At 42.8% G+C, this 144,179-nt stretch overlaps 2 protein-coding genes and 1 pseudogene across 3 annotated transcripts; all 3 read left to right on the top strand.

Moving 5' to 3' along the window:
- LOC118003171 overlaps nucleotides 1-828 on the top strand; it is a 1,510-nt pseudogene extending 682 nt beyond the window's left edge.
- Nucleotides 829-50,612: 49,784 nt separating this feature from the next.
- On the top strand, nucleotides 50,613-78,153 carry ARHGAP11A (Rho GTPase activating protein 11A). Its single transcript, XM_034994034.1, has 12 exons — nucleotides 50,613-51,470; nucleotides 54,988-55,058; nucleotides 57,524-57,620; nucleotides 58,522-58,775; nucleotides 59,401-59,564; nucleotides 59,747-59,893; nucleotides 67,830-67,904; nucleotides 68,666-68,833; nucleotides 71,947-72,076; nucleotides 73,005-73,113; nucleotides 75,114-75,252; nucleotides 75,660-78,153. Exons 1-12 carry the CDS (start codon nucleotides 51,342-51,344, stop codon nucleotides 77,237-77,239), a joined length of 3,063 nt encoding a protein of 1,020 aa, XP_034849925.1. The 5' UTR covers nucleotides 50,613-51,341; the 3' UTR covers nucleotides 77,240-78,153.
- A 4,420-nt stretch (nucleotides 78,154-82,573) lies between these two features.
- Nucleotides 82,574-136,952, top strand: SCG5 (secretogranin V). Of its 2 annotated transcripts, none has more exons than XM_034994036.1 (5): nucleotides 82,574-83,060; nucleotides 121,087-121,236; nucleotides 125,300-125,409; nucleotides 132,529-132,582; nucleotides 136,740-136,952. In XM_034994036.1, the coding sequence occupies exons 1-5, from the start codon at nucleotides 82,835-82,837 to the stop codon at nucleotides 136,833-136,835; spliced, it is 636 nt and encodes a 211-aa protein (XP_034849927.1). In that variant the 5' UTR covers nucleotides 82,574-82,834; the 3' UTR covers nucleotides 136,836-136,952. The 2 variants fall into 2 exon arrangements, with proteins under 2 accessions (XP_034849927.1, XP_034849926.1); XM_034994035.1 differs by having other exon boundaries at nucleotides 125,297-125,409.
- Nucleotides 136,953-144,179: the final 7,227 nt, after the last annotated feature.

Below are 144,179 nucleotides of genomic sequence, written 5' to 3'. Positions count from 1 at the left end.
GCTGGATGAAGAGGGACTTCCAGAGAAGCTGATTATAAAGAACCAGCAATTTCACAAGGAGCAAGAGCAGCCACCCAGATTTGCACAGCCTGGCTCCTTCGAGTATGAGTATGCCATGCTCATTGTTGGAAGGCACTCATTGAGATGGAGAAGCAGCAGTAGGACCAAGTAGACCGCAACATCAAGGAAGCTCGTGAGAAGCCAGAGATGGAGATGGAGGCTGCTCGCCATGAGCACCAGGTCATGCTTATGAGACAGGATTTGATGAGACGTCAAGAAGAACTTCGGAGGATGGAAGAGCTGCACAACCAAGAAGTGCAAAAATGAAAGCAACTGGAGCTCAGGCAGGAGGAGGAACGCAGGCGCCGTGAGGAAGAGATGCGCAGCAACAGGAAGAAATGATGTGGCAACAGCAGGAAGGATTCAAGGGAACATGCCCTGATGCGAGAGAACAGGAGATACGGATGGGCCAGATGGCTATGGGAGGTGCTATGGGCATCAACAACAGAGGCGCCATGTCCCCTGCTCCAGTACCAGCTGGTACCCCAGCTCCTCCAGGAACTGCCGCTATGATGCCAGATGGAACCTTGGGATTGACCCCACCAACAACTGAACGCTTTGGCCAAGCTGCTACAATGGAAGGAATTGGGGCAATTGGTCGAACCCCTCCTGCATTCAACCATGCAGCTCCTGGAGCTGAATTTGCTCCAAACAAACGTTGCCGATACTAATAAAAATTTCAACGTCTAGTTTCCCAAAAACCCTTAAAAGAAAGACCCTTTTTGGACTAGCCAGAACTCTGCCCTGGAAAAGCGTTAGGGATTCCTCCCAATAGTTAGGTCTTCCTTGACTGTACTACTCTGAAGGAGTTTGCTGGAGGCTGAAGGCAAGGGAGGGGCGATATTTAACAAATCAGTTCTGTGTGGTATATCGTTTAACTAATTGATTTCGTGTGGTGCATTCCTGAAGTCTCACATGATTGTTGAGGGTCTGTGGTGGAGGGGGGACCATGGCAAAATGGATCCAGTTAGAGCCCCCATTAATCTTGATCATTTCATTCTTTGTCCATCCTGTTCTATTTGGTTTCTCAGAGACATTGCCACATACACCACAAAAACAAGCATCCCCCAATGACCTTAGCCCCCTTGTTCCATTCACTCGCAGCCGGGAATTCAGGCAAATGTCCACAGAGGTCACAGACAACATACATACGGTTCTGTTATATCCCATATATTACCCCTTCATGTCCTAAGGAAAACATTTTCTCTTAGAGATTTTCATTTTAGTGTATCTTTAAAAAAAACCCATGTGTCAAGTTGCCTCCATCTTTTTTCTTGGGTTAGGACAACCCAGGAATGGCCCTTTTGTGTCTATCATGTTGCTGTTCACAGCTTTTCCTGACAGGCCTAGTACAATCTTGGGAACAGGGTTGCTGCATGCTGAAGGTCAGACAGTAGCTCTTAGCCTTGCCTGTCTTAGGTAGTTATGTGGTGCATTTTTTAAATTGGTGTACCATGTTTGATTTGTCCCTGATATCTTTGGAGTTTTTCTGAGAAATGGAGCAGTAATACAGCATCAACTTATTAAAATACGTTTTAAGCCTTAAAAAAAAAAAAAAAAAGACTCTACTCACTCTACCTGCACTCGGGACCCTACTCCTCTAGCTTCCTCAAGAACTTTGCTTTTTTAGTTGTCCCCATCTCTCTTCCTTTGTTAACTTCTCTTTTTCCTGGACCATTCCCAGGACTGTACAAACATGCTTTTATATTGTGCTTTAAAATGATAATAATCATCCTTCCTTGATTTCGTATCTTCTTCTTGCCATCTGTCCTATTTCACTGTATTTTTCATAGTCAAACTTACTGAAAAGAATTATCTATACCCTCACTACTCCAAGCATAATCTGTGGATTGGCAGACTACATTGGCATCCCTGGGGGCTCCAGTTGTTAGAAATGCAGAATCATGGGCCCCAACCCAGGGTTACTAGGAAATTTACATGCACTTTAAAGTTTGAGAGGTATTCAATCTATATTAAGGGTTCTCAAACCTGGCACAGTGGAATCAATGGAGGAATTTTAGAAAACACTAATGCCTGGGACCTACCAACAAAGATTCTGATTTAGTTGATATTGGGTGCTGCCTGAAGCATTGGGATTTTAAAAAACTTCCCAGGTGTTTTCAAATTCAGCCACGTTTGGGAACCATAAATCTCAATGACATACTTCCTTACTTCCTGTTAGCCTTTTAATATATTACAATCACGCTTTTGCCTCCACCATCAACAGAAGTGTCTCTTCTTGAGTTTACCGACTGTGGTGGTTAATTTTATGTGTCATTGTGGCTTTGCCACAATACCCAGATATTTGCTCAAACATTATTCTAGATGTTTCATCCATCACTTCCTCTGTGAGTCCTTCCCTGACTCCTCCCTCCTGGTCCACGTTAGGGGCATGTCCCATGTGTTTTCATGGTACTTTGTTTTCATAAGTAGCTTAGTACTTATTATACTATATTATAATTTGACATATTTACTTGTTTGTCCATCCTGGTAGACTAAATATTCCATAAGAGCAGCAAAAGTGATTTTTTAAATATCTTTATTCCTGGTGTTTAGCATGGTGCCTGGCACAGAATACGTATTCTACAAGTAGTTGTTGAAAGTTTAGTGAATGAGGTGTGTCTGGGTGGCTCAGTCGGTTAAGCTTCTGCCTTCGGCTCAGGTCATGATCCCAGGGTCCTGGCATAGAGCCCCACATTGGGCTCCCTGCTCAAGGGGGAGTCTACTTCTCCTCCTTCTGTCCCTCCCCCCCTGCTCATGCTCTCTTTCTCTCTCTCTTATAAATAAATAAAATATTTTTTAAAACACATACATATTTGCAGTAGACAACCAGTAACTTTTGAGAAAAAAGAGTGTCTGGGGGCGCCTGGGTGGCTCAGTCATTAAGCGTCTGCCTTCGGCTCGGGTCATGATCCCAGGGTCCTGGGATCGAGCCCCGCGTCGGGCTCCCTGCTCGGCGGGAAGCCTGCTTCTCCCTCTCCCACTCCTCCTGCTTGTGTTCCCTCTCTCGCTGTGTCTCTGTCAAATAAATGAATAAAATCTTTAAAAAAAAAAAAAAAGAGTGTCTGAAAACTGAAAGGCCCTTTAGGAATGCTGACAACATCTCAGAACTCTTCAACCCAAATTAAAGATGAAAAAGTGAAGTTGATGCTAAGTGGAAGTAGCTTCTGTACTTCGGGTCTCCAGTGTTTAATTCATATGCTCTCTGGGGCAGCTTCTGGTTCTGATCTGTCTAATTGCTTCCCCATGGAACATGCTGGCTCAGCAATGAGCTCAACCAGCAGCTGCAATTGAGCCCTCCACCCTCCAGTCAGATAGTGGGGGTGTACCTGGGGTTCGCAAGCAGATTCTACAAGATGTCCGCCCCTGTGCAAGGATTGAGAATGTCAATAAGCATCTTATGGAACTAAGCATGGAAGGTTTAGTCCCACTAAACAAGAGAATTCTGCCCTTCTTGGCCGGGTGGGAAGGCTGACTTTCTTTTAGTCCCCATATATTATACATGATAATATAAAAGGAGTTCTTTTTTTTTTTCCTGTAAAAGAGGCTTTTATGCCTTTATGAGAGGATCATAATTTAACTTTTAGTAAAAAATATAAATTCAGGCTGTTTTCATTACACATGTTTGGATCTGTGTTAAGTGAAAGAAGCCATGAGGAAAAGGTGAGCACCATTCTACCCCCAGCACCTAGCAGGAATTCTACCTTGTGAATGAGGAAAAGCACCCTCTTCAGGAAGACACATTGTAAAGAGGCGCTGCCATGGCGCCTCATGGCTGTTGCGATGAGACACAGGCAGCCCTCAGATCAGTGAGACAACAGTGGCCCTTCCCGTGGGCTGCCAGGGCTTGTGGCCGGGCCCCAAGAGCAGAGGCAAAATTCAACTCCTTCCTTCTTACCTACCGGAGGGACCCAAACCACACACTTTATCCCTCTGTGCAAAACAGTCTATTTCTTAGAACCCAACCTTCAGAGGTTAAGAATAGGAGATGGAGGGGCGCCTGGGTGGCTCAGTCGGTTAAGCATCTGACTCTTGGTTTTGGCTCAGGTCTTGATCTCAGGGTCGTGCCCAAACTGGGCAACTGCTGAAACACCCAGGGAACTTCTACCAGCATAGCTCCTGGGTCCTCAGATGCTCCTTGCTGTCAGCCAGGCTGAGCAACCATTAAGTTAACCAACACAGGGAAGGGAAGAAAACAGAACTGGAGATGGGGGGTGGGGGGAGCTTCCCTAAAAGGGCAGTGGGAGCCTGCTGACCTCAGGCTCTGAGAACGTTGCCCTCTCTATGCACTTCCTCTACACGTCTCAGGTCTGTGTATCACCTAACATTGATGCAGCAGCAGCATCTGAGCTACTTCAGGTCAACAACCTTCAGGATGGTGGCATCATGTCAGCTGTCGCTTTGGATTCGCTGTAGGTCATCAAAGTAATTATCTGTGCAGAAAGGCAGCAGAATGCTCAGGACCCAGCCCCTTGTAAGGTGCCAGTTTCCAACCTCTCCTATTCGAATACAGCTTCTAAGACGAATCATTATTTCCCCCCATCTCCCGCGCCCACCCACCATCCCTGTCCTCACCCTTTGAAAATCCTCCTTTTTCCAAAACTGCATGATTTTTATAGGGTATTTCCAGGTCACAAGGGATCATATCCCCCAAATTTCCTTGCTGAATAGTTTTTTGGAATAGTTTCCGAGAGAGAAAATGCTTGGCAGATTCTTAGATCACCCATGAAGTTCTTTTTTTTTAAAGATTTTATTTATTTATTTGACAGAGAGAGAGAGCACAAGCAGGGGGAGCAGCAGAGGGAGAGGGAGAGGGAGAAGCAGGCTTCCTGCTGAGCAAGGAGCCCGATGCGGGGCTCGATCCCAGGACCCTGAGATCATGACCTGAGCTGAAGGCAGACGCTTAACCGACTAAGCCACCCAGGTGCCCCTAACTTCACCCATAAAGTTCTATTTAATATATAGTTAAATTAATTCATAACATTGTACTCTCTTTAGTTGCTCCTTTAACTGATGGGTAAACCCAGGCCCAGTGGAAGTGATTTGCCCTACCCAAGGCTCCCGAGGAGGATGGACTGAGGGCAAGGAGTGCTTGCTGGTGTGTGGCAGACACGAAACGTGGCTCCAGTGGACTGGAGCTTAGGCAGTGTGAACAGATTGGATACAGCTCTAAAAGGCATCAAGGGAAAAGGACAGAGTGGCCACATGGCCTATTAGCCAGAGTGCTACTCGCACAGTGTGGGGACAATCCCTCTTCCTCCCCCATCTCTCCTCTCCCCCATATTTATAAGAACAGATCATTATGTAAGCCAGCTTATCCTTACGCAGAGTTCCCATTGTGTCCAGCCCTGTGCATATATACTCACAACTCCAGGAAGTCGCTACCCCTACTTTACAGATGAAGAAAGCTGAAGATGAAGAAGGCGTAGAGAAGATCAATAAATAACCCAAGACTGTAGCTGATGGCTGATGGCGCCAAAATTCTTAGCTGCTACACAGTACTACCCTTTTGTGTGTAGCTGATCTGGATTAATCTGCCACTAAACAGCTCCCCTTAAAGATCTGGAGAGCTGCTGACGAAATGCACTGCCAGAGGCATTTAAAAAAAAAAAACAAGGGAAAACCCTTTTCAGTGATCCAGTAGAGGGCATTCTTCTGAGCCTGGAAACCTGGGGTTTGTCACTGATTATGTAACTAGAACAAACCATTCCACTTCTCTGGGTACCTGTTTCTTCACCTATTAAAGGTGCCTCTTGGATGAGACGGGCACCTTCCACCTCTAAATGCTGTGTTTCTAATTTACAGGAAAAATAGGGTGTAGACAGGCTCTTGCGCCCGTCTGAATATAAATACTGCATCTACCTCTTTGTAGCCATGAGACTTCTCTGAGCCTCAGCTTACCCTCTGGAAATGGGAATAACAGTATCTACCTCTTGGTGTTACTGAGAAGATCAAATGAGAGAATAAATGTAAAGCCTTTCCTATGTGATTTGGTTTTAGCTATGTGATTAGCACATAGTATGCATTCAAGAAATGTTCCCTCCTCCTCCTCCTCCTCCTCCTCCTCCTCATCACCTTGTATGTAGGTGCTACCTATCAAGGTGCTCCAATTCTAAAGCTCTGCATACTGCAGAAGCAATAAAGAGTTGGCAGATTCTCAGAGTTGGCAAATCTGGAACCAAGTATACTGTGTCTGCCTTCTTTTTACATTAAAAAAAAAAAAAATGTATTTTTATTTGGCCTGCTCTTTTAGAACAGACATTTTGGAGACTTTGGGGAGAGTCATCACTCGCAATCAATCCCCTTGAATTAGCCCTACACACACCTGTGGCACAGTCAACGGAAGAGGAAAGAATTCATTAATATCTTTTGGAATGTCCATCATAATCAGCCTCCAGCACCAGACAATAGCATGCAACTCTTCAGCAGGAAATTAAAGGAAGGCAGGCCCTCTTTTCTCTTTTTGAGGAAATCTACTATGCTATATGGTGTTCCTATCATGTGTCATCTAGAAAGGCACTGGACTGGAAATGGAGTCAAGAGACTCTATTTTAATCCTCTGTTTGCCACCAAGTAGCTCTGTGACCTTGGGCAGGTCACTTCCCCTTTCCGTGTTCACTCTCCATCTGCGGAATGCTGCACCTGAGCTAGTTAGCTTTTCTGGTCGCTTCCAAAGCCAAGATTTTGTGCTTGACTTTTAATCAGCTGATTCAGTTTTTCTTATGACAGACTGTCCTCTCTTCCGCTCTTTCCCCCGCTCAAGGTACACCCAAATGCCTGAATCCACGCCTAGAGCCCCATTCATCTAGCCACCATAGGCCATCAACAAGAGGGGTGTCCTGCTCCTACAATGGGAGCAAGGATGTCGAGGTCATTGGAGCTGGAATCTCTGACCTGGAGAGTCTGTAAGAAGCGATAGAATTTCAACGCGAAATATCAGGCTTCATTCCCCGTAAGGACATAAAAAGACCCAAAGAGTGCGGATCTAATATGTGTAAATTGTCATGGCAACTCACATCAGGGTCATAGTATCACTGGAAAGCAAGCATCTGAAGATTGTATTGCCCGTCCTCTTGTTCTCCAGGAGGGAGCTGAGTGAGTCCTTCAGGAGAATGAGAAGGCAGCCGCCCGTACGGTCACTCCAAATGTCTCCCACCCACACCACCTCCCCAAGAGTTGAAAATATCTCACAGCTGGGCCATCCGTGACTGGACATAACCTTCCTTTGAGGGCGGAGGGGGTGTTTCCCATTTTGCCCTGACTCATGCCTGGTGTGTAGGTGTCCAGAGAGCTGTGAGCCCCCTGCACTTGCAGACACACTCCCTGTGGGCCCAGGGACGACTCAGACGTGAGCGGCCAGGGCGGCCAGGGAATGTCTTCAAGTGTGCTCAGGAGGAGGTGGTGTGGGGAACATGGAACAGCCACTGTGCCACAACAGTCCTTTAATTCAGGTGGATATTCAACATGGAATGAGCCCCATGATGGGCCACGTATTTCCCCATGTTGTTTCCTTCAATGTCCTTGAAGTGTGCTTTAATTTGATTCTACCTATACGAGAGTAACTGAATCGTGGGGAGAGTGGGAGGAATAGCATGCAACTCTTGCTATCAAGAGTTGCAATGGTGGGACGCCTGGGTGGCTCAGTTGGTTAAGCGACTGCCTTCGGCTCAGGTCATGATCCTGGAGTCCCGGGATCGAGTCCCGCATCAGGCTCCCTGCTCGGTGGGGAGTCTGCTTCTCCCTCTCCTGCTCCCCCCTCTTGTGCTCATTCTCTCAAATAAATAAATAAAATCTTTAAAAAAAAAAAAAAAAAAAGAGTTGCAATGGTGGGTTCCCTCCCACCATTACCTTTATAAGTGAGTATTTATTTTACCATTTTCATGTCATAAGTATATAAAGAAAGCCTGCTTTGTGCAAAACATTGTGATAAATTGTATGCTGTGGCAAGAAGCAGGAAAGCCTGCAAATATAAAAATAGTCCTTCAAAAGAGTTTGCAATTTACATGGGGAATCAAATGTGCCTCAGTCATAAGGGGAAGTCAGGCAGAGGAATGCTGGTTATGGAAGGAGTATACAAATGGTCAGCCTTAATATCACAAATTGGAATTTTGCTCCTTTGAAACCATTTCCCCTTTCTCTCAGCCCTTCTGGTGCCATCCCCAGATGCAACCACATTTAGTTTCTTATACAGCCTTCTGTATTCTGCCAGGGTTTTCTGCGTATTTACTTATGTCCTTGTATCTCTTTTCCTCCTTGGTTTACTTTGCATAATGACATATCTTAGGACTCTTTCTATAGCAGTATATATAGACTTGCCTCATTCATTTAAATCAGGCTGGGCAAACTACAGGCCACAGGTCTGCACCTGTTTTTGTAAATAAAGTTTTATTGCAACACAGTCATGCCCATTCATGTATTCACTGTCTGTGGCTACTTTTGTCCGACAACGGCAGAGTTGAGTAATTGCAACAGAGAATGGATGATCTGCAGAACTTAAGATTTTACTGTATGGCCCTTTACAGAAAAAGTTTGCTGACCCCTGCTTTAAAAGACTGCCTAATATTCTATGTGTAAAGTGTCATAGTTTAATAGTTCCCTATTAAAGGATATTATCAGTTATTTCTAATCTTTCATTAAAAATACTGCTGTAATTGATAATACATGTATGTCATTCTCAAATCTGTGAGAATATCTGTAGAAGTACCTAGGAGTGGGATTACTGAACAAGCAATGTCATGGGCTTTTCGTGGATGTATTTGTTAATCTGGTTCTACCAGCATTGATGTAATGGAAGGCCATGGCCAGACATTAGACCAATAGCAAGAATTAATTGAGCACTCCATGCTGTGGGAGATGAAATGAAGAGCACTGTCTCAAAGGAGAGTGAGTGGTGGCTGTTTTCAGCCATAGCCCCAGAATGGGACTGTGGGAAACTGACAGATGGTAAGTTTGTTCTGCCATTCAAATAAATTGACTGGTATATCAGGACTGTAGAAACCAATGCAAGAGCATTCACTCCTGTTAAGGTCACACTTTGTCCTAGTTGCAAACTCCTCCCCACCTCCCTCCCTGTTCTCATTCTCTAAAAAGAGCCACCTCACAGCCTTGGAGGCAAACATGTGTGACTGTTGGAGCTGCTGCTTTTGGGGACAGCTGTGGAGATCACAGAGGTCACAGAGGGTTTGACTTTGCAGGGACAGATTTGCTTGACTCTGACTTTGCTAGAATGAACAGGTCTTGGTGATAGGGCTCTGGGTTCCCCAGTCCTTGGAGGCCAGTTTGAGCTCATCTTTAGGAAGGGAGGGTCTGAAATCAACAAGCTTTGGGAAGAAAGTCACCCTTAGAAGACTCAGAAGAGCTCAGATCTCTGTAGAGAATGAGAGGTGGAACCAAGAATCAGGAACAACTCAGACCTCTCCTTTCACCCACTGTGTGCTTATGTGCCAAGCCCTATGCCAAGGGTGAGTATATGGGGATGAATAAGAGAATATGGCAACTGATCAAATGGCTCACAGCCTAGTGGAAAGAAACAGATAGACTTGCAGTTCCCCAACAGTGAGCACCTTTTATATTTTCAAGAAAAGCACAGCAAGACTTGACATCTGTCAGATATGGCACAAACAACTCACTCATAGTAGTTCATTCATAGCTTCAACATTAGATTGAAACACTCCTTTTGATAGCATCGTATCTTTTCAAAGCTAGGTCTTTGGAAGTTGCTGAGCTAAAAAGCAAGTAACACGCAAAACACGCAAAACTCAACATGGAACAGAAAATGAGGCTGGTGGTGTCCAATTCCAAGTTCGAGAAGCCGTGCTTGTCAAACAGGTACACCCATCCCACTAGTAAGGGATAGGGTTTCTTTAGGAATGACATAAAATACGTTATTTTTTTCTTCCAGTTTATGTGTGTTGTTTCCTCAAAATGACTACTAAGTTGTTGGGACAGAAATATTTATAAAGTTCTTTGCACCTAACTACATAATAAATGGAACTGTTGGGTGTTTCTCTCTTGGCCCAGGTGCACTGGGAAAATACTACTGAAACACTAAGCACATTATGAACCAAAAAAGTCCAGGAACTTCTGAGGTAGATACGTAGCACTACTTACTAGCATTGTGGCCTTGGGAAGTTTAACACTTTAAGCTCCAAGAGAAGTTCCTCTATTATAAAATAGGGATAATAAGACTAACTGCTCTGAGGGCTTTTGCGAAGGTTAATGAGAGAATGCAAGTCGGGCACCCAGCGCAGGGGTAGCACTCAGTAATCCATAAACACTGGCAAATGTAGATCCACAGAATTCTGGGCACTATGGGAGAAGTAGTATTTAGTCCCTACCCTAACTACCTCAACCTCGATGCATCTGTAAGCCTACAGCTTTTCAAATCAAGTGCTGTTGCCATGGGTGATTTTTGTACTAACTGTAATATCTGGTGTCAACTAAGTCATTCTGAAAACAGAAAATTAACAGTCCCCCTGAGGTTTGTCACGGTCCCATATGAATGATTTCATTGTCAGTCTGTTAGAGCTTTCCTCCTTACACTAGTTCACAGATTGGTTATTCTGTGTGATATAAAAAATAGGGTTTTAGTAAATCTAGTGATATTTTAAGAAGTGAATTTAGGACAAATGCATCAAAACTATTCTCTGGTATCGCTGAAATATGTCTGTGTTTCAAAAAGTCCTCTTGGTTTGACTAGAGTACAATTGTTTTGTGGTTTGTATTTTTTAAAAAACTAATTTTGGATCTCAGGTCTTCTCCTGCAAAAGATTAATCTATAGTAAGATTCATGACTCCACATTAAAAACAAACAAACAAACAATAAAAACCCCTTTCATTTTGGATGCTACCTTAATTCCAAAGCATCCATGAAGATGGCTATCTTCATCATTAAACAGAGCCTTCCTGGCCTTTCTGCAAAGCTGGTAAATTTTGAGCCAGTACCAGATGGGTTTTAAGAACTTATTAGACTTGCTAATTTTAGGGAAGATAAAGCAGATTTAGATAAAGAAGAAGGAAAAAGCCACACTCAGTTGTCTAGATCAGTGGTTATCAAATGCAAGTTGGGGGTACATACCAGGAGACATTTGGCAATGCCTAGAGACATTTTTGGTCGTCACACCTGAGGGAAGATCCGTAGTGCATACCTAAGGAGTAGAAGCCAGGGATGCCGCTAAACATCTTACAATGCACAGAACAGTTCCCCATAACAAAGAATTATCTGACCTAAAATGTTAAGATTACTGAGGTTGTAAAATCCATGCTGGCTTCGATGTTATTGTTTTTCTTCACTGAATTACACATCTTCTGGATTCTTCTTTCTTTTTTTAAAAGATTTTATTTTTATTTATTTGAGAGAGAGAGAATGAGAGACAGAGAGCATGAGAGGGAGGAGGGTCAGAGGGAGAAGCAGACTCCCAGCTGAGCAGGGAGCCCAATACGGGACCCGATCCTGGGACTCCAGGATCACGACCTGAGCCGAAGGCAGTCGCCTAACCAACTGAGCCACCCAGGCGCCCCTGGATTCTTCTTTCTAATACCTCTTTCCCCTGACCTAACAGGTTCTTTTGAATGATTAGCTTCTGAAATTAGCTTACCAGCAGCTGCAGAAAAATATCAAGTTTTTGTCTGAATCAGTGGTCCTTAACATTTCTACACATTAGTATTGCCTAGAGGAACTTTTAAACCATGTCAGTGCCTGGACTCCACCCTTGGACCAATTAAATCCAAATCTTCAGGGATGGGACCAGATCACAGCATGTTTTAAAACTTTCCCAAGTTTAAGGGCGCCTGGGTGGCTCAGTTGGTTAAGTGTCCACCTTTGGCTCAGGTCATAATTCCAGGGTCCTGGAATGGAGCCCTGCATCTGAGTCCCTGCTCTGTGGGGAGTCTGCTTCTCCCTCTCCCTCTGCACCCCACCCCCCACTCATGCTTTCTCTCTCACTCACTCTCTCAAATAAATAAATCTTTTTTAAAAAGGGGGGGGCGCCTGGGTGGCTCAGTTGGTTGAGTGTCCGACTCTTGGGTTTCAGCTCAGATCTTGATCTCAAGGTCCTGGGATTGAGCTCCACACTGGGCTCCATGCTCAGTGGGGAGTCTGCTTGAGGATTCTCTCTCTCTCTCTCTCCCTCTGCTTCTTTCTCTCTCTCTCTAAAATAAATAAATAAATCTTTTTTTGAAAAACCTCAAAAAAGGGCGTCTGGGTGGCTCAGATGGTTAAGCGTCTGCCTTCGGCTCGGGTCATGATCACAGGGTCCTGGGATCAAGTCCCACATTGGGCTCCCTGTTTAGCAGGGAGCCTGCTTCTCCCTCTCCTGTTCCCCCTGCTTGTGCTCTCTCTCTGTGTGTGTCAAATAAATAAATAAATAAGATCTTTAAAAATAATAAAAAATACAAATTAAAAAAAAATTAAAATCTCCAAAAAAAACCCCAAGAAACTTTCCCAAGTGACCTTTATGTATACCCCGGGTTGGGCACCATGAATCTAAACACATAGAAAGGTTATTTTCTATGCTAACCATGTACCTATAGACAGAGAACTCAGTTATGGGAGGGAGAGAGTGATTTTTATCAATGCAATGTAGTAATGACTTTTTTTCTCTAGGGGTCATGTTCACTATTCAAATCAAGAGTTGATTGAGGTTTTTCATTCATGTGGCTTGATCACTTGAGATATTTCACTTTTCGTGGCTGATCCATGCATGTATAGATAAAATTTTACGTATCTGCAAGTTCTCAAGGGTTTTCTTATTCTTTTCAAAAAATTATAAGAAAAAGAGAATTTTATTCTGGTGCCCTAAGTCTTGACTTTCAGCCTTGCTTACATCTAAAGAGGACAGGAATGTTTTTTTCTATGGCTCTCATGTACCAGTTGAATCCGGATACCTCTCAGCACCCTGAAAGGCCAAAAGAAAGTTTCCCAATTTATTCTTTCTCTGTCCCTTTCACCCCTACTCCCAATCCCCCTAGCAAATACTGGTAAAGCAGATGGTTTTGGTGTGATGCCCCAGAGGTTAACAGATGTGAATTCTGATGGAATAACAAGAGGACAGATCTTTGCCATTGCTGCATTCAGACCAAGCACATGGTCTGCCCCCCAACAAATAAATGGTGCTTCATATGGCTGATTTTAAATATTCTGAGCCAGGGTCTGGCTTTTCAGAATAAGGGGAAAAGTAGAAGTCAATAATAAAGAACTAATTTCAACATCACAGGAAATGAACATCTGTTAGTCATTTCCCAAGGGTTAGGTATTAACACAATAAGACTGGGAGCTCAAGAAATAAAAGGCTCAGCACCCAAACCTGCAGAGTAGAGGACATTTACTGTCACCTTCTGGCACTGCCCAGTGCCTTTCTTTTTTTTTTTTTTTTAAGATTTTATTGATTTATTTGACAGAGAAAGACACAGCGAGAGAGGGAAAACAAACGGGGAGTGGGAGAGGGAGAAGCAGACTCCCTGCCGAGCAGGGAGCCCGATGCGGAACTCGATCCTGGGACTCCAGGATCATGACCTGAGCCCAAGGCAGTCGCTTAACCAACTGAGCCACCCAGGCGCCCGAGCCCAGTGCCTTTCTTGAAAGACCCTGGATGTTTGGGGAACTAGGCCTCTTTCTCTTGATAGTCTTTCATAAACTTATAAAAGTGCCTTTATCAAAATGGGGTCCAGGCCCATAGATATATCCTCAGGGGTCCAAGGGTTTTTCTTTAATAAATATTTTTAATATTATGCTGTCACTTTATTCTGGATGGTATGTTTAACACAATTCCAATTATCTGAAATAACTACCTTATGATTAAGATGCCACTCAGTGCTGGTCCCTGAAGTTGGATTGTGTTTACACTCAAACCCTGCAAAGGGTCACTGATGTTGGAGTACATACTGGATACCTGGTTTAATAGAAATATTTGATTATTAGTATTAGTATTCTCTACCTTAATGTTTTTATTTTGACATATAAAAATGTATCATTGGGGCACCTGGGTGGCTCAGATGGTTGAGCGTCTGCCTTTGGCTCAGGTCATGATCCCAGGGTCCTGGGTTCGAGCCCTGCATCGGGCTCCCTGCTCAGCGGGAAGCCTGGTTCTCCCTCTCCCACTCCCCCTGCTTGTGTTCCCTCTCTCGCTGTGTCTCTCTCTGTCAAATAAGTAAAGAAAATCTTTAAAAAAAAAAAAAAAAAGTATCACACTAGGGTGCCTGCGTGGCTTAGTCGGTTAAGCGTCTGCCTTCAGCTCAGGTCATGATCCCAGGGTCCTGGGATGGAGCCCTGCATCAGGCTCCCTGCTCAACAGGGGGCATGCTTTACCCTCTCCCTCTCCCTCTGCTTGTGCTCTCTCTCTCTTTCTGTCAAATAAACAAAATAATATCTTAAAAAAAAATGTATCACACTAGAGGCAAATTCTAACACTAAACCCAATATCAGCTGTTCTGCTTCTGCAAATCATTATTTGTTTTGGTTTTGTATTTATCTAAGAGCCACAAGCATATTAATGTTTATACATAGATAACATAAAAAATGTTAGTTTGTTCGAGCACTTGTTTTTTTCTTTTAAAAATGATTCACCCATTGGTCACTTTGGGAAATGCAGGACCAGATTTCTTTTAAAACCAGGCTGGTTGGAACCACAGATTTTGACTAGATGTGGGCTTGGAGCCTGGCTGAGACGACATAGACTCACATTTTCCACCCCAAAGCCAGGGTGAGGAGGCAGATTTTACCCGACTTCCCCTGCTTCCACCAGAAGGCTACTGGCCGTATTTCTTTCCCATCGTCCCAGGTAGACTTGCTGAATACTTGCAAATAAAAACATCTGAAAATAACATTACAAATAAGAGGAATACAGATCATAAACTTTACCTAATATTGGTATAATTTCAGAACTAATGCTCATAATCCTTTTATCTGAAATCTGCTGGGGGTGCCTGGGTGGTTCAGTTAAACCTCTGCCTTCAGCTCAGGTTATGATCCCAGGATCATGGAATTGAGCCCCGCATTCGGCTCCTTGCTCAGCGGGAAGCCTGCTTCTCCCTCTCCCTCTGCTTTTCCCCTGCTTGTGCTCTCTCTGGCTCTCACTCTCTCTCTCAAATAAATAAATAAAATCTTTTTAAAAATAAATAAATAATAAAATCTGCTGTAACCTGTTTCACTGCCTGACCCCAGCCCCCTGCAAAGTCCTCCTAACCAAATACTTTGGGGTATATTCAGTCTCACAGTTGCTCACAAAGACGCCTGATCAAATATCATCGGTTGTTTACTGCTTCTTTCTCTGGGCCTCCTGGTAGCTCTGTAGAAACTGGTCCTCCCAGCACTGCTATCACTTTGCTGGGCACTGTCCCTGATGCTCTGGCCTCTTGAGTTCAAGGCATTGAAGAACAAGAATTGTCGTCTACCCCTTTTTTATGTAACATTGTGTTAACAAGATACCAAAAATCTTGTGCTTTAGCATCTTACAGATTTTCTATTTAAAGGAAAAAAGGGGGGGGGGAAAAACCAGTTTTTACCTACAACTCTCTTTCCCTTGGATCAAAAAGTAGAATTGTGGGAGCCTGGCTGGCTCAGTCAGTAGAGCATGAGATTCCTCATCTTGGAGTCATGAGTTCAAGCCCCACATTGGGCATAAGAGATTACTTTTTAAAAACTTTTTTAAAAAGAAGTAGAATTGCTAGCTCAAAGGGAGGAGGGAGAAGACAGTCATCTACAAGGCAAGGAGAGGAGCCTCAGAAGATGTTGGTTCTGCTCACTCTTGATCTCAGACATCTGGCCTCCGGAATTGTGAGAAAACAAATGTGTATTGTTTAAACTACCCAGTCTGTGCTACTTTGTTATGGCAGCCCTAGCAAACTAATACAGGGCAAAAGAGCTTGACACTTTGGAAAACTATAAGTAGTATTGAGAATCCCATTAGGTGGTGTCAGTCTTACATTTCTTCAAAATTCTATGTGTAACCAAGTGAGTCACCAACAGATTGACATAGCACGTAGCGAAACATTAATTCTTGCCATTTCTGCCCCACAGTCTCTGTGTTCTTGGAGTTCCCATCGGCATCCTACTTATGTTATAAAACTATGTCCAGCCTGTCTCTCCACCACTAGACTATGAGCCCCTCAAACGCAGGGACGAGGGCGGTATTTCAGTCTCCTTTGTATGTCTGGTGCCTAGCACATAGTAAGTGCTCAACAAATGTTTATGGAATAAAGGATTTAATAAATGAATAAATTGATAGAAAAAAAATATTTTTTTAAGATTTTATTTATTTATTTGACAGAGAGAGACACAGCAAGAGAGGGAACACAGCAGGGGGAGTGGGAGAGGGAGAAGCAGGCTTCCCGCAGAGGAGGGAGCCCGATGCGGTGCTCAATCCCAGGACCCCAGGATCATGACCTGAGCCGAAGGAAGACGCTTAACGACTGAGCCACCCAGGTACCCTGAGAAAAAATATAAATACTTTAAACCAAAAGATAACATAAGGGAGTTTTTTTTCCTAGGGGATTTACTATTTACTTACCCATTCAGTCAACACTGTGGGGGCAGCTAGGCATCGGAGCAGGGCACCTCTGCCAGCCATGAGTGAGGTAACTGGTACCCTGCCTCAGCAAGCATTTTGGAGGGATGAGCCAAGGCCCTGGGAAATCTTCTACGGCCTCCTATCCCTGGCATGAGCCTACTGATTAATGCCAGTTAGGAAGATAGTAATTGAAGTAAAAGCTTGGCCCATTCAGACACATTGGGTGTTAAAAGGATACATCTCTCCCTTTCCAGATCGCTTTCTCCTTCGGAGCCACTTGCCTGCTGTATAAACAGTTTACCCGAAAGGGGGCAGCAAGCATTTTCTGTAAAGGGCCAGGTAGTTAATACTTCAGGCTTTATGGGCCCTGCGGTCCACAGGGTGCAACTATTGAACTTTGCCTTCGTAGTGCAAAAGCAACCATAGATTTTGTGTAATGAGCGTGGCTCTGTTCTAATAAAACTGCAGACCCTGCAATTGGAATTTCATATAATTTTCACATGTCACAAAATATCCTTCTTTTGATTTTTTTTTCATACCATTTAAAAACTGTAAAAAGATCATTCTTGGCTCATGGGCGGTAGGAAAACAGGTGTCAGGCCAGATGTGGCCCCCAGGCTATAGTTGGCCTCCTGGGGCCCTGAACCAGTATCTTCCCCTCAACCTTGTCTGTTTCCCTCTCTTGTCTATTTCCTTCCTTGTCTGTTTCCAACCTTGTCTGCTTCCTTCCTTGTCCTATTCTTTTTGCTCCAGTTTAACAATGATATTCAAATGTGACTGTTTCTAGAAAGCAATGCACTCTCAGATCTGTCATTTACAGCTCAGTGTGAATGAGTAAATATCAAGGCCTTGCCTCAGAGCCTGGGGAGATAGTGAAGATTAAGGATACTCCAAAGGAAGCAAGAAGACAAAACCAAGTTTAACCCAAAAAAAACCTTGTTTACAAAACAGAACTCATTTTGGTTGCTGCTCAGGAAAAGGTGATTTCCCATTGAAAAAGAATGGGTGTCCTTCTCTCATCAGAGTAGAGGCCCTCGTTTCAGATAAATCAAGGAAGTTGATGATGCTATTTTGGCTTCATACTTGTACATGTGTGACTTGCTGACCTCAAGTTGTGAGGGGCTGGTCTGGGCCATTGTGTGAGGGAAAGAGGACTCAACAACTGACATGATCTGGTGTTGTGCCATTCTGCACAGAATTAGAAGATGGATTATTGTGGATTTGTTTTTCTTTAGGAATTAGGGCTGGCACTGGCTTAGCTTCGGTGCAGCTGAGGTATTAACTGAAATGCATTTCTATCTTAACAGCCACATCCCATTTAGCCACAGTGACTTTGGAGTGACTTCCAAAGCAGTCTCATCAGAATGAGTTGGCAGATTAAGGCTACCTTTCATGTCAGAACTGTAGGCAAGGAGAAATGAAATGCACCACATAGGTCTTCCCGCTACGAAAAAAAAGAAGCCAGGTTGTGTCAGGTAGGCTAACGAATATTGGTTGAACTTTCCAATGGATCTCCTTTAGTCTACTAGCTTCAGGAAGCTGCAAAGCAATATAAAACATTCAAGGCAGGTAAACACGCTGCCTTTGTTGCTGGTCATGTACCATGTTGGAGGCAAGGCTAATCTGAAGTCTTTCCCCCTGTAGCCTTCCCTGTTTGCTAAGTTCACTAAGCTCGATCAGAGCTTAGTGAAGAGGAATACAGATCATAATGCACTGAGGATGGCTCCCATTATGACCCTCCTTATAAGGTGACAGTGACAGTATTCTTGTCTGTACTATAGTCCCTCTTTAGCCTTCTTTCCTTGGCCAGATAAATTACTTTAGGTTTCCTCATAAATTCTGTAATATTATCCTTTAATACTACTACTTCCTGCCCTCTGAATCTTGAGATCAAGAACTCAGAAAGAACAGACCTGTACCCCTGAAACAAATAATACATTATATATTTTTAAAAAAAGAAAAAATATTTTGTCCAATGTTCAAAAAAAAAGAACTCAACAAATAGTGCTAGGTTGTTAGTGAATAAGCATTGCATATATATGTGTATATATATATATTTTATTATATGTATATACATATATTTTCCTAGAAACTTAAAATTTCAAAATAAACAACAGATAAATATAGGCATTTTCTTTTGTTCCTTTCATGTATGGGCCTTTATGAAGGTTAAATTTTACTGATATGTTTTAGATGGTGTGTACATTAAAATAAGCTAAGGGGCGCCTGGGTGGCTCAGATGGTTAAGCGTCTGCCTTCGGCTCAGGTCATGATCCCAGGGTCCTGGGATCAAGCCCCATGTCTGGCTCCTGGCTTGGCTGGGAGCCTGCTTCTCCCTCTCCCTCTGCCTCTCCCCTGCTCATGCTCTCTCTCTCTCTCTATCTCTCTGTCTCAAATGAATAAATAAAATCTTTAAAAAAATAAAATAAGCTTAAAGAAGGAAAGAAAGAGAAAGAAGGTGTTAATGATGGGATAGCAGCACTGGACTAGTCATTTTAGAAACATTACTCCATTTAATCTTTACAACAACCCTCTGAGGTAGATACTATGCTCCCCATTCTATAGATGAGGAAACCAAGGCTCATAGAAATTCAGTCATATGTACGATGACACCACCTTCAAATTAGTAACTAAAAGATGATTTTTAAAATTAGCCTGCATAACATAGTGTTATATTGTTAAATGGAGCTGGGTTCCAGAGGCTGTGCTTGGTGTACTCTATAACCAAGGTGCTCATGACTTTGGGGGATTTTTTTGTGTGATGGAGATAATGATTTTAGTTTTCCTCTTCCACAGATCAGTCCATGATACTCCCTATCGTTCTCTGTCACACTTTCCTGCTCTTTCTACTCCCTTCCCCAAGGTAAAGCAAAAATGTTCACCTGCAATGATTCTATCTTCTAAATTTAAAAAGAAAGGGGAGCAAAAAAAGGTCATAGATGACTTCCTTGGCCATATGTAACTGGCATCCAAGATTCATATTCCATGAGAGGATCCTAAAAGGAAATAAAGGGTCCTCATAAGCCTGAGGACTTTTTTTTTTTTTTTAAGATTTTATTTATTTATTTGACAGAGAGCGAGCGAGAGAGGGAACACAAGCAGGGGGAGTGTGAAAGGGGAAGCCGGCTTCCCACTGAGCAGGGAGCCCGATGCAGGTGATGCAGGCTCGATCCCAGGACCCTGGGATCATGACCTGAGCGGAAGGTGGGGCTTAACGACTGAGCCACCCAGGCGCCCCAAGCCTGAGAACTTTTCTGATACTATAGATCTTGTTGTAATAATGACACCCCTCCAGAATCTTCATTTCAGACGCTTAACTGACTGAACCACCCAGGCATCCCAAGATTTTATTTGTTTATTTGTCAGAGAGGGAGAGAGAGAGAGAGAGAGAGAGAGCAAAGCAGGGGGAGAAACAGGCAGAAGAAGCAGGCTCGTCACTACAGAATTTTTATTTCTAGAATCCATCTGTCACAATCACATCCCATCTTGTGAATGGGAGCCTTCACAATGCCCATCCTCTGACTTTCCTGTCTCTTTGCACAAAAGCCTAACTAGCATGTAGAACTGACTAGATGAACCTTCCTGCGATAGCGTGGTAGCCTCTTGGCTCTGCTACTAATTGGACAAGTTGCTTTTCCTCACTAAGCTTCCAAATGGGTATTACAATCCTTAGCACAGTGCCAACCACTAGGAAGCTTTCAAAAAATGATCCTTATCCTAAGAAAACATTAGAAAGTGGTCCCTGGGACATGGGACAAATAGTTTCGGGAACCCTCTCTCCTAATGCAGGTGCCTGTTCTAAGTAGGCTTCTAGAAGTCGGGCCCTGTGGCAAGTAGTCCCCACGTGGGTGCTGGTGAAGCAAAAGTCCCAGGGGGCTGAGTTCACATGCATAGCACAGCCTGACCTCCTTTTCTTGGAGCTCTTCCAGAGCAGGCCTGGCGACAGGCGACAGACTCGAGCAAGCAGCCCAAAGGCACAGTAGCTCTGTAACGCCAGCCCACTTAGGGGGCTCAGGCTGCAGGAAGGCTAACACTGAACACTTCCATAATGGCATCTGCTGAGATGAGTAGATTGAAGCCTGATCCTGAATGGAGGCAACAGAGAAGGGTTTGATTTTTTAGTCAGGTTAGAAGAACCCCCGAGCTGGGGCGCCTGGGTGGCTCAGTCGGTTGGGCGACTGCCTTCGGCTCAGGCCATGATCCTGGAGTCCCGGGATCGAGTCCCGCGTCGGGCTCCCTGCTGCGCAGGGAGTCTGCTTCTCCCTCTGACCCTCCCCTGTCTCATGCTCTCTCTCAAATAAATAAATAAAATCTTAAAAAAAAACCCAAAAACCCAGAGCATAAGTTGACTTTTTTAAAAAGAATTTTGAGGGACCTGAGTGGCTCAGTCGGTTAAGCGACTGCCTTCGGCTCAGGTCATGATCCTGGAGTCCCGGGATCGAGTCTCACATTGGGCTCCCTGCTCCTTGGAAAGCCTGCTTCTCCCTCTGCCTCTGCCTCTGCCTCTCTCTGTGTGTGTCTCTCATGAATAAATAAATAAAATTTATAAAAAAAGAATTTTGAAATATCTTGCAGCTGTATCGTGGATGGAGTTAACAGAGGACCTCCATCCCTGCAGACAAGCTCCAGCACGGGATTGGTACCTTTCCCACAAGGCCTGACTCAGCCCCGGGAAGCAGTCCCAGCACTTCCCTGGGGCCGGTGAGGAGACACCAATAGCTGTCCATCAATGTTGGGCAGGCTGGCACGTGGAAGACAGAGCAGATTGCATGGTTCCAAAAGGTCAGAACCAGGATCCATGTGTTAAAATTACAGGAGGAATTTTCTTTTACTTAACCTAAGAAAGACCTTTGCGAAAGGTCTCTGGTTGCAAAAAATCCTGATTCCTTTCCAGTTTCCACTCTTTCCATCACCCTACCTGCCTTATTTACCAAGCAAAGCAGCAGGGGAACTAGGAAATGAGGATGAAAGAGTCAGTCTATCAGTACAATCTTTGCCCCAATTCAGAGATGTTTGTCTTCACAAATCCTTCTCCTTGGGAAGCCTAGGCATCTTAAGACATCTCATTTCATGGATTCCTCAGCTTAACTCGCCTTCTGGCACCAAGGCTATCTCTCCTGTCTTCCCCAATGCCCAGCTTCAACGTATCAGACAAATGCAAACTTTACATAAATGCTAAGTATTAACCAGGCAGAAGCTAAAAGCTGTGTTCTAAGAAAAAAGAAACAAAACCAGAACAGTTTGCTTTGTGGAGTAAGTAAACACAGAATGGTACAGGGATGTAAATGTGCTTAATGCCAGAGAACAAAAGGGAAGAAGCATTAACCAACAGCCTTAGTTCCAGTCTTGTCAGCCGAATTGAGGAGCCCAATGGAGACCTCCCAGTTCCCTTGAAGAGCATCCAGCACAAGCCCTCTGTTTGTTATGGATCAGCAATTTGCCTCCAAATTCCTGAGAATTCATGAAGGCTCTTTTTGTCTAGAACAGAAGAAAACTCAAGTGGCCAGTTCTTTGACTCCTTTCCTCTGAGTCTGTTGTGGGTCTGTTCTCCAATCTCTTTACTCCGTGGGCCTCAGGTGCTGAGTTTCTCTTTAAGAACAGGCCACAAAGGCTCCCTTTTTCCTGGACCCCACCCTGGTCCTGCTAGGCCTCCCAGGATGGAGGGCAGGATTCGCCTACAGGGGCATAGTTGCACCTCTGTAATAGTTTACATTAATTGAGTACTTGTCATATGCCAGACACTGTTCTTGAGAGCTTTGAGACAGGGAAGCTAGAGGGGCCCCATGAAGAACTGCTTCTTTCCCTGCTTCTATTCTGGCTAGGACCTACATCCCCGCCTTACATGCACCTGATAACGTATGTCCTCCTTATAAAGCTCAGGATTTAACGATTTCTTTGGAGTCTTCCAGCACTAAGGCCTGACAGCGGAGGTCTTCATAAAAGTTTTGCAAGACCACTGACTCATCAAGGCCCCTGGCTCCAGGGCATGAGTGACTTATAGAGGACAGGTAAACATTCACCTTTGTTCCTGGATTACTGAGAAGACACTGCACCAGACCACCATCCTTAATAAAAACCCCAGACCCCAAGCAAAGATGAGACTCATTCTCGCTTTCCTTTCTGAGTCTCCTGCATGGTCTGTCTATATCTACACTCTCTATGTCTTTAATAAGCTCTGCTTTCACTTCCTCTCAGCTCACGTTTGATTTTCATCCTGTGCGAAGCCAGGCTTCTTGGCTGATCCTGAGGGGCCTTCTCTGGGTCCTCGGACCCAGCCAGCCTGCATTGGCTTTATGTGCTTGGATTCATTTAATTCTCACATCCATCTTATGAGCCAAATACTATAATAACCAACACTTCACACACTGGTAAACTGAAGCCCACAATTAAAGCACCTGTGCAAATTTAGAAAACTGGTAAGTGGGAAAACTGAAACCTAAACCTTACAATCTGAGTTCAGCGGCCATACTCATCTGCAACTTGGGGAAGAGAAAGAAAAGAAGGGAGTGATCCCAAAATGTTTGCTCCTTAGCTCCATAGCCCATATAGGTGTGGCCAAGGATACCATGGCGTCCACATCCTGGAGTAAAACTCCTCTTCCCTCAGGTCGACAGTGGTCTCCATACTGGGATCTGGGTGCCCTTAGGTATATGCAGAGGCTTTCCAAGATTTATGTGGGTACAGTCAGTTTTAAGGGGGCCGATTTCCAAGTCCTCACCCTCCATGTGTATTTCCCTAAAATGGATCTTCTTGTGAATTTACCAGTGATAGACTGGCAGGCTCTCCCTCCCGCCTCACTTCCACACTAGCCCTTCTTCTCATTTACAACAGAAAAGTACACTTCTAATCCTTCCCACAGGTTGATAAGGTGCATTGCCCCAGGTTGTAAACCTCCAGGGCACAAACAAAGGCACAGTTGGAAATTCTGGAGCTGAGAAAGTAAGTAAGTCTAATGACTGCATAACATGTTCTTTTGGAAATCAAATGTTTCCAACGTTGCTTTCAACAAAACAAATACTAGCAGAGCTGATGGATCATTAAAAATCATTGTTGGTGCTTGAGCACTACATGACTTTTGGCATATAACTCAGTGACACTGCTATAATAAAACTCTTCAGATATTTGTGCAAACAAGATTATTCAGTGCTTACATCTATTACAATAGAAATAGTGTGGAACTAAATAAAGGAACCCTCATTTAAAATGGAGTGAGGTGGGGTGGGGTTCCTGGGTGGCTCAGTCAGTTAAGCGACCAACTCTTGATTTTGGCTCTGGTCATGATCTCAGTGTCGTGAGATCAAGTCTTGTGCCCTGCGTGGAACGGGCTTAAGATTCTCTCTTTCCCTCTTCCTCTGCCCCTCCCCACTGCACAAGTGCTGTCTCTCTCTCCCTCTTAAAAAAAAAAAAAAGATGGAGTGGGGAGGCCAGGAGGGGGAGCCCTCACACCCCACAATTCCTTGTCAATTGCAGACCCAGCAGGAAGAAAAGTACCAGCAACAAGCTTAGCCAATAAGAAAATATCACAACTCAGCCTGTAGGAAATCTTCACCATCTGAACTCTGGCCTCAGCCCCTCCCAACTTTTTTTTTTTTTCTACAAAATAACTCTATAAAGCTCCTCTCCTTTGACCTCAAGACTTGCCTGTGGTTTGCTGTAGCTTGCATGTTCTGAATTACAATTTTTCTACTATTCCCGAATAAACCCATCTCCCTGGAAAAATAACTGGCTCTTTTACTTTTCAGTTCAACAATAGGAACATAATTTGACATTCATTTGTAATATTCATCCATGGATACATAATACTGTTCATCCACAGGTATATGATTAATGGGGGGGAGGGACATTCACTAGAGATGCATTTCCAACATTTTTTACTTTTTATCCTTAATAACTATCAAAATTAATAATATTATTTTGATATATTACATACTAATAGTCATTGTGCTAATACATCAACCCAGAAGACTGTTTCATAACACTTACACAGAGGTTCCCAAATTTTCTTTCTCAGCACCCTTAATGAATCAGTAAATTTCCACTATGTCCCCAAACCGAAAGAAATACCTATCCATTCCATCTAGTAAGTGCTTCAGTTCAAACAATAAGTATGTATATCCTAACAACATAGTAGCCATGAAAGAGGACTTCAAATTCCTCTGTGTTGACCTCAAACTTTCTAATTAAGTTCCTCTTTTCTCCTTATCTCTTAACTCAGGCCAAGGACCCTGTGGGCAAAGCATCCGGTGGTAGGAGCAGAAACTACCCCTCAAGCAATAGGGACTGCCTGAGTCAGCAAGACCCCGTGGGATTGACCCCAGGACAATGATCCACCGGACCTTTACTGCTCACCTACAGGTACCCACCCCCCTTCACCCTACAATTTCCTTACATAAACCTCAAAGTATTTTCAGCATGTTGGGGAGACAGTCTTTGAGATACTAGTCTGCTGTCACTGGGCATTGGCATACTGAAATAAATTTCTTCTTTCACCAGAACACATCTCTCCGCCTTTGGATTTTGTCAGTGGCGAGTGGCCAAACCTGGTCTGTTTGAGACCCCCAGAGTCAGGTGCTCCTGCGCCCCTGTACCTCGGTTATATCCATTTGAAAAAAAAGAAAAACCTAAAGTGAAAGAAAACATAATATTTTTGTTTCATTCTTAAATAACCACAGTTACTAATGGGATGTGTGTCCCCACTGTATGCTTCGCAACTTCTCAATCCTGGGAATCAGATTAGGCCCCACCACCCTCATTTCCTCTTCCAAGCTGACTTTTGTGCTGACTTGCTTTTTGATCACGGCAACTGCCAAAAAAAACAGCTTTGCAAAAATAAAACATCATCCAAGGAATGTAGTTCGATCTAATATGGAAGCTGTGAATGACTTCCAAACTGGTGGTTCATACTGTGTTATCTTGGAAAACTTAAAATTCCCTGCAGTACCCACTTCACTGAAGAGCCTCTGAAACACCTGTGTAAATAGTTTGGGAGTTACAGACTTAGAACCTTAGGGTCACAAGAAATATTTTTAAATTTATATATAGTTGTCATTGTTGTAGAGCAAAAGGTTGTGTAATTATAAGATTTACAAATATAAACTATATTATGTTGGAATAATATTTCTTGGAGGAAGTGGAATGGAAATATACTTTGTTCATGTATCTCTTATTTAAAAGGATGATGTTAGGGGCGCCTGGGTGGCTCAGTTGTTAAACATCTGCCTTCGGCTCAGGTCATGATTCCAGGGTCCTGGGATCGAGCCCTGCATTGGGCTCCCTGCTCCGCGGGAAGCCTGCTTCTCTCTCTCTCCCACTCCCCCTGCTTGTGTTCCCTCTCTCGTTGTGTCTCTCTCTGTCAAACAAATAAATAAAATCTTTAAAAATAAATAAATAAATAAATAAAAGGATGATGTTAGATATCAATTTGATACGGTGTTTAAATATTACTGAATACATTTAAAAAATGATAGGACTTTTATTTTTAAATATCAGTATTCATGATACACATTACATTCTTTGCTACTGTTTAAACTTATGATGAAACATTTACATGTCCACCTAAATATGAATGAAGTGATCATCAGTTTTCAAGATTCTTTTAGGGCAAGGCTTTCCAGCCTTGGCAGCACTGGCATTTGGGGCTGGATAAGTCTTTGCTGTGAGAGACTGCGCTATGCATGGATGTTTAGCCGCCTCCCTGTTCTCTTCCCAATAATGCCAGTAGCATTTTCCCCCCAGTTGTGACAACCAAAAGTGTCTTCAGAGATTGCCAAATGTCCCTGGAGGGCAAAATCACCCCCCAGTTAAGAACCACTGTTTTAGGGGTGTTTGAGCAGGAAAGGCATAAAGACCACAAGCTAGACTTATATGAGAAGCAATAAAGCATAATCCTTAGGAACTTGACTCTTAGTACATCTGGCTCTGGTCTTACTTGGTTTGGGCAAGATAGCTAATTTCTCTAAGCTTATCTGTTCATTGGTAAATGGGAATACATTTTATTAGCGCCTCGGAGAATAGTTGTGAGCCTTAGGTAAGAATATCCATGAGAGGGGCGCCTGGGTGGCTCAGTCGTTAAGTATCTGCCTTCGGCTCATGTCATGATCCCAGGGTCCTGGGATCGAGCCCCGCATCGGGCTCCCTGCTCAGTGGGAAGCCTGCTTCTCCCTCTCCCACTCCCCCTGCTTGTGTTCCCTCTCTCGCTGTGTCTCTCTCTGTCAAATCTTTAAAAAAAAAAAAAAATATCCATGAGAGAGCCTTAGTAGAGCCTGAAACATAGGAATCTGTTAATAAAGCTTAAGCATTATGAAAATAGATATTCCTAACACTTCAGTGTGTACTTCCTGGCAGAGGCTTCTTGTCTATTGCATCAGTTGCCTGAACTTCTCTGACCAATATTCAGATGTTTTGTAATCTGTCCTCCCACTACCTAGCTAACCTCATGTTCCAGTAAGAAAGACACCAGACTTACAATTACGTGATCTAATTTCTTGTCTGAGTCTAGTTCCATGTTCTGTCACCAAAGAACTGTGTGTGGTGTGAGCCGCTCTGCTATCTCCTGGTGTGTGTGTGTGTGTGTGTGTGTGTGTGTGTTGAGGGGAGATGTAGTGAGACTTGGTAATCTCAAATCGTCTCTTACACTTCAGAGAAAGGAGAAGGGGAAAAGGACAATGAAGAAGGAAGGATTATTCTGTAGACCTTGGCATGAAATTCTTTTCTAGGGAGACAGGACTCTCTTGCAGGCCATCCTCCCCCTGCTTTTCTCTGTACTGCCCCCTGCCCCTCTCTGCCAGTGCAGATTCCACCTCTCCTCCTCAACTGGCTCCGCTCACCCAGCCCACGCAGCTGTCTCTCACTTTTCTGAACTTTAGTACTTAGGGTCTATGCCATGCAGTTTAGCAATTATGTCAACTAAAAACAAAACAGCCAGTTATTTTACCAGCGAAATGTGTCCATTCCAGAATAGTTGAGGAATTGCGAGGGAGGACATGCAAGCTATGGTAAACTACATACAAGTCTGAGGAGACAAAGGGAAGGTCAGCTTTTATCAAGTTTTAGGAGGAAATTGGAGAGGATTGTTTTGAACAAACGTTTTTAAATTTTTTTTAAGATTTTATTTATTTGAGAGAGAGGGCATGAGAGCGAGAGCGGGGCGAGGGCAGAGGGAGAAGCAGACTCTCCGCTGAGCAGGGAGCTCCATGTGGGGCTCCAGTGAGTCCCAGGATCATGACCTGAGCCGAAGACAGACGTTTAACCAATTGAGCTACCAAGGCGCCCTGAACAAAAGTTTTTTAGAGGACATGTTTGAGGTTGGGGTGGTTTCTCATTGGCTACAAGTGGGGCTTAGTGCAATGTTTCTTTCTTTTAAAAAAAAAAAAATATATATATATATATTTTTTAAAGATTTTATTTATTTATTTGAGAGAGAGAATGAGAGAGAGAGAGAGCATGAGAGGGGGGAGGGTCAGAGGGAGAAGCAGACTCCCTGCCGAGCAGGGAGCCCGATGTGGGACTCGATCCCGGGACTCTGGGATCATGACCTGAGCCGAAGGCAGTCGCTTAACCAACTGAGCCACCCAGGCGCCCATAAAAAAAAAATTTTATTTATTTACATAATCTATACACCCAACGTGGGGCTCCAACTCATGACCCTGAGGACAAGAGTCGCATGTTCTACTGACTGAGCCAGCCAGGGGCACTGCCTTCTTTTTCTTAAAAGCAGGAAATAAAATTCCTATGTGAAAACTGCCTGTCCTTGTCAAGATAAGAATTCTCTTTCTTCCTGCTGGTTATGGAGGCTGAGAGGAATGGTATGAGCGTGAGTGCTCTCCCTTCAGCGCTTCCTGGCTCCATTTTAAGTGAGGCTTCCTTTCCTCGTTTTCACAATTATGTATTATCAGGGCACATTGGTCTCTCCACTCATTTCTTGTGTCCCTCGTGTGGCCCCATTGAGATAATGACTTCTTTAGGGCAGAGGGTCCCTCGCATCCCGTTTCAGGATGTTTGTGTGACACTCGAACTGCATCACACAACGTTGAACAAATACTGGCTAAACAGTTAGGTGTCCAGGTCATTATATTTTAGTGTGTGCTCCATATTAGGTGTGTGTCCTGGAAAAGTTTCTCTGGAAATGATGGGGTTCAAGAATAAATAGCCCTTCCAAGTTATACAAGCGTAATTAGGCAGGGCTATGTCCTGGAAATTCCCCCAGTCATTTCCTCTCTAATGTGCCCTTCTGTGATGAAGAGTGACGGGAAGGACTGGGAACATTTGATACCCGAACTACTCTTGTTCATGTACTTTTATAGACTCTAAGAGTGCTCTCCTAGGTAATTCCCTCAATTGTGGTTCATTAACAGCCGTTAACAATCCCCTTCTGGCCTTAATTAATTACCTTGCCTTGGCATTGAAGAGGGAGAATGGCTGTCAAGGGCATTATTTGCTCAATTACCCAAAAGCCATAGATGATGTGTAGTAATGAGTTGGAAGACAGAACACCCAGCCCTTCTCCAATCCCATAGCTGTAAAACCTTGTTCTGCCCTTTAGGGTATATAACATCAGCCTTTTGAAAGAGCTTGCATTCAGGGCAACCCTAAATGCAGTAAGAGGATGTAATATCTTCATTTTCCCTCAAGCAGAAACAGTAAAATTCCCCATTAATGATAAGGCTCAGCTTTTTAGATAATTCAAGGACCAAACGCTGAGGCCTCTTGCTTTTCTTTCATTGTCTACTCTTCCTCATTGCCAGCTTTTTGGTCATTTCATAGCTACTTCATATCTGACTTCGTTCTTAGATCAGTTATACCCTCTATGGTATAATTAGACTTCCAATTGGAGGGGCTTCTGTTATAAAACTATGTTTTACTTTTGTTTGCTTTAAAAATCATGTTCTGCTAGGCTTGGGTTTATAACTATAAAAGGAATGCTTTCTTCTTTTTTTAAAGAAAGAAGTAATCTTCATCAGGAAAGAGAAAAAGCTGACCCTATTTGAGATCGTTGCTAAGGAGATACTTGGCGTCATGTCGGAAATAACAAATCTTCAGGGGGTAAAGAGCTAAGGTGAAGAGAAGCTAGAGGCCAAGTGTCTCTTCTCTAATAGGAAAAAAGAGATCATGGCCTTTCCTGTTGATATGCTTGTTTATATGCCAGAGATCTTTCTCTTTTTACTTGAACAAAGAAAATGGAAAGCAAAGCTTTTTTTTTATTAAATCACAAGTTGTCCATAGTTTGTGACTTCCTTCTACCCACCTATAACAGATTTTGAAATGACATTGGCTTGGGGTCCCAAAATTATTTCAGTTCTAGGGTCAGTGGGGGTGGGAGGGTAGGGCTGGATTCAGCAGTGGTTGATAGCCCACTTTAAAATTCACTCTACTTGAGGGGTCCCTGGCTGGCTCAGTCAGTGAAGTATGCCATTCTTGATCTCAGGGTCTTGACCTAAGGGTCGTGAGTGCAAGCTCCATGTTGGGTGTGGAGATTACTTAAAAATAAAATCTTAAAAAAAAAAAAAAAAGAAAAAGAAAAGAAATGCACACTACCTGAAATGTTCTGAGTATAGGGCCACCTGGGTGGCTCAGTCGTTAAGCGTCTGCCTTCGGCTCAGGTCATGATCTCAGGGTCCTGGGATCAAGCCCCCCATCAGGCTCCCTGCTCAGCGGGAAGCCTGCTTCTCCCTCCTCCACTCCCCCTGCTTGTGTTCCCTCTCTTGCTGTCTCTCTCTATGGCTATAGATGAAGCTCTATAAAATCTATAATCTGTAAAATCTCATGAACAACAAGAGTTGATGAGCTTCCACGTTGGTGTATACACCCACATGCAGGAGGGTGGCACACCCCAGTTCCCCAGGATTAGAAATTCCTGCACTTGGGGTCCCTCCAGAGCTCACCCCCTGTACCTCTTCATTTGGCTGTTTATCTGTATTTTTTATAATATCCTTTATAAGAAACTGGTAAAAGTAAGAAGCACAGATAGCAACCTAGCCTTGCGAATGGCATTCGAAGTGGGGACAGTCTTGCGAGGCCAAGCCCTTAACCTGTGGCGTCAGGTAGTAGGGTCAGAACTGAGTTAAATTATAAGACACCCAGTCAGTGTCTGCTGAGAATTGGAAATTGCTTGGTGTTGAAAAACACACACCTGACCCACTAACCAATCCCATTTGGCCATTTAGGCCAAAAGGGCTCATCATAAGGGTTCCCCCATCCTTCGTCAGTCATGGTTTGGCACAGTCCTTCTTGAAGATCTTTCTAGATGAATTTGGAACCTATCGAAGTTCCTCTAGTTCTGATGACTTCATGGTTTCATCCCTACATTTAATTATCTGCAGCCTATAAATGCTATTAACAATGAAAGCTAAATAATACTTTTTGCATTACTTCTTTTCAAATTTCTGATCCCTGTAGATCACTTTTCTGTATCAGAGGAAACGACGTTGACACTCTCACGGAAAGAATGAAATGTCACCAGGAGCACCAGCTGCCACCCCGTGAGGAGAATGAGTGCTGATCCACTGGCTGGCATCAAGGCATCAGCCTGGAAGGCTTGCATGGGTCTCCCTCATTTGAGGCTGTAATGAAAACAGACAGACTTTCTGACTTCAGTAAGCATTTGACATCCAAGCAACTTGACTGTAGTATTTTGAAGTGGTTTCAGTCTCCCAGTTCATATTTTATTATAGCTCAGCACGTGGCTTGCTTCTGACACAACCCTGTGTCTACCTCATCCAGATTTTCCCTGTAAATCCACCTATTTGCAACTTGCAAAATGATCAGATCTTGTCTTAGTGTGTTCAGGCTACTATAACAAAAATATCATAAAAATATTCACTGACATTTATTTCTCACAGTCTGGAGGCTGGGAAATCCAAGATCAAGGTGCTGGCAGAGTGGGTGTCTGGTGAGTCCAATTCTTGGTTCATAAATGACTGCCTTCTTGCTCTGTCCTCACATGACAGAGAGCTGGATGGGGAGGCAGCAGTATTATGGACTGAATTGTTTCTCCCCAAAATTCATATGTTGAAGCTCTAAACCCTAGGGCCTCGGAATGTGACTGTTTCTGGAGATAAAGCCTTTAAAGAGGTAAGGAGATTAAGATGAGGACTTTACAGGTGGGCCCTAATCCAATCTGACTGGTGTCCTTATAGGACACAGAGATTAGGACACAGAGAGACACTAGGGTTGCACGGACCCAAAGGAATGACCTTGTGAGGATGCAATGAGAAGGAGTTTATCTCAAAACAAGGAGAGAAGACTCAGAGGAGACAACCCTGCTGACACCTTGATCTTGGACATCCAGCCTCGAGAACCGTGAGAAAATACATTTCTGTGGTTTAAGCCACCCTGCCCGTGGTACTTTGAGATGGTGGCCCTAGCACACCCATGCAGACGGTAATACACAATTGTTAATAAGCAGTCGAACAAGCACAATAAGAAGACTTCTTTCCGAGGCTACAGCGTGAGCCAGAAATAGAATCGCCCAGTGATTTTGCAGTCTCACCCTTGTTTGCAGGGTCTTTGGAGGGAAAGAGCATCCCCCCCTGAGAAACTGAAGTGGGCCGCTTCCTGATCTGGATTACTGACGATACCCAGGGGCCTAGTGGTGAATTACTGCCCATAGTCCTGGTTTTCACCAGCTGTAGATCAATTACTGTCCATTAATTCTTCTGACTTACCAATTCGACTTTGAAATGCATCTTGGTTTATGTGAGAAGTTACATGGTCATCATTTATAGGTAAAATTGGGGTAGTGTGCCTCTCTACAAGAAATCTCTTTCAGGTGGGATCAGAAGACCAAGCAACAGTTTCCCAGGATGATTTGCTGAGGGAGAAAAGGAGTCAAATGTCAGTGGCCCTGTGGCAGGCTCATACCAAAAAACAAAGAAGCAAGCAAGCAAGCAAATAAAAAGCAAGATTTAACATATTATTATAGTCTTTGTACCACACACACCATCAGCCTAGAAACCCTCCACTGCCTCACATGTCTTCCTCCATATTCTTTCAGAGTTTCTGAAGGATTTTAGCTTTTGTGAGTTCTCCCATTAAGCCTGCTTTTTAAAGGAATTCACTTTTATGTAGTGCCATCTGCATAAATACATATGGGCCTAGGGAGGCGATCCCACAGTATAATAGACCTTCTCCCCTCCATTTCCTGCCTCTGCACAGAGTAAAGAAGGGTATTTCCCCTTCTCCCAAGTAAACTTGCTGACAGGCAGAGCTAGATACAAAATGAAATTTTAAAAGAACAGCTGTAAAGAGAGTAGCTCCTAAGCAGCGAACGTTCTTACCACACACACACACACACACACACAGTAATTATGTGAGGTGATAGATGCGTTAACTAACCTTAGTGTCGGTAGTCATTCCGCAGTATAGACATGCATCAAATCATCACAGTGTTCACACCTTACACAATGATGTATGTCAATTATGTCACAAAAGCTGGACAAATAAAAGAACAGTTCTAATGAGGAAATGGTCAGCAAGCAACAGTAGCTCAATGAAAAATACAATCTTTATATGAAATAACAGGAATCTAGGGAAGTGGCCTCCTAGATGCTATTTTTATTTTCAGCATTTCAGGTTAACACAGATTGAGTTAATGATGTTTTTCTATAGCTCCCAGGCAACTCAGAAATGGCAGGGCTCAGACTAACAGAGAAGCACTTCCTGCAGATTTGGAAGGGATGAGAAGCCAGGCCTGGTGTTTGTGCTGCATCCCCAAGCTGCAGATATAGAGGAAAGGAGTATTATATCAGGGATTTTTCTCTTGCACCCTAGGCACATGGCAATTTTCACAGGTCCCCTCCTTATCAGTTTCACCAGTTTGAATCAACTGCTTCAATTTCGGTGGCTAACAGGCTTTTTTTTTTTTTTTTTTTTAATTGAAGTAACCCCAGAGGTTCAATGATGGAAAATGAGCCACATTAGAGTAGGGAATCATTTAAGAATCCTGCATTCCATTTTAACCCTGGTGTTTATGTTTTCCATGGGAGAGATTAAAAAATGTATAGGTTCAGAAAAAGGAAATTTCTGAAACCCTAAAGGGAATGTGCGAGATGTTTCCTGCTGCTAAAGGACCATTAAAGACCAAAAACTCCACTCAAAGGGAGGTCCACTGTTTGGACGACTGGTGATTGCTCTTTGTAGATGTCACATCAACCTATTTAAGTCAATAAAGATCAGTAGGGACATTTTGAAGTTCCTGCTTTACCTTCTTCTTTAGAAACAGTTTCTCAACGTAGGCCTCTTAAGGAAATGTGTATTTTCTCAACATTACTTAATTATTCAAAAACCTGACTCATGAATGCGGCATGAGCTTCAACAAGTGGGGTGTGTGTCTGTGCGAGTATGCATGCTCATGTGCATGTGTGTATATTTTCACATGCACCCTTTGGTCAACTGTCTAAGCTTTCTCGGTAATTGCATTGGGTCATAGCATGCAGACTATAAGCTCCAAGAGAACTGCTGCTAGGTCTGTTAATGTTCAACTCTATCACTACGTGGTCCTCAAAACATAAGCATATTGGAGATGGTGAAAGGGTTGAGCACCTTTCCTGAGAAAGGAAATGGAATTTTTTAGTTCTTCGTACCATATTATAATCCATTCAAGCCAATTCACATTGTCATGTTTTGTTATTATATTCAAATATTATGCTATTTATATTATAGAATTTTTTGTGAAGAAAAGCATTCAAGGTAAATAATATAAATACTTTTAGGCTGATACGACCTATAAAAGCAGAAGTCCTAAATGTTTAGTCTTCCTATCAAGCCCTTGGCCTCCGGACAGTATCTATTCCATGTCAAGTATATTGTGTACTGTGCTTTTATTGATTTTTTTATTATGACAAAAGCACATAACATAAAATTTACCATGTTAACTATTTTTAATTGTACAGGTTAGTAGTGTTAAGTATATTTGCATTGATCTCCAGAACTTTTTCATATTACAGAACTGAAACTCTATATCCATTAAACAACTCCCCCTTTTCTCCTTTTCTTAGCTCCTGGTAATCACCATTGTTCTTTCTGTTTCTTTTTTCTTTCTTTTAAAGATTTTACTTATTTATTTGTCAGAAAGAGAGCACAAGCAGGGGGAGCGGCAGGCAGAGTGGGAGGGAGAAGCAGGCTCTCCACTGAGCAAGGAACCCGATGCAGGGCTCGATCCCAGGACCCTGGGACCATGACCTGAGCCAAAGGCAGACGCTTAACGACGGAACCACCCAGGTGCCCCGACATATGCCTTGCTTTCACTTCTTGGCTATTGTGAACAATGCTGTTATGAATATGGGTGTGCAGATATCTCTTCAAGACCCTGCTTTCAATCTTTTTGGATATATATACCCAGAAGTGGGATTGCTGGTAGTTGTATTTTTATTTAAAAAATAAAACAAAACACCACACTGTTTTCCATAGTGGTTGAGCCTTTTTGAGGTCCCACCAGTAGTGCACAAGGGTTTCGATTTCTCCACATTCTCACCAACACTTATTAGTTTCTGTTTTTCTGATAGGTGTCCTAATGGATATGAATCTTACTGATTTTTCTTTTTTTTTTAAGATTTTATTTATTTATTTATTTATTTATTTATTTATTTATTTATTTATTTACAGGTGGGGGTCAGAGAGAGAGGGAGAGATCGGAAGCAGACTCTGTGCTGAGTGCAGAGCTTGACACAAGATCAATCCCATGAAGCTGAGATAATGACCTGAGCAAAAATCAAGACTCAGACGCTCAGCCAACTGAGCCACCCAGGCACCCCAGATCTTACTGATTTTTAACTAACAGGCTACACAACTTCTATTAGGGTCTGTTTCCCTGTCCTCTAATGTTCACTATTGAAATAATTTATGTTTGTTCATTCATTCACTCAGTCTTTGTTTAGCACCTACATTGTGCTAGGGATAAGGGGATATATAGACTTTTTAAAAAGGCTTCTTGCATGCCATCAGAGAGCTAATAGTTTCATTAAGGACAGACCTGTAAATACATAATCAATACATTACATTTACATCACATAAGTGAGTGGTAAGTGTCAAAATGCATTCAGGTAAAATGTGAGAGAGTACTAAGGAGGGAGTACTTAAGTACTGCCTGGGGAGAGAACCCCAAGGAGGTGATGGTTGAGCTGATTCTTAAAGCATAAAGTTCTTAAGGCAGAGAAGGAGAAAGGGGAGGTCCAGGGTTTTGCATGTGTAAAGGTACAAAGGGATGGAAGAACATTCAAGGTTAAGAAACCACAGGATATTTCTCATGGAGATGGTCAGAGTATAGAATGTGCAGTGGAGTGTGACAAAGGCACAAAGGAGTGTGACAAAGCAAATAGTAGAGTTGATGCTAACATGTAGGCAAGAGCAAAATATGAAGGATTGGTATGCCATGTTCTAGAAGAAGGTGTTAATTCCATGATCAGGGAAGTGAGATGAATGGGTTGGGGGAGAGGTGGAGAGGACAAGACTGATGATAAGGAGGACAACTGGGAAATTTAAATTGTCCTGAATACAGGTTGAATGAAATAGGGATGTTAGTGTAGGCCAGATTCAAAAGATACTTAGGAGTTGAATATGAACTCTGGTGAATGTGAACTTGGGAGGTGAATATGGGCTCTGATGAGTTGCTTGATGTGGCGCATAATGGAAGGGAAGGCATCTGGGAATACTCATTTCTGCTTTGGGAAACTGTGTGGATATGATGGCATTAACTGAGATGAGACAAAAGGATGGAAGCCAGCAGGCTGTCGGTGCTATTGAGGTGGGGGCACTAGGAGGTCAAGGAGATACAGAAAGAGAGATATTCATACGGGTAGCTAGAAATAGGGAGCCTGGAGCTCCAGAATGAGGTCTGAGCCGGAACAACATAGATTTGGAAGTCACCACAGATAATCAGTGAAGCCCACAGGAGGGGATGACATCACTCAGCAGACCACAGAGCATAGGGGGAGAAGACTGAGGATAAAACTCAGGGAAGCCCAGCATTGAAAGGATGAGAGAGACATGTGGAAAGGTCAGAAGAGCCAGAAGGAAAGAGTTCTCAGGTTGGCCAGAGAAGTGAGATATTGACTGAAAATTGTCCAGTGAATTTGGCAACCAGATTATTGTCACCAGGGCGAGAGCATTCTCAGTGGATTAAAGGCCGTAGGACTCAGATTGCCATGACTCGAGGGAGGTGAGGAACTGAAAACCATCAATGTGGAAAGCTCGTCAAGGTTTTTGTCAAAAGGGGAGGAAAAGGGTGGGAGGGTAACTGGAGAGTTGAAAGAAAGTTTTTACTTTTTACTTTTTTTGTTTGTTTGTTTGTTTCTGAGATGAGTATGTTTTTAGGCTGGAAATAAAAACTGGAAATAGAAGAGAAGAGGGAGAAATTCATTAAACAGAATCCTGAAGTAAAAAACCCGCCGGGCTTAAAAGTCCAAGTGGAGACATTAGCACTGGGCAAGAGGAGGTAAGGACAGCTGTTCTGGGCACACAGCTCTCCTGTGTGAGGGGAAATCATTCCTTCTTATACTTCATAGCAAGTCTCTTAGTACTCAGCCAAGATTGAAAATCGATCAACACCTTTCTTCATTATTAAAACAACAGAAATATAAATCCTACTATCTAAATTTCTAATCCTATCTGAGTCATTTGAACTCCAATGAAATATTTTGTAAAAAATCACCAAAAACAATAGATGGACTCTCCTAGATATTGCTCCTTATGATTTCCCAGTAAAACAGGAATCCTGAGTTTGTCGATGACAGCGTTGCTAAGCGACCCTGTCACTATCTAACATTATCTACCAAAATGGCCTGACACACAAAATAACCTTATTCTAAATGCAGACATAACTCCATACTTCATTTTGCTCTCCCCTTCTCCCCCATAAATTTGGCGGTCTTTATGAAAGGGAAAATTTGCCATCAAACGCAAGGGATAATTGTTTCCTTAACAGTGAAATTCATTTTAAGGCATTTAGCCCACAGTGCAAAAATAGTACCTGTGTGCATTCCAGAACAGAAGCCGGGGAAATGCTTGAGTTGTTAGAGTGATTTCATTTAGAAACATTCCCACCCATTGTACATTTGCATCGCGTCTGTTGCTAGAGAAAAATAGAAAAGATTTGCCTTAAAGAATTATTGATAGAATTTAAGTGTGAACATTTTTTATGAGCTTCAAGGGACTATTTTCTTGAGCACAGAACACAAGAGGGTCATAGAGAAATACAATATTTATTATTTATGTTTATATTTATTATTAACATTCTTGATGATAATGCGCTTTGTGTAACACTCTGAGATTTATAACATTTAACGCTTACCAACTGCCATTTTCTTGGAGAGTAGTTTTTCTAGGATGGATTTTGATGACTGGGAAATGGAAAGGAAGTTAATATTGGTTAGGTACCCACTGGAGCCTGGGAGGCTTGCAAACATATTCTCATTTACTTCCCAAACTGTGAAACAGTTATTATCCTTAGCCATTCAATACATCTACCTTTACTAATTTAGGGAGAGAGAGAAACCTACTGGAGTCACTCCCATGCGTATGTGTTAGACCCAAAACAGTGTCCTATCTTTTCTCCATGTTTTCTGGTAGGGCATCCCTTCAACTCTGGAAGACTAAGGGATCTCCACTACTTGAACCCTGCCATTACTCATCATTCCTTATAACTCATCAGGTACTGTCTAATATAGAACTGTGTTCTTACTAAGTGCTTTCTCCTACCTGGATTGCCTTTTTACTCCCCTTTTAATGCTCCTATTCTTTCCTTATCTTTGAAGCCCAGCTAACATTCCATTTTTTCATCGTTCCCCAGCAGTCCTAGAATTCCTTAATTTGCCTGGTGTGCTGAACTCTAAAACCCTCATCAAGACCGGGAACAAATCAAGCCTATCTTAGCAAATGACAACACATTCTGGAACCGTGGCGGGTCCATGGATGATATATTAAGTCTTTCTATCAACACTTGATGTGCTGGGACTGGAAAACATCATATGAATAGAAGGCCTTCAAACCTGCTAAACCAGGTAAATAACGTATACAGTATATTCATTAAGACAAAGAGGATGATATGACTCCTAGATCCTGTATACAAAGCCAATGAAGATGAAATTGATGAGTGGACATTTTTTTTTTTTAAGTTTTTTTTTATTTATTTGCGTGAGAGAGAATGAGAGACAGAGAACATGAGAGGGCCGAGGGTCAGAGGGAGAAGCAGACTCCCTGCCGAGCAGGGAGCCCGATGCGGGACTCGATCCCGGGACTCCAGGATCATGACCTGAGCCGAAGGCAGACGCTTAACCGACTGAGCCACCCAGGCGCCCTGAGTGGACATTTCATGAAGTGAAATCTAAAGCTGACATTTTCCTTCTCTGGCCTAGCAGATTGTTACTCTCGGTAAGAGCACAAAACTCTGGTTACCGCTGTTAAATTAATTAAACAAGGAGACCACTGGACTGACGTGGCTCTCATGCCTTGGCAGCCTATGTAAGCGAACCCAAATCCAAGCCTATAAATGCCTCAGGGTTACAAAATCAAAACCCAAGGACAACCAATCACAAACAGCCACCTAGGCTTTAAGCTATAGCCAATCAACAACTTCCTTGCTCTGTTTTCACCTTTTCTTTAAGATTTTATTTATTTGCGAGAGAGAGAATGAGAGACAGAGAGCATGAGAGGGAGGAGGGTCAGAGGGAGAAGCAGACTCCCTGCCAAGCAGGGAGCCCAATGCGGGACTCGATCCTGGGACTCCAGGATCATGACCTGAGCCGAAGGCAGCCGCTTAACCAACTGAGCCACCCAGGCGCCCCTGTTTTCACCTTTTCTTTATTGAAAGTCTCTCCCTGAGCTCCCGTCCGAGGAGCACACCCAACCATTCCCAGTTTGGCACAGCAGGATTCCAATAGATTTTTGTTCAAATACACTCTTACGTTTTTTAACATCTCAGTTTATCTTTTAACACTGCTCTAGGAGAACTATGGAATGAATGAAAAGGAAGGAGAAATTTGGTGAATAGTACCTTGGTTAGATATCAGGATCCTCATTTATTGGTGACTGACCTTCTGTTTCCTACAAGAGATATCTCATTGCAAAATAGACTCTTATTTGTCTCCTCAACTTGTTTGCAATGGCCTCTTCAACATCTTTTTGTCTCTAATGCAGCACAGGAATCACTCACCAGGCATTTCAGGTTGTTGACAATGAACGTGCAATCTATTCCCTCTAGGTAAGGGTTCATAATTCTAATCCCCAAAGTCTCCTTCTTTCAAGATATAGGGCAAGAAAGAGGGTTTGGGACATTAACTAGCATTCATCTAGAGGTGAGTAACTGTCTTCTCAAAGGTCGTGTGTGTGCATGTGTGTGCGCACACGCATTTCTGGTATATTTTGAATTGGCATCAGATCGGGTTCCCCCATCCACTCTTTGTCTAAGTAAAGGCTGCATATACTGAGGTAAAGTTTATGCAAGTCATATTCCCATCCACCATGATATAGAGTGGTCTTAAAAAAATGCATCTCACTGGAATTTCCTTCTCAATGAATATTCAAAAATAGGCATCATGCAAAATTAAGAAACATTTTGATTTGAGTATAGTACAATTGACTTCACTACAGCTTCAAGAGACTTGGAAAATAAAACTTTGTACTTGGCAAACTTGGCCATAAACATGCACTAAAACAGTCCATTCTTCTCATCTCTTACACCTTCCAATCAAAAAGGTCAATGCCTTTATGACCTACAGATCTGTTTGTTTGCCTCCATTACAGACTGAGATGTTCATAAAATTTAATGTATTCACGTGGATCCACTGGCTAATAAAAAGGCATGGGTTTGCTGACTTTTCTACCCTGTTTATGCACAAAAATTATCCTAAACTGAAAGGTGTTTTGTGTTCCTTTACTCCCCTCTGCTGGTAAATTCTAATATAGCACTTTAAAAAAAAAGATGGAAAGTTTTTAATATAGGAGAAAATAATGTTGAAAATCACAAAAATGTATTCAATCTTTTCCTAGAAGGCAATTCTTTCAGTTTGCAATATTAGACCTTATTTTCTACAACAAATCTGGTCTTATAATTTGGTCTATATAATGTGTTTCTAGTGTCCAGATACTTTCCCCCCCACTTCTATTTGATGAATGGTTAAGAGAATGGAGCCATGTGGAATAGGAAGAGTGAATTTGGCCACAAAAAATGAATTCATTTACAAATTGAACTAGCACCACACCACACCTTCTTTATATTGATTCATTTACATTACAAAGCCTTCTCCCATACACACATCCCTTGTCCTACAATACCATGAAATAGGTATGTACATTCTAAAATATAGTACTTACTCTTCCTAAAAAGCAAAAAAGATCACTGAGGTCAGCCTCAGGTAAAATTTTGAAACAGATTCATGTATTTGACACCTCCAACTGTTCCCTTTTTGCCATTTCCTCCATAAACCCCTCTGTCTCCTCCCCGGGTGATCCATGGTCGAATGCTATCAAGATTGCCCTTTAGAAAATAAAGTATCTGGGGGCACCTGGGTCGCTCAGTCAGTTAAGTATCCAATTCTTGATTTTGGCTCAGGTCATGATCTAGGGGTGTGAGATGAGCCCCTCCTCGGGCTCTGTGCTGAGTGTGGAGCCTGCTTAAGATTCTCTCTCTCCCTCTCCCTCTGCCCTTCCACCCCTCTTTCCTTCTCTAAAAAAAAAAAAGAAAAGAAAGGAAAGAAAAGAAAATATCTGAAAGATTTATTCACAGGAAGTGTCTCATCTCTCTGGATAATTTGCATTTTAAAAGAAAACCAGAACTAAAGTAACCAGCCACTCACAGGAAATTACAGAAATTAGAGAGACATGTTTAGAAAGACAGGTTTTTTGTTTTTTGGGTTTTTTTTTAAAGATTTTATTTATTTATTTGAGAGAGAGAGAGAATGAGAGAGAGCAAGCACATGAGAGGGGGGAGGGTCAGAGGGAGAAGCAGACTCCCCGCCGAGCAGGGAGCCCGATGCGGGACTCGATGCGGGACTCGATCCCGGGACTCCAGGATCACGACCCGAGCCGAAGGCAGTCGCTTAACCAACTGAGCCACCCAGGCGCCCCTAGAAAGACAGGTTTTTAGTTGCCACTCAAATCAAAAGGTGGTGGCTTTTGAGTCAAGGCTGCTCCCAAGGTTGCCGTGTCCCCCACAGGGAAGCTGTTGCGATCAGTTTTGTGTGTGTGTTATACTGGGCATGGATTTTGGAGCCAAGCAGATCCAGATTGGAATCTCAGCTCTGCCAATTAACAGCTTAGGGTCTTGTACAATTTTCTTAACCTCTCTCAGCCTCAGCTTTCTCATCTGTAAAATAGGGATAATACTTACTTCCATGGGGCTGCTGTGAGGATTAAGGTCTGGCGTGTTGTGTATAATCAATGCTGGTTCCCTCTGCCTCGTTCCTTGATGGTGCCTCTCACATGGCAGAATAATCCGAGTTTTTCAAAGGGTTACACGCTAACACCTGATAACTTCAGTGATAAGGTTGTGCAGCTGAATAAGCTCTTTCCTAGGTAATTTTTCATAGAAAACATTTCCTAGAACTATTTCCAAATCAGGTCCCATTCGCTGCTTCATCCAGAATTCCTTTAGGTAGTAAGGACTCTCTTCTGGATGTGAAATGTCCACGTAGCTTCATGTTTCTGTCCACTGTCTTCCTGGGCTGTGAAGCCACTATCTTTTTTTTTTTTTTTTAAAGATTTTATTTATTTATTTGAGACAGAGAGAATGAGATACAGAGAGCATGAGAGGGAGGAGGGTCAGAGGGAGAAGCAGACTCCCTGCCGAGCAGGGAGCACGATGCGGGACTCGATCCCGGGACTCCAGGATCATGACCTGAGCCGAAGGCAGTCGCTTAACCAACTGAGCCACCCAGGCGCCCTGTGAAGCCACTATCTTTAGTTAACAACCACTTCTGCTTGGTGTGGTGCAGAGGAACTGAATCTGTGGAGAGCTGTCCCTGCTGCATGGCCAATGGAAGGACAGGTCATGCATTTGAGCCAGTCAACATCACGGAGCCCGGGGGTTGGGTGCCCAATATCCTTGAGAAACCATCAGCACTCCCTTCACCATCAGCCTGGTCTCAAATGTGTGAGGATGTCTCACCAGCTGGTTCTATGATCACCCATCTTTTTTTCTCTCCTTTCTCTTCAAGGAAGGTGCCAAAGCAATAACTGCTCCCCAAAACATTGAGTTCCATATAGACAGACTTCTATGAACACAGAAGGCAGTTCAATGAATTTAAGGCTGCTAGCAGGGGTTAAGTGAAGCCACCCTTGTTTTAATTTCGGCCATAAAAATGTAGTAAGGTAGTACATTCTGCTCATCCATAAATTCTAATCCGAAGTCTAGGCATTAGGATTTTAATGCCTCATATATTCTGTGCATTATAGTGATGATGTACTTTATTGCCATGACCTTTTCAATATTCTGTAATTTGCTTGACTGAGCCAGGAGCTCTCCTCTGTTTATAGCATTATTGACCTCCTTAAGAAGCACACAAGATAAATAGATAAACACACTAAACTTTTCAAGGGAAACTTGCCAGGCTGGGGTGTGGGAGGATCCCGCGCCAGCCCTGTGAATCTAGCAGGGAAATGGGAATGCTATCCTTTTCTCTTATAGTAAGCATTTGGAAGTAAAGTTCAGCAGGGACAGTCTTTGTTTCTGAGAAGCCCAGGAAAAAGGATCCCATTTGAAAGATCCTGGAGAAGAGTTCCACACACAGTGTGAAGACTTCCTCTCACCTTTTAGCATTTCATCCAGCTGTCAGAATTCCCTGAGGGCTGAGACTTTTTTTTTTTTTTAAGATCTTATTTATTTGAGAGAGAGAGAGAGAGAGCATGGGAAAGAGAGCACAATCAGAGGGGAGGGGCAGAGGGAGAGGGAGAAGCAGACTCTTCTCTAAGCAGAGAGCCAAACGTGGGACTCGATCCTAGGACCCTGGGATCATAACGCCAGCTGAAGGCAGATGCTTAACTGACTGAGCCACCCAGGCGCCCAGGGCTGAGACTTCTGACTTCGTGCCAGCTATAAGTACCTGTAATCATAATAGTTCATATTTACTGAGTGTAAATATTTACTCAGTGTGTCAGGCAAAATGCTAAAATTTTTAGAGTCTTGTTATTCTCGTAACAACTTTCTGAGGTGGATACTTTAATAATTTCCATTTTGCAGATGAGGAATTTGGAGCTCAGACAAGTTAGATAACTCCCCTATAATTAAGTGGTAGAGCTGGAGTTCAAACCCTGGTCATCTGATTTCACTCCCCTTGGGGACCATAAACATTCACCCCTCAGCTTTCCTGCTGCAGGAAACATAGTTGTTGGATAGTCCCAGCTGCTGGCCCTCTGGATCCACCACGGTATTTGCACTATGGGCCACTCCCAGCCAATGACTTAGGGTTACAAGTGCTAACCCATTCCTATGGGGTATTGGGTTCCTCTAACATGTGAGTTTATGTGAGGAACACCCCATCAGCCTGGCCAAAATTCCTTAGAACTGCTCTGTAGTTGGAGATTCTTCCCACCCAAACTCCCTTCCCTCTCCCTGTAGATGTGAGACCTGCATCATGATGTAAGGCTATCCCCTCACTCCTGCTTCCTCTTTTATCCTTCACAAGCATTGCCCCAATAAATCTCTTGCACATCTAATCATGTCTTTGTGTCTCTTTCTGGAGGGCCAAAAAAAAAAACACACTACCCCTGCCTTATTCTGACATAAACCTATCCTTATCTGCTCACTCCAAGGGTCAAGCAAGCATTTTCAGTCACATTTTATTTTATTTTTTTAAAGATATCAGTCACATTTTAGATCTATGGAATGTCTGTCTTTGAAAGACCTTTGATGATTTCAAAGTATTACTTCTCTCATTCTATATTCTTTAATAAAAAAAATATAATATGATCTACAATTATGGTGAAATTTCTTAGATCTGAGGGACCACAAAAACATTTGACTAAAGCTTGGAGACACAGTGTGAGTGCAGAGACAGGTACGTGAGAAGAGCACTGAAGGGTGCTCTCAACGGGTTTATCTGAACACGGTGCAGAATGCACCAAAGCTAATTCCCCAAACACCAGCCACCAGGTGCTTTGAAATGACAGAAAAAAAAATTCAGCAAATACTGGGATATGCAGCTTAATTCCCTCCTCTTATTGGAAAGTCCCAATACACAATGGTGTGTTAAAGACCCCTAGAGATCCCACGGCAAAGAAACTGGCTTCAATCCCCACATTCATTTGATAAGTGATCTGCTTTTTAACATTCCACAGAACTAGGGATCTGGAGTCTATGTATGTCAGTAGGTTCCCCTGCCTTCCTCTCATCCCAAGTCTAGTCTCAATTTTCATCCTCAAGGCGTTTTCTTGCTTTTGTGTGTTAGTTTACCCTACTCTATAAGAGTGGCAGCTGAAGGATTTTCTTACTAAGAGGAATTCCTCATCCATCCATCCATTCATCCAAAAAGCATTCACTGAGAACTTTACTCTTAAGTGGTGGGCTACACTTTGTAGGAAGTAAACATGAACCTGGCCCCTGACTTCTTGAGAGACTTACATCTAGAGAAGGAAAGGTAAGGCATGCAAATAGATTATTCAACAGGAGCTCCTCCTGACAAGGGCTCTAGTGTTGCTCCTTGGGACCAACAGGAAACGTTTTGTGAGAAAAGTCATCTTTTTGCTGGCCTTCAAGTTCATCTTCTTTCATATGGATTATAACTCCAATTAATTTTCAAAATGGAAGTAACTTTTAATGATTATAAAGTAACACGTGTATATTAGTTTCCTAGGGCTACCATAACAAAGTATCACAAAATGAGTGGCTTTAAACAACAGAGATTTATTCTCTCACAATTTTGGATACTAGAAGTCTGGAATCAAGGTGTTGATTTCACCTTACCTCTTCCTAGCTTCTGGTGGGAGGCACCAAGCATCAATCTTTGGTGATTCTTTTTTTTTTTTTTTTTTAATATTTTATTTATTTGAGAGAGAGAGAGAGCACAAGCAAGGGGAGCTGCAGAGGGAGAGGGAGAAGCAGGCTCCCTGCTCAGGGAGCCCAATGCGGGACTTGATTCCAGGACCCAGGATCATGACCTGAGCCGAAGGCAAATGTTTAACCAACTGAGCCACCCAGGTGCCCCAATCCTTGGTGGTTCTTAGACAAAACACTCCAATCTCTTTCTCCACCATCACATGGCATTCTCACCTCACATGGCTGTGTCTTCTCTTCTTATGAGGATACTAACTTATGTTGAGTTAAGGATCCACACTATTCTAGTATGGTCTCAACTAAGTATGTATGTCAATAAGGTCACATTTTGAGAAGCTGAGGGTTGGGACTTCAACATATCTTTTGGGGGGACAGAATTCAACCTCATATACTCATTATTAAAAAATTTGGATGATAACAGCAGAAAAGCACAAAGAAGGATGCAAAAGTCACTGCATGATACCATTGAGAAATAATCACTTAATAACTTTTCATTTTTCTCTGCAAACACATGTATAAAGAACAATTATATTATACATACAATTTTTGTGACTTGCTTTTTCTCAAATTATATCCTAAATACTTGCAAATCAGTGAATATATATGACCCAGGTAATTGGTGCACAATAATTTATCTAATCAAATCTACACTGTGATTGAAAGCACAATCATAAACTGCCCATTGTTTAGCTTTGTGAAAGACCAAAAACTTCCTAAGGCTTTATATTCTTAGTTTTTATTTAGTCATTTGGGTTTATCTATCATTATCCTTTTCCATCTCGTTTTTCCTATGCCTTAAAAAAAAATTAAAAAGCGTTCATATTTCTTGCTCCAGAACACTTACATAGTCTTGGAAAGCTATTATTCTGTTTGACATTTTCTGTCAGTCATTTCAGAGTTGGGCTATGAGCCGTCCGTGGCTAACACTCTTGCAAGTGGGGGAGCAAGGACCTCAGCTCTAGAGGGGGATCTAGCTGAAGCACCAGTGTCCACTATCCTAGTGAGAGCTCCAGTGACCTGAGGAAATCATTGTTATGATTTTTCCACCTAGGTCAAGTCCAAATTTAAGACAGACGTCTCCTCAAATGGTTCTGTTTTATTAAGAAATGAGTCATGTGCCTGTGCCATGTGTCCGGCCTCAGAGGCAGTGATTTCAAGGACAACCATTTTGGCTTTACAGAGAAAAGCTCTGGATCTGATTTGAGAAGCTACACAAGTCAACTTTTTCAAAGCAAGGATATAGGAACAAGTTTCAGGGAGGCAGTTTAACAGACATTTGATTGACTTCACAGAAAAGAGAGCTAAGTGAGGTACCGGATAAAGAAAATGGTGGGGTGCCTGGGTGGCTCAGTTGGTTAAGCGACTGCCTTCGGCTCAGGTCATGATCCTGGAGTCCCGGGATCGAGTCCCGCATCGGGCTCCCGGCTCAGCGGGGAGCCTGCTTCTCCCTCTGACCCTCTCCCCTCTCATGCTGTTTCTCTCTCTCTCTCTCTCTCTCTCTCAAATAAATAAATAAATAAAATCTTTAAAAAAAAGAAAGAAAGAAAATGGTGTGTGCCATAGGGTGACACTAACTAAAACCAAAGTCTAATGTTTCAATAAAGATGATATCTTGATCCAGTCAATGTATAGATTTTCCTCAACTTACAATGAGGTTACATTAGAATAAACTCATTAGTTGAAAATATTAAGTCAAAAATGCATTTAATACACCTAACCTACCAAACAGCATAGCTTAGCCTACCTTAAACATGCCCAGAGCACTTACGTTAGCCTACAGTTGGGCAAAATCATCGAACACGAGGCCGATTTTATAATAAAGTGTTAAATATCTCATGTAATTTATTGAATATTGTACTGAAAGTGAAAAACAGAATGGTTGTATGAGTACAGAATGGTAGTAAGTGTATGGGTTGTTTACGCTCATCATGGCGTGGCTGACTGACAGCTGCAGCTTGCTACCACTGCCCAGCATCAGGAGAGAATATCTCCCTGCGTATTGCTAGCCCCAGGAAAGATCAAAATTCAAAATTCGAAGAATGATTTCTGTCAAATGCGTATGCCTTTCATACCATCATAAAATAAAAAAATTTAAGTTGAACAGTCGTAAGTTGGGGACCGTCTGTACTCTATGGGGCTTTCAGCAGTAGTGTTTTGCTAGTTTTGGAGACAGGTGTGGGAGTTTGCTGAAGTAAGATAAAATAAAAATTTCTACGGTTGGGTAGCCATATGGAAAAAGAGTAAATTCCATTCTTTATTCTACACTGGATAAATCCCAAATGGATTAGAGATATCAATTAAAAAAAAAAAAAAAGAAAACCATACCAGTACTAAAAAATAAAATGAGTGAAATCCTTTATAACCTGAGAGTGGGGTAAACATTTCTACCTATGACTCAGAATATGGAGCATTAAGGGAAGAGAATGATTACAGTTTAAACAAAAATGCAAAGCAAAAAGGTCAATAAAAGCCATTAGAAGAGTTCAACGTATTTCGCATTGGGCTAATATGTAAAATGTTTCTAAAATTTTTTAGAGATCATCCAATAGAAAATAGGCCTTGCTCTCCCTCCATTGGTTACCATTTTTATTAGATTTTGGTTTACCTATTATATTTACTTTGAAAATATAAACAAGTGTCTATTTGTGTATGTATTTCTAAGCCCCCCCCACACACACAAAGTAGCGTACTAGACACCTTCTTTGGGGCCTAGCTTGTTCCACTTCATTTCATAGCTGTTTATCTCCCACACTCCTTAAGACTCATCATACTTCATTATATGCACGCATCATTTGAAATGATGCTCCACCTCACTTATAAAAAGATAAATGCAAAACTGTAATCAGATACCATTTGCCACCTATCAAATTAGCAAAAATCCACTCTATTGGAGAGGCTGTGGGGAAACAGGGACTCTCCTACATTGCAAGTGTGAATACAAAACCACGCAACCCCTATGAAGGTGAATTTGGCAATATTAAACAAAATAACATGTTCTTTTGCCTAGCAATCCCATTCGCAGGACTCTGCTAATGAGCCATTAGCGAAAGCATATTGTATCACGCACAGGGAACGTTTTGTAATAGCAAAAGACTGGAAATATCCCATGTAGCAATCCACAGAGTCCTGGTTGAATAAACATCTACATATAACCAAAGAGAAGAATTACATCCAGTTCATTTAAAACACGGTACTTTGTTACTACATCCCTAATGGGACACAGCATGAGGACAAAAAGAAACACATTTAAACTTCACTCAGCAATCTTATTTAGCATATTGTTATTATTATTCAGTTTTATACGTATGTATGTGTGTATTTATGTATACATGGATAAAGCACATAAGTAATTATGTTAGTATCATTAAGAACCAATAATTTCATCTTAAAAGGAAGGAGACAAAAGAAACAAAATCAAAGAGCCCAGCTTTGAAAAAAGGATTATGACACAGAAAAGGCGCTTAATGTTCAAGAGCAGTGTCTTTAAGAAAAGGAAATCTGAGACATCTAAAACCCAAAACAATGTGAAGTTCGGGGGAGGGAGGAAGCTAAAGACAACATAAGTAATTTGTTTAACGTTAAGTAATTTTTAAAAGTTATTTCTGAAGCAAAAAGAAACGAGTAGGAGTGGGTTCAGTTTAGTCTCTGATGCACCGGTTCCTGTTAAAAATCGATGGCTTTTCTGCACTGCTTTTGTCTCCTGAATGCTGATCCCATTCCACCATCCCACCTTCACTTTTTACCAATTTCTACTGATTCTTCAGATTAATCACTGGTATGTTGACCCTCCGCGCATCAAGGATCTTTCATTATACCCTATCATAGAATAGTATTCCCTGCCTTCCTATACTTCTCTCAGTTGATAATTATGCCCCCCATTAATATAATATTCTCCTCCCCTCCTCCCCCAATCTGTCTGGCTTTGCTCTTCATCTTATGCCATATTGCATAGCAGGCGCTCAATAAATAGTTGCTACAATACAGCAAAACGCTTCACTTCCATTTTGTTCCAGTTTCTTCAGAGAATCTTCTCTAGATTGGCAAAGGTAGACTATCTGGGCACTGAACTCCAAAAGGGGCAAAATGATGCTAAGAAAACGTTCCCTACTTAAATTCGTTCATTTGGCAAATACTGCTAGGCGACAGGAACAGTGCAGAAGGCAGGTAAAGTCCTGTCGCTGCTCTCACCGAGTCTACAAGCGAGGGAGGCGGAGTGACAGTAATGTTCGCTCTATTGCCTGTATTTAAATTGAGTCCAAGTCTCTTGCCCTAAATGAGTTACATCCCGGAAAAAAAGAGAACATCCTGATGGGACCGCTGCTGTTTGAAAACGGAAAAGCAGCCCAGGCACAAGCGTTAGGGATGTTCCGTCCTGTTCATCAGCAGGATCACCAGCAATTCAGCAACGGTGTGGGCAGGGAGCCAAGCTCCCGACTCCAAAGCCCAGTGAGTGCCGCTTCTGCAGCTGCCGCCTCCCGCGGACTCCGCATTCCTCCCGCACTCACGTCTCCCATGACAGGTCTTCTTTGGATATTTCACTCTCTATGCGCTAAGATTTGAGCGTCACTATCAGTTCCCCAGATACGGACCGGTTTCTATAGACGGAGTAAGCTCCAAAAATCCTGCTTTAGGGCTACCAAAATCAGCGTTTGTGAACCCTGACTCAGGTTGTCTCACCTCGGGTTCCGTAGAACCGGTTTCTGCGTTAGGGGGCCTTCAGCCTCCACCAAGTGCTGAAAAAATGAGAATGGGGTGTCTATTACATTTCCCCGAATGTATTGTCTCAGTCGCAGGCCAGGTGTATTAAAATACGCTCTAAGAAGTATTTTCCTCCAAAAATATGGCTATGAAGGAGCAAGTGGAACTTAACCTTTTTTTTTTTTTTTTTCATATTTCTTAGTTTTGCCCACCACGCCCTTCGTGAGCGCCCCCTTTGCCCTGGTGTCACTAGACAGGCAGCTCCTGGCCACTCTCTGAGGTCCTGATTTTGAAAAGAGAAGCGGGCCAATCAGAGCGCGGAGCGCTGTTTGGCGCTGCCATTTGAGCCTGGGCTGGAAGGGAGGGTGGGACGGTCGCGGCTCCAGGGCTGGTGAGAAGGTGGAGGCGGAGGCATGAGGAGAGCTGCGTGGCTTCAGTGAGCACACCGAGATGTGCAGGCCGGGGGCCGCAGGCCGGCTGCTGGGGGAGGGAAGGAGCAGCCTGTGAAACGGGGTGACGGCGGCGACCAGCCCGGGCGGGGACCGGGACTGGAAAAGGCGCCTGAGCAGCCGGCTGGTCCGGCGGCTGGGCTAGGGCTGGGGGCACCGGGTCTTGAGAGACGAACGCCCGGCTGAGCCTGCCGGGGCAGGAGGGCCAAGGAGAAGGGTCTTCACCGTTGGGAAGGGACGGGGGCGAAGTGAGGTTTGGAGGAAACGGGATCTTAGGAAGTGGCCGGAAGTGGTGGTGAGAAGCTGGTAACAGGCGTCTGTACACGGAACCGAAAGAATCCGGGAGAAAGAAGGGAGGTCTGTGTAAGTAGCTGAAAGGATCAGGTGACGAGAAAGAAGGTCGGTGTAAGTGAGGGAAAGGTGAGGTGTGGCTAGATCAGAGGGAAGTAGGAGAAGGTCAGTGGAAGTGGCTAGAGGACCAAGGGAAAAGCCGTGGAAGTGGCTGGGGTCCGGAGCCGGAACAGTGCCAGACTTGGCCAGAAGGCAGCGGCGCAGAGTGCAAACCTCAGAGTGTTTGGAAATTGGAAGACCTGGTGGCGGACGAGGGTCAGGACGCAGATCCTGCCTCGGAGAGTGGGCTACGTGTCCGGGATGTGGGATCGGAGGCTGGTAAGGTTGGCCTTGTTGCAGCAGCTTCGGGCGGTCTATGGCATTAAGGTCAAGAGTGGCCGTGGGCAGTGCGATCGCAGGAGACATGAAACAGCAACCACGGATATAGTGGTAAGTTCCGGGAAAAGAGATTTGGGTTTTTTTTTAAAAAAAGAGCCCACCCTGTACCATCACTTATTACAGTTCATGCTAAAATGTTCATTATGTGTGGATCCCAAAGAGGATGTGGCTAAGCGTACTAATTCAATCCAGATGGTCGACTGCTGAAATTTAAAGAATGACATTGTTGATTCTTTACAGGGATTTTTGATCACTGAGAAAGTTGCAGGGTTTTCAACCTCACGACGTTGATATTTTGAACTAGATAATTCTTTGAGGTGGGACGTGGGGGCTGTACGGTGCATTGTAGGATGTCTAACAGCATCTCTGGCTTCTACCCACTAGATGCCAGTAGCATCTCCCAGTTTTGACAATTAAAAATATCTCCAGATATTATCAATTTATTGTATTTTGAACAAGTAGCATGTGGGAAGGGAGGCAAACACTACCCACCACCACCACCACAGTTTTAAAATAAAATTTGTAAAGGGACAAGGAGGATCAGTAAATTTTCTAAATGAGTCAGTAGATAAGGTGTGAAAGAGCATTAGAAATAGGCTTCAGATAATACCTCTGTGTTCACTAATTTGAAAAAAACAAGCTTGCCGCTTGGTTGTCTTTGAGATATAAAGCTGTTTTTTTAAAGTGAGTAAATTAAAACGGCAGAGTGGAATAATTAAAAAGCTGTTGATGATCTGAGGGTCGTCGAAGTAAGGGGATTTTGAATGAAATTTTATTGTCTACTGCGTCATCAGAATTTCATTGGGAAAAATACAGTAAATTGAATATAAAACATTTTAAATTTATTTGCCTAATTCTATGGTATTTTTATGTATTTAGAGACGAAAACTAATAAAATGTGCATAGCTCTTAATTTATAATTTGTGAAAGAAAATAAGTACTTGGATAAATAAGCTACTAACAAAATTAATTTGTATACCTCTTAAAAGCTTATACATTCTGGAGAAAATAGTTTTTGTTGTTTGCAACTTAATGGCAACGTATATGTTTATATTTAAAAACTAGAGTGATTTCTTCTGATTGAAAAACTGGTTTTCCAAGATCTCAAATATACTGGTTTTGTAAGTGTATGAAAAAATTTGAATCTGGATTTTTTTTCACTCCTTAAGAAAATCGTTACCGGGGCACCTGGGTGACTCAGTCCGTTAAAGCTCTGCCTTTTTGGCTCAGGTCATGATCCCAGAGTCCTGGGATCAAGCCCCAAGTCACACTCCCTGCTCAGCGGGGAGCCTGCTTCTCCCTCTCCGGCTCCCCAACCCCTGCTCAGGCTCTCTCTCACTCTCTCTCTCTCTCTCAAATAAACAAAATCTTTAAAAAAAAATTGATACCTACTTTTAGAGTCAGACAGACCTGAGTTTGAATCCTGCTTTACTCCTACTATGGATATATGATCTTGGACTGTTTAATTTTCCTACGCTTCAGTTTCCTACTCTATAAAGTGGGAATAATGGTATCTCTTCTTGGATTATTTAGGGGATTTAAAAATGATAAGATCTGTAGATAGGACTAGCACAGTACCTGTCACATGTCACTTATTCAGCTAATGATAGTTGTTATGGTAATCAATGGTTGAAATCCTAATTGGTAGTCAGGCTAGAAATCATAATAGAAATACTCTAATAAATACGGAAGATCTTTGTGTTATGAGAATGGGAACAGTTTTATTTGAAAACTAGATTTCTTTGGCTCTTTGGTGTTTGTTAGCTAATAATAGTTTTGAGCTTTTAAAGAACAGTGCCAGAAATCTTTTGAAGATAACATTGTGATATTCCAGTACATAAAATTTAAAAAGCAAGTTATTAGTTTTATTTTATGAGATTATGTTATTGTGAGGCCATTATTGAGAATAATACACTTGAGAAAAAAATCCCTGAGTTCTAGGTATGTAGGACCTCTGTAGACTTATAATCAGCTTCAGCATCTGATTTTTGCATTTTGTTTGGTTGTACAATATCAAGAAAATTATGATTTACCAAAAAAGGGGGTTTCCACACTAATACATTTTTTTTAACAGCTCACCTTGAAATGGTAATCATAACAGCAACAAATATTCTTTGAATGCTTACTCTATGTCAGAGACTAATATAAATGCTTTACATCTTTTAATTTATTTAATTTTCTCTACAACTCTTGTGACTTAGGACCTATGTGAAGGTGCTGAGGCATAAAGAATTAATTTGATCGAGGTCATTCAGCTAATAAGTAGAAGAGCCAGGATTTAAAACCTGGCAACCCTGCCACTAGGAGCCTGCTCCCTTAAGCACTGTACTGTACTGTCTTCTATATTCATCAATTAAATGGAGCCAGATGCTTGAAAAGGACTACTAAGATTTTGTTACTCTGTTGAATAATTAACAGTGTGAATGATTTCTTAACAAGTGCTTCGAGAGCATTCATGGAGAGCAGATGCATCTAAGCTAAATTAATGTTTATTAGATTAGGTATACCCACTTACTTAATTCTATATAAGCAGATATATGTATATATATGTGTGCGTATATATATGTGTATATATATATACTGACACACACATACATACATACATATATGTATGTACGTATATAGGCTTGTATTTAAGTCCGGTGCAAAACTACCTTAATCAGTGACACGTTTTTAAGAAGTTGGAATGCATACACAAAGATAGTGGCAGATTCTTTATTAAGAAGTGTGTAACATACAGATTCCTCTTGGGATTTTCAATGTATTAAATTTGAGTATGAGTAATACATTTGAATATGACCTTTTAAAAATATATTTCAAAGTAGTTAAAGAAATTTGAATTAAATGTTTGCGGAATCCCTGCCTTGGTTACCTCAGAACATAATTTGAATAACAGTTTTCCAGAGTGTGGAAAAGAAGATCAGGTCTAAAAACCACTTCGATGTAATTTTAAGAAGTACTCAAGGAGTGGCATTACCAATCAACTTAGCCTTTTGTTCACGTTAGTATTTATAAGGTGACAGAAGGGAAGTATAAGGTCAATGTTTATAAGGTTACTGAAAGAAACATAGTATTTTTAGAAAATGTTAGTGTTTTGGCCAATTTTTTTTTAAGAATTTCCTGACTAAGCACTAACTGGATTGATTTTTCATTATGGGATTGGAAACTGATGGAATGTATTACATTGCTTTAGGGCAATGACTTTATTTAATTCCAGTACAATTAGTATACAGTGTTACATTAGTTTCAGGTATACAGTATAGTGATTCAGCAATTCTGTACATTACTCAGTGCTCATCATGGTAAGTGTAGTCTTAATCCCCTTCACCTGTCTCACCCATCCCCCCCACTCACAATGACTTTATCTTGGCCATTTTTGTGCTCCCAGTACCTAAGGGAATGTTTAGCATATAGTAGTTACTTTTTAATCAAGGTTACTTGTAATAATTATTTTCATTGTCTTATTTCTATTTTTTTAATTTCCTAAGGTTTTTAATTTGCTTAATACTTAAGAAAACTTACATTATGCCTAATATTTGTGTTGGAATAATTGAATTTGCCATTTTAGGGTAAAATATTTGGAGTACCTTTTAGTGCATTGCCCCATTCTGTTGTACCAGAATATGGACACATTCCAAGGTAAGCTAAGTTTGGGATGAAGAAAAATATTTCAAACCACTGTCTGGGCCGTTTAAAAATAAATAGCTGAGAGGCACCTGGGTGGCTTAATTGGTTAGTGTCTGACTTCTGCTCAAGTCATGATCTCGGGTCCTGGGATGGAGTCCCACTTTGGGCTCCCTGCTCAGCGGATAGTCTGCTTGTCTCTCTCCCTCTGCCCCTCCCCCTGCTTGCTCATGCCCAGACAATCTCTCTAATAAATAAATCAAATCTTTAAAAAGAATAAATTAAAAAATAGCTGATTGACTTACACATTTGTTTTGAACTAGCAGTTTGCTCTCTAGTTAAGAGTCTGTTGTCGTCCCCCCCCCCCCCGCCCACCCTCTTTTTCCTTTGTGGATAAAAGAACATTTAAGCTAAGATTAAATAAAGTATTTGTAAATATAAATTATGTAACACTTGAGCTTTACTGTGTCACTTACTATTTAAAAGTAACCTTTTGGACTAACTGCATCAGAAATTAGCAGAGAAGGGGTGCCTGGGTGGCTCAGTTGTTGGGCGTCTGCCTTCGGCTCAGGTCATGATCCCAGGGTCCTGGGATCAAGCCCCACATCGGGCTCCTTGTTCCGCGGGAAGCCTGCTTCTCCCTCTCCCACTCCCCCTGCTTGTGTTCCCTCTCTCGCTGTGTCTCTCTCTGTCAAATAAATAAAAAAATTCTTAAAAAAAAAAAAATTAGCAGAGAAGTTTACATCTTCAATAGTTCAAAGAAGCATGCAAAGAACTATCTTACCTGTTACTAATTCATTTCCCCTCTATCCAAAGTAGGGTTCATTCTGGCCACTCTAGTTCAGTAACCTAGGTTTTTAACTGATACATTGTTCAAAAGCATTTATTGAATACCTTGCAACCTTAGAACAGTTTTCCCTCATTCAGCATATAGGTGTTGATTCACAATCTCCATAAGGTAAGCACTTACTATTTTGCTTTTCAAATGACCTATGAAAGAGTTGTTTATAATGATTTTCTACCTTTAGAATTGCAGTTATATCTGTAGTAAAGATGACTAAATCTTTGTTGTAATTTCTTTGCCTGCTTTAAACAAACAAACATTAAATTCTGTCAGTTACCCCCTGTAACATTCAGCCATTGTGCACCAGCACGGTGCTATCAATTGCTTGCTGCTGACATCCATTCTAATTTGTGTTATCAGTTAACTACTAAAGCCAACATTGATGGTTAAAAGTTGTTCATAAAGAAATTAAGCACACACCTCTAAGTATGAGAAGGATTGTAAGGATTAGGATATATCTGACTTTTCTGAGAGGCAGTGTTAGAGTGAGAAAAGCACAATGCCTTATTTTTGGGCAAATGTAACAGATGGTAGATATTTAAAGTTATGGGGGTGACTGGGTGGCTCAGCTGGTTAAGCGTCTGCCTTCAGCTCAGGTCATGATCCCAGGGTCCTGGGATCGAGCTCTACATCTGACACCTTGCTCAGCAGGAGCCTGCTTCTCCCTCTCCCTTTCCCTCTGCCTGCTGCTCCCCCTGCTTGTGCGAGCGCTCTCTCTCTCTCTCTCTCTCTCTCTCTCTGTCTCTGTCAAATAAATAAAATCTTAAAAAGAGAAAAGAAAAGAAGAAGGGCTTAAGGCCCGGGGTCATACTAACATGTAGAGGTCTGACAGAAAAAGGGGAGCCAGAAAAGGAGTTTGAGAAGGAATAGTTAGGGGGACAGCAGGAAGTGTCATGAAAAAGAATATTTCCAAGAAAAGCAGGGAATGGGTAAGTGTGTCAGATCCTGGCAGGACAAGTGAAATGAAGACAATTGACCATGGATTGATGACCTTAATATCTACTTAAATATTGACATGATATCTAAGATGAGAACTGTTTTATTGTAGTAATAGGGGTGCAAGTCTGATTGGAAAGGGTTGAGGAGACACTGGAATATGAAGTGGAGGCAGTAAAAATGACACATCTTGTGCTCTGAATGGAAGCAGAGAAATGAAGTAGGATTGAGAAGGATGTTGGATTAAAGCAACCTCATTGAGGGGCGCCTGGGTGGCTCATTCGGTTAAGCTTCTGCCTTCGGCTCAGGTCATGATCCCAGGGTCCTGGGATCGAGCCCTGCATCTGGCTCCCTGCTCGGCCGGAAGCCTGCTTCTCCCTCTCCCACTTCCCCTGCTTGTGTTCCCTCTCTTGCTGTCTCTCTCTCTCTCTCTCTGTCAAATAAAGTCTTAAAAAAAAATAAAAATTAAAAAAAATAAAGCAACCTCACTGAAATTGTCATGGATAAAAAGATGAGCTAGACAGAAGAATTTACGAAGCAAGAAAAACAACTAGAATTAACCTTTTATCACAAAGACTGAAGAGATTTGTGACATCAGAGCCTCTGAAGGGGGGTTAGTGCTTGGTCCATGTACTTTGGTAGAAGAATAGGATTTAGTAAGATGTGCATCTGGCCCCCTGAAAAGATTTCTCTCTTTCAGTTTTCTTGTTGATGCTTGCACATCTTTAGAAGAGCATATTCATACAGAAGGGCTTTTTAGGAAATCAGGATCTGTTATTCGTCTAAGAGCCCTAAAGGTAAGCATATTCTTGAACTATAATTTTTCATTTGTACTACTTTTTTATTTGGTTTTTAGAATTGAAATATTTAAACTATTGCATGAATTAACAGAAACTGAATTTGCAAATAGCCTTTTCTGTGGCAGAAGAACCTTTTTCTCTAAAAGGAATTATACAGCAGTTCCCCTGGTAGCTCTTTTTTTTTTTTTAAATGTATTTATTTATTTATTTATTTGACAGAGAGCAAGCAAGCACAAGCAGGGGGAGAAGCAGGCTCTCCACTGAGCAGGGAGCCCGATGTGGGGCTCGATCCCAGGACCCAGAATCATGACCTGAGCCAAAGGCAGAAGCTTAACTGACTGAGCCACCCAGGCGCCCCAAGTGTCTGACTCTTGATTTCGGCTCAGGTCATGATCTCAGGGTCACGAGGTCCAGCCCTGCATCCAGCCCCACATCCAGCCCCATGCTGGCTGTGGAGCCTGCTTAAGATTCTCTCCCCCTCTCTGTCCCCCCCACCATGCCCAAAAGTGCGCTTGCTCTGTCACTCTCTCGCAAAAGAAAAAAAAAAAGAATCATGCATTATTTAATGCTTTTTTTTTTCAGTTTTGAGATATAATTGACAAATACTGTACAACTTGATGTTTTAATATATGTATATATTGTGAAATGATTGCCACAATCTATATAATGCTTTAAAAATTTAGAGTACTTTCAAATTTGTGGTCCTTTGTTCCTATAAAGTACTATAGGAAATGAAAAAATGTTTTTTGTTTTTGTTTTTAGCCTTTTAAAATGGCATGATGTATATTAAAACAAGAGTTAAAAATTTATTAAAGCTTTCTAGAGTACAGAAAAGGATAGCTTATTTGCAGTAAACTCTTAATCCCTCAAATGCTCAAGATTATTATATTTATTTCAGAATAAACTGGATCATGGTGAAAGTTGCCTATCTTCTGCACCTCCTTGTGATGTTGCTGGACTTCTTAAGCAGTTTTTTAGGGAATTGCCAGAGCCCATCCTTCCAGCTGATTTGCATGAAGCACTCTTCAAAGCTCAACAGTTAGGAACAGAGGAGAAAAATAAAGCTACATTGTTGCTCTCCTGTCTTATGGCTGACCACACAATTGATGTATTAAGATACTTCTTTAACTTTCTCAGGAATGTTTCACTTAGGTAAGTAATTAAAGTCTTAGGAAATGACAGGTTGTTAATTAGCTAGATTTACCCGTATAGATAATAACTTAAATTTGGAATGGAAATTTTTTTTAAAAATTATTTCCTTACTGTAAGAAGTGTACCCTGTATAATTTAAGAGACAATATGCCACATGATTTGTATTTTCTTACTGCCTTAAGGTCATCATTATGAATGGCTTATTGGTGTTGATAGGATTCTTTGTCCATTGAATGACTTCGGATTACTATGTTTTTGATATATTTGTGTTTTGCTTCTCAAATTTGTCCTCTCTCTCTGCTTGCTGTCAATGAGCCTGCTTGTTCTAGACATACTTGCAGCCTTTTAATAGTTTTTCTGTGTGTGGGTTTGAAAATCAAATAATCCATTTGTGTGGAAAAACAAAGTGTGGGCTCTATAGTTAGCATGGTTTTTGTGATATATATTTAAACACACAAGCTATTTCTGGTTCTGTCTTATTTCAAGCCAATCATATAGATGGGTAGACAGAGGGTAGCTATTTGGACTTGTGTTTGATAAAATAAGTCTTCAAAGTGTGCTCAATATGTTATTTTACCTCTTGTTTCTCTTTGGCTCAATCTAAGAGAACTTTGTTTCATTTAAGGTCCAGTGAGAATAAGATGGATAGCAGCAATCTTGCTGTAATATTTGCACCAAACCTTCTTCAGACAAGTGAAGGACATGAAAAGATGTCTGCTAACACAGAAAAAAAGCTACGATTACAGGCTGCAGTAGTGCAAACTCTTATTGACTATGCATCAGATATTGGTAAGATGAATAGACATTATAAAGTAACAGGATTAGTTTAAATGAAGGAGATCCCAGCTTCCTCCAAGTGAACTGTGAAGACAACTATTAGAAATATATACTATTTGAACATTTTGGTATATACTATTTGAACACTTTGAGGGAGAGTAGAGGAAAAATTTTAACTCTGAACATTTTTTTAGGGCATATTCCAGATTTTATCCAGGAAAAGATACCAGCTATGTTGGGTCTTGATGGTCTCTGTGCTACTCCATCATTAGAAGGCTTTGAAGAAGGTGAATGTGAAACTCCTGATGATTGTAAGAGAAAGCGAAGACAAAGTGTAGGAGGTAAGTGGCAATAGCAGTCTCATTTTGTGGAATTACAGCAATTTGCTTTCATCTAAAATGTGTTTAAACGTAATGAAGCATAAGCTGCGGTCTGTGCCTTTTTGGTGCTTACGGCATAGTTGGAGAAACATGACACATGCATGTGAAAAGCAAAAATGACAATACAATCTAATATTAAATGCTAAATCTTTAGCATAAATGTAAAATGTGTTCAAAGGGGAAAAAAAGTTCCCTGGGTTATGGTGATCAGGGACTCCAAAGAAGAAGTCAAACTGAACCTTCTTGAAAAATGGGTAGAGTCTAGGGGAATTGGGTAGAGCGTCAGAATACTTGTATCCTATTGTAGATAAGAAGATGCTCTAAAGAAAGATTTGTGTAGGGAAGAAATAATCTATGACTATTAGTAAATAGACTAACATGACTTGAGTGAGGGGTTTATCCTAAGGATTAGGAGGATATTATGGTGAACTGAATGTCAGGCTGAAATATAGCGTGAAGCTGGATATTGGGTATTGGTATTGAAGGTTTATGCGTAGAGGCATAACAGGATTATAATGTTTTAGAAAATTATCTGGTGTAAAGAATTGAGATTTGGGAATACAGAGAACAGTCAGGCATGAGATCATGATTTGAAATAGTGACATGAACTATTTACAAGTATGAACTAACTAATGAAGGAAACATTACCAAGGAAGAAAAAAAAGACCTAAAGCTGGTGGAATCAGTCATAAGATTTCTTATCTCCTTCTTGATCAAGAAGACTGAGGCCATTCTTCTTCCAGTTGCCTTAGGAAATTTCTCATCTTCGGGGCGCCTGGGTGGCTCAGTCGTTAAGCGTCTGCCTTCGGCTCAGGTGATGATCCCAGGGTGCTGGGATCAAGCCCCACGTCGGGTTCCCTGCTCGGCAGGAAGCCTGCTTCTCCCTCTCCCACTCCCCCCTGCTTGCATTCCTGCTTTTGCTGTCTCTGTCAAAAAAATAAATAAAATCTTTAAAAAAAAAAACAGGAAATTTCTCATCTTTTGAGTATCAGAACTAATTGTTATTTTTTTTTAAATTTTATTTTATTATGCTATGTTAGTCAGTGTACAATACATCATTAGTTTTTGATGTAGTGATCCATGATTCATTGTTTTCGTATAACACCCAGTGCTCCATGCAGTATGTGCCCTCCTTAATACCCATCACCAGGCTAACCCATCCCCCCCCCCCAAAACCCTCAGTTTGTTTCTCAGAGTCCATAGTCTCTCATGGTTCATCTCTTCCTCCGATTTTCTCCCCTTCATTTTTCCTTTCCTTCTCCTAATGTCCTCCATGCTATTCCTTATGTTCCACAAGTAAGTGAAACCACGTGATAATTGACTTTTTCTGCTTGACTTATTTCACTTAGCATAATCTCCTCCAGTCCCATCCCATGTTGATGTAAAAGTTGGGTATTCATCCTTTCTGATGGCTGAGTAATATTCCATTGTACAGATGGACCACATCTTCTTTATCCATTCATCTGCTGAAGGGCATCTCAGCTCATTCCACAGTTTGGCTATTGCGGACATTGCTGCTATGCACATTGGGGTGCATATGGCCCTTCTTTTCACTACATCTGTGTCTTTGGGGTAAATACCCAGTAGTGCAATTGCTGGGTCATAGGGTAGCTTTATTTTTAATTTTTCGAGGCACCTCTACACTGTTTTCCAAAGTGGCTGTACCAACTTGCATTCCCACCAACAGTGTAAGAGGGTTCCCCTTTCTCCACAACCTCTCCAACATTTGTTGTTTCTTTCCCTGTCCATTTTTGCCATTCTAACTGGTGTAAGGTGGTATCTCAGTGTGGTTTTGATTTGAATTTCCCATTTGAATTTCGCTGATGGCTAATGATGATGAACATTTTTCCATGTGTCTGTTAGCCATTTGTATGTCTTCTTTGGAGAAGTGTCTGTTCAAGTCTTCTGCCCATTTTTTAGAACTAATTGTTATTAACTGTCTTCATTCTTGTTTGAATCTGGGCTTATATGATACAGCCTTATGTTTCTTCTTTGCCTCATTTGTAGATTTCCCTATGCCTTCTGTGTTAGTTTCCTAGGGTCACTGTGACAAAGTACCACAAATTGGGTGGCTTAAAACAACAAAAATTTATTGTCTCATAGTTCTGGAGGCTAGAAGCTAAAGTCAAGCTGTTGTCTGAGCCATGTTCCCTGTGAAACCTGTAGGGGAGAATCTCCTTGCTTTTTCTTGCTTCTGGTGGTGATTGTTGATTGTTGGCATTCTTTGGTTTGCAGCTGCATCCGATCTCTGCCTCTGTTGTCACATGGCCTTCTCCCTGGGTGTCTCTCTGCCCAAGTTTTCATCTTCTAGTGAAACCAGTTACGTTGAATTAGGGCCTACCCTAATGACCTCTTCTTAAATTGAGTACATCTACAAAGACACTAATTTCAAATAAGGTCACATCCACAAGTGCTTGGAGTTAGGACTTAAACACGTATTTTTGGAGCACATAATTCATCCCATAAACTTCCTACCCCAGATACAGATATTCTCAGACACAGATCCTTTTTTTTTTTTTTTAAAGATTTTATTTATTTATTTATTTGACAGTGAGAGCACAAGAAGGGGGACCAGCAGAGGGAGAGGGAGAGGCAGACTCCCCGCTGAGCCGGGAGCCTGACGCGGGGCTCAATCCCAGGACCCTGGGACCACGGCCCGAGCAGAAGGCAGACGCCCAACGACTGAGCCACCCAGCCGCCGCACAGATCCTCTTTATTACCCTCTTTTCCTTTGTGATTTCATTCATTCCTAGAGTTTCATTTATAGCATCTAAATAGGTGAACACAGGGGGAGCCTAGTGGCTCAGTCGTTGAGCGTCTGCCTTCGGCTCAGGTCATGGTCCCAGGGTCCTGGGATCAAGCCCCATGTCGGGCTCCCTGCTCTGCGGGAAGCCTGCTTCTCCCTCTCCCCCTCCCTCTGCTTGTGTTCCCTCTCTCTCTGTGTCTCTCTCTGTCAAATAAATAAACAAAATATTAAAAAAAAAAATAGGTCAACGCTGGATCTGGATCTCTATCACTATTGTCTTGCAAATATCAGTTTCACTGTAGTAACAGCTTACTAGGGAGATATCTTCACTTCTGCCTATTTTTGATGCTTTAAGCTCAGCATTTTGAAATGATAATCTTCACCCTCTTTAAACTGGTTCTTCTTGAATTCCTTTTTTTTATTAACAGCACCATCATTTTCTAGTCACTGGGGCTTTAAATGGTGGGTACCTAACTCTTACTCTACCATTTATATTCACAGTCTTCAGGTTCTGTAAGATGCTGTCTGTGGTATTTACTGCTGCATCATCTTTACTCTAAGAATCTCCTTATTGATCTTCATGCCTCTTCATTGAATCTGCCCTGCTTATTGCTGTCAAGACTGATGTTCTTCCTGTATAACTCTAATCATGTCTCCCACATACTCATCAGAAACTTTCACTGATAAAACTGATATTTATAACCTGGTATTAAAGGTCTTTCATAGGATTGTTTTAGTGTGCCTTTCTACTGTTTTCTCTCTCTAATTTATGCAATGTATACTATACTTTAGTTCAATTCCATTTTTTATTTATTGTTTTTTAGACACTTTGGGTTTTTTGCTTATCCTATTTATTGATAGAATGTTTTTACTTCCATCTACCCTTGCTGTTTAAATTATATCCAGTTGTCAAAATTCAGTTTAAGTGTTTTGTCAGGCATGCTTCACCCCTGCTGTGTTTTTAGTGGGAAAATAATCTCTTTTCTGTGCTGGCATTCTATAATATTCAAGACTCTAACAGTTTTTATATGGTTTTATATTTACTCCTCATACATGACTCTCTTACCTATTATATTTAATGCTCTTTGGAGGTAGAGGCCATGTTTTATACATTGTATCCAGCCCAGTGTTTTATACTTAATGGGCATAAACTACAGAATGAATACATTAAGTCGAGTTATTAATATTTGGCTTAAACCCAGAGGTACTTTATCTGTTCAAACAGGTTAAAATAGTGTTTGTCAAGCATCATTAAAATGCATCGATTTCATTAGCAATTTGAAATTGTTGAGGAGTTCTAGACCATTAGTGTTTATCTTTTGTGTGTTATAGCTAGCCTTTTTTTAAAATATAAATTCACTTAGCCAAGATATAGTACATCATTAGTTTCAGATGTAGTGTTCAGTAATTTATCAGTTGCATGTAACACCCAGTGCTCATCGCATCACATGCCCTCCTTAATGCCCATAGCCCATTTTTTTCTTTTTTCTTCTTCTTTTTTTTTTCATTTCACTCTGAAATGCTATAAGCATCCATGTGATCTGATTGCATTTGCTTTGAAGAATCTTTGGACTTTTAAATTGTAGAAAAATATTTAACATAAAATTTATCATTTTAACCAGTTTTAAGTGTACAGTTCAGTACTGTTAAGTGTATTAATTTTGTTGTGCTACCAATCTCCAGGAACTTTTACTTTTATTTTTGATATTTATTCTATGACTTAGTTAGTCTAGCATATGCTGGGTATGGCAATTCTCAATAATTGTTTTTTTTTTAAAAAATTTTATTTATTTATTTGACAGAGAGAGACACAGCGAGAGAGGGAACACAAGCAGGGGGAGTGGGAGAGGGAGAAGCAGGCTCCCCGCAGAGCAGGGAGCCCGATGCGGGACTCGATCCCAGGACTCTGGGATCATGACCTGAGCTGAAGGCAGTCACTTAACCAACTGAGCCACCCAGGCGCCCTCTCAATAATTGTTTTACCCCAGAATCTGTATAGTATTTTATGGGCAAACTCGTGTAATGAAAGTAATGTTTTTACCTATATTTATAAGTTTGTGTGCTCTTCTGTATTATTATTGTGCTAAACAAATGTCTTTCATGGTCAGTGGTACAGTGCTGAGCTGATTTGATTAATATGCCCTTATCGTCTGGTGCTTCCTGAAATACATATGTCATGAGACATAATTTTTCCATTTCTCTAGAAAGATGGTCTGTACTTGGGGCACCTGGGTGGCTCAGTTGGTTAAGCTGCCTTCAGCTCAGGTCATGATCCTCGGGTCCTGGGATCGAGCCCCACATCGGGCTCCCTGCTTAGCGGGAAGCCTGATTCTCCCTCTCCCACTCCCCCTGCTTGTGTTCTTTTTCTAGCTGTCTCTCTCTGTCAGTTAAATTAAAAAAAAAAAAATCTTTAAAAAAAAAAAGATGGTCTGTACTTGCAGTGTGGCCCATGATGCCATGATGCAGTCAGGATGGTTTCAGATTATGGAGGGAATAGTTTGTCTTTCCATGCTTCTGATTTTGCTGTACTATTCTTTTTTTTTTTTTTTTTTTAAGATTTTATTTATTTGTCAGAGCACAAAGCAGAGGGAGCGGCAGGTGGAGAGGGAGAAGCAGGCTTCCCGCTGAGCAGGGAGCCTGATGCGGGACTTGATCCCAGGACCCTGGGATCATGACCTGAGCTGAAGGCAGATGCTTAACTGACTGACCCACCCAGGTGTCCCCTTTCCTGTGCTATTCTAATTGTGTGGGGTTTTTGCTGTGGCTGAGTCTGTTGCTCAGTTGTTTCTTCTCTCTTCAGCTCTGGCTTTTGTTTTTCTTCTTCCCTTTTTTTCTCTTTTTCCTCTCCCATATTAACTTTATTTGTCTGCTCAGGTGCCGTGAAGGTTGGCTTTATAAGCCATTACCTGCCATTTAGAGCATAGCCTATTTTTGGCTCTTCATTAAGGTTTTCAGTCTTCTCTGGTTTGTACCTGTTTCACTTGAAAGGTGTAAGATTTCTCAGTAATACACAAGTGGGCTATAGCTGAACTTTATTTTGAGTGATATTTGGTGATTAATCAGGTAAACAGACATTTAAAGATTTTTTATATTACATTGTAGCTAAAAATTAGGGGTATATTTTTGCATGAAACTAGTTGAAGTCACAGTTTCCTAATCACTAAATCTAATGGGTACTTTTTTTAGGCCTGTATCATTCAGAATCTCTTTGGCCACTTAACTATTTCCTTCCTGATTTTTTTTTTTTTAAATTTACTTGGTTTTTATAACACTGTGCTTTTGTTGTTTCCCTACATCTTTAGCCACTTGTTCCTGCCTTTTAATATTTTATTTATTTGTTTATGAGAGAGAGCAGGCAAGTACAAGCAGGTGGGAGGGCAGAGGGAGAATGAGAAACAGACTCACTGCTGAGCAGGGAGCCTGACACGGGGCTTGATCCCAGGACTCTGGGACCATGACCTGAGCTGAAGGTAGACGCTTAACTGACAGAGCCACCCAGGCACCTCTCCACTTGTTCTGTCTTTATGTTTTGGATTTTCTTTTTCTACCACCTCTTAATTGCTCCATTCTTCCATACTTGACTTTCTTTTTACACTTTGCCCTCTTCCTAAATGACCTCATTCACTCTTAATTTTTTTAAAACTACCATTGCTGAGCTGATGACTCTCAAACTACTTCTCCAACCCTGATCTTTCCACAAATTGATTCATATCCATTTCAGTGTTCCATAGGCATGTCTAACTTTTCCCTGCATAATTTCCTTTCCTTTGGGTGGCACCATTATCTACGCAATCATCAAAGTCAGAATTCTAGATACTCTTATCCACTCTTTTCTCATTCCCACATCTCACTGATCACTAAGCCTTGTCACTTTGAGCTCCTAAATACCTTTTTTCCACCTCCATTTGCACTCTTCCTGCCTTAGTTCAGATCTTCATCTTTTGCTTGCCTAATTGCCACTCTTCCTTTAGATCTCAAATATCACTTCCTCAGGAGCACCTATAACTCCCCAGTCTAAATCTGTTGTTAAATTTGTACTTCAGACTACGAATCCCATTTGTCATATTTTTATTTCCTTGGTATTTTTCATGGCTTTTTTTTCTCTGTTAGAGTAAGTTTTATAAGGGCAAAGACCATGTCTGTTTTGATCACTTTTGTATCTTCAGTGGTAGCACTGTGCTTGACAAATAGTAGGTACAAAATAAATCTTTGTTGAATGACTAAATAACATACTTAGAAGAACCTTCAGCTAGTTAGCCAACCCCCTAACTCTCATACTGCTGCCAGTTATTTTTTCAAAAATTCAGATCTGACAGTTTTGCCCGCCCCCCCCCTTTTGCCTTTGGAGAAGTTCAAGTTCTTCAAAATGACATAGAGGCCTTTTTCCAACTAATGCACAAGACTTATCTCTTACCATATCCACTGCTCTCTGTTTGCTCTGGCAGTATCAAACTACTGGTTTCTAGCATACATAAATCCTGTCTTTTCACCTACGTGCTTTTGCATATGCTATTCACCTTGCCCAAATGCTACCTTCTTACTAAATCAACACCTACTAATCCTTCAGAACACTGTCCAGGTTTTGCTTCCCCTGCCAAGCTTTCTCTCTTGTTGCCATTTCTTCTCTTCCTCAATAAGTAATGATTTTCTCTCCCATTCTCTATCTGTACATTATACACATTTGTTTTACACATATTCTATATTGTATGTCACTTTTTTTTTTGAGAGAAGAGATGGGCATGTAAATTGGGAATGTAATCAAAATAAATCTTTTAGTTTTTTTCCTATTTTGAAATAATTTCTTCTAAATAACCTTAAGTGACTTTAAAATGTAGGGGTGCCTGGGTGGCTCAGTTGGTTAAGCATCTGCCTTTGGCTCAGGTCATGATCTCAGGGTCCTGGGATTGAGCCCTGTGTCAGGCTCCTGGCTCAGCGGGGAGTCTGTTTCTCCCTCTCCCTCTGCCCCCCAAACCCCACTCATACTCTCTCTCAAATAAATACAATCTTTAAAAAATAAAAATAAATAAAATGTATAAGCTGACATAAACTTAGATGCTGGAAAACCACAAACATCAAAATGAATTATTGGTGAAAGATAGGTAAATGTTAAATTATAATTGATTATATGATTATATGTGTTTTGCATTTCAGATTTTGTTAGTGGAGCATTGAATAAACTTAAATCTAACAGAACACCCTCCGTTACACCTCAACAAGAAAAAATTGGTAGGTATTATATATTTTGTATTTAAGTGAAAATTTCTGTATATTATACAAAAAGTAACCATTACCTAACTTATTTTGGTTTAATCAAATCCAAATATTATTTTAAATGGAGATACGGTACTATAATTTTGTTGTGACATTGCTAATTACATTGGATATAATGAACCCAAAATTGTAGGTAAGAATTTCTTTTAGTTTGTTGTTACATTTTTGGTCTTTTAAATCATGCTTTTCTGTTGAATGTACGTTGGATGCTGTTGAATATGTGAAAATAACTCAAATTTCATTTTGTTTTGGAACCAGAATTTTATTAGCATATGTTCCCATTTTTATCTTGGTTTGCTTCTGGCTGAAATTAGGCCAATAACATAATAACAGACAGTATGATCATTTGTTTTGTTTTTCAAATTGAAGAAATTAAGTGGTTAATATTTAGTTATGAAAAGCAAAACTATTATGTAGATCAGTTTGTTTGATCTCCTTGATTATTATTTTATTCCATATATTAATATTCTTTAATGTGGATTATATGCATCTTTCAGTCTATTTAGTTTAAGTCACTATTGTTAATCTTGCCTTTTTGTGACTTCCCTGTTATTATTTTAAATAATTGCATGGTTTTAATTTAGTTATAACATATATTTGATAATGTAAACATATTCTCACATTCTTTGGTTAGCTCTAAGTAACTACTTTATAAGAAGAAATTACGTAAAGCTTTTGTTTTTCCCACAGAGTTGATAAAACAATTTTTTTTTCAGCCCAGGTATCCGTATCACCCACGATTCTTACACCAAATGCTAAGCGTAAACTGCCAGTGGATTCGTCTCATGGTTTCTCAAGTAAGAAGAGGAAGTCCATCAAGCACAATTTTAACTTTGAGTTGTTACCAACTAATCTCTTCAGTAGCAGTTCTACACCAGTATCAGGTAGCAAAAAGAATTTATATAATTGAGTTGTAAACATTAACATGAGTGTCTATTCTGAGCAAAGTGCTATTTCATATTAATGTCACCCCTTTTAGGAACTATGGCTTTATTCAGTTTATCAAATCTTTTAATTTTTATAAAGTCCCCTCACTTTTATTTTATTTTATTTTTTTTAAATATTTTATTGGTTTTTATTTTGAGAGAGAAGAGATAGTGAGAGAGAGCATAAGCCGGAAGGAGAGGGAGAAGCAGGCTCCCTGCTGAGCAAGGAGCCCGATGTGGGGCTCGATCCCAGGATCCTGGGATTATGACCTGAGCTGAAGGCAGCCGCTTAACTGACTGAGCCACCCAGGTGTCCAGTCCCCTCAGTTTTAAAATAGACACTGGCTCTGTATAATTAATGTGTATGTGTGTATGTTGACTGACCATGCCTATTGAAAGTTATGGTAAGTAACTTAGAATGAGAGTTTGGGCTTCTGTGTATAGCACTGGTTCTCGGGTTTTAGGTGATTGGACATCCTGAATTCTATTTTAGTTACTTCCTGACTCTCTGATCCATAGCTATGACTGTATTGTTATCTCCTGTTGAGGTTGCCAAAATTTGATTTTCCCTAAATGCAGGGTGGTGGGGTACTGCCATTGGAGGAACCATTGTTCAGGTAAAGAGGGGGATATTTTTTAGTTTTATATTCAAGTAGATTTTATAAAAGCTTTATAACTTGGTTTACGCTGTTCCTTATGACACGGTTTCCAGATTCTTTACCAGCCCAGCCATTTTCTCCCAAATGACTTATAAGTTCCTAATATAGCCACCCAGAGCCGCCAGAGAAAAATATAATTTTGCTAATTTGAATACCAGATTTTTGTTAGTATGGTCTTAGATTGAGTTGGCTCCTTTAGCATGTACAGAATACAAGTTGGCTCATGGTTAATCTTACAAGTTAATGTTATGATCAACCCAAAATGAAATGAAGTCCTGAGCCCAGAGTCCTCTATCTCCTGTTTGTCTCACATTTCATCAAAAAGTGAGTGATCTCTAATTCTTTTAGATTTTTATTGATTTCAGACAATGTTGAGAGTTTTACTTTAAATTTGTTAGCTAGGTTAAGAGATCTTTCCAGAAGCCTCCGTTTAGTTTCTATTATCCAAAAAGTCTAGATTTTCCTTGTTTGTTTTATTAGAAAGTTGAACAGAATAGCAACTTGTTTTTTATGGTCCTTCACGGGATCTCTGTGTGTGTTTTGCTAAAATATAGTGATAAGACATATCATTGTAATGATAAGACAAATACAGACATATCTGAAGCTATGTCTGTATTTCTTTCAGTATTCAGAGGTTGGAGACTTGAATTCTTTTAAACTAACTTAGTGTTTTCTCTCTCTCTCTCTCTTTTTTTTTAGAGAGAGAAAGAGTGAGAGCAGAGGGAGAAGGAGAGAAAGAATTTCAAGCAGATTCTGTGTAGAGTCCAAGGCTGGGCTTGATCTCATGACCCTGAGATCATGACCTGAGCTGAGATCAAGAGTCTGAGGCTGAACCAATGAGCCCTCCAGGCACCCCTAACTTAGTGTTTTCTTAGTTTTTTCGACTTCGGAGGACTGTTTCCAAATGGCCAGTGTGAATTGTAATTCTATCTGCCTTTGCTTATTATAAGCATTATAACATCTGCTTCAAGAAATGAACCTACTGATTCCTTCTCTCCAAGCTCCCAAAAAGTAGTTTAAACATTCTTGTGTTACTGGAACATTAGTATGAGCCTGCTGAATCAATGATTTTTTTTTTAATAAAAAAATCAAGTTCAGGGGCACCTGGGTGGCTCAGTTGGTTAGGCGTCTGCCTTCTGCTCGGGTCATGATCACAGGGTCCTAGGATCGAGCTCCGCATCGGGCTCCCTGCTCGCAGGAGGCCTGCTTCTCCCTCTCCGACTCCCCCTGCTTGTGTTCCCTCTCACTCTCTCTCTCTCTGTCAAATAAATAAATAAAATCTTTTTAAAAAAAATTTAAAAATCAAGTTCACTAACAATAATCCTATTATTTTAACTCACCATTTTCTTTCTTTCTTTTTCTTCCTTCTTTCCTTCTTTCCTTCTTTCCCTCCTTCCTTCCTTCTCTTCTTCTCTTTCTCTCTCTCTTTTTTTTTAAAGATTTTATTTATTTGAGAGAGAGAGTATGAGCAGGAGGAGGGGCAGAGGGACAAGCAGACTCCCCATTGAGCGGAGCGCAGAACCTGGTGCATGGCTCCATCTTAGGACCCTGAGATCATGACCTGAGCTGAAGTTAGACACTTAACTGACTGAGCCACCCAGGCACTCCTGAAAAGATTCAGTTTCTATATTTGTCTAATTTAATTACAAAAATTATATTTTAATCTTAGGGAACAATAACACATAAGTCTTTATTACCAAACACTGCGTTTATATTATTAAGAAAAATAATAATATAGTTTACATTCACTGATATTTTTATCAGACCTGTGAAAAACGGGTGAGACTGGAGCCATCTTAAAACAGAGCTAGAGTGGCCACTGCAGAGAAACTGCCTTACGCACTTTTTTTGCTGTTTGTTTTGTTTTGCTTTTTTGTGGGTTTTTTTTTTAATTTTTTAAAAATTTAAATTCAGTTAATTAACATATTGGTTTTAAAGACAGAGGTTTTAACTTGCCATTTTTCTTTGGCCTTAAATTTCTCAGCCACAATTCAGTAAATTCCATTGCAAAATTGAAAATGGATTGGTTTCTAATTTTGGATAATAACAGATATGTGCTTTTTTTAATATAAAGGCAGCTATATTAATCTACAGTCCACAGAGTACCTATTTATAATTTTTTTCCTATATTAATCTACACTCCATTATTAAATGAGTTGAAAAGCAAAACTTTAATATAAAAGTCATGTTTAATCTGACCCTTAATTGGCAACTAAAAAGTAAGAAATTGATACTTTTTTTTTTTTAAATTGAATTGGGTTTATTTGGCTTCTGAAGTTGCTAACCAGAAATTATGTGATTTTGTTATTGCATAGGGTTGGAAATTAAGACTTTAAATCTAATTGCTATTAATATTTTATACTTTGGAAAGGAAGTATGGGTGGTATATTACATGTGGTTATATTTTTATAGTTCCCTTTGATACAAGCCCAGAAGGATCATCTCAGAGTTCAGTCTCTCCTGTAACCATCAGTGGAAACCGTTTGATTAGTACAGGTGTGCTAAGGCGAAGTAAGAGGATTGCAGGCAAAAAAGTTTGCAGGTAATAAATCCAGGACATTTTGTTTCACTGGTATATATAGTTAATAAAATATTTTGTTTGTCTTTCTGCTGAGAATCATATTTGAGTCATAATTTTTTTTTAAAGATTTTATTTTTTTTTAATTATTTTTTTTTTTAAGATTTTATTTATTTATTTGACAGAGAGAGACACAGTGAGAGAGGGAACACAAGCAGGGGGAGTGGGGGAGGGAGAAGCAGGCTTCTTGCTGAGCAGGGTGACCCCGATGCGGGGCTCAATTCCAGGACCCTGGGATCATGACCTGAGGCGAAGGCAGACGCTTAACAACTGAGCCACCCAGGCGCCCCTTGAGTCATAATTTTTAAAAATTCCCCCTGCCTTTATTATCTTATCAATCAGCTGCACTTTATATATCCTCCAGAGAATGACTTCTAATTTGAGTCCACTTTGCTTGCTTAAAATCCTATTGTATGTTGATGTGTGTAATTTTTTAATTTCCCGTTAATTTGTAGGCTAGTCTGTTCTTCTTAAAAAAATTTTATTTATTTGAGGGGGAGGGGGAGGGGCAGAGTGAGAGGGAGAGAGAGAATTCTCAAGCAGACTCCCTGCTGAGCGTGGAGCCAGACATGGGGCTCAGTCCCGGGACCCTGAGATCATGACCTGAGCCGAAATCAAGACTGAGCCAACCCAGGGGCCCCCAGGCTAGTCTGTTCTAATGATTCTGTTTTATAAGTGACTAAGTAACTCTTGTGATAAACAGGAGAGGCCATTTTATATACAAATATAATGTATACATTAAAGCTTAACTGATTTTAGAAAATTATTACTCTAATTACTAGCAATATAATTTGCTCTGGACTTTCAAATTGCATTTTGCAAGAATGCCTCCAGTTTTTATGCTAACATTTTTTTTTTTAATGCTGACATTTTTAATCCCATGCTTTTTTAGGGTGGAATCAGGAAAAGCAGGCTGCTTCTCTCCTAAGATCAGTCGTAAAGAAAAGGTCCGAAGATCTCTTCGTTTGAAATTTAGTCTGGGGAAAAGTAGCAAAGACACAGTAAGTGTCTTTCACCATTTCATTGATGTTCATATTAGCATAAAGCTGTAGACTTGATGGTAAAAGACACTCTTAACCCTGCCTCTCCAGCTACTGTCTCTTTCTCTACTCCCCTTTATACCAAACTCTTACACATGAATTGATATCTACTGTTCCCTCCTTTTCTGTTCTGCTTAAATTGATTCTAATGAGGCTTTCATCCCCAACAATCAATGCAGCTCCTTTCAAGATCACCCATGAATTCAGTGGTGCTCAAACCAGTGGACAAATAACAGTCCTTATTAGACTTGTCAATAGCATTTGACGTGGCTAATCACTTGCTCCTCTTTGGCATACTTTCCTTCCTTGCTTCAGAGGCACTTTACTTATGATTCTTCCTTCTTCACTGGTTACTTTCCTAATTCCTTTACATTGGAGTGCCCAAAGAGTTCCCTTTTCTCTTTCTACTCACTCAAGGTGCTCATTAGCTTTAAACATCATATATTTACTTAAGACTTCCAAGTTTATATCTCTAGCCCAAAATGCTTTCCTGAACAACTTGACTGTTTCTTAACATCTGCCTACTTCTCTACTTGATGTCCATCCAATAGACATCTCAAGTATAACCTGTCCCAAATAGAGCTCGTAAGATTCATTTCTTCACTGCTGCTATTTCTCCACTCCTCCCCCTCTCCACCAACCACATCCCCACCTACAGTCGTCACCATCTCAGCTATGGCAACTCATTCTTCCAGTCACTTAGGCCAAAAACCATGTAGGCATTCTTTTTTTTTTTTTTTGAAGATTTTATTTGTTGACAGAGAGAAACAGCGAAAGAGGGAACACAAGCAGGGGGAGGGGGAGAGGGAGAAGCAGGCTTTCCACGGAGCAGGGAGCCTGATGCAGGGCTCGATCCCAGGACCCTGGGATCATGACCTGAGCTGAAGGCAGACGCTTAACGACTGAGCCACCCAGGTGCCCCCCATGTAGGCATTCTTGACTCCTCACTTTCTCACACGTCCTGTGTAAACCATTAGGGAATCTTGTGTCTCCTCTGCTTTTAGAGTATATCCAGACTGAACAATTCTCACTGGTACTACATTTCTAATATTCTATAAATTCTGTCATCTCCAACTTGGTTTACTGCAATAAACTCCTACTAGTAGGTCTACCTCTACCTTGCTGTAATACTACAGCCAAATTGATCCTTTTAAATCCCAAGTAAAGTCCTGTCACTCCTCTGCTCAGAATCCTCCAGTGACTCCTCATTTCACTCTGAAAAAATGATAAAGTTCTTATGTTTACATGTACCTCCCCACAGGACTGGAACCAGCCTGCCTTTCTGAGTCCTCCTCTCACCACTCCCTCTAGCCCACTCAGCTTCTTGCCTCTGTGCTGTTTGTCAAATGTGCCAGACCTGGTTTCGGTCTCGGACACTACCCTGGTCTTTTTCTCCCTGGGATAATATTCTTTCCCCCTTTATCTTCATGGCTCTCACACATTTATCTTTGCTCACAAATCATCTTCTGATCACTCTGTTTAAAATGACACCCCACCATAGGCTTCTTACCCTGCTCTACTTTTCTCCATAGCATTTCTCACCTTGTGTATTGTATAATATACAATATAATTTACTGGTGTTCTTGTCCTGCTCGAAATCTCCCCATCTAGAATGTAAATTCTGAGGGTAAGATTTTGATCTGTTTTGTTTTGTTCACTCACTGTTGTGAGCAGGTCCTAGCATAGAGTCATCACAAAAGAAATTATTTCAGTTAATATGTGAGGTTGTTTTTATTTTAGATCATAAAATACCAAGTAATAGCCAAGTCAGATGCTTACAGTTTTCATCAACATGCATGCAAGTATATTTGTGTTTGGTATGAAATTGTTTACTTTTATATACCTTTTTCAATCAGCTGTAGAGGATTTTGATAACTACAAAAATTTACTTTGTCTTAGTATTTGAATTAACTAGGTTTATTTCTTAACCAAAACATTTTCAATTTTTCTTTTCTGTACAGAATGGGTGTGTTGGTGTCGACAGACGTGAAAATGTTGGTCGACGACTTGCAAATCAACAAAGTTTAAAAAATAGGATTGAGTCTGTAAAAACAGGTCTGCTTTTTAGCCCAGATATTGATGAAAGATTAACAAAGAAAGGTACAGTTACATGATATTTTTAGTTTTACCCAAAAAGCCTACTTTCATTGCTTTTCTGAAAAAGTTTTTCTGGCTTTCTTGAGATATAATTAGATATAATTGACATATAAGCTTCAGTTATTTTATCGTAAAATATATTAATTTACTGTTCTAGAAATTAAAAATTCATGTTTGAATAGTGAAAATATTTGAATTGGCATCGTATTTTTGTCTGAACAATTGGAAGATGCTTTTAAATATAAATACAAAAATGTTTGACATTTTTATATTAAAAATTATTTCTTTTAACACAAATCCTTAATTATTGAAATTTAATGTTTAATACCTTTATCTGCCATGTGTTTGAATAATATTTCAAATATGTTTCAAATACAAATGATTGAAAAGACTGAACTGTTTTATTTTAGGTTCAAAAAAGATTCATAAATCTGAGGAAAACTTAACTCCAGAGCGTCTAGATGGAACAAATTACCGGATGTCTTGGACAGGACCTAGTAATTCTAGTTTTCAAGAAATAGCTGCAAATGAAGTTTCTCTGATCAAAGGAAACCTTGAGGTGAAAAACTCTTTGGAGCCTGATACTACGGTTGAAAAGTCCCCTGTTCATTCATATGAACTCACCCCTTCTAACGTACATGATAAGCATAACAATGTAACTGAAAGCTCTCTTAGTGGGGATGAAAATAACTTGACCACAGAGACTTTGGTGAAAATTCAGAAAGCATTTTCTGAGTCTGGAAGTAATCTTCATGCATTGATAAATCACAGGCAGTCATCAATAACTAATGTGGGGAAACTAAAGCTAAATGAAACATCTTCTACAGAATATAGCCCAGAGAAAAATCTATTTGAAACTAGTGATTTGACTGTGATAGAATCAGATGAACATCAAACTAAAACAGATGAAAATAGTTTTTCAGAACAAGACATCTCACTACATCAAACTCAAAAATCAGATGGAGAAGCAACTATAACATTTTACTCAGCTCATATGAAGATTGAACATGAGAAAAGCATCCATTCAGATATACCTAGAGATCACTCAGTCAGGCCAGAATTGCCTAGTGAGGAACACATAAAGAAACAGCAGTCCCCAAGGGATAAACTAAATACTCAGTTAAAGGAGAATGAGAATATGATTGAAGAGAACTTCTTACTGAAATGTGCAGGTTCTAGGGAGGATGCAGCTGACCTCTCTTCCTCAGAGCAGATTACATGTAATATAACAAACTTACCAAAACCGAGGCCTGTGAGAATCCTTCAGCAGCAGTCACTGGGGGGAAACTGTCATACAACCGGCCCTGAAAGCTCACAAATGACAGAGCATGGGAGGGTGTCAGACCACATACAGTGGTTTAACAAGCTTTCTCTCAATGAACCAAATAGGACCAAAGTTAGGTCACCTCTTAAGTTTCAGCGTACACCTGTCCGTCAGTCTGTCAGAAGGATTAACTCCTTGTTGGAGTACAGCAGACAACCTGTAAGGCACAAATTGGCAAGTCTTGGTGATGCGGCTTCTCCTCTGGTGAAATCAGTGAGCTGTGACAGTGCTCTTTCCTCTGGTATAGAAAGTACATCAAAAGATTCGTTGATTTCATGTACCAAATCAGATCCTAAAGAACAGAAGTTTATAGCATGTGAACAGCCAAATGTTGATGCAATTTCAAAATCAGGCATGGAGTTAACTTATAAGTCTTTTTCAAGGATGAAGAGGTACCCAGACTCCAAGAATGCTTCTCTTGGGTCTACCAGAATTTGTAAACAGGAAGTAGTATCTGATGGCCAAATTAAGGTTCCCTTGGATGACCTGACAAATCATGACGTATTTAAATCTGTTGTAAATAATAATATGGGCTTTTCTCCTGGGATAAATACCAGAGTCCTTAGGAAACCGTCAGAAAAAGAAAGGGTCTGGTATAAAGGTTCTCCAAAAAATCCTATTGGCAAAGCTCAGCTACTACCAACGAGTAAACCTGTAGACTTGTAATTGATAAATGTTAATACTTGTTAATGTAAATAAAATTAGCGGTTGGTGATAGGACTGGCAGGATAATCTGCATGTTAGTTCGTTAGCTCAGGAAGATGAAGTGATAGATTTTAATTTCACTGCACAAGCAACTTGAATTATGCTTGTATAAATGACTATTTTGTTTTTCTTAATTATGGCAGTATTTAAACTTGTGATCTCTTAAAGCAGAGGTTACACTTTTTGAAAGAAATTGGCTGGGTTTGTGAGAAATTAATTTTTGAATATTGTATGAATTTTATATTAAGTGTGATAGGAAGAGTGGAACGAGTTGTCTATTTCCTGTTATTCCTCCTAAGTCAGGTTTCTACAAGAAATTTCTTATATGTAGAGGGAAGAGATAAGCCTTACAAATCTTATTTCTTTAATTACATTGATATTTATGGCTTTTGCCAAAATCCCTAAAAATTAACTTGTTTCAATAGCATCTTAATCCTTTACTCCTATCTGGGGCAAAGTAATTAAGTTTATATTGTCTATAGTTGTGTACGGTATGTTCACTGGGACTAAGAATTACGGCTAAAGCAGAATAATGACTCACGTGTGCTCTTAAAGAATGATGCTGCAGAAATAATTGAGGACTTTTGAGCCATACTATGTTTTTAAAGTTAATTTGCACAAATACATTTGTAGCTGTTTTGTCTGATATAGAATTTAAAATTATTTAAGGAGGAATAATTAAGCTTGGAAATTTTTAATCAAGGTGATTTCTTAATATGCACACACTTGATTTTATAATTTAAAATAGTTGATGTACCTCTGTACATTTAACTTGGATTCTTAACTTTTGATTCTTATAAAAGCCTATGATGGTTTTGTCTGGTGTGTAAATGTTATTTATTTAGCATAGACATTAAAGGTAACCTTCTGGAAAATGACTTGTCTGAATCTCTGATGAAATTCAAAGTACCTTTTAGAATTTGACCCAAATTGTCAAGCAAATCTTTCTAAATTTATATTTTAAATTATTAAAAGTTACAAGTGCTTAAGGAAAGAATAATGTCAACAATGGTGGATATTCTCGAGGTTTTAGAGGAAGGAATGTTGTAGGCAGAATGAACCACTACAGATAGTTTTGTAGGTCAGTTATTAGAACTCCACATTCAGATAGTGGAGCAGAATAGAACAGCATTGCACATCTACTCAGAGCAGCCCATATTTACAGAGAAATTTAAAGTCATCAGATGTGTCTGCTTTACCAAGTTCTACTTGATAGCAATACATCTGTTTTATTTCAAAGCTATTTCCTATTTTTGTATTACCTAGGAATCAACCCTTTCTCATTACTAGTAAGAATTTTTTTTTTTTAAGAGTTTATTTATTTGACAGAGAGATAGCAAGAGCAGGAACACAAGCAGGGGGAGTAGGGGAGGGAGAAGCAGGCCTCCCGCAGAGCAGGGAGCCTGATGTGGGGCTCTATCCCAGGACCCTGGGATCATGACCTGAGCTGAAGGCAGACGCTTAACGACTGAACCACCCAGGTGCCCCCTCACTACTAGTAAGAATTTGACTTATATAAAGACTGAAAACCTGTAGATAAATACCATGTTTTTTTTTTTTTTAAAGATTTATTTATTTATTTGAGAGAGCGAGAATGAGAGAGAGCACATGAGAGGGGGGAGGGTCAGAGGGAGAAGCAGGCTCCTCGCTGAGCAGGGAGCCCGATGCGGGACTCGATCCCGGGACTCCAGGATCATGACCTGAGCCGAAGGCAGTCGCTTAACCAACTGAGCCACCCAGGCGCCCCGATAAATACCATGTTTTATGACATCAAAACAGGTTTGTGATGTAAACTGGATATGCATTTCAGGTGTTTATGATATTTCTGATAGTAAGTGGAGATAGAAAACCCTCATAAACTCTGAAATATATGGTGTCTGATTCAAAGCAATTGTTTCAACTTCACCTCCGCTCTGGATAAACTTTTAAAAATGTACTAATGTTATTTTATACCCATGGGTATGGGTGAAGTCCAGTAAGAAAGCACAGGAGATTAACTGTACAATTACCTGAATTAGTGGCTTTTCTGAGATTGATAATAATGAAAGATATTCATTAAAAAAAAAAACAAACGGGCGCTTGGGTGGCTCAGTCGTTAAGCATCTGCCTTCAGCTCAGGTCATGATCCCAGGGTCCTGGGATCGAGCCCCACATCGGGCTCCCTGCTCAGCGGGAAGCCTGCTTCTCTCTCTCCCACTCCCTCTGCTTGTGTTCCCTCTCGCTGTGTCTCTCTCTGTCAAATAAATAAATAAAATCTTAAACAAAAGCAAAAAACTACCCTGGGATGCCTGGGTGGCTCAGTCAGTTAAGCGTCTGCCTTCAGCTCGGGTTGTGATCCAGGGTGCTGGGACTGAGTCCCACATCGAGCTCCTTGCACAGCAGGGAACCTGCTCCCTCTGCCTGCCGCTCCCCCTGCTTGTGCTTGCTCTTTCTTTCTGACAAATAAATAAATAAAATATTAAAAATAAATTTAAAAAACCACCCACATGTCATTCCCACTTTTGTTAGCTGAAAGCTAACAGTATAGGAGGACTATGAAGGTGAGTAGCTTGGACAGTCAGGAAAGTTAAATTTTAGAATTAATCTCTTTATTTTATATAAAATGGAGATAATATTGCTCATGAGAATATCTGGTCAAGTGATAGGTCAAGTTAACACAGTTACAATTATGGTACATAGTCACTAACTTAAGGGATTACTTTCACTTTGTTCTTGCAAGTGTAAATAAAGATCTCATACAAATTTGTTTACCATGAGCAACAAAAAAAAGGACTTAAATTAGTAGGCTGGCAACATTTTATAATCACTTAGAATTTAATATTGGTGTTTGATCATCATCAAGTCCAGGATATATATGTTTTTAAAATACCAAATATCATATGAAGCAAACCTTTTGGTGTATAATTTCCATTAAACACAAAAGCCGTAAATTGTAATGTCTTCTCCATTTTTCCAAGCACAAAATGAAGATAACAGTAAACAATTAAGATAAAATTCTGAATTGAAAAACTTCAGTATGTGTAAATAATATTAAATCCCAGCATGGTCTTTGAGCCTAAAACCAATAATAGTCCGCATTTGTCTTGTTGATTTGCATGCACTGAAACAAAAAGCTGGAAACGAGCATCCATGGAAGCAAAGACACTAGGGAGGGGGCTTGGCTTTAAACCAAAAGGCCATGTGTCTTGGGAATGAGTTTTGTGGGCCCCTCTAATTTGCATAAGATGCTACAGCTGAGCATGGATTTGCAGCATAGAGCTAGGGTAAAGAGATCTGGATTCTAGCCTCGTCAAGATAGTTATTCTCTGGCCCCCAGGGTACTTTACTCATCCCCAGTTTTGAAGGAAATTATTTTATGGTTTTACATCTCAACTTTGTATTTGGACTAAATTCACATGTTCCAAGATTGTTCCATAAGTCTTCAACAAAAAATTCTGGGTCTACCTGGATAAATTTCTGCAATGCGCAGGAAGTTCAATTTCTCTTCAGGCTAAAGAAATCTTGATAGTTGGTCTGGAAGTTTAGAAATAACACTCAGAACTAATGTTCCTAGAGGTTTTCATGCGTTTTTGGTGTATCGCTTCTAACAGAAGTTTCTAACATCTCGTATTAAAAATCCCCATAGTTTTCCTGCTCAGTGAAAGGGCTCCTGAAACACCTTTATGATGGGTACACCATCATTAAAAGTTCTTAGGACCTCTTCATCTTTTGCCTCTCCTATCACTGCCCCTTCTCCAACCAAGAAGACTTAAAAAAAAAAAAAAAAAAAAGATGGGAAGTGGCAAAATTAAAGATGTGGCATTGGTGAAGGGCAAAAGTGGCGAGCTGACACATTGTTTCGATAATTGGTTGAGAAAAGGTGAATTACTTCCGCAAGGGTCGATAGATAAAAGTCTCCAGGACATGTGTACGTGGAATGCGTGGGTTGAACCCTGCGTGGCTCAGGGCAGGAGGAGCTAGCATCTGGGTCGCGCTCCAGGGCCTCGGAGCCCGGCGGCCTCCACCTGCTGGAGGAGCGGTGGGGGCGGAGCTAAGATGAGGAGGGAGGTGACGCACGCGCGATACGGCTCACCCGGCCCGCAGCTCGACCCCCGCCCAGGCCCGGACCGCCGCAGAATCCTCCCGCTGCGCATCGGTGAGTCCTGCGTTGATGCCTGCTCGACCCCCTGAAGCCCGCCCGAGACGCGCGGGTTTTACAGGATGGGGAGGGGAGGGGGCGTCCTGCTGAAATCCTTGAGCCGGAGGCTGGGGGCAGACAAAGAATGGGTGGGGATTAGAAGGTTCGGTTATAAATACGAGGGAAAGAGTATCGAGGGAGGAAATTGGGTAGCTCATCAAATCAGAACGGTGTTGGCCAGGGGTTCAAACGAAACAAAGACATCCTGCGTTCACAGCAGGCCAGGGGAAGATGGAGATGGCTGGAGAGGTTGGTGTCTGCCTCCGGCCTTTTACGTCAGAATCGCAGGCTTTTCTGTCTCAGCAATTTGGGGAACAAGGTTTCATATCTAGGGGTGGCTTGGAAAAAAATGGGGGTTATGAATATTGCAGTTTCAAGGAAGAAAATGAATCCCCCAGTCCCCTCCATAGAAGAATGGTCAAAAGGAGGGTTTGCACAGCCATTGCCTGAGCATCGGTCTTAAACAGGTTCAGCAGCTGCAGAGGGAAGCTGCATGAATATTTGTCCCCTTGTTCTGCAGGTTTCTGGTTCCAGAGAAGCCAACATTTAAGACGGGTTGACTCCCCGGAGCAGTTTTCTCCCTCTCCTCTCATCATGACCATGTCTTCAAGTTCTAACCTCTAGAACCATGAGACAATATTGCCAGCATCATATTGACAGTATGGGGGCTCTGCCTGGCATTGTGCTGATGCTCACCACAACCCTATAACACAGATGCTTTCTTCATGCCCGTTTTGCAGACGAAGCAGAGGCATTTGCCCAGGATCGCTCAGCCAGTATGTGGCTGAGCAAGCTTGTCTCTTCTCTCCTACCAGATTGCAGAGCAGGCCTGAGCTGGCTGTATTTTCATCCCCTTCAAGATCTCACATGTATTGGAGGTCTTCCACTGCTCCTAACCTTTCTGTGCTTCTTTACCATTTGTCTTCCTGACTCCTTCCTCAGAACCTCCTTTTCCCCCCGAGACTGGGAAAACTCCCGATGACCCTCTCCCTCTCTCTAAATTGAAGCCGGTTCTTGTTTGTTGGTTTGCTTGCTTTGCTAAGAGAGGAGAGGGTGGTGGGGTTAGGGGTATGAAGCACTTTCAGGGAGCTGCAAGGAGAAGAAAAGGAGTGAGAACGGCCATTCCTGGCTAGTCTTCCCAAGGCTGCCATGTGCAGAGGGAATTGGCTATCTTGGGTTGTTTCGTTTCTTTAATACCATTCCACAGCAGGTGTTCTACCCAGACTGGACACTTAAGGCAAGAGCAAACCCCTAAGGACTTTTCATTGCAGCCCCCGTTGTGTGGGTGGTCCTTGAATCACTCACTTGCGTGATTGATCATCACAGTCACCAATTGTGGCCAATCGATACATATTTGGTCTTTTTTCTGCAGGTGAAAAATGGTCTCCACGATGGTTTCTACTATGCTCTCTGGCCTAGTGTTTTGGCTGACATTTGGATGGACTCAAACATCTGCGTATAGCCCGAGGAGCCCTGACCGGGTCTCGGAAACAGATATCCAGAGGCTGCTCCATGGCGTTATGGAGCAGTTGGGCATTGCCAGACCACGGGTAGAGTATCCAGCACACCAGGCCATGAATCTTGTGGGCCCACAGAGCATTGAAGGTATTTACTATATTCTGGTACTTAAAATAATACATGCTGAAGAAACTTTATTTCCTCCCTCCGTTTCCCATTTCTTATTCTTCACAGTATATACATGCATGCCTCCACATAAGAATATAAGTATCAAGAGAACAAGGACCTTATCTATCTAACTCACAGCTGTAGCCCTAGCACCTCGCACAAAGTCTGGTACATTAATATTTGAGTGAATAAAGGAGCATCTAGCGTTATCCCTAAAGAAAGATTAGAACCCAGACCCTGCGTCTTCTCCCATACTGATCATTAGGAAATTGTGTCCCCAGCTGGCTCCCTCTTTGAGTCATTGCCAATCAGTATTTGTAAAAAATCCTTAAAATGCAGGACCTATAGGATCTGACTTGATTCTTAGGGATGATGTTGTTTAAACGCAAAGGAAGCTGAAAGAGGTACTGACATTGAGTTTGTGTCAAAAAACGTTTTTGAAATATTTTTAATTATTACAGATGTTAATTAAATTCTTTTAGTGTGGCAAGACCATTGCCCCCCAGAACTTTTTGAAGTTTCTGGCAATGTCACTGTAATACTTCTATTAAAAAGCAGTACTTTGTTGTTTAATGATTCACCTATAGAGAGAATCTGCATCTAGTTCTTAGGAGTTGGTGACAAGCAGGTGCCTTATTTCCATGCCGTGCTTTGTATCCTCTCTGATTCTGAAACAATCTCTTTCTCCAGTGAGGGGGAGTCCTACAGCAGTAGCATGGTTAATTTAGGTTAACTGCAAGGGAGCACTCCAGACTTTTGCCCGTGTGAGGGGGTTCCGAGGAAAAAATGTGAATTCTTTCTGAGTTTTGTCAAAATACATAACCAGCAAATGCTATTCTGTACGGATTGATGATGCATCATTTTGCCTGAGTCTGTGATTTCCTAAAAATGCTATCTGCCCTGGAGGCCTGTAAATGCCATGGATGTGGGCGAAAAATGACTCTCATTTCTGTCTTGTTACCCATGGTTGCAAGCCATTGAGTAAAACTAATTCTGTGGGATTGTTGTCTGTTTAGGTTGGCATCGCATATCAGGAATGGATTAACAGATAATTTGAATCGGCAAGCGTGCAAACCTAGCACAGGGCTTAAATCAGAGTGAATCATGCCACCCCTTTAGGAAGAATCTCCGTCCTTCCCGGCACCTGCTACCTGTCGCTCCTAGCACACCTATCCAGTTCAGACCAGCTTTTTCTGGACAGTAAATATCTGCCCTTTTAGCACAGTAAGTGCTTGATTAGCCACCCAGCTGTTGTCATGGAGAAAGCTTTCCAAGTTTCCGTTAATACCTGATGCCTGGTCAACTGTATGGAAGAGAAATAGCAGCTACCTGGGCATGCGAGGCTTGTGTTTTTCCAGAGCCTCATTTTCTTTACTCGGTATCCAATTATTTAGCACCCACTGCACGCCAGCCCCGGGGCAGGGACTGGGGCAGCTGTGTCCTAAAAGAAAGGTTACCACAATGTACCTGCATGGCAGGGTTTTGGGGAGATGTCCAGACAAGCTGCTATCATGGAAGCAAAGAATAGGAGTAATTTGTTGTGCTTGGGAGTGGATGGGCATGGCTATAAGGAAATACTTCTTTGGAGAAGCAACATTTGACTTGGGTTTAGAAGTCTGAATTGGAATTCAGCAGGGAATAATACTAAGAGAAAAGGCAAGGAGGTTTGAAAGAGCAGGACAATTAGGACAATTCAGAATGAAAAATTCTGTTTCCATTATGATCCCCTGGGATGATGTGAGGTCATGGCCATGTTAGGTCACCTCTCAAAGTGTCTGTGTAAGGGATGAAGATTGGCTTGTGTTTTAGTTTTCTATTACGCTATAACAAATTACCACAAATTTACCATCTTGCCATAATGCCCATTTATTATCTCACGGTTTCTTTTGGTCAGGCGTCTGGCTTGGGTTTGTTGGGCCCTCTGCTCGTCTCATCAGGCTGAAATCGAGGTGTTGGCAGGAGCTTGGGGTCGTCTTTCAAACTCATTAAGGTTGTTGGCAGAGTTCAGTTTCTTGCTGCTGTAGGACTGGGGTCCTTTCTTGCTGGCTGTCAGCCAGGGTCCCTCTCAGCTCTTAGAGGTCACCCCAGGTCGTAAGCCACAGGGCCCCAGCACAACAGGGCAGCTTGCTTCTTCAAAGCCAGAGGGAGAATATCCCTTTAGTCTCCTAATTGTAATGATGGGAGTGGCCATCCCATCACCTTTGTCATTTAACAAGGGACTGATACCCCATTATATTGATAGGTCTCACCCACACTCAGAAGCAGAGGATTATGCAGGGTGGCAATCCTGGGGGTCACTTTAGGATTCTGCCTTTTACAGCTTGGATGAAAGCTAATAGAAAATAGTCCAAAGACTTTGGGGGAGAAAAGAAACAAAATAAGAAGCCTGGCTTTTTCCCAGTCCTGGACCTTGGCACTTAATTTGTTAGGTGATCTCATATTTATTTATGTGAGTGTAGCATTGGTTCAATTCATCCATTTGTTTGCATTGTCTCTGCTCATTTACTCCTGCTAATTCCCAGGCTTCTGACCCATATATGTAGTATCTCTTACATCCCTTCCAACATTTATTGTAGGATTTTATTATGAAGGACCAAGTTAGAAAAGGGTTTTTTTTCCTGATTTTTATAGAAAGAATAGACATAAAGCGTGTATTCTGGTGTGAATATTAACACATGTTTAACATAGACTATTGGCAAAGACACATGAGTTTCAACGCCAGCAAATTACTTAACTTCTCTAAGCTTCCGTTTACCTTGGGGGTAGGATTTGAATTTACTGCCTGAATTTGAATTTATTACCTGCAAGCAGGTAATATTCCAGTTCAGAAAAAAAGGTGTTCGCATGTATAATTGCACTACTGTGAAATCATTTTTGAATGAACCATCATCACACTTTAGATGACTATTACTGGACTCTAAGTCCCTTGCAGGAAGGGCTGTTTATTATCTAATAAAGGGCACATTGAATATAATTTTCCCTTATGTTGTCTATTCTGATTAATTAATCTTATGATCCTCAGATTAATCTCATTAGTGAAGATATATATTAGCTCTCAAGCATAGGGTTATAAGCTAGTCTTTTAGTATAGGATATAGGATCAGTATAAATTACCCATATATCCCATTAGAAAACTTAGTCCCTCCTTTGATCTCATACCCCTTGTAGTTATTGTACCATTTTTTTTTTTTTGCTGCCTTTCCCAGCATCTGTTCACCGCCTACTGATGGCGCTTCCCCACCTCCCATTCTCTCCTCGTCCATGGTTCCTGCCCCTTATTTGTCAGGTCAACAAGTATTTCTTGAATGCCAGGCACTGTTTTAGATACCGGGGAAAGAAAGATGAACATCAAAGATTGGCAAGACAGGAGAGATACAGTCCCTAAACAAACAGATACGTAAAATATATAATAAGTCAAATGGTTATAAGTGTTCTAAAAATATAAAGCAGAGGAGGGGGTTGGAGGAAACAACTTAAAATAGGGGTAGGGGGCTCCTCCCTGGGAAGATAAGCCAAGCTCTGAGAGTTGGAGAGTGAGCCGTGTGATACGTAGAGAAAGACGTCCCAGGCAGAGAGCTGCACGTGCAAAAGCAAGGAGGCTAGTGTGGCCGGAGCCCAAGACTCAGGAGGATGGTCGGAAGGAGCCTGGGTGACGGCAGGAAGGGGAGGGTGGAGGCTGGGTACGTGGGGACAGGTCTCCTCACAGGATCTTCGGCTTGTCCTCTGAGTACATATCCTTGAAAAGGATCACTCCAGCTGCTGTATTGAAAATCTTCCTGTGGGGAGGGAGGACTGGAATGGGGAAGCTCATTTAGGAGGCTTCTATAATAATCTGGGGGGGGTAGATATACTAGCATGATAGATAGAGAGGTAGCGAGACATGGGCAGATTGTGGGTGTATTTTGAAGCTAGAGCCAACAGGATTTGCTGGTGGGTTGGAGGCAGGAACTGAAAGAAAGAGGAGTCAGGGGTGACACCAAGATTTTGGCCTGAGGAACTGAAAAGGAACACTTTTCTCCAAGAGGAACACACTGAGCCTCTCCAGGGGAAGAGTTCAAGTTCAGTTTTCCACAGGTTAATTTTGAGATGCCTTGGATGGGTTCTTGTCTTGCCAAATCCACCGATGTTCTGTCTTCATCCTATTCAACCTCAACAACAGTCAACACACTTGACCTTCTTAAAACCCTTTTCTTTCTTGGTTTTTGCACCAAGATGGCACACCGTTGGCTTTCCTCCTTTCCCTTTTCCCCTTTAACCATTTTCTTCCTGGTCTCCTTGGCAGTTTTCTCCTTCTCTAGGGTTAAGTTCTCCGGGGCTCAGTGCTGGCTCTACTTCTTTTATTCTTCTCAATTCCCCTTCTAGAGGATTTCATTTTTTCCCTTGACTCCAAATGCATTTCTTTGCTGATGACGCCAACATTCGTATTTTCAACCCAAACTTGTTTCTTGTATATCTAGAGGCTTCTGTGAATTGCTAAATTATCATATGTCAATCCTGATCTCTCTACCACCACCTTCCTCAACCTGTTTATGTCAGTCTTTTCTGTCGAAATGAATAGTGCCACCACTTAGTCATGCATGCAGGCTAAAAACCTGGAATAATCCTTCCATTTTCTCCATTCCATGTCATACCCAAATTATTAGCAATTTATTTCATTTCTGTTTCTAAAATACATCTGTGTTTGCCTGCCCTCTCTTTTCTCTGGCTCTGCTCCAAACAGCCTGGTTCAAGATACCATTGTGCCTGGCATGAATTTATGAAATTGTCTGTTAGAAACCGCATCACTTCGACTTTGTTTCTTTCAAATTTTTCTCCACAGGAAAGGCAGGGTTAAACTTTAAAAATACAAGTTTAAATCCCATCAGTGTCATTCTCGAGGGTTAAAATTCAATCCGTGCCTTCCCATTGCACCTAGGTTAAAAATAACACTTCCTACCACATCCTGCAAGGATCCACACCTGCTGCACACCCTCCTCCCCGACCTTGCTCTACCGCCCGCTCCCACCCCACCTCCTTCCAGCCCTGGTCACACCAGTGGGCTTACTCCACCTTCACACCATCTGTTCTTCCCACTCTGCATGGTGTACCTTCCTCTTCGGTCTCAGTTTTAGAGTCACCTGCTCACAGAGGGCTGCCCTGACCACACTGCTCTGAGTAGCCCCCGTTCTCTGTCACGGTGTGCTTTTTTTCTTTTTTTTTTTTTTAACCCCCATAGCATCTTTTAAAATTTATCATTAGTGTTTGTTTCCTTACTCGTTGTCTGTCTGTCTCCCCACTTGGAATGTAAGCTCCATGAGACAGTTTTATTTACTACTTTACACCCAGACACAGAGTAGGCCACACAGTAAATATTTGAAGAATGAATATATACATACTATCGGGGGGGGGAATGCATATATTTAGCAGCAACAGGTAAGTAAATACTATTTGACATCTGGATCTGTTGAGACTTCTCTCCTTTCAGTTCGAGGCAGATATTTCATTTCTAATCTGAGTTTTAAAAAAAAATCTGCCTAGAAGTTTTTGCCCAGAGCTCAGTGATATGAGCAAAAAGTCTGTTTACTTTGGTGGTGACTGACGAGCGCCGTACAAGGTTGGTGCCCTTTGTATTCCTGCCTGTTGAGACACAGGAAGGACGTTTTGCAGTTCGAGCACTGAACCAGCAGGGGGCCAACTAGACTCTCCGCGTATCAGAGGATTCCCGAAACTTGGTCACCAGCCTCTGGTTAACTGCTAATTGTTCAGTCGTCACTGGGGAGGAAGCATTTGCCAAAGCCATCCGAGAGCATTGATGGTTATTTTTTAGTTCTCCATAGGCACCTTAAAGGTGACTTGGTAAGGAGCATCTCTCAAACGCAGGCGTTGTTAGCCCAGAGCAAAATGGAAACACAAAGACTAACGGGGATCAACTTGTGGTTTTAGAGAGAAGAGAACACGGGGGCTGAGGCTTGGCCATGCTGTTCGCGAGCTCTGTGTGACCCTGGGAGCTTCTCTGAGCCCTCGTTTTCTCCTGTGTCACATGGGGCTTTGAGCCTGCTCGCTGGCTGGCAGCCGGCTGGTGCTGTTAGTAGCCACACAGCGGGCCTGCCTCATCTCACTCGGTGGACTACGAACACCACCTTTCCAGGCTTTCATGGCTTTCCCCTGATGGGATTTCTGCTGACCCATCCGGTTAGGGTACCGTTCAGACGGGCTTCGGTGCGTTTCAGCAGTGGCCATCCAGCCCAAAGTTGCTCACGGGTCCCTGTGACCTACCCGAATGGCTACCGTTGTTCTCTTGGCCCCGGAAACAAGTAAAGCCACCAGCCGGCCAAGGTGATTCAGAGAGCCATTTTACAGGGGACAGAGACTCTGGGGAGTCAGGAGTGGCTCTTCCAGCTGACACTAATGTTGGCCTCGGAAGAACCCAACCAGAAAATGTGCTTTGGTTTTCAGAATGTTAACGGCGTCAGGTAAAAGAGGATCTCCTCAGCGCCACCGGTTTATTTTCTTCACAGGTCTAGGCCACCGGATGCCCACCTCTCTGATAACACCAGATAACAAACCACCGGATAGAAATTTATGAACACTGGCATTTGATGGTTTCAGATAATTTTAAAGCCGTATTGCCAAGCATAAAAATGCCAAAATTCTTTTTTACAACACTCACTTTTGGACCTCAGTATTTTCATTTCAAAATAAAGAGAACCAAGATTGTTTTCTTAATAAATATCAAGGGGAGAAAGAGTCCTTTGTAAGGTAAAGCCTATTTGAAGGGGCAGATTCTAAGCGGCCTTAGCCAGCCTTTGGCCTCTGTAAAGGACTGCAGTGCCTCCATCTTGCCACACGGGGGCAGCAGTGGCTTCCCATTTGAAGGTTGGAGGGGAGAGCGACTTCAGCATTGAACAGCACTGGGGTCTCAGCTTCTGGCTAGCCTCTCTGCAGTTGGAGGAAAGAATGGGGCTGACTCTTGACCCAGATATCCTGACTAAAATCCTTCTAGGCTGCCCCCCCATCCTGGGGGAGCCAGTGAGAGCAATGGGTTGGCTCTTCGAGGAGGCCAGGGCCTCCAGTTTGGCCCATGTCCTTTGGGGTTCCATTCAGCCCACCCTTAACTCAGATCCTTAAAAAAGTCCCTGGATGATTTCCAGTTTCTCATCTTGGTCAATTGCACAGATAGTGAAAAATTCAAAAGGAGAAGGGGGAGATTTGGAGTTTTTGGGGGGACGTGGAGGCAGGACAGGAAGATGAAAATAATGAGTGTTTTTTTGTGTTGTGTTTAAGTTGCCCTGGGGCATCCAGGGACAGGCATCCAGGAGGCATGTAGCTGTATACGAAGCAGGAGAGATGCTGGGGCAAAGGGAGAGATGTCATGGTCGTCCCCATGGTCACAGTGGCTGATGCTATGGGGATGGGGGAGGTGACCCTGGGCAAGGGTCAGGGAGGGAGAGCAGAGCACCTAAGAAAAAGGCCTGAAAGACTCCTACAGGAGTGCCAGGTAGAAGAGCCTACAGGGCAAGCAGAATGGCCAGAAAACACCAGAATGATGACGTGCACAGAAAACAAGGAAGGAGTGTCTCAGGAATGGGCAGTAGTCCCCCTGGTAAAAATCTGCAGAGAGGTCACCTGAAACCAGGGCCACCGGGTGTAAAGGGTTCACTGGTGGAGCGGGGCCTCGGGCAGAAACCATCGGGCAGGAGACAGGGAAGATGACCCAGGAGGTCAGGTAAGGGGGTGAAGACTGAGTAATCCTTACGGAGGGAATGGAGCGGGGAGTGGCATAGCGCTGAAGAAGGTTTTTGTTTAGGTTTGTGTGTCAGGATGGGAGAGATCTGAACTTGTTTATTAAGTGCCGATTGGCCAGAACCACTGGAGAGGGGGTGCAGAAGACGTGGCACAAAGGGCAGATAACCGAGGGGTGAAAGCTCCTGAGCACATGGGAGGAGATGAGAACTGGAGCACGGGTGGCCCAAGTCCAGCCCTTCGTCCGCTGGGAGAAAGGGAAGAGGCAGAGGGGCGTTGCGGTGTGGCGAAGTTTGGAGGTTTGGGTCTCAGTATCTGCAGTCACTCTGTACTGTTCCAAGCCACATGCTCAGAATTAAAATAAGAATACAAGAAGGAAATGCAATCGGCTTCCCAAATCTCTATTCTTTGCCATCTTATATATCTCATACACCTCGCCTATATGGTTTTTGATGTTTTAAAATATCAGATAATTTTAACTCTTTATGAATTGTATTAGAAAAATTCAGTTTTCCTACTGTGTCTCCCCTTTACTGTCCCACTGATTGATACCATACTCACAACACGTCCGACCCCACATGTGATTTCCTACAGCACACAAGTCGGCCACACCGGCTGGATAGTCTACAGTTTAACTCAATTCTGACACTACCTCCCTGGAGATACCTCCCTGCTTCTGACTGCCTGGCTATAAATCTGAGCCCCCCCCCTCCACACACACCCCTTGTTTGTTGGACTGGTTTGGTAGAGCCGCTCACAGAACTCAGGGAAACACTTATATTCACTAGTTTATTAAAGGATATGATATGGAGAGAGATGAACAGCCAGATGAAGAGATACCTAGGGCTCGGTCGGGGAGGGTCCCGAGTGAAGGAGCTTCTGTCCCCGTGGAGTTGGGGTGCATCACCTTCCCCGTGCGGCTGTGTTTACCAACTCAAGAAATTACAAGGATTTCAGGAATGAGGGCAAAGACCAATATATATTTTCTGTTACCTTGCGTGAATATATAATCCAACTCCTAGTTATTTACTAGTTATGTTACAGCATTTTTGTACTTACATTATAAAATCCCTCTGTAACTTGTAAAATATAATTCAAGATGAAAAGAGTGTTGTCTTTGTCTACTTTCTTTTTTGATTAATATGATAAATGTTTCAGGGGCACCTGGGTGATGTAGTCGGTTGAGCAACCAACTCTTGGTTTCGGCTGAGGTTGTGATCTCAGGGTCATGAGATCGAGCCTCTCATTGGGCTCTGCACTCTGTGCAGAGTCTGCTTAAGGCTCTCTCTCCTTCTCCCTTTGCCCCTCCCCCTGCATACACGCCCGCTCTCTCTCTAAAATAAATAAATCTTTAAAAATATATAATAAATGTTGGGGTGCCTGGGTGGCTCAGTGGGTTAGGCATCTACCTTCGGCTAGGGTTGTGATCCCAGGGTCTGGGGATCAGCCCGCGTTAGGCTCCCTGCTAGTGGGGGATCTGCTTCTTCCTCTCCCTCTGTCTCAAATAAATAAATAAAAACTTAAAAATATATATATTTATATAATAAATGTTTCAGTGAGGCATTAGCCAATAGAATAGAAATCAATATTTCCCAGTAGGAATATTGAGTTGTTGGGGAATGTTGTGTGTGCATTTTATGTGACTTTGAAACAGTGCAATACAAAAAATTAGTATGCGCTCACTGCCTACGCACCATGAGAAGTGATGTGAATCCCCCCAAAGGAACAGTTTGTCAAGAGTCACAATTTCAAAGTAGTAGGCTTAGTCATTGTACACAGTGCTTATTGCATTTTAGCTGATTTCAGCAGAGATAGTCCTCATCCTCGGTCAGGATTGTTCTTGAGTTCTGTGAATTTTGAATCATGTTGACATCTTCAGTTCATCCCTTAAGTAAAATGTCACTGTCTTCTAATGGCAGAGAGGGACACAGAAACCGAGGTCCCGTTTACTGGATGACGACTGCTAAATGCTGTGCTGGGCCTCTGCCTCCAGGACCCTTGCTGTGAAGTGCTCACTTCCATACAAGCCAGAACCTGCGAGAGGCTGAGCCTCCATATATTTTCATGGAGTTCAGTGGAAGTCAGATGTGTTAGGGTTTTCCAGAGAATCAGAACAAATGGCGTGTGTGCACACATGTGTATGTGTGTGTATTTATAAATATATTATAAGTTACAGATAGGTATCTGTGTGTGTGTGTGTGTGTGTATAGAGAGAGAGACAGATTTAGTTCAAGGGGTTGGCTTCTGCAGTTGGGGCTGGCAAGTCTGAAATCTGCAGGGCTGACCTGCATGCTGGAGACCCAGGGAAAATTGATGTTGGGACCTTGAGTCTGAAGGCATCCGGAGGCAGAATTCTCTCCTCTTCAGGGGACCTCGGTCTTTTAAGGCCTTTGACTGATTGGATGAGTCCCTTCCACATTATGGAAGATGGTCTGCTTTATGCAACGTCGACGGATTTCAGTGCCAACCACATCTAAAAAAGACCTTCACAACACCATGCATCTAACATCTGCCTTGGTGTTTGACCATGCAACTGGGCATATAGCCTAGCCAAGCTAACATGTTAAATTAACCACCACGCCAGCGTGGAGAATAACACAGTAACACAGCTGCATCAGGCTGTGGTTCCTAAGGAAAAGGATTATAATCCACACACAAACAATACCGTGCTTTTGGATACCTCTATTAGATTCTGGATCTCAGATTATCTTCACGTGCGGTCTTGTGCTTACCCCTCACAATCTCTTGTTTGAGATGGTGGGGTACATATTCCTTGTCACATTTTATAGACGTAGAAAGAGAAACTCCGAGAAGTGACTTATGTGGGGATGCAGCTACTATTTGCATGTGGGTTCACAGCTTGAGCACGATCCTGGTTTTCTGTTCTGTTCTGTTCTGTTCTGTGCAGCATAGCGGGCAGCTTCTCAGGCTACTGGATTAAAGGTTTAGATGCGGACAAGGTTGATCTTAGACCTGATGGTGAAATAAGTTTATCTTTAAGGATGATCCTTGCTCGTGGGCTCCCTGTGGATCTTTCTTTGAATTTGGTGCTTATGGACTCCCCATGAACTGGCATTTATGATGGTGCGCTGCTCACCTTCCTCCCCAGACCGTAAGATCTGCAAGAGCAGACGTGATGTCTGCCTGCTTTTTGTACCTGCAGGGCCTGAACGGGGCCTGGCACATAGCAGACACCCACCCCCCGAATATTTGCTAAAATCGCCTTGCTTTGTTTGCTCCTTTGAAACAACACTGACCTCCGAGACTCCAGCAAATGAAACCAGTGTCATTCTAGTCAAGATCGTCCTGTCATACAACCTGTGAGCACACTTAGAGCAACCCTCAGAATCCTAAATTCACTGGCTCTTCTCATACCTCCTCAGTCAGGACCCCAGCTCCCTGCAAAATGCCTCAGATATTTCTTGAGATCCCAGAGCCCAGCGCATGCATGATCCAGAACATAATGAATTGATGCACTGCCTCAGGACAGTTACCCGTTTCCCCTTCTTCTCCTTGTCTCCTTCAGCTGGGCACCACCACGGCCTCCAGCCTCCAGCCTCCAGCCTCCAGCAGCCTCCAGCAGTCGCGGCCTCAGGGAGTTCTGTTGGCATGTATTGGTCGGCGAGGCAGGGGGAGATCCCTCGGTGTACCTCGTGCCCCTAAATCCCAGAGACTTTTCAGGAAAATGGCTTTCCCTTTTATTCCTCACTGCTCCGTGCTTTTCATAGGATTCACCCGAGATGCTGGGCGCGGAGAGAAATCTAAGCGTTAGACAGCATGGGGGCTAAGACCCTTCCCTTCCTGCTGACCGCAGTGGCATGACTTATTCCTGCCTCAGCCTGGGCAGGCAGACCCGTCCTTCCTTCAGTAGGATCTGGTCCTCAGGAGGCTTCTCAGGTCCTCGTACAAATCAGCTTCTGGCAGGTGTCCTCCTAGACGTGCTGTTCTATCTGAAGCCCAGAGTAGGTTCAAGCCTGGCCCTTGCTTCCCATCACCTAAGCGAAGGGTGAGACAAGAAGAAGCTTGCTGCATCCCCAGGGAAGCCAAGTGAGCAATGTCCAGAGATAATTGACCAAAGTGGATCACGCACATGGAGGAAATGGAGTAGTAACAACTAATATTTTATGGTTTGCAAACATACTTTCCTGTACTCTGTCTCATCCGAGAGAACCTTTACAGCGGTGAAGAAAGTTTAAAGTTGCCCACAAGCACACAGCCTGAGCTTTACGAGTTGGCTGGCAAGCCAACTGTGTTAGGTTTGAATGCATCTCTCCCAGCAGCACCATCCTGGTGTTCTGTCTTCTATCCCCGTAGACTTGTATAATCCTGTGATACTTAGCTGACAAGCTATAATGATGCTGGGAGTCGTGGTAAACCACATGCGGATTTAGGCAGATGGTGTTTCAGAGACATGAAGCTTCAGGAAGCAAATTTTCTGACAGACTGCCCTCTTGGAACAAATTGGTACAAATACCTTGGACACCATGGTTCGGAGAGAAAGTTATTAAAGCAGGCTGGAAGGGTTTAGCAGACCCTGGCTTGGCACCACAATTAAAACTAAGCGTGCATTTTTGAGCGTGGTGTGCCATGGGGTTGGAGTAGTGGAAGGGGCACATGGTGTGTGGGGGGGCGAGGGTGGGCATGTGTAACGTAGCAGGAAGCTCACCGAGGCAGGAAGCCCAGGGCTTGGTCCTGGCTCGGACCCACTGGGTGGCACTGAGCAAGTCCCTTTAAACTCTGTGAAGTTTATTTTCCCAGTCTGCCCACGGAGATAAGTGATCCAGTCCATCTTACGGGGTTGATACGACAGTCAAGTTAAAGAATGGATAGAAAAGTGTTTTGGACCGTAGAAAGCGTTACACAAATGCAAAGCATCATTCTCATGGTAGCTGCTTCTTTCATCCTCCCACGTATATCTCCAAGTGCACCTGGCTTCGGGGGTGGAAGATGGTCCTGACTGTGGTCATATCCTGTGTTCTCTCTTCCTTACATCCTTCTCCTAAGCGTGGCCTGGAAAAACTGCTGTCAAAAGTTGTGAATCTTTGGATGAATGGGCTTCCCTCTGGTCTTACGAAGTGCTCTGCCCCCTCACCTTAGGAGCTAGGGCCACATGACTATATTGAGGATGGATGATTTCCAGAAACCCTGGTAAAGTGCAACTTCTTCATATTCAACCACACTCTGTTCCATCTCTTGTCCTTATGGCTGTTTAAATATTATCTTTTGCCATGAAATAGGTTATAGAAGCATCTTTATTTTTTTTAAGATTTTTATTTATTTATTTGTCAGAGAGAGAGAGAGAGAGAGAGAGAGAGCACAAGCTGGGGGGTGGTAGGCAGAGGGAGAAGCAGGCTCCCCGCTGAGCAGGGAGCCCAATTCGGGACTTGATCCCAGGACCCTGGGATCATGACCCAAGCCAAAGGCAGATGCCTAACGAACTGAGCCACCCAGGTGTCCCTAGAAGCATCTTTAAAGTCAAAAAACATATTTGGTCAGCTGCTAAGCTAAGAGCGAAGCATGCTCCTGGAGAGGTCAGAGATGTTAGCATAAGGAAGGTGTACAGGGGAGCTGGAAATCGTGCCCTCCGTGGCTGTCCACGTGTTGGCATGGCTGGGAGACAGTGATCAGTGCTTCCTCCAACCCATGCCTTCTATCAAAATGTCATCTAACACATTTCCAGTTTTGTTTATTCAGTAAGTAATTATTGAGCACCTACTACATTGCTAGGAATTGTTGCCTTCGTGCATTTTTAAAACCAGTAAGCACACCATCTAATTCATTACATGGGATCTTCGTAAAATAGGCAGGAGTCAGGCAGTATCTTCTTTTAACCTGTTAGTAAAGGTTAAACTCTGACTGGAGTAATTGAGTCATTTTACAGATCATCAGGATTGGAGCAGGGTTAGGCTACTTTTTGCCTTACTCCTCCATCATTCCCTGGCTGCGTTTCCCATTGGTGTGTCAGTCTAGAGGCATCCAGACGTGCAGAGTGACAACACAAGAGAGATCAGGAAGGACGAGCTATGTTTCACATACCGTCTCACCCCAGTGAGGGGGCCAGCTAAATGGGTGTCAGAAAAACTGGTGTCCAGGGAGTGGCAGAGAGGAGTAGTTGGGCCCATTGTCCCTTCCTGTGATGTACAGTCCTTGTTTAAGGCACCTGAAGTCTAGGTGAGGGAAAGGGACATTACAAATTGAAAGTCCTATCTGCAACACGCTGGGACAGAAGCTGAGAGCCCAGGATACAGTCAGCACTGAGGAGCTCTGTAGAAAGGTCAGGTGTTGGCCCCCAGAAAAGACATCGCAGATGAGTTAAACTTGAGCTGGCCTTCCTTTTGGAGGCTAGGGGGTGGATCATGGGGACTCAGGTTCAGGCAGGAAGAAGTAGGAAGAAATAGACTTCTTAGCTAGTATGTGTTGAGTGAGTGTAGGGCGGTGATGGGGAGAGGTGGCGGCTGCAGGGAAGGAAGGCTGGACACTTGTAAGAGTGTCACCGAATTTCCCTACTTAAGAGCATCTGGGGCGTATGGACATGTGGTCAGTATTGTTCAGAGCCCTAAGATGCCCCAAGGAAGCTCCGGCCTCCCATTGCCTATCCCCTGGCCCGCAGAATGTCCTGTAAGGCCTCTCTCTTTGCAGATGGAAAGGCTCCCCAAATCTGGAGAGGCTACTGGGTGGGTGCAGGGATTGTACATTTGTCTTTGTGTTGGACAAATCCGTGCGCCATTGGGGGTTCTTCCGTCACTCGGCACTTAGGGATGTCAGAAAGACGATAAAGGGAATGAGCTTTCTGCGGTGCTCAGCACATGCTGAACAATCTATAAAACGGACCTTTGCCATAATCGCCCCACCTTTTCCATGTGGTTTTTCACCGGGACACATCTGATTATAAGGTCCCAGCGGGTCAGACTTTAGAGCCTACTTGGTCCCCAGTGGGCGGTGGCGCGGCGTGCGGTGGGAAGGGAAGGGTCCGATGGCGTGTGGCCTAGGCCAAGACAGGGCGAGACTTACGCAGAGCCTGGAATGACTGTGGCCCTTCCAGCTCATGGCACCACCGGCCGTTTCCCCCCCGGTAGCCTGTCAGAGTTTGTCTTTGCGCAAGACAGATCGTAGCTTAGGGGATGCTCTGTCCCGGCGACTGGCCCAGGGGGACCGTCCCAGTGCCACTGTCTGTCAGGACAGCTCAGCAGGCCTGGGGCAGCAAGCCCTACGTGGTGTGGACCCGAAGTGGGTGACTGACATTTTCCTCTCAAAACAACAGGAACGGGTGGGCCTGCTGGGAAGAATTCCTCGGCTGTCAACGACCAAGGACGCCTGTCTCCCGAACTGAACGAGCGAGTCTCTCATCCTGTCTCTTAGTTTATTTCCGTCTAATCGTCTTCTTTCCAGTCCTTCCCTGGATGATGGGAGGGACCATTTGTTGAGGTTGTGCAGACGCTGAACAGCCCCTGCTCACTGGAGTGTGCAAAGATATGGCAGCAGAACAGGTGCGTCTGAGTGTGTTTCCGGAGGGCAGGGGGAGAGTTACCCTGACGGTAAGTGATGTGTTATACTAACATCACAGGGGTTTTGTTTTTTGTGGGTTTTTTTTGCATGTGTGGTCAGTGAAGAGAATTTTTGGCAGTTGGCTCTCGCTTAACTAGATCTGTATACAGCACGCTGGAGCCTGGTAAGTGCCTCTGGTTTTTTTTACAGGCAGAGTTTTGGTGCCTAGGGGTCTGGGCTGTGGACAAGCAAGACGTGCCTGCAGGCAGGGAGTGCTCAGCTTGCTCCCAGCTTGCCAGAGCCAGGGCTGTGATGCTTTGGGCTGTTCACCCGGGCTCCAGGGGAGGTCACGTCACCTCTCAGCCCCTCCAGGACAGCCTGGAGGGGCGTGCATGAGTGACTGCCTTGCTCCGGTTTAGGCCAAGGAGCGAGAGACGACGGCGGGATGCCCCGTAGCTCTCCCAGATGGTGCCGACGCTGTGCTGATGGAGAAGTAGTAGGAGTGAGGGTGTCTTGGGTCTAGACTTTTGGTCTCCTTAGGCCATTTTTTATTTCAATGAGCAGACATAAATAGAGCTGAATCATTCAGTGCAGAGGAAAAGTACAAGAAACCCAAATGGATGGATGAGCCCCATCATTGATGTGTAGCTCTGGCTGATAACGAGAGATGCACACAGGACCCCTGTGTATGTACCCTTTGGTGCTCCACAAGCCCAGCCTTTCGATCACAGGATGGACCCAGCTGGACAGTGCTGGACCCAGAGATCAGCTTTTCACCTATGTTACCCCCAGAACGTAGAACATTTGCCTCCATGAGTTTTTGGTAATCGCTATTGTAGACCCAAGAATTTATTTTTTTTAATCCTATCAACCTGAATATTGAAGCTCTAGAATCCAGGGAGAGCACCATCTATGTTTTAAATGGGTAATTGAGAAGGATTAAAAGGTTATAGGAACTTTTTTTTTTTTTAAGATTTTATTTATTTGACAGAGAGAGACACAGCGAGAGAGGGAACACAAACAGGGGGTGTGGGAGAGGGAGAAGCAGGCTTCCCGTGGAGCAGGGAGCCCAATGCAGGGCTCGATCCCAGGACCCTGGGACCATGACCTGAGCCGAAGGCAGACACTTAACAACTGAGCCACCCAGGCGCCCCGGAACTTTTTTTTTTAAATAAGTACCTAACAAAAGGAAACACCGCGTTGAATAAGAGTGTTATATCTTTAAATGTGGTTCCAGGGGGAAGAGAACTCATCCTTATATTTTATCTCTTATTTGCCTGACACTTCATATATTGTTATTTAAAAATCCTCAAAAGTCCTATGTGATGATCCCCTTTTATAAGGGCAAGTTGGGGTATAGAGAGTGTGAGCGGTTGGCCCAGCATTGACCAGCTAAGGGAGATAGGATCTGGATTCAAATCCTGTGAGTTTGTCTCTAAAGCAAGGTTTTCACTCCCAATACTCCTGATGTTGGGCCAGAGAATTCTCTGTTATGGGGGCTGCATCCCTGGCCTCTGCCCAGAAATGGCTCCAGATACTCCTCTGCCGGTCAACAGCGGGGGACCACTGCTCTAGAGGCTTAATTTTTCCTGCCATTGCACATTCAGAAAGAAGTTTGGGGGTACGCTTAAAGACTAGATGCTACAGTTCGCTGATGTTTAGAGTGATTTTTTTTACTACAACCATAATAAAGTCCACTTGGATGATTTGGAAAATAAGTTGTTTATAGTCTCACCACCTAGAGAGACCCACTTTCAGCATTTGGTATATTTCCTTCCAGCACCTTTCTCTGTGCATATATATATGTAGTTTTAAAAAATCATACTTTTTTAAAAAGATTTATTGACTTGAGAAAGAGAGAGAGAGCAGGGGGAGGGGAAGAGGGAGAGAGAGAATCTCAAGCAGACTGTGCGCTGAGTGCAGAGCCCAATGTGGGGCTCGATCTCACAACCCTGAAATCATGACCTGAACCGAAACCAAGAGTCAGAGCTTAACCAACTGAGCCAGCCAGGTGTACCCAAAATCATACTTCTTTTATCTGAATGTTTATACTTAATATTTTTATCTAAATTTTAAACTTTATATTGTATCAAGAACTTTTTGTATTTCATTAAATAATCACTGTAATTATTTTTAGTAACTGCATTATATCCTATTATGTTTATACCATAGTTCAGGTAAACATTACCCAAATGTTGGACATTTAGAGTTTTTCCAGTTTGTCCGCATCATAAATATTGCCTCAGTGAACAATTAGCACAAAAGTCTTTGTGTAGCTCTCTAGGCTATATATTTCTATGAAAAGAGAAATTGGGTCAGGCTCCATGCCTGTTTTTAGGCCCCATTTCCTCCATATTGTTACATTGCTTTCTGTAAATGCTGGACTAACCTGGCTGCCTTCTCTTCATCTGTTCATGGAATCTTGTCTTGCTTCTTAACTATGAGTATTACTTTTTCCAATCTTTTCATTTAACAGGCAAAAATAACATTCATTGTTTTAATTTGCATTCATTTGATTACCAACAAAACTGACCATCTTGGAGGACCTGAGTGGCACAGTCAGTTGAGCCCCGACTCTTGGTTTCAGCTCAGGTCGTGATCTGGGGGTCATGGGATCGACCCCTGAGTTGGGCTCTGTGCTCAGTATGGTCTGCTGGAGATTCTCTCTCTCCCTCTCCCTCTGCCCCTCCCGCTCATGTGTGCTCTCCTTCTCTCTAAAACAAATAAATCGATCTTAAAAAAAAAACTGTCTTCCCATTTATTATATAGCTATTTACTTTTCTTATTCTCCAAAAATATTTGTTGATGAGATGATTGTTGGTTTAGTAAATCCAAATGTGTCTCACTACTTCAAGATTTGCTACTTTCTTCCTAGTTCAGACTTACAGCTGAAGCTCCTTAAGCTTTCCAAGTAGCAAGAGAGGGAGACACAGGGCAGGAGTTGGGAGAAGAGATGGAAAGGAATGCTTGTGTATAAACTGTAGATTACCTAGCTAGAATTAACTGAGCCCTGAACTTGGAAGAAGAAAAAAGGGGAGAATGACTTGTGCATGAGGTTCCGCAGACAGTGAATGAAGTGGTGCAAATACCTGGTTGGGGAGTTCCTGAGGTGGCCACCAGGTGGTGACATTGGCCCAGGACGATTTGGTTTCTCTGGTGTGGGAGGTCTAGGGAAGCGTATTACTAAGTGGTCACAAGGTGAGTGAGGTGATAAGGAGGCTGAGTGCCAATCACACACATAGGACATTCGCTAGTTAAGTGTTTGTAACTAACCTGCTGGTGATCACCGGTTGGCATGATGCACCTGCGTGTGTGTGCATGTGTGTGTCTGTTTGTGTGGTTTTTATCACTCCGAAAAGAAATTCCATTCCTATGGCCATCATTCCCCCAGTTTCCCCACCCCTCCTTACCCCATCCTCCCTCCCCCTTCCCCCAGACCCTGGCAACCACTAAGCCAATTTCCGTCTCCAAGAATTTGCCTACTTTGGACATTTCATATAAATGTACAAATTTATATGCATTATAATACATGCAAGAGGTAGTCTTCTGTGGTAGGGCTGTTTTCTGTTACTATTTGCCCCGACCAACACTACCCCAGTTTACATTGTGGCACGAGGCATCAGGGTAGTGAGATAGACTGATTATTTCAAGTGCTATAGCATTTCCAATCCTGTTAGGACAGAGGGAAGTACCTAGAACAGCAGTTTTCTGACCTGGGAAGCTTTTAGAAGTAACAATTCCTGGCCCCCAATATCTCCGGGAATTTAAATTTAGTGGTTCTGGGAAGTTGAGCTGCTTAGGATTTGGGGGGGGGGGGCTCCAGGTGATTCTGCTGATAGTTTAGCCATCAGCAATGAGCAATGGGCGATCAAGTAGTGGAGCAAAGGAAACCTGGGTTTGAACAGAGACAGGGAATGACATGGCCTTTCCCTGCAGACTGGCTCTCTCTAGCAGCTGCAGCTTTAACTCCAGTGCCTCCTGGGAAAGCAGCTGTACCCTCATCATCTGCCACGTTGCATGCTACAGTGCTGGTTCATGTCAGTGTCATCTTTGACTCAGCATGACAACAGTGCACATTTGAAGGCCAGCAAAACCAATGACATCAGCCTTATTTACTGTTCAGCTGGCAAATATGTGCAATGTGGTATAGCAGAAAGAACACTGAATTAGAAGTCTGAGGCTTGCCAGAACATTGTACTGAATGCCGCCGAGGGCCATGGTGACATCCAGTGAGAGTAGGGCGTGAGATGTGGCACAGGGCATGAAGTGGGGTATTGAACCCCAGGTCAGCATGGGGCTTTAGAGAGCATCTTGTCTACCTGCTGGTTTCATAGTAGAGAAGATTGTGGCCTTGAGAGGGGAGGTTCCTCGCTGCAGGTCATACACCAGCTGTTAGTACAGATCCTTTGCCTCTTTCTCTTTTCCCACTATGCCTTACTTCTCCACATCTCTCTCTTTGGGGATCTGAAGAATCATACCCAACTGCTTTTCATTTTCAGAAGTGAGGAAACCCAGGACTAATTTGTCCAATGTTACAGAGCTAATTGATTTATATTTGCTTTGGATGAGTGGGAGTTGCAATGATGACAGATGAAAAATCCAAGATGGCATTCATGGGTGGCTTTTCAGAATAGCCCAGAGCAGATCCAAGTTTTGTGAGGCCTGAAGCTTATGCAGTTGAGAAACCTTCTTTAAGAAAAATAATACAGGGGCGCCTGGGTGGCTCAGTCGTTAAGCGTCTGCCTTCGGCTCAGGTCATGATCCCAGGGTCCTGGGATCGAGCCCCACATCGGGCTCCCTGCTCGGCGGGAAGCCTGCTTCTCCCTCTCCCACTCCCCCTGCTTGTGTTCCCTCTCTAGCTGTCTCTCTCTCTGTCAAATAAATAAAAAATCTTTAAAAAAAAAAAAAGAAAGAAAAATAATACAAAGTTACAAATGCAAAATTAGGTCCAAGGCTTTGGAAGCCATCTGTGCAAAGGAGGGGCCCTAAATATTTTTTTTTATTTTATTATGTTAATCACTGTACATTACATCACATCATTAGTTTTTGATTAGTGTTCCATGATTCATTGTTTGCATATAACACCCAGTGCTCCATTCAATACGTGCCCTCTTTAATACCCATCACCAGGCTAGCCCATCCCCCCACACCCCTTCCCTCTAGAACCCTCAGTTTGTTTCTCAGAGTCCATAGTCTCTCATGGTTCATCTTCCCCTCCAATTTCCCCCCCTTCATTTTTCCCTTCCTGCTTTCTTCTTCTTCTTTTTTTTTTTTTTTAACATATAATGTATTATTTGTTTCAGAGGTACAGGGCTGTGATTCATCAGTCTTACACAATTCACAGCGCTCACCATAGCACATACCCTCCCCAATGTCTATCACCCAGCCACCCCATGCCTCCCAACCCCCACCACTCCAGCAACCCTTAGTTTGTTTCCTGAGATTAAGAATTCCTCATATCAGTGAGATCTATGATACATGTCTCCCTCTGATTGACTTATTTCGCTTAGCATAATACCCTCTAGTTCCATCCGCGTCGTTGCAAATGGCAAGATTTTGGGGTTTTGATGGCTGCATAATATTCCATTGTATATATATACCACATCTTCTTTATCCATTCATCTATCGATGGACATCTTGGCTCTTCCCATAGTTTGGCTATTGTGGACATTGCTGCCATAAACATTGGCGTGCATGTACCCCTTTGGATCACTACATTTGAATTTTTGGGGTAAATACCCAATAGTGCAATTGCTGGATCATATGGTAGCTCTATTTTCAACTTTTTGAGGAACCTCCACACTGTTTTCCAGAGTGGCTGCACCAGCTTGCATTCCCACCAACAGTGTAGGAGGGTTAGGGGCCCTGAATCTTACACCTCATTCACCTCACTGTAAACCCACCTCTAGGAGCAGTCCTAGCAAGATCCCCGGTCATATGTGTTCTGCCAGGTTCTTTTATATATATAAATAATGTGTATCCTGCTGAGAACCAGTTAGTTGCCTCCAGGCACACGGAATGGAGGCCATCCTGTCAACAAATACGTGTTGAGGGTCCATTTTACGTAAAGCATGCTTCAGGGGACAGAGAGAGGCTTGACCACACAGTGAGCACTGGTATCAATCCTCCTCACCAGCTGTAGCACCGTGGTCTGCCCAGGGGCACCTCAGGGATCCCAGCCTCTGTTTCTGTCCCCGGTTTTGGTCTCAGAGAGTCTTCTTCCTCGGACATTCTTCTCCCTTTATTGAATGGGGAATGGACCTCAACATGAGTACAACCCTTGGGGGTTTCTGGGTGGAAACCTTGTCCAAGTTTAAATGACATTGCTATGACTGGGTGCCACCCCCACCCAAGTCCCTTAAATATCAAATCACCACCTTGAAATGAACTCATCAGGGCCACTTTTCCCCAAAATATACCTAGTGCCATTGAAACAATGAGAACAGCATGACCATCCCGAATAACCTCTGTGCATATTCTCGAGACATTTATTTTATTTCCATTTTGGTAAGACATCTGTACACAATTCTGTTTATTTAACTGATCAATTAGCATTAGCTCCTATATTTTAAAAAACAATCCTGGTTTCTGCTACTTTCTGAGAGATACACATGGCGATAGAAATAAATCCAGCATCAGGAGTGGAACAAATTTAGTAGAAGGTGTTTTTGTTATGTTTGCTTTATTTTGTGTTTCACAGTTACATATCGTGTTTATTGTATTCCCGTGGATGAATGAAGTGCCAAAGCTGTGAGGTCGTAAGTCCCTTTCGGGAAAGCCAAGGATTGTTTGTGTCTTACCAATATTTCCCTTTCCGTTGGTGGGAGCAATGGATGAGGCCCTCAGGATCACCCAAAACTCACTTTTGTTTTTCGTGGCCATCTTACTGTCATTTGGAAACAAACCTTCTGGGACGTTAAAGCACGAAGGGGCATTAAAGCCTTGGGAGGGTTTACAACATCTTCTTGAAGGACAGCATGGAGGGTTCCCAGCCTCGTCGAGGAGTGGCCGTGGCCGGTCATTGCTGATGTCACAACCAATCCCGTCACCCTCAGGTCCCTCCCTGCTTTGAATCACGGATTTCAAACATCCTCAAAAGCTCTTCCCCAGTAATTCCAAAACTCTTAACAAATCAATCCTAAGGAAAAAGAAATAAACAAATATGCAGAAGAGCAGAAGGATAATTAGGGTATGGTTTTAATTAAAATTTTTAAGTGTTCCTTCTCAAAATCTTGTTTAAGCTGCTAAATATGCAAAAGCAAACTTCTGAGTGGAAAAGCAGTCAAGGCCATTACCATTAGAGATTTTGAATTCTGTAATAAACAAATAGTTTATTTCTCCTTCTTCTTCTCCCTCTTCTTCTTCTCCTTCTCCTTCTTAACATCAAGGGAGTGAAGTCATGGCTAAGATTTTAAAATACAGAATGGCTGTCTACGGCATTAGGTGTACGCAGGGATAGATCACAAAAGAGGCAGATACAGCCTCCATTGGCCTGTGGATTGGTGAACCTGCTTGCTGTTCTATAGCTTCTAGTAAAGAGACTACCAAAGAAACACATCCAGTGGGTATACTCACACTGCCTGTGGTAGGTTGGAGCCGTCTGGATGCTTGCTGTGACGTGGTTACCTCATGACTCTGTGCTCTGCCAGTTATCTGGGCCCGTTTACCTCTGTTCCCGCTCCACTGGCCCTTTGGCTATTTTTCTGTTTATTGACATCTGAATCCAAGGGGAAAGAAGTGAACATTTATTAAGTGCTATGTTTGTACCAGTTAATCTTCTCAATGAAGTATTATTATCACCCGTGTTTTACAGAAGGAAAACAAATATTCAAATAGGTAAAACACTTTGCCCAGGATCACATAAGTTTTTAATTGTGCATTGTAAAAGGACAGCCTCTTTGTATTTGCCAGATTCCATGCAAGGAGCCTTACAAGGACTATTTTATTTTATTTTATCCTCATGCCACCCCCTTAAGATTGGCATTCCTTATATCCTCATGTTACAGACAAGGTCATACAGCTAGGGGGAGGGAGCCAAGATTCAAACTCAGGCAGATGGATCACAGAGCAAGTACTTTTGCCCGCCAAGCCTCCTCTGTGTACCTGAGCTGTCCTGGGACACCAGCCATGTGGGGCTACTAAACCCTCGAAATAGGGTTGGTTTGAATGGTCATGTGCCCTAAGTATAAGCTACACACCAGATTTTGGAAATAGTTCAACAAAAATGCACAATATCTCATCACTCATTTTTTTTTAAATACTGATTACATGTTGAAATGATAATAATTTGGATGTATTGGGATAAAATAAGTTATTAAATTTAATTTCACCTGTTTCTTTTTACTTTTTGATATGAGGGTACTAGACCATTTAAGCTCACCTGTGTGGCTCACATTATATTTTCACCTGACGGCACCCCTTATGTACTATTCCAAGTAACAAGGGACTGTGAAATTTACCCAAGCCAACAGTGTTTCTCGCCAGTAGTTCTAGTTAAAATTTTAGTTGAGAGTGTAGGTGAAGAGCTTGAAGCTACTTAAAAATTTTTTAATTATTTTTTAAAGCTATTTTTTAAAATGTGTTAAAACATTAAGCCTTTTTTATTTGTGAATTTGAATTATGCTTTCTTTACCCCCATTACCATTTGTGGGTAAAAAAGATGGCCATTTATAGGGTTCAAAAGAAGCACATGAGTTACCATTTCAGAGTCTACCACATGGAGTGCTCTGCCTATCCGAGTGTGTGCTCCTGGATGCCTCTCTTCTAGATTTCATTGAGGGGAGGTGCCTGCCACTTTCCACACAGCCTTGTGGCCGACCACCTTTGTGTCTCCTCCAACATGGCTTTGGGCCCTTGGCCCAGGTATGGTGCCTGGCACTGAGTGGACGCTCAGTGAGGAGCTCAGCGGTTTTTATTGTTTTTGATATTTCTTTATTCGTAATGACTAATACCTGGCAGAGATTACATGGATACAAAAGGAAGAAGTTGGGAATATTTGTGTGCGGTGGGAAAACTACAGGCCGGAAAAACTATACCAGAGGTCTGTAGAAGCTGTCATTGGAGTGAACTCCCCACCCCTGCTCCCCAACCCCAACACACACACCACCTGCTCTCCCTTCCCAGGGCTGGAATTAAAAAAGAAGAAGAAGAAGAAAAAGAAGAAGAAGAAGAAGAAGGAGAAGGAGGAGGAGGAGGAGGAGGAGGAGGAGGAGGAGGAGGAGGAGGAGGAGAAGGAGGAGAAGGAGGAGAAGGAGAAGGAGGAGAAGGAGAAGAAGAAGAAGGAGGAGGAGGAGGAGGAGGAGGAGGAGGAGAAGGAGGAGAAGGAGAAGGAGGAGAAGGAGAAGGAGGAGAAGGAGAAGAAGAAGAAGAAGAAGAAGAAGGAGAAGGAGAAGAAGAAGAAGGTAATAACTACTAGAAAATCGGAAACAGGGGCGCCTGGGTGGCTCAGTTGGTTAAGCGACTGCCTTCGGCTCAGGTCACGATCCTGGAGTCCTGGGATCGAGTCCCGCATCGGGCTCCCTGCTCAGTGGGGAGTCTGCTTCTCCCTCTGACCCTCCCCCCTCTCATGCTCTCTCTATCTCATTCTCTCTCTCAAATAAATAAATAAAATCTTTAAAAAAAAAAAAAGAAAAAAGAAAATCAGAAACAGAAAAGAATGTCCTATAAGGAGATCACTGTCCAAAACAAACGTTTACACTAGCTGTTTATAAAAGACACTTACTTATTTACAGCAGCTATGGATGGAGAAAGGGAGGTCAGGGATCAATAATTAATGCAGGCACCAATTTGTTAGGCCAAGTGAGACCTTCTTTGTTGTGGTCCAGAAGGCCTTCCCTGACTCAACTCAAGTCCCCTCGTCTTAATTTACAGAGGAGTAGAAGGAACTGCCATATGAAATAATCGCATCCCTGAGCCACGTGCCCAGCCCGGGCCAGCCCAGAACCTCGGAAAGGAGACTCTTGACAGCAAGCAGCTGACAGAAGGGGGCCCTGGGCTGGCCATCCCATCCAGCATGGGCCCGTCTCAGTCTCTGCCATGCCTTACTCACACCTTCTTCTCAGCCCTGGGTCCCCAGTGTCGTGTTTCCCTGTAAAGCCCAGGCTGGCTGGGAAAGTCCAGCCCCAGATGAAACCATAAGAGCTGTGAGTCGGGCCGAGGATCACTCCTGCTGCCACATGGCTTGGTGTTGATGTCATCTATTGGCCCTCCCAGGCTCCTGCAGACCTCCTTCAACCTTTCCCTGTGTGTCGGAAGCTAGCTCCTTGCACACCCCATCACTAATTACAAACCTCCTGGCCATTTACTTGGCTCTGATCTGGCCACTGATGTTCTACTTGCGTTGATTTCTGCCTGCCTCCGGGGACCGACCCAACACTGCCCTCTCTCCTCACCCAAGAACACGAACTATCCCACTTGTCTCTTGAGCTGCTACACCAGGGGGCCTGGGACTCCTGTGAGGAAGTCACTGCTTTAAGTTACAGTGATTACCCCAGAAACTGTCTAAGATGCAAATATATTACACAGAAACAGAGGACCACATAGTACTCATTACCATGTTAGTGGAGAACCTTACCCAAAGGAATGGTACATGGGACTCAGCACGTCTTCGAGAACAGAGATGTGGGGCTCTTGCTCTGGGCAAAGGACATCCTCAGTAAGTGGAGTTTCAGAAAGAAGATGAAGTCGGGAGATTTCAGTAACTGGAGACAGTAGGGCTCTAGACAGGACCACGTGCTGAAGGGCCCACCCAAGTGTATATCTTGATTTTTTTTTTTATCGTTTTCTCCATGTCCTCACTCAATCGCAACCCCTACCACAATTTTGTTTAAATGTCACATTATTTTTTTCAACAATAAGTGATACCTCAGGGACGCCTGGGTGGCTCAGTCGGTTAAGCGTCTGCCTTTGGCTCAGGTCATGATCCCAGGGTCCTGGGATCAAGTCCCACATCGGGCTCCTTGCTCAGCGGGGAGCCTGCTTCTCCCTCTGCCTGCCGCTCCCCCTGCTTGTACTGTCACTCCCTCTCTCTCTCTCTAGCAAATAAACAAATAAAATCTTAAAAAATAAATAAATAAGTGATACCTCAACTTAAACTCTACTCTGACTCCCAGTTAAGTCATATAATTTCAGGAAGAATCATAGAATAAAGGTTTTAAAGGACCCCCAATGGGCCTTAACCTCAAGACAGAAACATACTTGGCCTCCATACATATTGCCAGATAGAGACTTCACTTCAGGCAGCAAATAAAGTTATATGAAGGGATTAAAAGTGCTACTGCAAATTACCTATTAAAGTGGCTTTTTCGAAAACCTACAAAATTCACAGCTATCCTCCAAGTGCCTCATTTTCAAATTAATGTATTTTCTAATTTTGGGTTTTGTGCAGATGCGTTGGGGAGGGGTGGGGCTTGTGGTGGCTGCAGGAGAATTAGTTAAATTTGCAGAGTAAAATTTGAACTTTTGCAAATGAGCAAACAGCCAAAACAAACACCACTTTGGAAAAAAATACACATTTTCTTCTTTTGAAAAGCAAGCAGTGCCTAAGCAAAATACCTTAAAAGTGAACTAAAAAGCTTTTCTAAAATAAACAACTCTGCTTGTGATCCTAAATTGGGACCATATGTAGATGTGAAAACCACAGATGCAGTGGTTCGCCACCGAGTTTCTGCCTGCACTGCTTGCGTGCCTTCGAGTAGATGATGATAATGTTGCCTGTGGTCCCAAAGGAGCCTGAGTTTTCTAGATCCTAGTATGGCTTGGGGTGGGGGGGTGCGAAGCAGAAGAAGAAAGAAGAGGAACGAAAACAAATGCCTTTCAAGACAGACTATCTGAACAATGAATTTTATCTTGCCTATCTGCCAGGAGATTCAACTCATTTCAGATCGCTCCTGCACCTTTAGGGTGGTGCCAAGCGACAGGAGCGGCGTTTGCTGAGGACGCGGGCTGCGTGGGGAAGTCCCTGTGAGAGACCAGGCTGGCACTCAGAGCATTCGATGGCTCCTGCGAACTGCCTGGACCAGCCCCCTGCCCTGGGGCAAATCAATGAATAAGCCAATTCAGCAGAGATAGAATCATTTCTTTGTTTTTCTCAATTACCAAATGCTGTGTGCTTTGGGGTCACTTGTCATGGGTTTAGAGAATGTGGATGTTGCAACATAAGTCCTCACCATTCTAAACAGCTTACTAAGCTCCGTTACCAAGGAGGAGAGTTGAGGCCCTAACACCCATCTCTAATTGTAAATGATTCTGCATTCATCATCTCCTTCTAGGACACGTATTTCTCTGTCCCCATTGTGCTCATGGTCTCCTCCACAAACTGGCACTTACATCGGATATGTGTTTATGTGGACGTGTTTTGCCCCCTATAATTCTGATGATAAATCCTTCAGAGAAGGAGTTCTGTCACCTGGGCGAGAATGGAGGATGCCTGCCCTGAAAAAACCGAGTAGGATGAGTCCAAGTATTAACTTATTTAGTTTTAAGTGGGTTAAGGAGGCACTGCTGTTAAGAAAAAGTTGGACTCTGAAAAACAAACAGGGTTCTGGAGGGGAGGGGGGTGGGAGGATGGGTTAGCCTGGTGGTGGGTATTGAGGAGGGCACGTTCTGCATGGAGCACTGGGTGTTATGCACAAACAATGAATCATGGAACCCTACATCTAAAACTAATGATGTAATGTATGGGGATTAACATAAGAATAAAAAAAAAAAAAGAAAAAGTTTGACTGTTTTGAGCCCCTGTTGCTCGCTGCCCCAAATACAGGGCTGGGATCATCAGAATGAAGAATACATAGGATTGTTAATCTGGGCTCTGTTAATTGTGCTGTTAGGAAATACTGATTAGATAATAAAAGGAGGAAACATTTATTGAGTGCTTACTACATACCTACCAGGCAGTGAACTAAGCATTTCGCGTATAATCTCTTATTTGATGCCCCCGCAAGCATAGTATCCCCAAATTCAGAAGAAGGAAATTGAGATCCAGAGAGATTGGGATGTTCTCAGAAGTGTGGCAGAATGTGGACTTGAACCCAGGGTCTTAACAACAGGAAGCTCTAAAAGGTTTTTTGTATAAAAGGTGCTCTCTTTTCTGTGGGTCCTCAGTAAATGAAAATTGGTTGCTTTTCAATAATATGTTTGAATTTTGGGACTCTCACTTCTTACCAGGAATCAAGGCAAAAATGCCTTCATATGTAGTTAATTTTGAGGATGGACATGTATAGAAATGACTATTTTTTTCTTCTTTTTAGCTCACTTAAATTATTTGGCCTGAAGGAAGCAGAAACATGAATATTAGACATCTAACATTTTAAAATCCCACCCTTAAGTTGGCCACTTTTTTCAGGTGTTTTCTCTTCCCTCCCCCCCACCCCATAAGGGCTAAATCATGTGTCTTTCTCTGGCCTTTTCTCCATGCTTCTGTCTTCTCTGCTCCAGTGTGGACAATAACGTGTAGCCAGACTACCTGAGTGCTGCGCTAAGGAGAAAGCCGAGGTGTGGCTTGGACAGGAGGTGACAGGTTCGTCCTCCCACCTTTGAGAAGTGGTAGTACTTTGTGTAACTGTGTGTTTACCTCGGGGGTGGGGGGGCGCGGGGAGAGACAAAGCTTGCAGGGCCAGCCAGAGCTTCCTCAGGTTGGCCCTCAGGATTTCCTGGGATGCGGGCTCCTCTTCGTTCCCTCATGGTCACACCGGTGCTGCACGCTGTCTGTGTCCTGCTCGTCCCCGTCGGTGCCTGCTCGGCGGCCTCTGAGGCCACGGACCACCGCCTCCTCTGTTCCAGTTTCCTTGCCCTCCTCCAGCTCCGCTCTGGCTCAGGAGTGTGAGGGGGCAAACCAAAGCAGGGCAGCATTCTTTCGAATCACCTCTCCAATGTCTCAGTGTCCCAGACCATGAACAGGAGAGAAGCCGGTGGTGCCTCTGTAAATGATGCATGGGGACGCGCAGGAGGAATGAAGGCCCAGACCGCAGGGTATTTTTAGCGCCGGCTGTTTGTGGTGACCTAAGTGAAAACTGCTGGCTCCTGTCCCTTCAGCTGAATGGCTGGTATTCAGGAGAGTGTGCCCACTCCCTGCCAGACTCTGCTCACGGAGCTGCCTTTTTACGAGGTGGCTGACTGGCTCCTTGGCACCAGGCAGCCCTGCCACAATTCTCCTTTATTGCCCAGCGCCGGTGCCCGGTCGTGTGGGCCCACGGGCAGCCCCGGCGTGGTGCTGCGGCCGGGTGGGGGCCCGGGGGAGATTGCTGGCTGCGAGCTTGTCAGGGTTGTTACCGAATTGCGAGGCAGCGTCCGCAGGGCTGGGGATGTGTCTGGAGGCTCGAAACCTCTGGCGTGAGGCTGGCACGCAGACACCGCGGAACCACGGTGGCGGGGACCACGGCTGGCTCCCCATCCCAGAGTCATTCTGCTGGGGCCCGGCTGTGGGGGGAAGCTAACCCTCCTGGTCACAGACACTTTGGGGGCCTCAGAGGGAGCTGGAAAATATGAGAGGCCCCCGTTATTCTGACAGGTCATTCTACCAACGACTTCTCTGGAGCTAGAGCTGATCTTTGGGGGACGACCCCCCCAACCCCTCCCCGCAAAGGGAATGGATGGGCTGCATAGAGCCTTTTGGGGGTTCCCCTGGTGCCACTGTGGAATGGAAACAGTGCTGGGGTCCCAGTCTCCAAATAGCACTAACTGGCTGAGTGATTTCAGGCAAGTAACAATCTCCTAGGACTCCCTTTCTCACTTACGAGTAGTCATGCTTGCCTTACTGACCTCACGAAACATTTTTTTTTTCTTTTTTTTATTCTTATGTTAATCCCCATACATTACATCATTAGTTTTAGATGAAGTGTTCCATGATTCATTGTTTGTGCATAACACCCAGTGCTCCATGCAGAATGTGCCCTCCTCAATACCCATCACCAGGCTAACCCATCCTCCCACCCCCCTCCCCTCTAGAACCCTGTTTGTTTTTCAGAGTCCATCGTCTCTCATGGTTCGTCTACCCCTCCGATTTCCCCCGCTTCATTCTTCCCCTCCCGCTACCTTCTTCTTCTTTTTTTTTTTCTTAACATATATTGCATTATTTGTTTCAGAGGTACAGATCTGAGATTCAACAGTCTTGCACAATTCACAGCACTTACCAGAGCGCATACCCTCCCCAGTGTCTATCACCCAGTCACCCCATCCCTCCCACCCCACCCCCCACTCCAGCAACCCTCAGTTTATTTCCTGCAATTAAGAATTCCTCATATCAGCCTCACGAAACATTTTTAATGAGGATATAAAAGTACTTTGAAACGACTGAAACAGTAAGAGTACAAAAAGGTGATAGTGGTGCTGGACCCCATTTATCTTCTTCATTTCTGGCCAACCTTGACTTTTACCAAATCTATCCCCACCAGTCCCAGCCAAGAGGGACTCTTGCATTAGATGGTGTGAGGTCATCAGGCTCTGTGAAGGACATCGCCTGTATGTGAGAACTTACTTTCAAGATGGAGGTATTTCTAATTCTCACACAGAATTCGTTTGAATGAAAAAGGGTGCAGTGGGATCCTTTCCTTGTGAAATGTGAGCACGTGCCTCTATAATTAGAATAAATCCTTAAATAAAAGGATGTCAACAGTAGCCACAGCTCCTTTCTCTGAAACCTCAAGTGAATTTTAGAAAGCCTCTCAGCAGCAACCCTGGATGTTGCAGACCCACGAACCAAGATCATTACCCCAAGGTCTCTCTCAGAGATAATTTAATCTTATTTTATATATAATTTGAATAAGTCTGGCTCTTTCGTTTCTTAGCCCCTTGCTACTGAAAGTGTGGTATATGGACTGACAGCATCGCCATTACCTGAGAACTTGTTAGAAAGGCAGAGTCTCAGGCCCCACCCCTCACTTGTTAATCAGAACCTGCATTTTGACAGGATCCTCATGTGACTTATGTGTGTAGTAAAGCACATTAGAAGAGGGGATTTGCAAGGCCTAGGCCCACTCTTTATTTATGTAAGTCCTTCATTATGCAAAGGACCTGGGATGACTAGGATTAACAGCTGACAAGGAGGGAGGACACGAAGAACTGTAAAAACCATAGTAGCCGGGACCGTGTCACAGGATGATATCACTGCGCACTTCCCCACACTGAGAACTCACTGCTGCAACACTATGTGGTCATTGATACGGCCAATAATAGTCCCAAATTATCAAGAGGAGGGAAAGTCATATTCCCAAGCTGCTGTTCAAAGTCTTTACCTAAAATTCATAGTGAAAATTTTCCTTTAAAATGGTTAAATAAATGGATCTTGATGTTAAAGGGGATGCTTCAGTGATGTGCATACTATATGGAAAACCACATTCTCCAGGAAAGAGATACATGAAATGTCACTATAATTGGAAACTTAACTTCATTCGTTTTGGTTTTTTTTTTTTTTAATGCACTACATTTAGGAGAGTCAAATGACATCAAGATAAGGCGTGATACCAGAGATTTACTCTACTATATAACTAAACAACTAAACAACTCAGCTGATACCACAAAAAAAACCATGACTGTTGGAAGCCAAGTAAAATTTTTTGGGTCAGTAGGTATGAAACTTTCATATTTTCATTTACCAGATACTGGCAACTGATCTTTAAAATTACTAAGGCAAGAAAGTGGATTTGAAACTAAAGGGAGTTTTAAATTAACCAGAAAAGCTAGTGCCCTTTCCTGGATAAATGAGCATTGGAGGTGCAGGGCCCAGCTGGTGGTCCTTAGGAGTCTTGCTGGGAACTGCCATGTTGAGACTGCACAAGCCCATGGGTGGCAAAGTGAGAACTGAGGTTGACCAGATAGCCAACTGAAACAGCAGAATTACCAATCTAAAAGGGTCTTGCAGAGGAGGGAGAATCCAAGCACAAGGCAGGGGATGGGAATGCAGAGAAGAGCTGTTAGAGAAATCCCCCGAGACATGGAAAAGTGCCTCAACAGATTTTTTATGGAGGGTTTCAGTGCAGGCCAAGAAGGAGATTTTAAGAGCCCTGGCCTGGATCAGACCAACCTGGGTCTTCTTCCCCTTCTTCCCCTTCTTCCCCACTCCCTGCTTCTGTTGCCTCTGAACACTACAACTGACTGACACTTTACTGCCATCACAATGTGAAGAAAACCTACCAATGGCCTAGAGCTTGAGAATAAACAGCTGCATGGTACCAACTGTATTAAAGAAAACAAAGTTTATATAAACAAAACTGAGCCTAAAACCTATTTGGCAAGAATTAAATATTTTCTCTTTATTCTAGAGACATTTGTAGAGTGCTAGGGCTGTGAGGGAAACAGATAAATAAAGCATCATCACAGGATAGAATTAATTAATTGCCTGAAATAATTTTAAAGCTGTAGTGAAAGATTCTGTCTACAATGGTATTATTTTTCCTAATCAGGGGGCCTCTACACTTTGGAAACCTCATGGGCTTTGACTCATCTTCCCTTTGTGCACTGTTTGGAATCTCCTTTCTACTCATGTTGTGGCTACCCTAACCCCAATCCTCCTTTCTCCACCCCTGAGTTTCAACAGTAGCCTTATAGCAGGACTTCTTAAACTTTCTTCCAGTCTACCTTCATACAGCGGTCTTTAGAAGGACACTTGGATACAGTGGCTCTGGAGTAGGGGGCATTGGAATTCTCTTAAAATGCCACAAGGCGCCTGGGTGGCTCAGTTGGTTAAGCGACTGCCTTCGGCTCAGGTCATGATCCTGTAGTCCCTGGATTGAGTCCCGCATCGGGCTCCCTGCTCAGCGGGGAGTCTGCTTCTCCCTCTGACCCTCCCCACCTCTCATGTGCTCTCTCTCATTCTCTCTCTCTCAAATAAATAAATAAAATCTTAAAAAAAAAAAATGCCACAAGTGAGGGGCGCCTGGGTGGCTCAGTTGTTAAGCATCTGCCTTTGGCTCAGGTCATAATCCCAGGGTCCTGGGATCGAGCCCCGCTTTGGGCTCCCTGCTCGGCGGGAAGCCTGCTTTGCCCTCTCCCACTCCCCCTGCTTGTGTTCCCTCTCTCCCTGTGTCTCTCTGTCTAATAAATAAATAAATAAATAAATAAGTCTTAAAAAAAAAATGCCACAAGTGATTCTGATATGCATCCTTAGGTGGGAACAAGGGCTTTAAATTGTTGCTAAATTAACATTCTGTGTAACATCCAATTATTACATTGCTCTCCTGCCCAGAAAGTTTGGTTGCCATCTATTCCTATGTTAATTCATACTTTTCTGCCTGGCATTGGCCTTCTCCCCTTCCATCCAGCTCTGCCCCCCCTTCCCCAACAGTGCTCATCACGGATGCTCAAACCTTCCCTGCTTACATCTGCCTCTGTGCTCTCACTTGTGGTTCTTCCTTTGCTACCTGTAAGGATGGATCCTGTCTTTGATGATTATTCCAACTCAAGGGTCATCTCTTTCATGGGTATTTTTTTGGCAGGTTCTCTGTTCCCTGAATTTCTACATCATTTACAGTCTATACCATAATGAATTATGTCAGGGGATGTATCTTATCTATACCACTGGCTTATTGTGTTAACCTTGAAGAACCATCTAAATTAAAGAACCAGTTAGAGAGTAAGAACCATGTCTTTTACATTTGTCTTCCACAGCACCTAATGTAATCACTGGTATGTTGCTTCCTGCAAGAAGTCCTCCATGTCCCACGTTTGGGTTAGATGTTTCTCCCATCATGCCTGTGACATCTTGCTGTATCCCAGTTATATTAGAAGTGCATTCCAACTCTGCATTACAAGTGTGTTCTTCTTTGTACATCTTTTGCAGACTGTAAACTGTGAAAGCAGCGCCCCCGTTTATCTGGTTCTAGCACTTAGTCCAGGTCTTGGTATGTAGTATGTAGTATGTAGTATGTGCTCAATACATATTTTTTAAACTGACTAATTAATAATTTTAAACTCTGTGTTTGGTTGAGACTGTGACAAATAGAACAAAGAGCATCCATTGCATCATAACATTTTGATTGACTTGGTTTCAGGTATAAGAAATTAACATAATCTAAACATAATGAACCCAATAACTAGCATTTGGTTGCATACTCAACTATATCATTTTCTAATTATTACCTAAATATGGTTTCTTGTCTATAAAATTCAAGCTCCTGGAGAGCAAAGGATAGCATTTGTTACTTCCATGTATCTCCCACAGTTCCTACCTCAGTGTTTCTTGATTTGAGGTCATTAAATGTAGTTTTTAAAAGAGCCTGTGTTATAATGTATCTGCCTGGTAAGAAACATCTGCTACTCCCTAACAAGTGCTGCATTCATTTTAATGGCCCCGGTGCACAGAGGTAAACAGAGCCTTGGCAGGCCTTCCGTAAAGGAAACTGTGTTTGCTTCCTTCATTAATTACTAATGGAACATTAAGAAGACATGCATTCTCCCCTAAGCCAAGTCGGATAATTCCTGGCACTTAAGGCTAGGGTGCTTTCAAAAATTGAGACATGTATTGACACCAGAGAGCATGCCCTGTAGCAAACACGGGGCGGCTGCATTGCCAAGATTGTACAAAGTTTCAAATGTATCAATACCAAGGGCGCTGATCTGTCTGTTTAACCTTTTGAACGCCTTGGGTTAATGTGGGGTAATAAAGAGGAATCCCTTGAATGTCTCTGAAGGCAGACACCACAGGAGGAATTGGAAAATCCATCAGAAAGATACAGAAAGTTACAAATAGAAGGATGATCAAAGATTGACCAAGCAAAACAACAGAATGAAGAGCAGTGAGGCTAATGGGAGAAATATGATTTGTCAATTACGTTTTTACTCAATAGCCAATTAATAACACAATTAAAATGAAGAATTTATACTCTCGAACATGGCAACTCTCATATTATCAAAATGCTAAAGCAAAAACATCAAGGAATAAGAGGTTGAGAGACTTATTGGTAGTAATAGATTTTAACACATAACCATCAAATTAAGATAGGATTAAAGCATCAGACTGTGATAGATATAAAATTACATCTTATTTTAAATGTTCACATGGACATTTTCCAAAAATAATACCTTTTTTTAATGCAGAAATTTTGCAGGCTACTCACTCCCATCACAAAGCAATGAAATATAATATAAATGTAAATGAAACAACCCAGCCACTTGATGATATCTATGTTTTGGGGGCTAGAGAAATTTGAAATTGAAGGAGGTACAATGATCCTTTTAAGGATCAACTTTAATCTGACGTAATAAATTAAGACAGGCTGATACAAAGTCATCTCAAAGACAGTGTGATTCCCAGGACACTAAGATCTAACCATGGTCCTCCTGAATATATTAATATTTCCAGAGGAAAAAAATGTGTTGCTCCAAACGGGAGCTGGTTCAGTCAAAAACGCAAAAAAGGCAGGTGTCAGAGCAGTAACCTTGACACATCTCATCCAGGGGAGAAGGGTGCCTCATCCAGCTGGGCTTAAATAATATAACCTATTGGCAAGATGTCCCGTGGAGGTGGACGTGTGGCTATTATATGAGATGAGTGCTCTAACCCCTGAGCTATGGAGCCTTCTCCTGGAAGTGTGGCTATCACAGCCTGATTTTGACTCTAAATCCATGCACACCAACCAAGGCACCTTTTGATTTTGATTTGGCCCTTCATGTATAAGATGTACCTTTTGCATTAAGAGAGCTATGTCCCAATACAATTACTAGATAGGAATTCATTCCAAGAAATAGCCTGCTATAGTGCTCGTAGAGTAAGCTTCCTGAACAGGAAAGACAGGATTACTTCACTAATGCTGGTGGGATAATTGGTTAATTATTTTACATGCACTAAAACAAAACAAAACAAAACAAAACAAAAACAAAGAAAGAAAGAAAAAAATAGAAAAACTAAAATATCCAAATGTTGGTAGTACTCCTGAAAGGGCAACGATTTGATAAATTTATTTTTTTATTTTTTATTTTTTTAAAGATTTTGTTTATTTATTTGACAGAGAGAGACACAGCGAGAGGGAACACAAGCAGGGGGAGTGGGAGAGGGAGAAGCAGGCTTCCCGCTGGGCGGGGAGCCCGACGTGGGGCTCAATCTCAGGACCCTGGGATCATGACCTGAGCCGAAGGCAGACGCGTAACGACTGAGCCCCCCAGGCGCCACCCAATTTTATAAATTTAAAAAGACAAGAAGAAATCACAAAGGAGAATAACAAGAGCATATCTGACTACATAAATATTAAAAACTTAGGGTTGCAAAATATTGCTATAATAACCAGAATTCCGAGTCAGAGGAAATGGGAACGTGGTTGCAGGAGATGTAACAGCCAAAGTCTTATTCTCTTTACTATGTAAAGTGTTCGTGCAAATTGATAAGAGAAACGATTAAAATTCCAAGAGCATAAACAGACAACTTTCATAAAGAAATTAAAGCTGGTACGGGGCGGCTGGGTGGTTCAGTTGGTTAAGCATCTACCTTTGGCTCAGGTCATGATCCCAGGGTCCTGGGATTGAGCCCTACGTCAAGCTCCCCGCTCAGCAGGGAGTCTGCTTCTGCCTGTCACTCTCCCTCTGTGCTTTCCCTCTCTCTCAAATAAATAAATAAAATCTTTAAAAAAATTAAAGCTAGTAAATAAACACATGGAAATATATTTGACTGAGCTGGTAATCAAGGACTTTAAAAATAAGACAGTTAATTTTTCTAAACATCTTTTAAATTAGTAAAGAAAGCAAAAATTATTTTTATAAAACCCAATGCTGGTAGAGATATTATAAAAACGGTATTCTCGTATTTTGTTGACCTTATTTTATAAATTGGTACCTCCTTTTCCAGGTTGGAAAACAGCGTGGCAATATAATATAAAGACCCATAAAAATATTTATGGCCTTTGACCTAGTAATTTGACTTCTGGGAATCTATCCTGAGAAATATTAATCCAAAATATGGAAAAAATTCCTAAGAGTAAATTGGGAAACACTAAATGTCCCACAATAGGGGAATGATTAATATGTTGTGGTACAGCCACTGGATAGAAAAAACAACATAGCCATTTGTAATTATGTGAGGAGAGACCACACAGCCACATGGGCAAATGCTTGTGCTTTAATATTAAATAAACATGAATAAACACTTAAGTATAAAGAGCTATGCAGAAGAGAAAGGATTGAAGAAAATATACCAAGTTTTAAGTGGTTGTTCTAGAGTGGCGGAGGACAGTGACTTTTTTCTTTCTTTCTTTCTTTTTTTAAAGATTTTATTTATTTATCTGACACAGAGAGAGAGAGAGAGAGAGCACAAGCAGGGGGACGGGCAGAGGGAGAAGCAGGCTCTCCGCTGAGCAGGAAGCCCGATGCGGTGCTCGATGTGGGGCTTGATGCGGGGCTCGATCCCAGGACCCTGGGACCATGACCTGAGCTGAAGGCAGACGCTTGACGACTGAGCCATCCAGGCACCCCTTTTCTTTCTTTTTCTGGAAATGTGTTGTCTTTCAGCCTGTTCCCATGCCTGGCAGCAGTTGCCTCCCTATCTCTTCCTCTACCCTGCCCCCAAGTGCCACTCAAGTTCCAGCTCGTCCTGGAAGCCCTCCCCATCCTATCAGCCAAATGAAACTCTCCCTTCACTGTGCTCCCATGATGCTGTATTAACATTTCTATTAGGTCTCATATCTAATGCCTTGTATGGAAATGGTACATGTGGGGGCATGTGTCTATTTCCACAACTAAAGTTTTAAGCCCTAAAGGGTGGGAACTATTTGATTTCTTATTCTCTTTCCACAGTATAGATCACAGTGCTTTGCCTGAGTACATATTAGTTGAAATGAATTTAATTGCACTGAAGTGAACTACTCTGATGCCCTGGCAGGTGGAGCCCATGAAGGTCTTCAGCACTTGGGTCCTTTTGGCAACATCCCAAACATTGTGGCAGAGTTGACTGGTGACAACATTCCTAAGGACTTTAGTGAAGATCAGGGCTACCCGGACCCTCCAAATCCCTGTCCAGCTGGAAAAACAGGTAATGGGCATACCCTTGGGTTCTCATGGATGGTAGAGTCTTTGGGAGGAAATTAAAAATTCTAACATCTGCTACAAATATTCTGAGAAATAGTATTTTTATCCTAATGACCGCCCCCCCCACCATGTTTTGTAGGTAGATTGGAAAGGGAAATTTATTATAGAACCCTTGGTGTGTTCTGGCGCTCAGATACACCTACGTAAGACTCCCTTGCCAAAGCTTTACCTTCAGTCTCTCTCCCTCTTTAGGAATTGATGCTTTTTTTCTGCACTTGCTACTCTTTTAATAAAAATGGAGAAAGATTTTCTTCTTTTTGCCATTTCTGTGATACAGTTGCTGCCCACTTTTAGTGTCTTTGGAACTTACTAGTTTGTGGATTATCCATGTCCACCGTTTTTCCTTACTTCCTTTGACAATTGACATTTTATCCATGTCACAAACAGCATCAATCCTGAGATACTTCCTTGGGGTCAGGAGGTGGCATGAGAGACAATGGGTCCAGTAAGATAAGAAGTTGGTTAAGGGAGAAGCTTGCAACTTTTCTTTGCTTCTCATATCTCCCATCCATTTTCCTACTCCCTGATGCCAAAGAGAATGAATGGTGAGTGGACTACTCTTATGTGGGCCTTGAGCAGCTAACCTTGGTAGTTAAGAGTAGTGGCTCTAAACTCAGACTACCTGAATTCAAAACCAAGGTCAAGATATGTGACCTTGCACAAGCTAATTAACCAATTTGCACCTCAGTTTCCTCATTGGCAAAATGGGAGTTGTTGTGGGAATTAAATGAAATTATCCACGTTAAGCGCTCAGTGCAACACCTTGCACAAAGTAAAAGATTCATTAAATGGCATCCTGATTAGAATTAGTTTTTGCTGCTAGTAAATAACGCATCACTCTCGTTGGGCTTGTGTTAACTCCTAGCACCAGAACAGTCTTTTTCCCCAAGCCTACAATAACAATAGTTGGTATTTATTACCCCTACTTTGCATGTATGGAAACTGAAGCTTAGGGCATAGCTTGTCCAAGCTTATCTACTTAGCAAGTAGCGGAGCCAAGACTCAAACCCAGGTCTACCTGATTCAGGATGGTGTGCTCAACCACCATGACATAGTGTCTTGCTCTGAAAATTGTGACAGTATTGGCCCCTCAGATTTTCTTTTCTTTTCTTTTTTTTAAAGATTTTATTTATTTATTTATTTATTTATTTATTTGACAGAGGGAAAGAGAGAGTGAGAGCAGGAACACAAGCAGGGGGAGTGGGAGAGGGAGAAGCAGGCTTCCCTCTGAGCAGGGAGCCTGATGTGGGGCTGGATCCCAGGACCCTGGGATCATGACCTGAGCCCAAGGCAGACGCTTAACGACTGAGCCACCCAGGCGCTCCAGCGCCTCAGATTTTCTTAAACACAATGCAGGCTGAAAGATACTCTTTCCCTGAAAGATACTCCTCCTTTGATTTAGGGTAGGTGTCTGTTTTCTATGGGGCACAGAGCCTCTGGAGCACCCAGAGTAGCTGGATGTAACCTAGCCAATGGAGAAATACTGGGCTGGCTGCTGGAAAACCTGAATCAGTGCGCAGAGCCAATCACTGCAGCCACATTTTACGTGCTTGTAGGGTTTTGGATGGGTAGGAGGAAAGACCAGTCCAGAATTTGAAGAGCAACAGTCTCCATGGGGATTTGATTAAACTGATTAGATATAATATGGTACAGTAGTTCTTAAAGTGTGGTCCCAGGTTGGTCCCAGGTTTCCAGCAGCATCAGTATCACCTGGAAACCTGCGGGAAATGCACATTTTCAGGCTCTCCCCTAGACCCACTGAGTCAGAAACTCCTGGGGTAGGCCCCAGAAACCTGCCTTCCATGTGATTCTAGCACATACTGAAGTTTGAGAACCACTGTTGTAGGAGATTGGACAGAGTTTGAGCCAAGAGATCTGAGGTCTAGTCCTAACTATAGTATGTCAGTCTACTTCCCTGCACCTCAGTTTCTTCATCGGTAAAATGAAGACATAGTCAGTACCTTCAAAAACATAAATGCGGTTCTAGGCTGTCCTAGGAAAGGAAAGAGTCCAGATCCGTGTAATCAAGCCCTAGTTTTATGCACACAGGAGTTCTGAGACGGGGCAGTCCAGGGGGGCTGATACAGCTGGGTCAAATGACAACTCTCAGACTCTTTCTCATCACACATTGTCTGCCATTTTTCTTTGCTATCCGGCCACTAAGCAAACATGTTTCTCACTCTATGTTCTATCATTATTTTTACTCTGGAAAGGAAATCACTGGCAAAATTTAGACATTATTTGTTTAGAGATTGCTTGAGATATGCCTCAGTGAGAATCATGACACCGCACAGTTGAGCAATCCAAGAATAAAACCTTGGCTTCCCCCTCCCCTGCCATGCTCTCTTCTGAATCATGGTCCCCCCACCCTGGATAGAGCAGCGGAGTGCATTCTCAGGTATAGGATGTGAATCCCAGGGCACATTTTCAGGCCCTGAGATACTGCCATTCCCAGAGCAGGGCTGTATCTCTACATCGCAGTCTGGGCCCACTCGGAAGTCCTGGAGAAATAATTATGAACAGGTTGTTAAGCTGCCCTATGCCGACTGCCTGAACGCTCTGGATTGGCTGTCTCTTTTCTTACGTGGTAATTGCTGTAGATGAAGAAGTTAGATAAGCAGTTCCGTGAAAAGTGGGGAGCCACGTTAGGGGTTTGGTCAAACCTAATGACGCCACACGAGCTTCCTGCTGTGAAGACATTGGATGCTTCAGGCTGCTGGAAGGCTTCAGAGCAGGCTCTAGAGACCGGACTATCTGGCTGGTTCTCGTGGACTCCTTTTAGCATTGACTTTGATGCCTCATTATCCCTTTGCAAAACGACTCTCTTTCCTCCCCCCACCAGCCCCATGCAAAATTCACACGCCCTCCTCTGCCGCCCACCCTTTGAAGCTATTGTCTAAAAGCACATTAGAAACAGAAAAAAGGGACTTAATTTCAGAGCCTCACGTCCTGTAATGATAGGGCTTAGGTCAAAGCAGCAGCCAAGTGGGATATCCATTCTTGGGTTTGACTAAAAGACATGCTTATTTCAAAGAGCTGTCAGAGTATCAATTGTCATTTAAAGAGAGATGCTGGGAAAGGAACTAAAGCAGAGTGAACCTATTATGTGCGAGGTGTTCTGTGTGTGATCATCTCTTTCTCACAGCTACCCAGTCAGGTAAGTCCTTGATTCTGCCCCTCTCGTAGATGGATGGATGGGTTTAGAGAGACAGAGTTAATCTTCCCAAGGAATTAAGACCATCTGTCACTTACGAGCTAGGACGGGAACCCTGAGCGCTGGTTCGTCTGACTCCAAGCTGCCGCCATCACCACGATAACACAGCTCAATACTGTCTCGTGATGTTGTCATTCTTATATAAGGGGCCTTCTCCAAGAACCTGAAGTTGTTTCTACGGAGCTCACCCAAGAGAAAACACCATGAGTCATGTGGAATGGAAGTATACTAGTTAAGGAACGATTTGCTCTTATAACAGATAAAAATGATAGTGGTGACACAATAGAAGGTTCTTTCTCGCTCACCTGAGGTCCTGCCAGAGGTGGGTGAGGGTGTTCAGCCACCCAAAGTGCCGTCTTTCCTCTTGACCTGCGACAGTCCCAGTTGCCCTGGTTGGCAGCATGTAGCAGGCCGAGCAGCCGATGGGGTGGGGGGCAGGCGGGGGCGGGGATCATATCGGAGGTTTCTATGGGCCAGGCCTGGAAACGGAATACATCACTTGTGCCCACATTGCATGGCACGAACTCAGCTGTATGACTCCAGCTGATTGCAGGGCAAGGCTGGGAAATTAGCTGTGTGCCGAGGGGGCAAGGGAAGTGGGCTTGGCGAGTAGGCAGCCAGTCTCTGCCACAGGTGGGAGGAGGAGTGAGAGCTTGGGACGAGCAGACTCCAGAGTGACTGATGTGGACAGATGCTTACCTTGGGATGTCCGGTTGTTTTGGAATAAATTCACTCTTAGAATAACAATAGATGCCTGGGCCATTCCTCAAAAGCCTTTTGCTGTTTGCAGTAGATGACGGATGTCTAGAGAACACCCCCGACACAGCAGAGTTCAGTCGGGAATTCCAGTTGCACCAGCACCTCTTTGATCCAGAACATGACTATCCAGGCTTAGGCAAGTGGGTAAGTCCAATCTTAATGACTAGTAGATCTTACACTCTGATACTCTAAAGGTACTGACGGCAGGGATGAGCAATGTGGGTGGGGTGAGAGAAGAAAAATTGCTTGGAAGCTGATTTTTCAGGAATCTCTGGTTGAGAGGGAATTCAAGTAATTACCAAAACACATGCATGTCTAGGATGCAAGATACCAACCCATCCCAGGAGTCAGTGACCTAAGCCTGTCTCAGCAACTGAAGTCTCCAGAGACTTTGATTCTGGTCTCCTCCACAGCCTGTGTCACCACGGTTTCACAAAGGTCATACAGGAAGTATATGGGCTGCTTTTTGTTGTTGTTGTTATTTTTTGGTAAAAAAGGACACCGAAAAAATTTGCAAATTCTCTCTCTAGACTGAGGGAGATGATCTCTGTGGGACCAAGGAAAAATGATGTCAGAAACTTAGAAACAGGGGCGCCTGGGTGGCTCAGTCCGTTGAGCATCCGACTCTTGGTTTCAGCTCAGGTCGTGATCTCAGGATGGTAAGATTGAGCCCTGCATCAGGCTCTGCACTCAGCGTGGAGTCTGCTTGAGATTCTCTGCCTCTCCCACTCATGCTCTCTCTCTCTCTCTCTCTCTCTCTCTCTAAAATACGTAAATCTTAAAAAAAAAAAAAAAAGAAGTTTAGAAACAGACATATGTAATTCTGCTCTATGGAAAGAGAAGAAAAATTCCAAAATGTGGAGCAGTGAACTTGCTGTCAGTATAAGGCAAGAATCTCTAACTGTCCATTAAAGAAATTGTAGGCACTTGGAAAGAGAAATCATCACCATTTGGCATGTGTTTGTTAAAACCAAGGTTTGTCAGTCTGACTGTACTCTTCTACTCGCCAGTGTTATTCATTTACTTGTCAGCTTGATGAGGGAAATGGAGTGACCATGGTGCATTTGGATCTCAGCAAAGTACTTGATGAGCTCTTTCATGATCTCCTCTTGGAATAGGTGGAGAGATGCAGCCTCGGCAAGAGAACCTCACCAAAAGGGAGCTTGTGAAAGAGTCCATGTCCACAGGGAGAGAGACCGCACGTGGTATCCTGCATGTCTTGGTGCTATCCCACTCCACATCTTTAGAAATGTTTGTAATAGAAAATATAGAACACGTACTTATCAGCTTCTCAAAAGATGACGCGAAGTTAGAAGGGAGAGCACTGAATGACAAGAGTCGGGACTCAAGAAGATCCCAGCAGGCTCGGACAATGAGTCAAAGAAGATCACGACTGAATGGGGATATAGCTATGCTCCGGTGGTCGGGCCTATGCAATCAAATGCAAAAGCCCCGTGAGAAAAGTGGGAAAGTACTAAGAAGTGTTAATTCATGTGTAAGTTGCTGGTCAGTACATCTGTGGCAGGAGTGAATGAGCAGATATTCCTGCCTAAGCCTTTCTAGAGTTATCGGTCCCTGCTCAGTTGGTTCATTGCTGGCAGCTGATGTTGCTTCCGTCATTACTAGGGCCATCGTAGTCTTAGGACTAAAATCCCTCCCTTTCTTTAGACTGTTTTAGAGAGAGATGCCTCTCCTCATGATCACCACTTTCATTTTTCCATTACCTTGCTTTAACATTGCATTGAATTGATTCCCTCTACGCTTGACGTGGACACATTTCCCATCTTAAAACACCACAGCAGCTTTAATTTTGCTTCCTCCAAAATGCACTAATGCTATTTCTGTTCTTTTTCATAAGTGGTTCTGTTAGGGAGACTTGGTTTATGGAGCCGTTCTGAAGCCTCTAGCAGAATTTAAACATGTTGAATTACATAGGCAAACATCTATAGGTTCTGGAATAGGAGACTGAACTCATGAAAGTCTCCTATAAAAGAGGTTATTCTGGTGGCATATGGTCGGATGGAATAGAGAAGGAACAGACTAAGGGCAAGAAAAAAATATATGAAGTAATTCCAGTTATGAAGGCCACGAATATAGTGGATTCAAGTGAACCTCACCAATGTGATGAGAACCTATGACATTTCAAAGGCAGCTGGGGAGCTGACTAGAACTGGTATATGGAGTAAATATAGCATGAGGAGGAAAGAAGAGCTATGCCAAGTTTACGGGAAATGGACGGCATAACTTTTCCTCTGAGGGGAGTTTTTAAAGGATAGAGTGAAGAAGAGAGGGAGGTAGGAGGGAAAAAGGGGAGCGGAGAAGGTGGGAAAGAGTAGGAGGTTACAGAGGAGCCCTGGGAAGGACTCCACAACAGAGGGGCAAAGTGTTGCCAAAGAAAAGCAAAGGCCAGGTTCAGCAAAGAACAAGTGGAAGATACGGAGCCTGCTTTGTTCCAGGCGCTGTGCTAGGTGCTCGATTTACAATTGTCTTCCAAACATGGGACTGGTCTTCCATGAGCTTACCACTTCGTGGTTGAGGTGAAATGCATGAAAACACAATGAACCCAACGTAGCGCTGTCCAGTTTCATACTCTAGCTATCCCGTGAGCACCACGGCAAAGAGGGAAGAGAAGGGCAGAAGAATACCCAAGATGGAGGCCTTGCACCGAGTACGATGGTCCTCGAGGAAGTTGAAGGCACCCTGAAGAACTGGTAGGCTGGAAAAGAGCAAAAGGAAGCAGGAGAGAGACTGAGGGCAGAGAGCCCTTTTGAGGAAGCAAGAAAGATGGAAACTTCTCTCTTGGGAACTTTCCTTGCCTTTTCTTGAAAACCTGGACAGATTACTATTACAGATCAGTGACCAGGAACAATGTGTACACACCTTTTATCATTTGTAATTATGTGTTTATTTAAACTTAAGTTTCTCTCGTTTATTTTCCCATTACCGCCTGGCAGTGAAACATGATTTTCTTGATTTTTTTTTTTTTAAGAATTTATTTATTTGTCAGAGAGAGAGAGAGCGAGAGAGCACAAGCAGGGGGAGCAGCAGAGAGAGAGGGAGAAGCAGGCTCCCAGCTGAGCAAGGAGCCCGATGCAGGACTCGATCCCAGGACCCTGGGATCATGACCTGAGCTGAAGGCAGACGCTTAACTGACTAGGTGCCCCGATTTCCTTGATCTTCACTTGGAAGTGTGAATTGAGTACAGCAGTCTTCCTTATCCGAGGGGGATTTGTTCCAAAACCCCCCGTGATTCCTGAAACTGCATAGTACCAAACCCTATGTATACTGTTTTTTCCTATACATACATGATAAAGGTGAATTTATAAATTAGGCACAGTAGGAAATTAACAGCAGTAATTAATAATAAAATAGAGCAATTATCACAAGACACTGGAATAAAAGTTATATGAATGTGGTCTCTCTCTCTCAAAATATCGTTATTGCACTTACACTACCCTTCTTGTGATGAGACGAAGTGGGGTGAATAACGTAGGCATTTGATGTAACAGTAAGTGACCATATGTCAGAAGAAGGATCATCTGCTTCCAGACCGTGGTTGACCACCGGTAACTTAAAACCGTGGAAAGCAGAATCTCGGATAAGGGGGAACTGCTGTATGTCTTGCTTTTCTATGCTGGGGTTGAGAGGCCTTCCTCCCTGTTTATAGAGAACGATGGTCTCAAGCCTGTCCTAAGCTCAGCCGGATTGTAAGTTAACAAAGTAATGGTCTTGCACAAGAGAATGGCACACAACACCGTGATTCCTTATATGCTAATAACATTTGTCTGTTTTTGACATTAGCTGGAGCTCAGCTAGGTCTTTAGCAGTGATTCATATATTATAAATATCAGCGTCTGTCTTGTTTCCTGCATTACTTTCTCTTTGTTAATGCATCAAGACACATTTGTTAAATGCACATCACATGCCCTCAGGCCTTCTGTTAGATGACGGGAATGAAGATGAAGAGTCGTTGTATTTTATTATATGGTAGTAAATAGTAATATTTATTGAGCACCTACTGTGTGCCAGATATTGTGCTAAAAACTGTATGTGAATTATCTCATTTGATCTGCCCATCCCGATCACTCCCATTTTACAGATGAGAAAATCCAGGCTTAGGGGGTGTTGGGTAGCCTGCCCAACACCACAGAGCTGATGATCAGCAGAGCTGGGATTTGAACTGGACCATCTGACTCCAGGAGTTCTTTAAAAACAGATTCCTTATTGTTTCGTGGCTCATGGCTCATAATGCGTCCTGTACAGGGGGCTCATCGAGTCCTGTCTAGGACTGGCTGCCTTTTGGACAGTGTGTGTGTCCCCAGCGTGGAGTGGCTATGGCCACAGGCTGGCCACCGTGGGTATCGGTCGCCCCCTCCTTCACACAGTAATTGCTCACTGCTACTCAGGAAAAAGTTCTCTCGAAAAGCAAATGTTTCTCTTTTCCAAGTGCTTTTCATATCTTTTCATCAGCCCGTTTGGGGTGAGTAGGGTCTCTTTCTTCCCCGGAAGCAGCTGATCACAGCCAGAGCCTGAGCCAAGAAAGAAATGGGGCAACAAGGACCCTCTCTGCCTTTCTTTGTCTTTCAGGACCTCGACCCCGCTAAAGAGTCACTTGGGGTTTGCCTCATGTTTCCGTGTGATTAGCCTTGAGTTATGCCTTTCTGAGATGTTCCTCTTACTATTGACATCAGGACACATGTGATGCCACTTTGTCCCAGATTTGGTAGTGACCTGGTCTAAGTGATGTCGGCCAGGTTTCTCAAGTATAAAATTACTGTTTTTTTTCCCTTTGAAATTAATAATCTGTGGGGAGATACTTTCAGACTGTATACATGTTCTGTCCCCATTGAACTTGAGCCAACAATTTTAGTCTCCTTTGATGATACTCGCCAGAATCGATAACTATGGTAGTTGTCAAATGGTGATTTTCATCTCTCTTACTCATTCTACATTTACTGGCTGGCATTCTACTCTAAGCAAGGGTCTCCCCTCTTCCCCCATTTATTCATTTATGTATTTAAAAACTGGTTTATTTGATGGTTTGTAGATTCTTATTATTACTTATTTTGGTGTTTAAACTGTCCTAGATTTAGCCAGTGGGAGTCTCCAAGCCGGCTTCTCTGTCCTTTTGACATGACTCACCACTTTCTGAGCACGTTCCTCCCTTATGGCACAATTAGATATTCCAGCTTCATTGATCCTCGTACTTTCCCTGCCCTGGCCCTGGAATCAGACATTCTCCGAGAAGTCTCCCTGGTTCCGTTTAGGAATGGAATTTGAAACCAAGATCTGGGCAGTTGTCCAAAATCTTGATGGCACAGTGGAAAGCCCTTTTTGTGAACTTGAACCTGCTACTCACATGGAAAACAGGCTCACCACTCCCCCATCCCCACCCCATCTACAAGGAATGGGTGTCAGGGGAGGGGGGCTGCTTTCTTCTGGTTCCTTTCGTATACTTCTCTTACCCTGTACCTAACAATCCTTGCCTTTAAATCCATTCAAGAGCAGAGCTAGTCAGGAGTGCCCCAGCCCCTTTCATGCAGGTGTGGGAAAGCATCATCCGGCTAATCCTAAACCTGGGTCTTAGGCAAACCCAGGCACCATCTCTGAGAGGAAGACTTGCTAGACTTTTTGCACTTCTTTTTGAATGAAGGCTGTTCATTGGTATCCTCTGCCCCACAACCTTCTAAAGGAGATGAAGGACAACGATGCCGCCTTCACCCTGCTGGTGGCGCAGTGGAGCTCTGCCGCGGCGGAGGGGCTGCCCCACCCATGCTTCAGGCTCCAGGCCCCGTGCCCTCCCACCCATTCAGGCGGCGGACCCTGACGATGCACGTGAAGAGCCTCTGTCCTGGCCCCCATCTCCCAACCCCCTGCCCCAGCGTCGGCACAAGCTCCCAGACGTTCTCTGCGCAGCAAGGGTTGTTGCATCCACGGAGAGGCAACTACAGACGACAAGAATGAGCCTCACGGCGATGTGCTCATTCTTCGAGGGTGTGGTCTGCACGTCTGCCTTTCCTCCCTCCCAATATTAGATGGACCAGTTCCCCAAGTGAGCGGGGGGCCGAGGCTGCGGCCAGTACCGGCCTTTGCGGCTGCGGAGGCCCCTTCACTCCCCGGCGCCGGTCTCCCTGCATAGTTGAGGTTTGGGCAAGAGATAACGCATGGTAAATAGCGGGTGGGGTCGATTTTAATGAACATGAAAATTATGAAGCTCCTTCTTGGCATTTGTCATTTTCGTTTCCAAATCTACCATTAAAAAAAAAAAAGTCTCTATATCCAAACAGTTCAGAGGATAAAAGCGTTGTATAAACTTGCTCCTTAACAGAACTGTCATCTCTTTAAAAAACAAAAACAAAAACAAAAAACAGTGTCAGTATATTTTATTTAGAGTAAGATGAATCATCTCTTTTATACATTATTTCCCTTCTGATGAAAAAAAAGAATAAAAAGCCAACACAAATATGTCCCCCCAATGCCCCTTCTCCCGTTCTGCCTTCAGATTAAGTGTTCTGTCGTCTATAATCTCAGTAGAAGAGAAATCTGCGGAGCATGTGTCCGATATTCTAGAGCTCATTTAAGTCCACTATGTGTTTGAAATACAGCAATATGTGGAAACACTTATACAAACTGTGGTAACAGAGCCCGGTTTTTTTTTTTCCCCCAACATAGCTTTCCTTCTGCCAAGATGTTTTTTGGCAGTTTTTAAAAGGTTCACTCTATTAAAAATGTTATAGACCAAATGATTTTCCGATTGTCTTGACTGGGGGCACACACTGACCGAAACCACAGGAGGAAAGGTCGCAGAAGTCAGAAGGTCTCGTTTATTGACATAGAGGATTGTTATTAATAGTCAGACACTCCTCTAGAGAACAGTTTATGTGTAAAGCTCATAAAAAGGGAGTTGGGTACAAAAGTAAAACGAGATAAAACTTTGTTTTAAACAAAGGCTGTTCAAAGTGAGGAGCCGAGTTTCCAGTGCCCCGTGTGTTTTAGAATGTCGTATTTTCCTGTTTATATGATTGTTGGTGACACTGGGGTGCCTTGGGGCATTGCAGAGAACTTTATTAAAAGCTACACAACCACCAGCTTTTCTTTTGTGGTCTATCTTTCTGACACAACATTCCTTTCATCCAGCTTTGTTTCCAAAATATGCGTATGCAAATATCCAGGGGGACACACCAAGTATTGCTTCTAAAATAGACGCTCACCAAATTTGATCCATACTTGTGCATTTGTGTTTTCTTTTTCTCCCCATTCTAGAACAAGAAACTCCTTTATGAGAAGATGAAGGGAGGACAGACACGAAGGCGGAGGGTAACGTGTGGTGGACTGGGCTGTTGGTGGGACGCCTGGAGCTTTCTGAGTGTAACTCACCCTCCGTTGTCGGAAAATAGCCGAAGCCTCTCATGTGCCATCCTGGGAGGGCACGACTGGGGTCCCAGGGAACAAGGGCCGTGCCGTCGGTTCCTGAGATGGTTTGCCCACGATTTAGCGCATGGTTCTTAGCGGAGCCCCTCTTGGTGGTGATCCAGCCACCTCCACCGCATTCGCGAAATGTGGATTGCATCCCTGCTCTGGGTGTGGGAATTCAGGGAGCACATGAGGGTGTCTTTCCTCAGAGGGGCTCTAGGCCACTGGGGGCAACTGCTCACACATTTGCACCAATTATATAAAAACACAAGACAGGAACAAGGAAGTGCTTGCTGAACTGCAAGCTCCAGGCAGTAATTTTGAAGGAATGTAGGGGTAAAAGATGAGATGACCAAACCTCATTCCTCCTACATACCTTTTTCTTCGCTTAGCCAACCTGATGTACAATCCACTAGATCTGTTGTATTTGTCTGCTGGCGGGTGAATTTGCTGGCAGGCTTAGGTATTTACCATCTCAGGGCGGCCCGGGGTGGCACGTTGGTCTGGGTGTCGTGCATGGAGCCGCTGTGGTGTTGCCTCTTGTAAAGCTGAATGTCAAGTTTGCTCTGAGTTTCCAGGGCATTTTATGGCCCCGAGGCTGAATCAGTGATCAGTGTCTGTTCTGATAATCCATGGGTGCCCTCGTGGACAGAAGTGCCTGGCCCCCTGCCTTCTTTTTCTGATCAGGTGAAGGAGAAAGTTCAAGTCCTGTTCTTCCGCAGCGTAGTGCTGCCAGAGAGTAACCACGTTAGTTAGATATACAAACCAAACCGTATACCCAAGGCCACTGACTGTTTATTTAGAACGGCAAGTGCCTGGATCCTGGCAACATCTGGGAATCTGGACAGTGGTAGTTGCGGCCGGCCTGCATGGTTCTGCCGAATCCGGTCAGGGTGCTCGAGGAGGTGTCGATTTTCTGGATGCAGCATTAATTGACGGGCCCCCGCGACCGAAAGTTCCAAGCCCCTGTGCTGCCTAACAAGATACAAATGATGCGTGGCCAGTTTTCTATTGAGAAGCAAAGTTGTCTGGAAACAGATCTTCTTCCGGAGAGTTCACAGGGTCATTAGGGCTTTTTTAGGGGGGCGATTACAGTTTCCGATGGCAAATGGTGGCAGAAAGGGTCTGAAGGGTGTAATGTGGTCTTGAGAAAACATCAAGAAATTCTATTTCAGGAGCTCACAATACACATAATTTACCAGTAAGACGGCTTGAATATCTCCCCGTGGCACAACAAGAACATTTCCAAATAAGACCAATGACCGACCCCAGATGAATAACTTAGCATGAAGCTTTAATTGTCTCTATTTCCTGGCTCACCATTCCTTCTGCCCTGACTTGGTTAATGACCGTGGGTCAGGATTCAGGTCATTTTTACATGAGACCCGTGATTACCAAAACTCAGAATTCTGGCTAGGACACATGTTATAAAGGATTGTACTTTGGCCTCAACTTCCTCCACATAGGAAAGGCTTAGAATTTATGAAAATAAGGGTCATTTTGACCCAGTGGTATCAAGTTCTTCCTCTTCTCAGACAGCTACAAAAACTCATGGTCATGCCATAAATCCTGGCCTTCTCAGGACTGCTGAGGAAACAGAACTTGCTTCAGGTGAGGCTTCCACTTAATTGAAAGCCTCAGGTGAAGTTTCCACTTAATTGAAGACTTTACTCACCTCCTCAAGTGCCCCAATCACCAAGGCTGTCTCCAGCGAAGCTCAGTACCTGCTGTGGATTTCCAAAGGACATCAAAAGCAGGAATCTGATCCCAATGTTTCTTCCAGTTATGAAATGGAAAAAATGTTCTCTCTGTAACCTAGCCAGTCTCTCTCACGCAGGAGAGAAGAGAAATATATAAGTGCCTTGAGTTTTTCAGAGGATAATTAAAACCAAGTATCATACTATTATTCCTCTTATGTATAGGATTCAATACTAATGAACATTTATCAAAAAAAATTCAAGTGATTGTTCCCTCTGCTTCCTCATTAATTTACTTCCCCTGCCCTCCAATATTTGTCATTTTCTGGGTCTGGGCAGAAGGACTTGCTCCTGTGAAAGTCCCTTTACCAAGACGGATCCTCCCTGGAGGATGTAACTTTCTGTATTCGATCAAATCCAATTGAATTCTGAGTTGCTTCATGAGTAAAAGGTCAATTTCCCTTTAAATGATCACCTTTGCAAACTATAACTGTTAAGATGTATCTTGTCAATATTTGAAATCTACTATTTATCTTATTTAAAGGGTTTATCAACCTTTTATTCCCATACTTGGTAAGTATGAAAATCTCATACCCTTTTTAATGTCTTAGAATTTTCAGAATAAATATTATTACTAAAAAACAATGAAGGTATTTATGGTATTGAGTACACTTTTTCAGTCTACACTTGCTTCACTTACCCAGAGATTCTAACATGACTTTCTGGAGTAAGCCAGCCCATTCTAGTGGACAATCTCTGATATAAAAAGTATTTTCGTTATTCTAAGTATTTTAAGGATGCCTTCCCAGGAAAGTGCTGTGTTTTTGTGACATGTCCCTTTTCAGATATGAAGGCATCGCACACTTTGTAATTCTCAGCTTGTTTGTAATGCATTTTTGCTGGATGAGTAGGGCCTTTCATGATTCATGCTTTCAGCTGTGAGAATGTGGAAGGACATTTACAAACACTAAAGTTAGGGTCCATTTCTTTTGGAGAATGACCTGCTCACCCTTCAAAAGAGCCAAGGCAGACAGTGTCCCCTTGGCGAGAGAGACCCACCTGTGAACTGCCACCCTTCATTCACGGGGACTTGGGATTGCTGATCATTTGTAACTATAGCTTCTTCCTTTTATTTTTGTTCAGTTACCGGAAGGTGACTTCAATAAACAAATAGCTTCCAAAACTTTTGAAATTTTTTCTGCTTGCTAAATACTGTGTTGTAAAGCTCCAATTACTAGTTCAAATCCAAACCTCAAAAAATAGATATGTATTAGAGAAGGACTGGAAAAGCCTTGACTCATTCAGAGGAGCAACAGATGAAAGATTTCAGACTACGAAGTCTTGAGTCAAAAATAAAGGCACCGGGGCGCCTGGGTGGCTCAGTCGGTTAGGCGTCTGCCTTCGGCTAGGGTCGTGGTCCCAGGGTCCTGGGATCGAGCCCCACGTCGGGCTTCCTGCTCCGCGGGGAGTCTGCTTCTCCCTCTCCCTCTGCCTGCCGCTCTGCCTACTTGTGCTCTCTCTCTATCTCTCTGTCAAATGAATAAAATGTTTTTTTTAAAAAAAAGGCACCTTGTGTGTAGCTTAGTTCTTTTCTTTAGCTTTTGAACTTGAGTGAGGGAAGAATTCTAGGGCCGCTGATGGATCCTCTTGAGGTAGAACCCTGGCATGGAAGCAGTACAGCAACAGGATGTCCTATGACCAGTCTGCAGGTGCTGATTCCCGCTTGGTCCTGCTCTGTCGTCTTCTTTAGAACATTCTTATAATGTGATGCATTTCCTATGCTCTCTCCCACTAAATAAAGCCATAGAATAATAATGTTATTTCGTATGGGGCTTGGTACCTAAGTTAGTAGTGAGAACTTACTAGCTGGCTCACTCTAAATCTTTGTACCAAAAAGCAGGCGGGAGACATAGTGCATCTGATAAAGAACTCTTTGGTTGCGTGAAAGACACAATTAGACACATCTGTCAGTCAGACGCCCAGGTATTGAAGATGCACTGGAGTAATCATTTGGTAGGTGGTACGTACCACTGTTACCTTGTTTTTATTTTTATTTTTTTATTTTTTATTATTTTTTAAAGATTTTATTTATTTGACAGAGAGAGACACAGTGAGAGAGGGAACACAAGCAGGGGGAGTGGGAGAGGGAGAAGCAGGCTTCCCGCGGAGCAGGGAGCCCGATGTGGGGCTCTATCCCAGGACCTGGGATCATGACCTGAGCCGAAGGCCGACGCTTAACGACTGAGCCACCCAGGCACCCCTTGTTTTTAAACCCAGTAGGGCCAGAAGCAATTCTCACTCACGTCTTTTGCGAGATGTCTGTATCTGATGTTCAGGTATAATACCAAACCATATTTTTTTCAGAGTGTCAATCCGTATCTACAAGGACAGAGACTGGACAATGTGGTCGCCAAGAAGTCGGTCCCCCATTTTTCAGATGAGGATAAGGACCCAGAATAAAGTGAAGATGCCGGGTAGGAACCCACACTACCCGTTAGGCCTCAGTACTGCTTATGCGCACGTGTGATTAGAGCCCCTGTGAATGGCAGCATGTTTCTAATTTAGACGAGTACGGATGAAAAGCAGCTGTATTTTAATACTGCATTGTCCTTCACACTGACAGCTCTGCTCTCTACTACTTTTTTCTTTTTAAATATGGATCTGCGATGAACATTAAAATTAAAGTGTATGTATCAACAACAGCAAAAAGCAAGACTATGAATGAAATGTCCTCAGATTTCTTGCAGTTTAAAATGGTGTTTCGGGCTGCACTCTTTTGGCAAAGTCTGTGAAAAGCTGGCATTTGATTTTGATTATGTAGTTCACCCGGCCCTTGGGCGTTGTTACACATCAGTAAAGAAGACTGTACTCAAGAGGAGGAACGGACACATTTCACTTGGCTACATCTTAATAAATGTGTATGCAAGCACTGGTGTGTGAAGCTTTTTTTATTTAGATCATTATAAAAACAATTTATTTGCTTACTAGAACAAACTCACAAATATGATCTTACCCGATCTTAACACTAATACAGTGAAGTAAACGGGGCCTGGCACCGTATCTCCATTTTACAAACGGCGGGACCGAGACCCCTGGCTTCCATGAAAAGCTGGAACTGGTACTGTCAGTACCTGGTGACCGAAGTCTTTGACTTTGAGTTATTGTGTTTATTCAGCAAATACCGGGTTTCTGCCCCGTGCCAGGCATAGGGCTGTGCTCTGTGGGCGCATCGGGGACTCAGGCTGACACCACCAAGGTCCCCAGGCAGCGGAGCCTACAATCCAGGTCACAAAGCAGCTCTCGGTGAGCAGAGAGTAGGTCAGTCACCTCCCCTCTGCTTTTAAAGGGTGGAGCGGCAGGTGCAGGCGCGCGCTCCCAGCCTGTTTTTTGTTTTGTTTTTTTTTAAAGATTATTTATTTATTTGAGAGAGAGAGAAAGAGCACAAGCAGAAGGAGAAGCAGGCTCCCCGCTGAGCAGGGAGCCCGATGCGGGACTCGATTCCAGGACCCTTGGATCGTGACCTGAGCCAAAGGCAGACGCTTAACTACTGAGATGCCCAGGCGCCCCTCCCCAGGCTGTTTCTGAAAAGGTGTGCAGTTTTCACTCAGCGGAGTCCTCCCAAGTCAGAAAGCCAATTCAGAAGAAGGCTGGCAGGATTCAGCGCACTGGTGAGATCATTCCCATGTGCTCCAGCACTCTTCACTGTAAAGAGGTTACATGAGTTGCAGGCTTTGATATCACTGGCCTCAACTTCCTGGTCTATGAGAGGGAGACCGCAGTGAGAAGGCACCGAGGGAGGAAGATGGATTGTTCTTGGTTTTAATTTTAATGAGCGCACATGAAGTCTAAATGTCAGCGATTTATGGAATAGAAACAGCCTGACCGTCTTCAGTTAACGTGTGAGTCTGTTATGATCAATTATAGAAATCAAGAAAGGCATTGGCACCTTTTCCGTAGCAGGAGACAGTTTTTCTAGAGAGCTCCTGCAGGCAGTTTCCCCACATTTCACAGCAGGATTTCCGAAGCACCCTGGCCACCTGATTCCCAAACATCATTCCCGCGTGTCCTAGAGCCCTGCAGAGCTGGATGGGCTTACCCCATGAATCTTGCGTTTTGTTGGCTTTTAGTTACTTTTCATACCAGTTTTAACTCTCATAAAAAAACCAAAGGATATCTCTTTTTCTGAGATTGGACAGAAGGAAGGAAAAATGGCTAAAAGCAGATGTTTTGAGGTCATGAAGAAGGAAGTGTAGGTGAAGCAGGGAGGAAGTAAGGTCACTGGGCCTGTGTTTAGCCCGTTTGCCCTCAGATGCATTCTGTGCCCTGTTCTCTGAAAGGCAGGCTAGGTTTCCAAGGCTCTCTTGTCAGCGGAGCTCTGCCCATGTTTAATGTGAGGTCACTGAGAGGAGAGTAGAGGGTGAAAGAATGGAAGGAAGCAAGGTATTGTGCTTTCTCTCCCAGTAGCTGCATCTTCCCTAAGGACCCATCTCCTGCTAGGTGAGCATGGTGTCCGGGCTCCGGTCATGTTGCCTCTTCCCCTGGTCCCTGCAGCATAAGGAGGCCATGGCTTCTGCCATATTGTTAATCCCCGGGTTATTTCACCCACCCCTGTATGGCTTCCTGGTTCTTCCATCACCTGTGTAACCAGTTTTCTGTATTAAATTCCTTCTGTTTGAAATATTTAGTGTTTTCGGTTTTTCTTTTTTTTTTTTAAGATTTTATTTATTTATTTGACAGAAACACAGCGAGAGAGGGAACACAAGCAAGGGGAGTGGGAGAGGAAGAAGCAGGCTTCCCACTGAGCGGGGAGACCAATGTGGGGCTCGATCCCAGGACCCTGGGATCATGACCTGAGCCAAAGGCAGACACTTAACGACTGAGCCACCCAGGCGCCCCTCGAGTGTTTTCTGTTTTCCTGATTGGACCTTGCCTGATAGAGTCATCCATTGGGGGAATCAAGAATCAAGTACTGTGAGAAAAATTTAGAACGACCAAGGTGGAGAACAGATAGGATGGTACTTCTTGATCGTTCATGTGAATATGATTCACTGGGGAGATTGTTAAAAATGCACACTCTGATGCAGTAGATCCAGGATAGGCCTTAGATTTTGCATTTATTTTAAGTTTCTAGGTGATGCTGATGCTACTGGTCCATGAACATCTGAGTAGCACAGAAATAGGGGAGTAGGAAAAGATGAGTGGAAGTGGGTGAACTGCACCGAGAGACCAGCTTAACTTAGTCTGAATTTATAAGGACGTTGTCAGCATTGCCACTCTGAGCACCTTTGGAAGAAAAGCAGAAGGCAGACAAGAGAGTGAGCCCCGTGGTAGAACATGAACAAGTCAAAGATCCTAAATCCCCAGAGAAAGCAACACTGAGATGCCCCGCTATAGATTTGAGACTTTGTTATGATTCCGGCTGAGACCAGTGATTTGAGAAGTCAAAAGAATGTAGGAAATGAGGTGGGCCAAAATAAAGTCAAGGAGTTGGCAGTTGGGGGCAGGGGGAAGCTGAGTTTGGATTCTTTTTTTTTTTATTTTTTAAAGATTTTATTTATGGGGTGCCTGGGTAGCTCAGTCGTTGAGCATCTGCCTTCGGCTCAGTTCATGATCCCAGTGTCCTGGGATCGAGCCCCGCATCGGGCTCCCTGCTCAGTGGGGGGCCTGCTTCTCTCTCTCCCTCTCCCACTCCCCCTGCTTGTGTTCCCTCTCTCTGTGTGTCTCTCTCTGTCAAAGAAATGAATAAAATCTTAAAAAAAAAAAAAAAAAGATTTTATTTATTTGTCAGAGAGCACCAGCAGGGGGAGAGGCAGAGGGAGAAACAGGCTCCCCACTGAGCAGGAAGCCTGATGTGGGACTCGATCCCAGGACCCTGGGATCATGACCTGAGCCGAAGGCAGATGCCCAACGACTGAGCCACCCAGGCATCCCTGAGTTTGGATTCTTGACAAAGGAAAATTTTCAAGTGACAATAAATGATGTCTCAGTTGGGACAACTACAAAAAAGTAGTTAGAATTGAGTGGAGTTAAAGACCAATGGTCTTGAAGAAATAGAAAAACCATGAGGTCAGGAAACAAAAGACAGAATCATCAATGTGAGAGGTAAAGTCTTCAAGTTGGAGAGGGGAAGGTCAGGGTACCAAGGTTCTGTACAAAGTCAAAGCTGCACCACAAGCTTGTAGAGTGCAGGGTTAACCTGAGATCCAGGATATTCTGACACTAACTGGAATTCCGAGTGCTGATGCATGTATGTTTTTTTTCTTTTTCTTATAAAGTTCTAGATTCTCAAAGGGATCTGTGACCCTCAAAAGGTTAGAAATCACTATCAAGAGTGGTGGTGTGAGCCACGTTGGCAGTCACTGAAGAATATAAAAGTTTGTCATGAGGGGCCCTTGAGAAAGAAAGAAGAGGATGGAATAATTCTCTCATGTAGATTTCAAAAAGAGATCATCATGGTCAATCATTATCAATGGCTTCTACAACAGTGGATGAAAAACCAAGGAGTCAATTCTTAATGGATAGATCAGGCCAGCAGCATCTGAACCCACTGGTAAATCAGATCAAAAAAAGATGGATATTATCTGCTTCCTGCTATGACTAATAAGAAGCAATGTCAACAAAATACTCTTTTTTAATGTTATGTTAATCACCTTACATTACATCATTAGTTTTTGATGTAGTGTTCCATGATTCATTGTTTGCGTATAACACCCAGTGCTCCATGCAGAACGTGCCCTCCTTAATACCCATCACCAGGCTAACCAATCCCCCCACCTCCCTCCCCTCTAGAACCCTCATTTTGTTTTTCAGAGTCCATCGTCTCTCATGGTTCGTCTACCCCTCCAATTTCCCCCACTTCGTTCTTCCCCTCCTGCTATCTTCTTCTTTTTTTTTATACATATAATGTATTATTTGTTTCAGAGGTACAGGTCTGTGATTCAGCAGTCTTACACAATTCACAGCGCTCACCATAGCACATACCCTCCCCAATGTCTATCACCCAAGCACCCCATCCCTCTCACCCCCCCAACGCTCCAGCAACCCTCAGTTTGTTTCCTGAGATTAAGAATTCCTCATATCAGTGAGGTCATATGATACATGTCTTTCTCTGATTGACTTATTTCGCTCAGCATAATACCCTCCAGTTCTATCCATGTTGTTGCAAATGGCAAGATTTCATTCCTTTCGATGGCTGCATAATATTCCATTGTATATATATACCACATCTTCTTTATCCATTCATCTGTCAATGGACATCTTGGCTCTTTCCATAGTTTGGCTATTGTGGACATTGCTGCTATAAACATTGGGGTGCATGTACCCCTTTGGATCCCTATATTTGTATCTTTGGGGTAAATACCCAGTAGTGCAATTGCTGGGTCTTATGGTAGCTCTATTTTCAACTTTTTGAGGAACCTCCATACTGTTTTCCAGAGTGGCTGTACCAGCTTGCATTCCCACCAACAATGTAGGAGAGTTCCCCTTTCTCCGCATCCCCGCCAACATCTGTCGTTTCCTGACTTGTTAATTTTAGCCATTCTGACTGGTGTGAGGTGATATCTCATTGAGGTTTTGATTTGGATTTCCCTGATGCCGAGCAATGTTGAGCACTTTTTCATGTGTCTGTTGGCCATTTGGATGTTTTCTTTGGAAAAATGTCTGTTCATGTCTTCTGCCCATTTCTTGATTGGATCATTTGTTCTTTGGGTGTTGAGTTTAGTAAGTTCTTTATAGATTTTGGATACTAGCCCTTTATCTGATATGTCATTTGCAAATATCTTCTCCCATTCTGGCAGTTGTCTTTTGGTTTTGTTGACTTTGATGAAGTCCCAATAGTTCATTTTTGCCCTTGCTTCCCTTGCCTTTGGCAATGTTTCTAGGAAGAAGTTGCTGCAGCTGAGGTCAAAGAGGTTGCTGCCTGTGTTCTCCTTTAAGATTTTGATGGACTCCTGTCTCACATTGAGGTCTTTCAACCATTTGGAGTCTATTTGTGTGTGTGTGTAAGGAAATGGTCCAGTTTCCTTCTTCTGCATGTGGCTATCCAATTTTCCCAACACCATTTGTTGAAGAGACTGTCTTTTTTCCATTGGACATTCTTTCTTGCTTTGTCGAAGATTAGTTGACCATACAGTTGAGGGTCCATTTCTGGGTTCTCTATTCTGTTCCATTGATCTATGTGTCTGTTTTTGTGCCAGTACCATACTGTCTTGATGAAGACAGCTTTGTAATAGAGCTGGAAGTCTGGAATGGTGATGCCGCCAGCTTTGCTTTTCTTTTTCAACATTCCTCTGGCTATTCAGGGTCTTTTCTGGTTCCATACAAATTTTAGGATTATTTGTTCCATTTCTTTGAAAAAAGTTGATGGTATTTTGATAGGGATTGCATTGAATGTGTAGATTGCTCTAGGTAGCATTGACACCTTCACAATATTTGTTCTTCCAATCCATGAGCATGGAACGTTTTTCCATTTCTTTGTGTCTTCCTCAATTTCATGAGTATTTTATAGTTTTCTGAGTACAGATCCTTTTCCTCTTTGGTTAGACTTATTCCTAGGTATCTTATGGTTTTGGGTGCAATTGTAAATGGGATCGACTCCTTAATTTCTCTTCCTTCTGTCTTGTTGTTGGTGTATAGGAATGCCTCAACAAAATATTCTTGCCATAACAATTTAACCTGAACCTCTAGATTTAACTCTCTGCCAATAGCAAGCACAAGGAGTAGAGAAACATGTTAAACACACTGCTGAGAAGCAATCACCAAAATCTAGAATAGGGGAGACTATAGGACAAGCAACCTAGCTTTTATCGATGAATAAATGGCAGGAATTGAAACAAAAAAGAGGGGGGAGCTATTATAGGTTTTAAAAGACTTAAGAGACATAACAAACCAAATACAATGAGTCTTATTTGTATCCTTACTCAAACAAATCAAATTAAGATATTGATGAGACAACTGACTAGTGACAGACTGGATATTGGGTGATATTTAAGTGTTACATGGTATTATGGCTATATTTTTTTAAAAAGAGCTCTCATTTCTTGGGGTAAATTCTGAATTATTTATAGATGATAAGCTGTCTTGGAGTGCCTTTAAAATAATCCATTGGTAGTGATAGTGGGAGGGGTATTGGAGGTATAGATCAATCAAGATTGGCCATAAATTGATAATTGTTGAGATTGGGTCATGGTACATGGGGATTCGTTGTACTATTATCTCTACATTTGTGATTATTTAAAGTTTCTACAATACAATCACAACTAATGGTTTAAATGTAAGAGTAGGTTATGTATGGTAAGCATTGACCTAGAAATAACAATGTAGGACAAGGTATAAAGCTTTACTGGCTAGGGCTATGGAAAAGGTGAGGAACCAAACAGCAAGATTAATGAGGAGGAAATTCTGTGCAGGGACATAGCAGAGGCTTCCCAGAAGAGAAAATCTGGTGGTGGTAATGGTGAGGGGTCAGAGTCCCTGGGAGGAGATGGGATTCTCATAGAAAGAGGAAGGTGATTTGAATCAGTAAAGAAGGGAGACCTTCATCAGACTGATAGACTCAAAAGGGCCGTTTCTTTCTGGGGGAGTCTGGGCTGCATCTACAGAAGAAACCCATCAATTCTCCTGGGAGCTGGGTCATTAACTCACCTCTGGGATCTATCAGTTTTTCTGCAATGCTCCAGCCAAGGATCTTAGAAACCAGGAAGGTTGTTTATATTTCTTCCCACCACCTACTCCCAACATACATACGCAGTGAACTAAAGAAGACGAAAGAAAGAAGAAAAAAGAATACTTAACACAGTGGCCAAA

This window comes from Mirounga leonina, unplaced genomic scaffold (genome assembly GCF_011800145.1).
Source record: "Mirounga leonina isolate KUSES-001 unplaced genomic scaffold, KU_Mleo_1.0 Mir_91, whole genome shotgun sequence".
Lineage (NCBI taxonomy): Eukaryota > Metazoa > Chordata > Mammalia > Carnivora > Phocidae > Mirounga > Mirounga leonina.
Note: the sequence above shows the minus strand (reverse complement) of the source record. Positions and strands in the feature narration are given on the sequence as shown.

Excerpts from the sequence above, each read along its gene's own strand:
- ARHGAP11A (XM_034994034.1), top strand. The coding sequence starts at position 51,342 with ATGTGGGATCGGAGGCTGGTAAGGTTGGCCTTGTTGCAGCAGCTTCGG. Across the intron at positions 58,776-59,400 it reads CTCAGGAATGTTTCACTTAG|GTCCAGTGAGAATAAGATGG; the intron begins GTAAGTAATTAA and ends GTTTCATTTAAG. Across the intron at positions 72,077-73,004 it reads GCAGGCAAAAAAGTTTGCAG|GGTGGAATCAGGAAAAGCAG; the intron begins GTAATAAATCCA and ends ATGCTTTTTTAG.
- SCG5 (XM_034994035.1), top strand. The coding sequence starts at position 82,835 with ATGGTCTCCACGATGGTTTCTACTATGCTCTCTGGCCTAGTGTTTTGG. Across the intron at positions 83,061-121,086 it reads GGGCCCACAGAGCATTGAAG|GTGGAGCCCATGAAGGTCTT; the intron begins GTATTTACTATA and ends ATGCCCTGGCAG. Across the intron at positions 121,237-125,296 it reads CTGTCCAGCTGGAAAAACAG|TAGATGACGGATGTCTAGAG; the intron begins GTAATGGGCATA and ends TGCTGTTTGCAG.